This window comes from Pelodiscus sinensis, chromosome 3 (genome assembly GCF_052426305.1).
Source record: "Pelodiscus sinensis isolate ZL-2025 chromosome 3, ASM5242630v1, whole genome shotgun sequence".
NCBI classification, from domain to species: Eukaryota; Metazoa; Chordata; order Testudines; family Trionychidae; genus Pelodiscus; species Pelodiscus sinensis.
In genome coordinates this window covers 108,995,108-109,139,286 of record NC_143054.1, presented here as the reverse complement: position 1 = coordinate 109,139,286, position 144,179 = coordinate 108,995,108, and the positions used below count along the sequence as shown (strand labels likewise).

Sequence of the window (144,179 nt, the reverse complement as noted above, 5' to 3'; positions counted from 1 at the left end):
ACACTGTGTGTGACCTGGGCATCAGCCTGAGCATGACAGGTTTCCCTTGTGCATCACCCACTGTGCACCCACCTACCTTCCCCCCCCCCCCCCCGGTGTTACACAACCTCACTGCACTCACCTGCTGCTTCATCTCCTGCGCCAGATGACACCTGGGAGGCCTCTGGGGTCTGGGTGACTGGCTCCAGGGTGAGGGTTGCCGTCTCCTCACTGTCCTCCTCTGGCACCAGGTCCCCGTCTCCTGAGTGCTCTGGGTCCTGCTCTGGCGCGTCCACCACAGGGTCTGCCAAGCCTGACTGGATGAAACGCCGTGGTGTGCGTGCTTCACCACCACCACCCAGGATCTGGTCCAGCTCACTGTAGTAAGGGCAGTAGTAGGGGGCTGCACCAGAATGGGAGCTCTCCTCCCTGGCCTTGACATATCCTTGGCGCAGCTCTTTAACTTTGGAGCGCACCTGGTCCTGGGTGCGGGGGTAGTGTCCCTTCTGGGCCAGGGCCTCTGCCATGCGGCCATAAATGTCCGCATTTCGCCGCCTGCTTTTGAGGGCTTGTAAGGCCTCCTCCTCTCCCCAGAGCTCGAGAAGGGTCTTGATCTCTGGCCCAGACCACGATGGTGCCCGGCGTTTGGAGCCCCTGGCTGGGTCCCCAGAAGGCTCTCTGGAAGGGCCAGGAGGGTCTTGGGGCTGGGACATGCTGCACCTAAGTAGCCGTGTGCTCTGGCTCCTTTGCTGCAACAAGTGGCTGTGAGGGTGCCTGTCCCTTTAAGAAATGGCTGCAGACAGGAACCAGAGACATGCAACCCATGCCCCAGATTGTCCACCAGGGCTTCTTCCTGGAGGCCAGTATTTTCGAAAAAAACCCTGAGTCTGGACACAGGCTTAGGGAATGTCTGCATTACAGCTGGGAGGCCTGGTAGACAAACTCACACTAGATCAGCTTGAACTAGCATGCTAAATATAGCTGTGTGGATGTTGTTGCCCTGGCAGACACTTGGGCTCAGCCACTCTCTCTCAGGCCCAAGGAATTGGGCAAGGGGTTGTGCTCTCTGCCACCCACGCTGCAACATGCACACTGCCAATTTTTAGCATACTAGCTTCTTAAGTTGAACTAATATGACTCTGTCCTGGCTGGGAAGCACACTCCCAGCTACAGTTGTAGACATACCCTTAGGGACTGTCTATATACAGTTTTTATATTGCTTTAACTATTTCATTTTGAAACCAGAATATGTTAAGCAATACCTCTTTCTAACGTGGAGGCAGTTATAAACGGATACAAAAGTTTCTCATACCAGTAACATTAATTCCTGTCAGTGTTGGGGAATCAGCTACACCTTTTTGTTACTTGAGCCCGCATAAAGAGTTGGACCAATTGCACAATTTCGGTAAAATGTATCACACCCCTAATAGAAACATTTAAATCAGTACAAAAACCATGTGTAGCCCTAACCCCGATAATGTTGATAAAGAAAAGGATTCTTGTGGGCAGTATTCATGCTCTCAGAAACAAAGTCTTCTCACTCCATAAAGACTGAAATAACTAAAGGATCCATTTGAAGTTTGGAATTAATGACCTGAGAATACTTTTTTCTCCTCCTTCCCCTTTTCTAAATAAAGACCATCCCGCCTTGGGAAACAAAGCCAGGGTTCCCTAGAATAAACAAACATTTTCCAGATACCATCCAGACCTTTGGTTCGCTGAAGCTAAAGTTATGGCCCTTATCTTAATTAACATGTGTACAAAACACTGACTAGAGTCAGATAAATATTTCCTCCTGCTCATTTCTCTGTTTTGTATTGGTGTAAACAGTCCGAAGATACCAGCAGGGAGGGATGAATGCAGGAAGGGCCGGTGGTCAATCAATAAAATAAAACTCACCAGATATTTTCTGAAGATTGCATTTGTTTCTATTTAACATGTAAGTCTTTATACAAGTAAAGAGATCTAGCATTCTGTCTGGCCACTTGTTTAAAAGGGCTAGTTTGTTTAATTATCAAGAATGATTAATGTTCTGCCTTCTCTGTTGCATCCTTATTGATTACTATGTGCATAGCTAATAACTGTCCTGTTTATTTTTCACTTGTTACCTTTCAGTACATTACCTCTCAGTCTCTGTTCTTCCAAACCATACTAAAACAAATGTGAGAAGATTCCCACATCTCCCCTTGGCTGGAAACAGCAAAATGGAGCCAATGGGAGCCACGAGGCTTTGTGGCTATGAATCTTTTAGGTAAACAAAGTAGTGTGGGGCTGCTAATGGCTTTCCCAAAGCTGGCCCATGGAACACTTTGAGGAACACGGATATAACTGATCAGAAGCGATGTTGAAGTGTTGTCATGAGACATGAAAAGCTGCTCAGAGCAATAATGCTATTTCATTGCATAACAGGTTCACACACAAATAGCCATTTCTCTTGATTTAAAATTGAAATGAAAAGAAAAAAGGGACTGAGTGGGTGTACTAGGTATGAATACAATTCAAACTCCTGATGAATTAATTGCATTGAACCTGAACACCAGGAGTTGCATTACTTTATGGAGAATTTGGGATTTTTGTTTTTGTTGCTTCTGGGAGGATTATTTATTTTAAAGCTAGGATTTCAGTGAAATACTTTACAATTGCCTTAGTTTCTTTTAGAATGTAATACTGTAGCTGTTAAATTAAAATTCTAAAATATTTAGAAGATATTTCATGGGGGGGGCTTTTCAAATCACTATTTTTCATACTGTTATGGTGAATATTTTTATAGACATCTTGGCAGCTATTTTTATTGTGTCTTTAAAATAAATACTATACTTTGACATTACAAAAAGAGAGTATTTCAAAGGGGGAAAAAAAAGAAAAAAAAAGACCAAGATCAATTAATGCCCAGGAAATTGATTGTCTGGGCTGTAGCTATCTAATTTTGAGGAATTATCCTGCTCGTTGCATCAAACAAAGATTAAACGTCTTTCCTTTTTCAATCCCTGATCTCTCATCATACTGCTGCCCTTGAAAAAAGTTACCCTTTCCCTTCCATCCCCAACAAGTGAGTATAAGGTGAGTTTTGCAACTATTTCTAGGACCAATAATTCTGATGTTGATCACTCTGAATGTTACTCTGACATGTAGACCCTGTTTCCAAACACGTCATGACAAAGGTCAACCAAACCCACAGCTGCCTGAGTTGTTCAATCACCTCGTCTGATATCCCCTAGCAGATACACATACAAGGAAATGACTATGTACATGTATGTTTTTCATTCAAATATTTAAAAATGTTTGCTCTGTGGACTGGTTGCGAATATTTTTTAAAAATTCAACTGTTGCTCAGATGTGATAGGTCAGAGAAGCTGTATAGAATTGTTTCCATTCCTTGACTTGGTAAGCACTTCCAGTAGCAATATTCAGGTGTGCAAGTTTTAAAATGGGTGCCCATAATACCAGTACCATGAAACACTTTGGCCAGTAAGACTTGTTCTCAGAAACATTTATAGAAACTAGTCACAAATGGGACATGAACATTAGGACTTCTTGGTCCTGAAAATATTCACAAAATTCACCTTGTACATACTTATTGGAGGTAAAAGATAAATTCCTTGGACAGCAGTGATATGGGGGGGGGGGGGCAGGGTCTGAAAAAAGAATGAGGTTTAAACCATACCTCTTGATTAGGGCAACTGACTACCTTGGCATTGCTTACCAGTTCTGATAGTTGCTTAATCCTTTCTTCTGTTTCTCCTAGTAAGTACTGCAATCTACAGTCCCATGTGTAGCCTTCATCTGTATATGGATTTGGTCAGGCTGCTTCTTAGCCCAAAGGCTGGCCCATTCTTCCTGCCTCATTTCACTATCTTATTTTACCAAGCTACATTTTAATATAGTGCTTTACTTACCTTACCTTACCCTTTTACGAACAAGACTCTTTCAGTTCTTTTATGAAAAAATCAGGGTCAGGCCACCCTATGTGATGAAGTATTCTATTTATGCAATTTCACGGGTGCTTGAGAAAAGCTTGAAGCCTTACATCAGCCCTACTTAATTGTTTAAGGATATTCGAGTGAGGAGAAGCCTTGGAGGAACTGGAAGAGGAATATCCTGCAATTGCCTTTGAGGCCACAAAAACAGCAGCAGGACAGGAAGTGTGTCACAGGACACCACGTTTCCTTCAGACAAAATCTACACAGATGACCAAAGACACTTAAAATAAGTGTTTATGCCAGAGGAAACAACAAGAAAACAGGAACCATCCCTCATAATGTCAGGGAAGCAAATGCACATTTCAGAAGAAGTCTCTAATTCCAGCTTCTCAGTTGTTTTGCAGTCTCTTTTTAGATTATTGGGAGCCTTGGCCATCTGCTTTTCTCTTCAATATTTGCCAGCAGTTTCTCTGAACATGTACAAAGGGTGATATCTTCAGATACTCAATTCCAACCCCCAAGGGCACCAGGTTTGCAGAAATTTTGGTGGTGCCCATAATGCCCAAAGTCTGCATTTCCCCTCCCCCGACTCAAACTCTCTCTGGGAGGGAGTTTGGGTGTTGGGTGCAGGCTTTGGACTGGAGAAGGGAATGTGGGTGCAGGAGGGAGATGAGGGGTGCAGGTTCCAAGATGGAGTCTGGGTGCAGCTCTGGCCTGGGACAGGGGGTAGGGCTGCAGGAGGAAGTTGGGGGCAGGCTCTGGGAGGGAATCTGGGAGCTGGAGGGGGAGAAGAGGTGGGCTCTGAAAGGAGTAGGGTGCATTGAGGGGAGGGGAGGGGAGGGGATGGGACTATCACACTGACCTAGGGCTCTTCTCTCTGGCAGTGGCTCCTGGAGAGAGTGAGGGCATCCATGCACTGCTGCCCCCTGCCACTCCTGTGCACATCCTGTGTACAACTGTGTAGTCAGTTGCCCTCTCCCATGAGTCCACTGGCCCTGCCTGCTGCCCTCGGGCAATTTAAAATGCCCCAGCGGGCCCTCCCCAACACCACCAGAGGCAGCACAGTGGGGTTAGAGTAGCTTGCAGATGCTCATTGGCATTTGACTGTCTGAGGCACAGGGGAGTGGGGGATGTATGTCCATGTGCTGCTCCAGCTGCTGGGAGACACAGAGAGCCTGGGCCTCAGGGAGGTGCCAGCAGTGGTGAGGAGTGAGCATCCAGAAGCACTGTTGGTGGTGGTAGCGGGGGTTCCAGGCAGTTTTAAATTGCCCAGGGGCAGCAGGCAGGGCTGGCAGATGCACGGGGACGGCAGACAAGGCCAGGGAGAGACCCAGACCCAAACTTTGGTGGAGCCCAATCCTGAGCCAGGAATATTCCTGGTGCCAGGACATCATGGGCCCATATAACTTACCACATATGCCAACCATGGATTTGAATAATCCAACATCACCCTAACAAAGTGTCTTTAATCACAGCCTCTCCATCAAACACCCAGTTTCTATTCCCTGAAAGGTATAACACATTTTATAACCACTAGCCCACTGTATTAGGAATTCTGTAAGGTTTTTATGAAACGTGTATGTATTTCCATATGTGCTGTACTTCAGTCCTTCAAAACATTTTATCTAGCTGTTTATCCCAGGATTTCTCAACCTATAAGCTGGGACCCAAATCTGAACTGCCAAAAAGTTTTAAAAGGGTCACGTGGGAGCTCCTGTCCCATGAGGCTGGATGGGCTCATCTTCCCGCTTCAGATACTACAATCTCTAGGGTCCCAGCAGGACTCAGGTTTGGCCCAGCTGTCAGGATGACAGGAGTCTGGGTAGGACAAGTTTGAATGTGTGGCCCTGCAATGCTAACAGGGCAGGTCACGACTCCATCTACACAAATTTGGTTCAGTCAGGGCCAAATAGTGTCTTCCAAAGCCTTAAGAGTGACGCTCTTCTGAACAGAGCTAGTGATAAACCTGGAATAAAAGGTCCCCTTGGATTCTTTTGCTAAAAAGGAAGGCTGCTGTATTTTGGACCAATTGGAGTCTGTGATGGGGCGGGCTGCCTCCACTCTCCCGCGGATGCGGACCCACCCCGCACTGAGCCCGCGGTCACCCTCACGCTCCTCGGGATGGCCAGAGGCAGGAGGATGAGATGCGGCGCACGTTCCGCAACCACTGCTCAGCTTAGCGGTGGCGTGACAGATTCAGAGCCGGTGAGGTGCCGGGGGGCGGCGCCTGCATACGTGGCGGGCATTTTAAAACGGGTTGGAGCCAGGATAAGAAGGAGGGAGGGGAGAGGAGAGACAAGGAGGTGGGAGTCGGGGGGGAAAGGAGAGAGACAGAGGAACGGAGAAGACAAGGACGAGGGGGCAGGAAGTAGCCCAGGGCAGGACAGGGTGTCCGGCGTGCTGGTGAGTTTAGGGAGACCCCCCCCCCCACCAGTAGGGCAGGATCGCCTGATCCTGTCATTAGGGCCCTGGGCTGGGGTCCGGGAGAGAGGGTGGGCCTGGACCCCCCTAGCCCCTCCCGTCGTGGGGGACACTGAAATTAATTAATGGACGCCGGTGACCGGGGGAAAGACTAAGAGAGAAACGGAGAGTGGGGAAGGGTAGACCCCCCCCCCCCGTTACACATGGTGGAGAATGTGGGCATGGTTTTGAGCCCCGGATACCTATAAGCCCCCCCCCCTTTAAAAAAAACACTCCCTGGGAAAACGGGGGAGAGGGAGGCGCTTGGCGAGTGGGCCGGAACAGGCGGACCTGCAGAATAAGCAAGAGACGCCGACGCTTGGGAGAATGGAGGTGGCTGACATGTTGAAATGGCTGTCGGATAATCAGCACCACCACCAACAACAACAGACAGCCCTGATCCAGCAACTGGCCGCGCAACACCGAGAACAGCAGGCCCAGCTTCTGCGGGACGTGGCAGAGCAGTTCCAGGCACAGCAGGACCGCTGTGTGAGACAATGGGTGAGCATGGGTAGAGGCCAGACCCTGACACCCAGTGGGGAAGGGGCGGAGGGCGGCGCCCTAGCCCAGCTCCCGGTAAGACTAACCAAAATGGGCCCCGCAGATGACCCAGAGGCCTATTTGACCACCTTTGAAAGGGTGGCCACCGCCGCCCGTTGGCCAGAGCATCATTGGGCTACATTACTAGCTCCGTATCTCACGGGCCCAGCCCAATTGGCATACCGGAGTCTAGACCCAAGGGACGCCCTACACTACTTCAAAGTAAAAGAGGCGATCCTAGATCAATTAGGGGTCACGCCGGAATCGTATCGCCAACGGTTCCAGCAGGAGAAGTATCCTCCCGGGGCTCGTCCGCGGGCAGTAGCCCAACGGCTGAAGGAGGCCGGTGGGCGCTGGTTAGAGCCAGACCACCAAACCGGACCCCAGGTGGCAGAGAAGGTAGTAATAGAGCAATTTATTCATATCCTGCCGGGGGAAGAGCAACGCTGGGTACGGCGTCACCACCCCACATCGCTTAGCGATGCCGTAACTTTAATGGAAGATTACTTAGCAGTGGAAGGGGGTGGGGAGTCGAGTGGACCCCGCAAGGAACACGCCGTGGGGGCGGGAAGAGGATCTCGACCCCCCCCCCCCCCCACGGCAAGGGGAACCCCGGAATCCGGCTGGCCCACCCAGCCCCAGAAAAGGCGGGGTGAGGCGTCTAGCACCTGTCTGGAGTAGGCTGGCAAAGGAAGAACCCCTATCACAACTAGCAACCCGGACGGATTGGAAGGAAAGCCCGCCTCCACCGCGGACCGCTGGTGGAACATGTTATCAGTGCGGCGTGGAGGGACACTTAAAACGAGATTGTCCGTACATGGACTGCTCTTACAACCAGGTAATGGCGGGACAAAGCGAGGCCGGGGTGTCGCCGGCAGGGAGGATATTAAGGGAGCTAGAGCTGGAAGGACAAGTAGTTACAGCCCTAGTAGACTCAGGGTATGGCCAAACTTTGATACGGGCCGACCTGGTCCCAGCAGAAGGACCCCGGGGACCACCCGTACTGGTACAATTTGTCCACAGGCGGGTAGAATCGTATCCCACAACATGGGTGCACCTGAGGGATGGGGCCTCAGAGGGGTGGGTCTACGTGGCCCTCGTCCCTGGGTTAGTATACCCTGTCCTCCTGGGCCGAGACTGGCGGGGGTTTGAGCAGGCCCTCCGTGAGAGGCAAGGGCGGAAGGCAGCCCTGGCCACAGACCCGGAGGAGGCTACACCAGAAGAGGTGGGGGCGGCACGAGGAAGGGACCAAGTCATGGCCGAGGTGGAGTGGCCTCATGACTTTGTGCGGGAGCAGTGGGAGGACCCCCTTTTGCAACGGGCCTGGGAAAACGCATCCAAAGAAACAAGCGGGAGGGGCACTTCCTATCCCCCCTTTAAAATACAGGACGACCGTCTCTATAGGGTCAATGAGGGGCGGGAGGACGGTGAGGTGATCACTCAGCTGGTAGCTCCAGCCAAGTATCACCGGCAGTTGATGGAGCTAGCCCACAGTAACCCCTGGGCCGGGCATCTGGGGTACGAGAAAACGGTGCACCTCCTGCTACAGAGGTTTTATTGGCCCGGTATTTATTGCGCGGTAAAGAACTTCTGTGAATCCTGTCCTGAATGCCAGAGGATGGGGCCGGGGCTGGTACCCAAGGCACCACTGGTTCCAATGCCGGTGGCAGACGTCCCGTTCCAGAGAATTGCGATGGACCTGGTTGGCCCACTAGAGAGGACAAAGAACCAGTATCAATATATCCTCGTAGTGATTGACTACGCCACCCGCTATCCCGAGGCGATACCACTCTGGAATACCACCGCCCCCACCCTGGCAAATGAACTAATTAAGATTTTTTCACGAGTAGGCTTACCTAAAGAGATCCTCACAGATCAAGGAACGAACTTTACCTCAACGTTGATGAAGGAGCTATGTTGCTTGCTGCGGGTAAAGACCCTGTGGACCTTGGTATACCACCCCCAAACCGATGGCCTCGTAGAAAGATTTAACCATACGCTCAAGGGGATGCTTAAAAAGTTCGTAGAAGAGGAACCCAGGGAATGGGACCGAGCCCTACCAGCACTGATGTTCACAGTAAGGGAAGTACCCCAAGCTTCCACGGGCTTTTCGCCATTTGAGCTCTTGTACGGTAGACAGCCAAGGGAGATTCTGGACGTGGTAAGGGAGGCCTGGGAAGGGTGGGAGACCCGGGTACTAGGTACGGTGCAATATATCCTGAAACTTAGGGAAAGATTACACCAGGTGGGGGAGTTCACAAAACGAAACTTGGAAGAAGCACAGGAACAACAGACCCGCCAATATAACCACCAGGCCTGACTGCGTACCTTCCAACCGGGGAATAGGGTCCTCTTGTTATTACCAGAGCAGTCGTCCAAATTACTGGCCTGATGGCAGGGCCCTTTTGAGGTGACCCGGAGAGTAGGGGAAGTAAACTACGAGATTAGGATGCCCAGTAAAAGGAAAGCCACTAACATCTATCACGTATACCTCCCTAAGGCCTGGCGGGCGAGGGAGGCCTTGGCAGGGTGGACGGAGGAGCCAGGGGATGGAAAGGGGATCCCGAGACCACATTTGGGCCCAGATCTTACGCCAGAACAGGGCCAAAGGCTCCAGGATATCCTGGACAGTTTCCCACAGGTCCTTACCGAAACACCAGGGCGGACCAACATAGTCCACCACCCCATAGTGACCGAGCCCGGACGCCAGGTGAGGGACCAGATCAGACCACTTCCCCGAAAGTTATGGGGGACGGTGCGGGAGGAGTTAGACAAAATGTTACGATGGGGAGTAATAGAGGAGTCCCGCAGCGCATGGAGGAGCCCCATCGTGTTAGTCCCAAGAATGACGGCACCATCCGCTTCTGTATCGACTTCCGAAAAGTCAATGCCGTGTCTAGGTTCGACGCCTACCCGATGCCCCGAATAGATGAGCTGCTGGAGAGACTAGGCGCCGCCCAGTACCTGTCAACGACTGATTTATCAAAAGGGTACTGGCAGATCCCCCTAATGGAAGATGCCCATGAGAAGACAGTGTTCTCCACGCCTTTTGGGTTGTTGCAATTTAAACGGATGCCCTTCGGGCTCCATGGGGCCGCCGCGACGTTCCAGCGGCTAATGGATTGGATACTCCGGCCCCATGAGGCATACGCGGCAGCCTACATAGACGATATAGTCATCTTTAGTTCAACGTGGCCTGAACATCTGCAACGGGTAGAGGCTGTCTTAGCCACACTGAGAGACGCCGGACTGACCACCAACCCCGCTAAATGCAATTTCGGTCAACGAGAGGTCTCGTACCTGGGATACACGGTAGGGGGAGGCCAAATCCAGCCACAGATAGGAAAAATTGAGGCCCTATGGCAGTACCCAGCCCCGACGACAAAACGTCAGGTCAGGCAATTTTTGGGGCTCGACAGCTACTATTGGCTGTTCGTGCCGGACTTTGCAAACCTGGCGGCCCCATTGACAGATCTAACCCAAAACGCAACCCCAAAGAAGGTACGGTGGGATATAAAATGCGAAAGGGTCTTTAAGGCCTTGAAGCAGCGGCTGACACAGGCCCCCGTGCTGGCACAACCCGACTTTACCAAACCCTTTATCTTACAGACAGATGCCTCCAAATGGGGGCTCGGCACCATGTTTTGTCAGGAGGAAGGGGGGGGGGGAAGAACACCCCATCGTATATGTAAGCCGTAAGCTACTTCCACGGGAGCAAAAGTACTCCACCATAGAGAAGGAGGCATTAGCAGTTAAGTGGGCCATTGACATTCTGCAATATTATCTCCTAGGCAACGCATTCACGGTGGTGACCGACCACGCCCCCCTCAGATGGCTACTGGCCATGAAGGACTCCAATCCACGCATCCTGAGGTGGTACCTGGCTCTGCAGCCGTATCGTTTTGAGGTCTGTCACCGGGCGGGGAAAGCCCATGGGAGCGCGGACTTCTTTTCTAGGAGCATGGGTGAAGGACATGAGACTCACGATGGGGCGGGACGGACTTTGAGGGGGGAGGCGTGTGACGGGGCGGGCTGCCTCCACTCTCCCGCAGATGTGAACCCACCCCGCACTGAGCCCGTGGTCGCCCTTACGCTCCTCAGGATGGCCCGAGGCAGGGGGATGAGCTGAGCGGCGGCGCAACAGATTCAGAGCCGGTATGGTGCCGGGGGTGGTGCCTACGTACGTGGCGTCTGACGTCACGACGTCAGACACCGGGGCGGGCATTTTAAAACGGGTTGGAGCCAGGATAAGAAGGAGGGAGGGGAGAGGAGAGACAAGGAGGTGGGAGTCGGGGGGAAAGGAGAGAGACAGAGGAATGGAGAAGACAAGGACGAGGGGGCAGGAAGTAGCCTAGGGCAGGACAGGGTATCCGGCGTGCTGGTGAGTTTAGGGAGACCCCCCCCCCCAGTAGGGCAGGATAGCCTGATCCTGTCATTAGGGCCCTGGGCTGGGGTCTGGGAGAGAGGGTGGGCCCAGACCCCGCTACGCCCCTCCCCCGTCATGGGGGAAACTGAAATTAATTAATGGACGCCGGTGACCGGGGGAAAGACTAAGAGAGAAACGGAGAGTGGGGAAGGGTAGACCCCCCCCCCATTACAGAGTCCTTTTGAGGACAGAGATTTCATTCCTTGGCAAACTATATTGAAAAAAACAAGTCCAGAGGTTATGGATGACCAAGTCTACTAGCCAGGCTTAGTCAATCTTTTCTCTCCAATCATAGTACCCATTGTCCATATTGTGTATCCATTGTCTACAAGGCCTGAGAAGCTACATGTCAATTGAACAATCAGAGGCCTGAACACCTGAAGGGAGGAGGTCATTCTCCCAGACTGTCAGTTTCCAACCAACTGGTCTTCATTTACCCACTGAGATGTGGGCAAATGGGAGATAGAGCTCCTAACCAGTGTTCCCTCTACAATTTTCCATCCATGAGTGTCTTGTGCACCAACAATGAGGTCATGTGTGCTTGTTCAAATGTGTGCCACTGTGGCACCCACCAGTGGTGCTGCTCCCTGAGAGACTCTTCCAGGTAGTGTCCCCCCCCCCCCCCACACACACACATACGCACACGCAGCTCCAACCCGTGGAGCAAACCCAGCCTTCCCACCATGTGGTCCCAGCCAGGACTGCTGGAACAGCTGCTGCCACCTGCCACGCAGCCCACAGCTCCAGCCTGGGGAAGGACTGAAGGTTGGGTCAAGGCTGAACGGTGGCTACCCTGCTGCTACTGTGACAGGGCAGTCGCCCACCCTGTGGCCCCACTCCGGAACAGCTGAGCAGCTGCTGTGGAAATGGGCAGGCCTCAAATTGTTGATGCGCGCCTGCGAAGGGATGCACCTTAGAGGAAACACTGCTCCTAACCCTTAATACAGTTGAGACAGAATTTGGGTGTCATGTTCAGAGTGCTGGCATCTGAGTCCATGGCACTTTATGATTTTCCCCAAAAGCAGCTTGCAGAGATTTTAAATAGCATAGAAGAGTCTTGCTCTGAAGTCAGTAGTATCCTGGCTCTTTTCCACTTGGGCTATGTGTTCCTGTAAAAGTCAGAGTGCATCTGTCACACATGTTCAAAGTCAGAGTCCTCAGTGTTATGCATCAGCTCAGGAAGTTCTGTTTCAGAAGTATATCAGCCATATTTCCTGACATATTCAGTTTTGAGGACTTGCATATTTTCTAGTTTCATAGTCTACTAATAATTTATCCCTTTGAACTAAAAGAAAAAATGCTTTGCCAGACTTTTAATAGATTCCTGGTTTTTTTTAGAAATCCAGAATCTCCCCACACACACATACTCAACTTGGCAGATTCAAAACCAAAGACTAAACTAGAATTCTAAAATGGGAAACATCTGAGTAAGAATGGAGAAATTAGTTGGCTTTAATGACAAGAGCATTTTAAATCACAAAGTAAAGCATGTCTGCTTCCTAGAATCCTTAAATAGAAATTTCTACAAAGAAAATACTCTTGATCCAGAGTGATGACTTGCTCCAGTTAATGAAACATTTAAAACTAATTGATAATAATTTTAGGAAATTATATGCTCTCTTTTTTTCGGCATTAGTGACCTGAGTTTCAGGTATGTATGATGATTATTGCAATAATGGAAAAAAATACATTGATAGTAAACATCTGTCACATCAAAGGGTTAAAAGCACTAGAAATAACCAGTTAATGTTTTTATTTAAATTTCCTACTAGCTTTCTAGCTCATTCCTCATTTAACCTAGTACTGACTACTAAAGTGAGACAAGAAAGATAGAATTACTAAAGAGAAAACAACCTTAATTCTGACCCAAGTGACATACTTAAAATGCTTCAAGGGGTTGCCGAGTTAGTTTGTAGAGGATAAACTTAAAAAACAACATATGGTCTGGTAGCACTTTATATACTAACAAAACATATAGATGGTATCATGAGCTTTCGTGGGCACAGCCCACTTCTTCAGATGACCGGAGTCATGACCAGATGACTCTGGTCATCTGAAGAAGTGGGCTGTGCCCATGAAAGCTCAGGATACCAGCTACATGTTGTGTTAGTCTATAAAGTGCTACCAGACCATTTATTGCTTTTTAAGTTTGTACTTAAAATGGCTCTTCAACTAAGCAAAATACATATACGTACTTGGAGAATTTTTAGAGATTTAGACATTAACAGATTTTTTTGGGTAAACTATGTGGGTCAAAATTAAAGACTTTTTCAAAAGTCGTATTGCAATAGAAACTCTTTAGCAATGCCATCTTTCTTTGTCACTTCTCTCTTTACAAGCTCTTGAACTAAAATTTCTTTACTAATAGAATAAACTTCATTGTTTCCAATTCTTACTCTCCTAAATTCCTAGGTAATAAGTTGTGTGATTTTTGACATAGAAATGATGAAGCTACAAAAATGACATAGAAGCCAAGAATCAAAATTGTGTTTCATTTGGAAATGTTTTTCAGCTCTTTGGAGTTTGAAAGAGCTAGCACACAATATGACAGTTTTCCAGCAAAATTGTTTTCTTAAGCACTGGGCTTTGATTTTGAATAAAAATGCTAAGAACAATGCACATGGAAGGGTTCCCTCAGTGCCAGTTGTAATTAGAGCCAGGAATATCTGTTTGCTTGACCTACATTATGAGGTATTTCAACTTGACAGGCAACAGTGGGCCCATCTGCTTGACTTAGTTCATTACCAGAAATTAGTGGCAATTGGTTTGAAGTTCACTCTTAAAGTATGCTGGAAAGTGAAAAAGGGTGGGGGGAGGGAAGAAGAGTTTCTTCTTTGCCCTGGCGACAGCTCTAATGTGAAGAACCAGATCTGTTCATTGGATTGGTCTCCCATGTACTTAGTTGTTAAGACCTTTTTACCTTTTTTCAGTTCATCCTCTTCTCTTAATGGAATAAAAGTACTTCAGTGTCAAACAAACCTCTGTAGGTGTCTGTGGCATTCTGCTTCCTCCTCCTCCCCACACACACCAGAGCTCACGAAAATAGAGCTTTTAATTCTGTCTCATCATCACATTTTTACTCCAAAGAAGTCCCCTGAGTGAGGCTATTGTCTGAAGCACCTTTGACATCGCCCTCCCTCCCTCTACTCCGAACAATTCAGTATTCTTATCTGAATTCATGCTTGGTTTGCTTTTCTGAATCTGACACAGATTGGATGGCCCAGATGCTTTCTCTCCTGCACTTCTGACCAGCTTTTGTCCCAGGCTCAAGTGCCTTCTGATTTATATCAGGCTGAATAGCTTGGGAGGCAGCAGACAAAGCCAGGGCCTGCGCCAGTTTCTCTCTCCTTTACAGCAATTGTGTCTCCAGTGTGCAACAAAGGCATCAGCCCATACAAAAGGAGAGGCAGAAGAAAAGAGGCAAGACAAGGAAGAAGTAAGAAGCTGCTGTATAATGGATCACAGAGAATAAAAATGCTGGCAGTTGAATCACCACAAGAAAATACTCCAAGGCAGAGGGACTAATAGGATTCATGGGGAAAATTCTGGCTTCAGCGTGTCATCTCTGTACAGAAAAACTCTGTATAAAGACACCAAACTTGTCTATGCCCCCACTTCCCAGCTGTTTCCACTTCCTTAACATATGGTGAACCAAATACAATGTTTACTAATTTCACATCCATCTTAAAAAAAAATAGTGTGCACTGCCAGGACAGGAAGAAGGTGAAAAATTGAGCAGGCAAGAAGAATAGTGGAAAATAAACGAAGGCATTGAATCGCTGCATTTCCCTGCCCAGAGTGCTTCCAGGTTAACCAATTTGCTGCCAAACTAGACATTAAGAGCCACCTCAGGCTTTACCAGACTCCCAGGATCACATGGAACATCCAGCACAATGAAAAATCTGTTTCCCTCATAGTGCCCGGCTTTGACTGAAAGCTATAATTAGAACATACCAATTGCGGAGGGATTGGAACAGGGGGAGCCAAGGGTCATGGCTCTATTACTTGTAAAAGTGGTAACCCTCCCACTTTTTACCTGCATTGAGGGTGGGCAATGGGATTAAGAGGAGGAGAGGAGTCAGCGAGAATAGGTGGGAAGAGAAAGACCATTGGGGGAAGAGGTAGAATGAGGAGGGCCATTGAGAAAGGAGCACAGGAAGGGACATGCCACGGTTTGGGGGTTGGTAGGGCCCCTGACTTGAGAGAGCTTCCTGCGTTCCTGATCTGTTCTTCATTCTCTAAAAGCAGTGCATACCACAGAAACACAGTTAAGGTTCAACGGGCCCTGAGTATATTGATGGAAGTGATTTTTCTAAACAATAAAACAACAACTAATATCTGGCTCTTCTATAGCACTTTTAATCAGTAGAGCTCAAAGTCAATTTCTACCTTCCTTGGCAAAAGACATTTCTGAGAAGTCAAAGTTAATAACATAACTTCCCCCACCCCCTCAGATTGAGACTATTTTGACTCACAGCTCACTAATAGTTTGCTCTCCCCCGCTGGAAAAAAGTAAAAAACAAAGAAAATCACCTAGAAAAAGAACAGAATTGCTACTTTTTTCCCAGGGCGGATATCTCCAGGACCTCAAGCTCCAAAAATTCCAAATTTGGGTCACTAACCCTATCCTGTACACTCCTGTGGTATATCAAATTTCAAAGCAATCCAACTAAGCACGTCAATTATAGAGGACTTAAAGACAGCCTTCAAACAGATGTCATGATGCAACTTTAATTGTAGTGACACAAGATAAACACTGTGTGGACATCAGATTTCACACTCTTGTCTACTCAAGGAAATGGAACATCACTAAACACTCTTGCTGGTGTTTTTTCCCTAAGGAACACTGCCTCAATATAACAATAGCTAGCAGAATGCATCAACTACTTGCTTGTGAAGAACTGCATTTTTTTAAAATCTCAAATGAATCTAGTTAGAGATGCAAACACCCTCAAACTTTGTGAAAGATAGCTGTGTCATGCGTCTATGTTATACGTCTACGTAGCTGTGGAAATGGCTTCACTTTTAGGCTCCTGCAGATGTTAAGTGCCTCGCTACTTTGATTTAGTAACATCACCTCCCTGAGCAGTAGAGTCAGGGCTGATGTAATTAAGGTGTTGCAGAATCGATGTAGATATGGCGTTGCTTACACTGACTGTTACTGGCTTTCAGGAGCCATTTGACAGTGCTCCATGCTGACCATACAATTGATACAAGCGCACTGCCAACACAAGGAGCCGAGCATTCACACATATAACAATTTCATAACTGTGGTGGCTGTAGGCCAGCATCTGTTAGGTCCACATAATTTCGTAGTGTAGACATGGCCTTAGGAGCTGAGCTTTGCAGCTCAGACTAATCTCTAGAGACAGCGCTCAGCAAAATTCTTCCAAATGCCAGAAAAAGTTACAGTTTGCTTTCCATTTTTGGATTGGTCCTTATTTTATTTGAACGGCTTTTTGTGTCTTCAATACTGTGACTAAGTGAATGAGGGAGGAGGAAAGGGAGTTTTTTACCATATCATATCAGACTGACAAGTTTTGTTATTAAGATACGAGGACCTAGAAGCAGAATCGTGGAGAACAATTACTTTATTTTTTAGCTTTATCTTTGACACATCACTGGTGATCTTATTGCTGTGATACCTGCTGAGTAAGGCAGGAGTGGCCTTGATCTAGCTGCTTCAGGAGTCCTGCCAGACGGTTCTCCCTCCTGAGTCAGCAGTGCTTGTGCTGCCTACACCCATTGGGATGCAATGACACACCCTTTCCTTCCTTCATTGGAATTGCTGTTCTTTCCTGAGAGCGCTACCTCCTGAGCCCAGGGCAACCTACATAGGGTCACATTCCCTCCCTTCAAGGGAAAACATGTAACAACTGAGATAATGAATCTGCAGCCACCAGGGAACATTTTATACTTTGCTGAGGAGATATCTCCTCAGATCTTACCAGTTGTATGAGATTAAAGAGAACCCTTTCACTGCTCATAGGTGGGACTAATGGTCTCAGTAGGGGTGCATCTACACAGTAGAGATACTTTGAAATAAGCTACGCAAATTGTGTAGCTTATTTCGAGTTTATTTCAACACAGTCTATTTTGAAATTTGGCGCTGTCTACACAGTGCCAAATTTCAAAGTAGAGTGCTACTCCAACAAGTCCCTTAATCCTTGTGGAACGAGGTTTACCAGGACATCGGAATAGCAAGCCCATTATTTCGATTGCATTTCAAAATAACAGGTGTGCTGTTAAAATGCAGAAAATGAATTTCAGGATGCTGAACATATCCCAAATAGCACTGCTGTCTAGACATACCCTAGGTGGCTAGGGAACTCGTATATTCGCAAGCTGCATCCTACTTCCTCAGTTACAAAGGCCCCATTCCCAGTTATCGCACTGTTGTGTGTCATGCACCAATGGAGAGGATGCTGGCAAAGGTCACTTTAAACACATTTGCACTCCCCATATCTTGGGGCCATTCAGACTGGGATGATCTCTAGTGCCATTTAGTGCAGCCTCATGACTCTTTTAATGATCATTGTGGTATCCAGGATTCCCTGTCAATGGGAAACACAGAACAACCAACATTCCACACAATGATGGAATACTGGCTGTCAGGAACACCTTTCCTGATGACACCACCACACAGCTGCTTATTGAGCTCTTTGACTTTGTCCTCACCCACGAGTAATTCCAATTTGGGGACTATTTATATCCTCAAGTCAGAGAAACAACTATGGGCACCTGCGAGGCCCCACAATATGACAACATCTTTATGGCTGACCTCAAATGTTTCTTCAGCTCTCGCCCCCTAGCACCGTTACTCTACTTATGCTACATCGATAGCATCTTCAACATATGGACCCAGAGGAAGAAGACACTTGAAGAATTTTATAGGTATTTCAACAGCTTCCACCCCACCATCAAGCTTAGCCTGGACCAATCAATCCACACAAGAGATCCACTACCTTGATACTACAGTACAATTCAATGATGGACACATTTCCACCACCTTATATCGGAAACCTACTGACTGTTATGCTTACCAACATGCCTCTAACTTCCATCCAAGACACATTAACTGATCAATTGTTTATAACCAGGCCCTAAGATACAACTGGATTTGCTCCAGTCCCACAGACAGAGGCAAACAGCGACAGGATCTCTATCAGGAATTCTTACAACTTAAATACCCACCCGGGAAAGTGAAAAAACAGATTGATGGAGCCAGACAAGTACCCAGGCATCAGCTGCTTCAAGATAGGCTCAACAAGCAAAATAACAGAACATCACTGGTCATTACCTACAGCCCCCAACTTAAACCCCTCCAGAGCATCATTAACAATCTATAACCCATCCTAGAAAACAATCCATCACTCTCACAGACCTTGGGGGAATGTGCCATTCCTCACCTACAGACAGCCCCCTAACCTGAAAAATTCTTTCCAGCAACCATGCAGCACACCTCCATCATACTCACCCAGGAACCCACCTCTTCACCCCCGCAATCAAGTCCGGTGCCAATTCTGTCCACACATCTATACAAGCAACATCATCACAGGACCTAGCCACATAAACCACCACATCAGAGGCTCATACAACTGCACATCCACCAATGTGACCTATGCCAACAAGTGCCAGCAATGCCTCCTACCATGTATATTGGCCATACTGGACAGTCTCTATGGCAAAGGATTAATGGACACGAATCAGACAATCAAAATGGTAACTCTCAGAAACCTGTTGGGGAACATTTTAACTTGCCTGGACACTCACTAATGGATCTAAAAGTGACTATCCTCTTACAGAGCAATTTTAGAAATCAGCTAGAGAGAGGAAGTCTGTGGAACTTGCCTTCATATGTAAATTTGACACATTTAACCAAGGACTGAACAAAGACATGAACTGGATGGTAATTATATTCAACATCCAAATGACATTAATAGCTAAGTGTCCCAGTTACAGCCCACTCTATTAGCCTCAGTTAGCATGGACATTTTAATTGACAAGTTTTCCCCCCTTTCCCTCTCCATCTCCCTTCTTTTTCTGCTATCTGCACCCCTTACTCCATGCAGCTGAAGAAGCAGGTTGTGCCCACAAAAAGCTCATGATACCATCTACATTTTTTGATGGTAGTCTCTAAGGTGCTGCAGGACCATTCATTGTTTTTTAAGTTTTAACCAGAATACAGTGCAGTCTAGCACATCGAGATTGCCATAAGGCTGCTCTTACAACTCTTTGTTGGCAGTGGAGATTTCTTATGAAAGGTGCAAGCATGTGACCCACTGGCTGATGCAACACTTGATAGTTTGGAATGGCATAGCAGGTTTGCCTCCTCTTGCCCCCTACTCTCTAACCACTGACAGCCCCCTGCAGTTCTGTGGTGGTCTGATTCTTCTTACGACAGCCTCTGACTGGGTCATAGAGTCCCATCTCTTCCATGTAAACCAATAGTCCAACAAATAATAGTCCATCAACTTCACGTTGGATATTCAGGCAGAGTCTGAACTCCTTAGTCCTTACCCTTGGTGTCAGAGGGCTTCAGGAATTCTTACCCCTTCTCCGAGGGGATACTGCTCCACCTTCCTCTATGGGCTGGTAGGGGAATCCAAGTGCTCCCTGTCCATAGGATACCAGTCCAGGGGGAGAGACTCTTGAATAGAAAGTCAAAGCCTGATTATAAAAGCATTCCACTATGTTCCCTGGCTACAGCCCTGTGTGGTACTATGGGAAAGGTCAGTCATCCCAGGTTTGGCATGACAGAATTGGCTTCTGTTGTACAGACCCTTACCCCTGCAGCTTTACCTTTTGCACATTCAAACTTCATTTTCTATCCATTGTTTACCCCTTTTATTTACTTACTCCCCACCTTCATTTATCCCCTCTTTTCTTTCCCCAAGCATTCCCCATTCATCTATTTGCCTACAAACCTACTCATTTGCCACTCCCCAGCATGTCCACTTCCCACTCACCAATCTCCTCTTACCCACCCACCTTGCCTACAACATATGCCTGTTTTCCTTTCAACCAGCTGCTGTCAAAGTCTACTATTCCCTTTCCTTCCACATTCCATCCCTTCCTAACACCTCATTCAATTATAAAATTACAGCTCTACATAACAACACACAACTTGCACTTTTACAGTGCCTTTTATCCTCGAGCACTACCAAACTATTAAGCTAAGCCTTACAACAGCTCAGTAAAGTAGACAGCAGTTGTATATGTGTTACAGATGAGAGAAACAGGCACAGAAAGGCAAAATGACTTGCCCCAAGATCAGACAGACAAATTTTAGAGCAGAGCCAGGAATAGAACCTAGATCTCTGGACACCTCTTCCTCCCCTTTATCCATATAAACTAGCTCCTCTGCACCTCTCTCAAGAACCTTCCCTTTGGTCATGGCTATATTTTTTCCCCCTTTATAGAGCTTCTTATGTGTTCAGTGCATTCAACAATTATTTGCTTATAATTTAGAGATGCGGGTTATCCACCCAGTCTGAGAAACCAGCAAATTCACAAACATTGTATATAATGTATGGGTAACCTGTGGCATCTTAGGGTACATCTAGACTACAGGCTTTTGTCAACAGAGGCTTTGTTGACAGATAAAAGCTTCTGTTCACAAAGAGCGTCTACACTACATCCAGTTCTGTTGAAAAAGCAAGCCGCTTTGTTGACATGACAGTGTAGATTCAATAACGCCTTCTGTCGACAGAACTCTGTCAGGGATGGTGTAGACGGAGCTTGGTCCTGCCTTGAGGGCGGGGGGCTGGACTAAATGACCTCTTGAGGTCCCTTCCAGTCCTATTATTCTATGATTCTATGATTCTACCTCATGTGGTGCACTTTGAAGTTAAGCAAAGTCAAGTTAGATCATTACCTGGACAGGAAATCCCCAAAGAAAATCCAGGTGCTGTAGGAAGTGATAATTTAGTGCTGTGTGGGAGAGAAGGCACAGTATCTTTAGAGAAGTCTGTGTTCTTTCATTTTTTTTAGTACTGTAGATCTTTTATATATCAGTTTTATTGGACATTAGAAACGGTAGTACCACTTATTGGCTTCATCAAACCATCTTGGCCTATTGAAAATCTGTAATCTAGTAGCTCTGCAAAATTTTCACACGGAATGCTCACTGTATCATGCACACAGTGGCATGGTTATGTAGTGAAGTTACCCTCTATTGGATACAGGTGTTTGCACTTTGTGAGTGACCTTTGAGTCCACACATTTTCAGTTAGAGGTAATAAATCACTGAAGTGTAAGAAATATAATATGATCTATAATATGTGTGTTCTCCCAGTGAGTTTGTAACAAGTGTGCTCATTCTACAAGTGAAAAGAGAAGTTTTCTAGCTGCAAATGTTGCAAATTTTGAAAATCCAATTATATTCTTTCTCTTAAAATTATTAGTAATTACTATTCATAATTTACCATCAGAAATTAGCTGACAATATCTTATTGATGGAGCTGCAGCCATATACCATTTATAATTTGCTGTCAGAAATTAGCTGACAATATCTTATTGATAATACACAGATGACAGTCCAGCTCACTCTTCTATGTATGTATACGCTGTGCAGTAAAAATATTTTGTTTTTTTAAAGCTGACCTCATTTCCATATTATGATGGCTGGTTCGCTTAAAGAATGAAACTGAGTTTAGGAAAAAACAAATACACTGTGTTACAGTTGTATTTTTTTCATAATGTATGGGTTTATTTGAAAGTCTCAGTGGGACTGTAACTTTAAAAACAAGTAGTCCAGTGGCACCTTACAGACTAACAAAAATATAGAGAGTAACATGAGCTTTGGTGGGCAAAACCCACTTCTTCAGATGAGCTTGACTAAACTATACCTGTGTCTACACTACCGCCGCATTCTGTCGACATAACATCGACAGAACGCAGCAGTTTTGTCAACGTCAGTAGACATCATTCTACAAGGTGGTCAGTGGCAGCAGTGAAAGACTAATAGAAGGCATCATCTACACACATTATATATATGTAAAAACATAAAAATAGCTTTTTTAAAAGTTTCTTTTCATGTGGCTGTGACAGGGCGCTCGCCCTGCACTGGCCCTTTAAGGGCAGACCCCGGCCTGAACCAGGGCCGGGGAGATTAGCCCAGCTGAGGCTGTACTAGTCCATTAGGGCCCAGCTGGGCACTATAATAGAGGATGGGCTGCTGCTGTGAGGAGGAAGCAGTGAGAACCTGGCTGCGGAGGGAAGAGGAGGCTCCCTGGAGCTAGGGCAGGGCTGGGGAGGCCAGGCAGGGCTAGGGGAGCTCTGGCCAGCAAATCCTCAGACTGCAGGGCTTGAAAGAAGGCCCGATGAAGGAACATCAACCCCCGGAAGGGGGGCTCAGAGACAGACTTGGGCACTGCCGGAGGGCAGTGTGGCGAAGAGGACGCTGCAGCCGGGAGTAAAGAGGGGAGACACCACCCCAGAGAAGGCACCCTACCTGCCAAGGGAGCCAATTCCGGAGGACAGATGGCAGGGGGTTACGGTGGTGAGTGCGCCCCCCCCCTCACAGTGGCATGTAAAAACTTTCCCGTAATTGCTCATGTAATGATCTGCATGAGAGCCTAGCACCCTAGTATGTGAGGATGATCTTACCATCTTCTCAAACACAATCACAATATAAATTTAATTTTTTATAAGCAACTTGCTGTGGCTATGCACATGCCTCTTTTGTGTTTGCCTGTGGGAAACTCTGAAGAGATCAAGTTTTACTGACACGAATGTTTGTGGGGAAAAAAATGTCATGAATTCCCATGTGAAAACTCATAGACAAGGCCATCCTTAGCAATGTGTTGCATAGACAGCTGGGTACGCTTAGGGATGGGACATTAAGCAGCTATTAGTACCACTCACTGTTTCCTTTCTGCCCAGCTGCATGACTGCCCTCTGCTCCACCTCTCAGCTGGCCCAAAGCCCTGCAGGGCCACCCCTGTTCCACCCCAGGCCCCGCCCATTCTCTGTCCCCATTCCATCCCTTCCTACAAGCTTCTTCCCCTCCCATGAGTGTGACACTGCTGAAGGAGCTGGCGAAGTAGAGCTGGCTGGGACTGTTTTGCTCCATTTCCTGCCGGTGAGTGTGAGGTTAGACCTGTCTTCTGCTGCTTCTACCATGCCTCCTGCCAACTCTCCACATTGCCCTGGGCCCCACACTTCTGCATCCCCATGAAGCACTGAGCCCCATAAAGCACGGGGCCCAGCCTGGAGCAATTGCAAGGATGGCTCCGCCTGCGCCAGACCCTCTTCTGCCTGCTTTCCCTCCAGCTTTCCTGCCCTGCTCTGGCACCCGCCAACTCCTCCTCCCCCCTCTCAGCCCTGAATGCAGCCCCCTCCCTCCAAAGAGGCCACTCCCCCAGGAGAGGATGGAGGCACAGGTGCTTGGGCTGAGTAGGGCACCACAACTGGTAAGGATGACCCTGTTCAGAGAATCAAAATATTAAAGTTGCACACATAAGTATTCACGTTGGAAGTGCTGTATACTCATCCAGACAGGGAACCAACACCCCTCTCCCAAATGTAACTTCTCTGAGCAATGACAGCATCTTGGATGTCAAGTGTTTGCAAGCAATTCCGATGTTAAAATATTTTAAAAGATAACTGAATAAACATGAATAAAAATACCAAAGACAATCCATCTTCTCAGAAAAAAGCAAGCAGCAAAAAAGCTGAATTCATTCATATTTATTGATGGCATAAATTAAGTTGAAAAGATGCAAGTTTCTTTCATATTTAGACGCAAATATGAAAATGTATAGATATAAATTACTTGATGCCAAATTATTCTAGCAAGTATCATGCAGTCAGCAGAAGGGCCCAAAGAATGTATGCTATTGTATAAAACAACTCCTTTGATGACATCTGAAGGCAACATTTTCCAAAGGGCACCATAGAGTTATCAATTTACATGTCCTAAATTGTAGCATCTGGAGAGTGCAAAGCAAGAGTGGCTGTCATTTACAAACACAGTTTTCTGCTTATATTAAATTTTAGGCTGCTTGCATTTCACTCACTTACTGACCAAATATATATCTCATGGTGAGAGGTCTTAGAGGACAGAAAGAGGGGACAGAGAAGCCAGAGGTATCCGTAGCAGTATCTGGAGAAAATACCTTTAGTGTCTGTTTTCAAAATTTCATTAACTAAAAATAAATAAAAATGTTCAGCATCCTAGGAGGAAATATTTCAAACTCCTTAAGGAAAAATGAAGACCACATTGTGGTATAACAGACCTTGTTTTATTCGGAACAGCAGCGTGGGGACCCTGCAGTTATAGCTCATTACCTTCATGCTGACAGATATATCGGTAGCTTTGTGACAGCCACTAGGAAAGCAAGTTTCTGGCAGGACATTCTTCATTAACAATTGTTGTTGTCTTCATAAAGTAATAAGGTGATGAAATCATGGCACTAGCAACCCCTCCCCCCCCCAAAAAAATGCAGCAGATTAGTTTGTAAATGGAATGGGGTTTTGTCCGTTTTTAGTTAGACACTGAGAAAACAGAACATTCGGGGGGAATCAAGTTGTACGAGCAACTTCTCTATTCTGTAAATTTCATTTAAAGAATTTTTACTCCTTTATGTGGGTTTTCCTAAGCATGTTTGTTTTCACAATGGAAGAGCTAGAGTTATGTCAGAAACATAACAAAAGAGAAATTTAAAAAATCCCTAAAATTAATTTTGTTCTAAAAATTTAACCTATCTATGCAAAAAACCCTGAGAAGACACTGCATCTTTGCACAATAAGTCATAACCCAGGGCCCTAAATTGTAACTTTTAATTCCTGCCCCACTAATGGGTCTCAAACATGACAAAAAGGGAAAGACTATCATAAGGGAGTTCTCCTCTTTTAAAGCTTATTCAACCTCTTTGCTCTGCTGAGACTGCCAATTGAGACCAATTGTGATAGAAAGGTGTTCACATCAGAACACCATTAGTAACTGCCTGTAGAGAACCACTTCAATTCACTGAGTCAATGGACAGATTAAGAAAAGAAAAGAAAAGAAAAGAAAAGAAAAGAAAAGAAAAGAAAAGAAAAGAAAAGAAAAGAAAAGAAAAGAAAAGAAAAGAAAAGAAAAGAAAAGAAAAGGAACAATTGACATCAGTGGGGCTCAGTACAGGCACAGGACTTTGTCTACATGGAGATCATTGCAGAACTCAGACCACTGAAGTCAGTATCATTATTAAGCTTGATCTGCTAGAACTGCATAATGCAACCTCAGGGGCATTGTTCTAACTCCGGAAACAACACTAAACAGCATTAGCTGAACAGGCGGTTTCAATGACCATGTGTGAGGATGAAGCTGGCTGCTTTTCCTTTCCTCCACCCCCTCCTGTTACAAAGCCAATGCAATCTGTTTAGCTGCCTTGCTCACATTTTAGAGGATGGGGCCTAGAGTGTTGTTCCAGCGACACTCTAATCTGAAGAAGTAATGGAAACACACTCTTTTTTTTATATCCAGAGGCTGGGAAAGATTGAACAGAAAGGATTTAGTATGTGACTAAGGAGCTGCTGAGACAATACCTTCTAGTACATTTCATAGCATCTTCCATGTGAAACTGTGCAGTTAAATCAGAAATCATAGCTGAAAGTGAACTTCTGCCTTCAACATGGTTATACTGAAATTTAAACTGAGTTTTTCCTATTGGTCAATGTACATCTGTCTGGTTAGCAGTACATGATCTGAAGCAGGATTGCCAGAAGGGCGTATGTGTGGGTGGAAGTCAAACATCTCCACCTACCATCACTTTCAGGTTAGTCATAGGTTAGATGAAAGGACCTTCCTTCCCACTGGGCCAAACAACAAATCATGACTCACTGAACACTTAAAAGATCACTTGTCTTCATCTCAGAAAGTGATCTGTAACATTACAAATACTTAATTAGGGTTTGTATCAGTGGAACTTACATCAGCAGTAAGTACATAGCTTTGTTCAAAATCTTCAGTGCTTCTTTTGTTGTTCTCCCTTGGAAAGGCCAATTCATAGCTTGTGGAAACTTTAGTTTGATACTGCACATTCATTTTCCTCTAACTTTTTAAAAAGAGATTATTTTTTAAAAGCTACATCTATATGTTTGTTAGGACACTATCAAACAAATATTGGGTGACATTTTTCATAACACCTAAGAGTAAGAATTAACTGATTTCACACATTTCTTTTAAAAAAGATTCTAACAAAACAAATGGTTTTCAAATGAAGAAACATTTCTCTGCCATGTGTAAAAGCTAAATATGGCAGCAGTAACATCCTGAAAGTAAAACTGACTACAAATGAAGGTGAAATTGATGTTAATGATTTTAAATTGCCTAAATTGATGGAAATATAAAAAACAAAAAAAATCATTAATATTGACAAATAAGCGTAATTTTAAAATTTTAATTTTATCCAAAAAAATTAATCCAACATGTTTTGATAAATTTGGCAAAATTTGTTTATCAACTTTATTTAAAAGGAACAACTAACTTAAGTTATTTAATAAAGCATAGAACTACAGGTTATAGCAAGATTTTAAGTCTTTAATCTTATGCCTGTCATCACAGACTTCTCTCTACATACTACATGCTTGGTATAATATTAGAAATAGCCACAAACTTTAGATCTGGGTCCAGCTTCCATAAGCTTAAATCTAGACCCTATTGTTCACGTTGTCCCCATTTCTTACTTTAAACTATTTAAAGGTAAGATAACTAGTTACCCTTTCCAAAGTCAATTTATTATATGGATAATATTCTTCAGAGGAGGCTCTGCAAGTCATGTAGAAATTCTGTCTTCACAATCAGCTTCTCAGACGTTCTAGTTTATAAGAGGTTTATTTGTAGCAATACACACAATGTGATCTGCTGATAATGGCACTCCATAAGAAAACGATGTGACATCAGTACAACTTTGTGTTCTGTGTCTTTCCGGATGACACTCCTACTAGGATTTCAAAAGTAGTAGATACTTTAACAATATACAGCATATGACAGTGACTCATTTTAATCAGCTGGAAAAACACTTTCCTTATCCCTTGTTGACTCATTTCATTACATTTCTGTAACAAAGTATGAAAGTCAGGAGTTTAGATCTTTCAGCCAAACATACAGGTTTGTGCTGTAGCTGTACTGCCTGCCAAGTAATTAGTTTCTCTCCCATTATTCCCATTCTACAACTTGACAGAACAATACAGACACCCAACCCTGTACATTTATCCATGACTTATCATTATAACGTCTAAGTTACCAAGTGCCACACTCAAACCTTAAGGTTCGTTTAGATTCCTCTGGAATCTTGAGCTTTAAAGATAAGCTTCTTCCTCACCTAACACTTGGGTAATAGAAGCTTGAAAAGCACCAAGAAGACTGGCTTCAATAAGAGCAAACCTCCACTGGATCTGGCACTTGAGAACTTGTCGAAAGAATAAATGTCAGCAATTGTGTGTGTGCACAAGCTTGTTTACATGCTTTGATAAGATGGAGGAGGGTAGGAGGGGGAAGGAAGGGTTGAGGTAAAACTTCCATTCTGGCAGTTCTAGAGAGGGGAAAATGAAACATGGAATTGCAAGTGCTGTGCACTAGATCCTTACAAAGGCTTCCTTCAGAGAGCCTGTTCTAACACTGCTGGGAAAACTCCCACTGTCTTCAACAGGTCTTGGATCAAGCTCCTGGGGAGAAGTTGTATTCATTCTTCCACCCGTCTGATACAACTGAGTTTAGAACTGCAACTGCACTAGGAAAAGTTGTTCCGGGGGGAAGGAAGGGGAAGGGGGGTGAGAGAGGAAAGGGGAAGGGAAAGCAAGGGAGGGAGAAGAAATAAAACAAAACAAAATCCAATGTACCAAAAACCATTCACTTGCCAGGGAACAGACTGGCACACCAAATGAGTCTATTCTCTGTCTCGTGTTTCTGTTATTCACTATGGAAAGCATACACATGACAGAGCTGGTCTAAAGCATGTTGCACTAAGAAAGACTGAAGTCTTAAAAAAAATTCTAAGTGGAAGGGGGAACTGGAGGTAAGGGGGGGATACAGCTTTAAAAAAGCATACAGGAAAAGTGAAAAAAATCTTTTTTTTTTTTTTTTTTTTGGATGAACAGGACTATTCACTGTTTTATACTCAAGCAATCTGCCTTCCCCCATAGGACTTGTTTCCAGTCAAAATCTATAAAGGAGACATAGTCCTATTCATACTGTAGGGCCATTCATGAAGAATATTATAAAATATTAGCAAATGCCTCTCTTGCATCCTAAGAAAGTCAAAGACGTTTATTAAAATTGGTTCATTTGAAAGTGAAGACCTCCAGATGTGTTTGGCCAGGAAATATGAACTATTTCCTTTTATTACAGTGTGGCCTCCTCTTGCCCATATACCTTTTGGGAAAAAACCCACAGATTTCAGTTCCTGTAACTCTGGGGATATTAACCATTTTGTGCATTGTTTCATGCCCTGCCAAGCAGCTGTCATCTCAAAACCTCTTCTCAGCCCTCACATGCTGCCAAAGAGTATCCAGTGCTCAGCCACCAACCCTGAGAAGTGTGGAAAACACTGAACCAGTTGAAAATACTAGTACTGAAAGTGGAGGAAGAGTTTAGGGATGAGTGACTGAAAATGCCTATTAAAGAAACTCAAACACCCATTCTTTTGGGATGGATCCTCAGCTGAGTAGAAGATGTTTTTATAAAGATTTTTAGTTTGTTACTTTTCTTCATTGAAGCCCCAGTTCAGGAAAGCATTTAAGTTCAAGTTTAAGCTACATTGAAATTTAAGAGAGACAAGAGCTTAAAAGCTTGTCCCTTTCACCAACAGAAGATGGTCTGATAAAAGTTGTTAATTCACTCACCTTCTCTCTTTCATATCCAGGAACCAACATGGCTACAACAAGATTGAAATTCAAGGCATTTGCTCATATGCTTAAATGTCTTGATGATGGCTGTCATCAGACACAAAGAAAACTCCTTTATTATCCAGCTAGCACAAATAACACATTAAAGCCAACAAGATGGAGCTTGCAAATAGTCATCTAAGCAAACTACCAGCAGAGCAGGCTATATTTACGTCACAGAGCCTGGCCTAGTTTTGAAAAGTCAAGGTTCTAGCCATTCAGAGCACAGGAAGCAGGACAGGAGAGAAAAAAAGGAAACCAGAGTAAGATGAAACGAGGCCTAACACATAGAGGATTCGTCTACACTCCAGAGGAAGATTGAAGCTGTCGCTATCGATCTTCCAGTGTTTGAATTAGCAGCCTAGTTAAGACAGGCCTAATTTGAACTGAGAGGGGCGCACCAGTTAGTGCTGGTAACTCTGCTTTCACAAGGAGTAAGGGAAGTCGAAGGAGGAGCGTTCTTCCTTTGACTTCCTGCAGTGTGGACAGAGCCAAAAGCTGAATTAACCTATTTTGGCTTCAGCTACACAATTAACATAGATGAAGTTGTGTATCTTAATTTGACTTTGTCCAGTAGTGTAGACATACCCAGAGAGAACAGTACTATTTCTCCTCTGGACTGGATGGGGGAGAGGAAGGTTCTTCTAGGTTCCAAAGCTTTACTCTTCTCTTCCCCTCCCATCCAAGTGCTCTGACAATAGCTTCCTTCAATCTGTGCTGCATGTATCTGCAGCCAGGATGCATTAGGAAATGATAAGCGTTCCTACCCACATTGAGATGCCTCCAGCTTTCAATTAATAGATAAAAGTCTGTCACTATGGGAGAATAGTAATAGAGATGTAGCCGTGTTAGTCTGGTCTAGCTGAAACAAAAGACAGGACTATGCAGCACTTTAAAGACTAACAATATGGTTTCTTAGGTGATGAGCTTTTGTGGGCCAGACCCACTTCCTCAGATCAAATTGTGGAAGAAAATTGGCATGACCATATATACCAAAGGGATACAATCAAAAAAAAAGTGAACACACATAAAACTGACAAATCAGATTTTAGAACAGAAGAGGGATGAGGGGGGGAGTTAGTTTTCTCTTTATGGCAGAAGCATGTTAATACTTCTCATCCCTGCCAGCCTCTTTGGTGTATCTTGCTCCTTTGCTCCTCATCCAAAGATGAGTGAACATAAGAACGGCCATCCTGGGTCAGACTAAAGGTCCATCTAGCCCAGTAGCCTGTCTGCCAACAGCGGCCAGCATCAGGTGCCCCAGAGAGGGTGGACCGAAGACAATGATCAAGAGATTTGTCTCCTGCCATCCCTCTCCAGCCTCTGATGAACAGAGGCCAGGGACACCATTTCTGTCCCCTGGCTAATAGCCTTTTATGGACCTAACCTGCATGAGATATGAGCAAAATAGTATATTTTTTTTTTTACACATATTGAATGAGGAATTGGGGAGCATGCAGCTGTGCCTAAAGAATAGGACTGGGAGACAGGAGATCCTGGGTTCTTTCCCAACTTTGCAACTGGTTAACTTATGACTCGGGGCAAGTCACTCAGCTGATCTATTTGTCTTTTTTGGAAGGCAAGCACAATACCACTTCCTTTCCTCCCACTGGTTCATTCACTAATGGTAGCTTAGCCCTGTGAGATTCTCAGACAGAAGGCTCTATAGAACTGAAAAGTTCCAGTAGTATTTTTTAAAAAGTGTCTCTAAATTCACCATAATGCCTCAAGTCACCTCATTTCATGAGAGAGTGCTTAACTGGAGATTGGGAAGCATGGGTGGGAGAGCAGGCAGGCAATGCCTTAGGCTTTTTCTTAAGAATTTTCCTAAACCACGAGAATCCTCATGATGCTAATATCTTCTGCATCTGATCCCAGAGGACCCCATGGACTTGCCACTCCCTGACAACATGGCTTTCACCCTACCAAGTTTCTCCCCACCTGCATCATGGTGAGTTTCCCCAGCTTGGAGGGGGCCATTGAAAAGTTAACAGCACAAAACTGAATTAATTCCCTGGTAGCTTTTCCACAATTTCAAAGCAGAGGTAACTGTGCATTCATTCGGATGATAGCTCTCTATTCCACACAGGAATGGGGAGTAGGGATCCTCTAATAATAGCTGGAAGATCTGAACTAAAATCTAGGTGAAATAATTATAGGGGTATTCCTGGCAGACAAACTGTTCTCTCCTTGGCAGTGACATCAGCAGTTCCCAGGCAGGAGTAGAAAGTATGGATGCTTGCCAGTTTCATGTTGCCCGGTACTCACTGCTGAGTCAGAAACAAGCATTACTGTGACATGGTTTCTGTATCAGCTGGTTTTCTTATAACAGTTCTAACCAGAAACTTTTCCTGCAGGATGTACCCTTGAGTCCATGTCTGCACAGATTGACGCTGTATCTGTGAAAACTTTATACCTTTGAAAAGGCAGAACATCTCCATTGGGTCAATGGCTAAGGAAGGATGGGGATCCTTCCATTAAGATCAATTCCATTAGGAGTTGGACTCTTGCCTGGACCTTTTGTGTTTGCCTTCCACCATATGTAATTAGTAGGAACCAGGAGCAGATCTCTGTCAGGATCAACCACTCATCACCGTGAAAGCTTAAGGGCTATATTTTCAAAAACTAGTAGAGGGCAGGTGCCTATGAGTTAGACAGCACAGGCAGACCATCCAGTCTGAGAAGGAAGCACGTGGGGACAAACACTCTGAAAATGATCAAGTGCACCAAAATGTGTGTAGGTGCAAAGTGTGTGATGTACCAAAGCAATCAATTGCACCCAGCAAAAAGGACAGAATGCGCTCACAACAGGACAGATGTGGTACCGGTGGAATTCCCAAGCTCACACTGTTGTTGGCCAGGAAACATTTCCTTCCACTGCTGTCAGAAAGCAAATATATTCCTGACCCCATCCCAAGCATCCAATGCCAGCTATAGGAGAAGACCAAAAGGGAAAGATGAAGGAAAGATGTCTAATATATCTCTTAGATGAGCGGATAAGTGGTGGAAGCTGAAAAATGAAGACTCTTGTGACCAGATGTGATCATGTGCAACTCACCACGGTAACACCTCCTGCTGGCTGCCATAGGGATTAGTTCTGCCAGCCAGCGTGCCTTCTTCTAGTGATGTCCCACTTCTGCTCCAGGACCCGTTACACCCAGGTTTGTCCTATTCAGTGGTGTCCTCTTCAGTGACATAGCCCTCCGGCTGTGTTATGCTCTGGTCTCCCTCCTTCCAGGGAGCTTGTGGTCTGCTGACCAGCCACTTCCCTCCATGGCAACTGCAAACAATTGTCTGGCCACTTCCTCAGTGATAAAGCAGGGAGACCTGGTCCTACCCACTACTCTGGGTCCTAGACCAGAGACCCTGTCAATAGCTGCCACTTACTGCATCCCCTCCAACTTCTCAGTTAATTTCTCAGGGCCACTTCCCTGCAGTCTCCCGAGCACCTTCTTCACCTTCACTTCAGGGCTTCAGCCTGCCAGTCTCAGCAGCTAGCCAAGAGCTCTCTCTAGTTTCCTTGGTCCCTGCTGGCAACACTGCTCTGCCCAGGATGGTGTCCTCCTTTATCGTGCTAGGAGCCTTATCTTCCTTTCTCCAGCACCAGGCAGCTACTGAAGCTTCCCTGCAACCCTTCTTATATAGGCCTATTAGGCCCTGATAAGCTGCCCCTTGTGCAGCTTGCCTATGACTTTATTACACCAAGAGGTATTCCTGGAATGATTTGGCAAGTCAAATAACCAATAAGAGCCCACCTACCCTACAAATATAATTTGCTCTTGTGGATAGGAAAACCGGGTTCTGTAGTTATGTTATAAAATGTGTTCTCTCTCAATGCACTGCAACTCCCTTTTGACAAGAAAAATAACAACATGACACTAGAAGGGTGGAATGAAGCCTGAGCCTGCCTGAGCCCCTCTGCCCTAGGTGGGGACACAAAGTCAAAACCCAAGCCCCACTGCCCAAGTTGCGGGAGGAGAAATCAGAAGCCCAAAGGCTTCAGCCCCAGGCAGAGGGCCTGGAACATGAGCCCCACACCTGGGCTAAAGACCTCGTGATGGGGCTTGAGCTTCAACTCCAGGCTCCAACAAGTCTAATGTCTGCCTTCCCCTGGTGACCCCACTGCAGTGGAGTTGCAACCCATTTTGGAGTTGTGACCCACAGTTTGAGACCCACTGTGTTATGTGCTACGTGTTGATCAGAGTACTAACCAACCCCTATTTTAGCATTTGCTTTGGAGAGATGACCAAAGCCCCAGGATTCAGATGCAAAAATGAATGGATCTCCAATAGCTGTGTGTCTTTCAAATGGAATCAATAGCCCCTCTTACTAAACCCATGATTTGAGCCAGTTATATTGGCCCTGACTATTGGGTTAAACAATCCACAAGCTGTCATAGTTAATGGGTTCAGTAGCAAAGACAAATACTGCAAAAATGTTTCTACAGATATTGAAAGTAAGTTAATGTAATCAAGTAGAATGGCCATTTGTGCTCCTTGCATATTCATATTCCATGAACAATCATACTATCAAACTTAATGACATGACTGTTCACAGAAACAAATTTCAAAGCTGAATGCGTGCGAAGTGAAGAAATTCAAACACAAAAGTTGAATACATTCAAATAATGATTACATTCAAAGAAATTTGAATTAGTTTGCACAAGCAGCTACTTTCATTAGATAATTCATTTCAAGTTGTTTGTTCAGCTCTGATCAGAAGGGAAAAGAGTCAAAAATTCAAAGGGAGAAAGTTTCAGGAAGAAGATGCAATCTGTAAATCTTGGTGCTATTGACAAAAGCTACTCAGGGCACGACTACATCTGGAGTACTGCAGTGGTACAGCCATACCAATGCAGCTCTCCCACTGCCATAATAAATCCAAGCACTCGTGCCGACATAGCACATGTGCACAAGGATGTGTGTTGGTGTTGTTTATATTGTTCAAGGGGGTGGTTTATTCCATCCCTGAGTGCTATAAGATAGGCTGGCATAGGCTGTAATGTAACCATAGTCAGTATGGCAATGTAGCACTAAGAATCCTTTGCTGTAAGTATACACGTATCTTCACAATATTTAGCTCTTCCAGGAACTTAGACATGGGCCATAAGAAAGTGCTAGAAATGCTGACTGCACTGAAGCTGTGGAGTTTAACTATCCTCCGATAGGACACCATACAACTCACCAGACTTATTACGTTCAAAGCAGGCTGCTGGCTGGAATAATGCTCAGTGACCTTGTAGAATTATGTAATACTGGAGGCCTTCTCAGGACTTTGTTGGAGACAACAATGTTCTCTTGCTCCCCACCCCCACCCCCAATTGTCAAGAATTGAAACATAATCTCAGGAAATCCTGTCCTAGTGACAACATACGTTGTCATTGTAATCTGCATTTTACAACCGCCTCCCCTCCGCCCCCCATGACACAACTGGAGCTTTCCAAGTGAAGTCATTGGAAGTACACACACATATATCAGCCCTGAATGGTGATCTCTAAATACTTTCTTATTTCTCTAATGTGGAATGACAAGAGGTAGGAACAAACACAGGATATTTATTCTAAACATTCCAACACCAACAGAACAGAACATGCAGCAAGTCCCAAGTATTCAGCTACTGTTTAAAAATACAATTGGTCAGCTGACAATGTATTCAATAAAACTGCAGCAGACTCAATCCCTGAGAGAGAGAGAGAGAGAGAGAGAGAGACATGCTAGGCTATACCAGTGCTTGCCTGACCAATCCCACAATAGTGGCCTGGATCATCCCCTCCTATGGTAAAAGCCCATAGAAAAGGATTGGGGGGGGAGGGGAGGGAGACAATCACCATAATGATCAGCTGTGGAGTTGCTCCCCTATCATCACTGAGCCAGAAAAAGAGTGAGAGAATGATTCTGTAGCTCAGTGGTCAGGGAACCCATCTGAGAGGTGGGGAGACTCTGGGTCCAGTCACTCAAATTATTTATCCAAGTGGAACAGCTTCAGCATGAGAGCTGAAGGATGCTCCACATCAGATGCTCCACCCATAGCTCAGAGGTGCGATCATGCTCTTGTTCAAATTCCCTTGCCTTTCAGCCAGAGATGGGGGAACTGAACTTAGCTTGCCCACAGTCCAGGGAAGATTTCAAGCCACAGGGCTAAAAGTTATATGCCAGATGCCCCCACCTCTTCAGTGGAGGCCAGATTTTGAACATGGTCTGATCCAGTAGGTAGCCTCTGAGTAGGCTTACGAATTTGGCCTCATATGAAGGCAAAACACCTATCTTTGCTTGGTTCTTGGATGGCTCCAGGCCAAAGGCAGGGAACAGGGAGGTCAGATGCCTAGATGATGGCAGCATTGGGTATGCCCAGAAGCAAAAATGTAGGTGCCTAAGGAACTTTTACCTCTCCAACTTACGCTTCTGAAATAATTCTGTGCCACTGTGCAAGGCAGAATTTAGTAGAATTCCCTATTTATCCCACAGAATTTTTAGCTGCCACTAGGAGCTGATAGATTCTGCAGAGCCTGGCTTGCAGCTAGTTGAGCATTTAGCCTGGCAAGACTGGAGACTGCATGCTCTTTGATCCTTGACAGGAGAAATTAGCCTTGAGTTCATGGGAGTCACGATTAAAGAGGCAAATGGAGCAGAAGGCTGGAAGCAGAGTGTCCATACAAGATAAGACAAGGGGGAACGCGCAGGGAGCCATTTACAATGGACAAGTTGGAAATGCAAAGATGAAGTAAAGAGTAGGTTGTGCACAGACCATGCAACATATGGAAAGAATGAGCTGCACAGGAACTGGTTCCTACAAAGTGACCAAGCAAATCTCAAAATGCATGATGCAATGTGATGTATAAATGTATAACAAGGAGGAAGTTTGCTGTCTAATTTTGGAGTCTGGTACGCCCCTATACCCAGGGAGTATGGGGCCTGGGATAACCCCACTCTGACCCAGCCTGCCCCCAATCCACCCTTTCCTCCAAGCCCTGCCCTAACTGTGCCCAACCCCTCCCACCCTCATTGCACCCATTTCCCCTAGCAATGTGATCCAGGGAATTACTGGGGGGGCGGGGAGGGGGGGAGAGGAAGAGAGAGTAGGAGAGGGCTGACATCAGTACTCACCGCAGCAACAGAAAGCAGAATGACTAGACTACAGCCTGCTCCCTCTTTCAAGCCCAGTTCCGAGTCACATCACATGGAGGGGAGGGGAGTGGGCTGCAGCCGGGTTGCTCTGCTTCTTAGCACTGTGATGATATGGAGCTAACTGGCTGGGAGTTGGCAGAGCAGAGCAAGCTGCGTCTGGGTCACTCCACTTCCCACAGCTCCCACTGAGTGCAGGGGCAGGCCCGATCTCTGCTGCGGGCTGCCCTGAACCATCCTATAGACCAGATGACTCTGCCTATATCAACACCCTACAATTGAGCATGAGTCACGCAAGCATAGTTTGATTGTATGCCAATAAAGAAATCTCAGTGAGGAGTTTAAAGTCAAGCTCAGTTCAACAGAGTGGATGAGGCTACTAAGTGACTATGGTCTCAGAAGCCACCCCAACACTGGCTACAGATTACAACAATGCCACCAGTTTCTAAGAAGATTACAGCAGTATTATTTTCAAAGGGTCTTTCAATCTGTTAATTAGTTTGGGGAATCAAATCCATCATCTTCTACTTCTTTCTCTTCACTTCCACGCAGAAATGAATTTGTCCTTCTCTTTAGCAGTTTACAGTACTCAGACTTCCCAGACAGACTTTCTTCTTTAGCAGCTATTTCACTGGAAGAATGAAAAATGTGTTCTACTTTCCTTGTAAGCCTGTAAATGTTGTTTCCCTAGTTGGCTGCTTGATCCACCATAGTGGCAAACAAGCAAAGCATGCAAGAATCAGTTACTGTAAAATCCTGACTATAATGCGCACCTATGCATAATGCGCACCTACCTTTTAAACATGAGAATTCTGGTATAAATTGAGCTCCTATCTATAATGCGCACCCCGACTTTGCCGTATTTTGTCTTGCCTTTTTGTATTGCCGGGTAATCATGCGTGAGTGCCCGAGTATACAGTGCGCGGCGTTTCCATGCTCTCTTTGGGATGCCATGAGTTGTTGGCGATTTTACACGACTGCTGAAAAACTTAAAGTTGTTAGCTATGCTGAGGCTCATGGCAACAGAGCTGCCAGCCATGAATTTGATGGCATAGCAGAGTCTAACATTCAGCTTTGGAAACAGCAGAAAGAGCGCCTGCAAGCGCTGTCTCGGATGAAGATGTCTGAGAGAGGTAAAAGCGCTGCATATCCTGAGTTGGAGGCCAAGCTGGTTTAATGGATTGCTGAGCGTAGCTGAACGTGCAGTTCATTCTGTCCATAGGTTGCATGGTCTGTGTTAGCATTGAAGAGGTTAGAATAAAGGCTTTGACCATTGCCAAAACATGCGCTAACACAACTGGGTTTAAAGCTTCGCATGGCTGGGGCAATCGGTTCATGAATCACCATGGCCTGTCAGTCCGACGCCGAACAACAATCGCACAGAAGCTACCTATGGACTCAGACACTAAGGTACTACAGTTCCAAAAGTTTATCGTAAAACTACGCAAGCAGCACTGCTACGACCTTTCATTAATTGGTAATGCAGATCAGACACCATTAAATTTCAATAATCCCTACAACAGAACGCTTGAAGTGAAAGGTGCCAAGACTGTCTCCATTGCTACCCCAGGCCATGAAAAGTCTAGGTTTACCTAATGCTTGCTTGCATGGCCAACAGAAGGAAGCTACCTCCTTATATTGTGTTCAAGAGCAAGACAATGCCAAAAAATGTTATATTCCCAAACACCGTTCACGTGCGTGTTCACCCTAAAGGTTGGATTTACGAAGCTTTAATGCTTGATTGGCTACAGACGGTTTGGGTGAAGCGGCCAGGTGGACTTATGAGAAAATGGTCTCTAACAGTTTTGGATGCATTTTGGTGTCATCGTATGCCATCCGTCAAGAAAAGGCTTCAGCAGGACAAAACAGACTTGGCAATTATTTCTGGTGGAATGACCAAAATGTTGCAGGCGCTTGACGTGACAGTTAACAAGCTAATGAAAGATGTACTACGCAGGAAATGGAACACCAGGTTGTTGGAAGATGAACATACATTTACTGCAGGTGGACGTATGCGAACACTGACGCTGCAAGATGTTACCCAGTGGATAGCGGATGTCTGGGTTGAACTTGATCCCACTATCATAAGGAAGGGGTTTCTGAAATGCAGCATCTCTTATACAGGCAGTCCCCGGGTTACGTACAAGATAGGGACTGTAGGTTTGTTCTTAAGTTGAATCTGTATGTAAGTCGGAACTGGCGTCCAGATTCAGACACTGCTGAAACTGACTGCCAGTTCTGACTTACATACACAATCAACTTAAGAACCCCAGGCGTCCCCAAGTCACCTGCTGCTGAAACTGATCAGCAGCTGATTCCAGGAAGCCCGGGGCAGAGCAACTCTGCCTGGGGCTTCCTGTAGTCAGCGCTGGTCAGTTTCAGCAGAAGCTGACTTGGGGACGCCTGGGGCAGAGCAGCTGGGGTGCTGCTGGGTTGCTCCAGTAGCCGCTCCTGGGTGCTACTGGACCAACCTAGCAGCACCCCATCTGCTCTGCCCCAGGCGTCCTGATTCAGCCGCTGCTGAAACTGACCAGCAGCGGCTGAATCAGGACCTGGGGCAGAGCAGCTGGGGTGCTGCCGGGTTGGTCCAGTAGTGCCCAGAGCGGGCGCTGCAGGACCAATCGGCAGCGCCCCAGGTGCTCTGCCCCAGAGTCCAAAACAAAAGCCTGGTCTGCTGGGGGGGGGGGGGGGAGCACACTAGCTGCCCCCCCCCCCCCCCAGCAGACCAGGGACACGGGGAGCAGAGCCTCTGAGGCTTTGCTCTGGCAAAGCCTCAGAGGCGAGGGACCCCTCCGCGGCTGCGGCTTCAGTCCGGGAGCCTGTGTTCTGCTGGGGACGGTCCCCAGCAGACCACAGGCTCACGGACTGAAGCCGCAGCCGCGGGGGGTCCCGCGCCTCTGAGGCTTTGCCAGAGCAAAGCCTCAGAGGCGCGGGAAACCGCCGCTGCTGCCACTTCAATCTGGGTGCCTGTGGTCTGCTGGGGACCGTCCCCAGCAGAACACAGGCTCCCGGACTGAAGCCGCAGCCGCAGCCTCAGAGGCACGGGACCCCCCCGCGGCTGCGGCTTCAGTCCGGGAGCCTGTGGTCTGCTGGGGACGGTCCCCAGCAGACCACAGGCACCCAGATTGAAGCGGCAGCAGCGGCGGTTCCCCGCGCCTCTGAGGCTTTGCTCTGGCAAAGCCTCAGAAGCGCGGGAACCCGCCCGGTGCCCCTGGTCTGCTGGAGACGGTCTCCAGCAGACCAGGGGCACCGGAGCAGCTTACCAACGGGGCTTTCTCGCCCGACTTCCGGGGCGAGAAAGCCCCGTTCGTAAGTGCGGATCCGACGTAAGTCGGATCCGCGTAAGTCGGTGACTGCCTGTACTATGGATGGCAGCGAAGATGATGCCCTGTGGATGGATCTGAGCGACGATAAATCATCTGAAAGCAAATTACCGGTGTGCGAAGATGACAATGATTTGTAGTACCTGGATGAAGATGTCAAGGGCTATACCCTGAAAGATATTGCTCGTCTGTACGAGGAAGATTCTAACAAACGTGCATTCAAGGGCTTCAAAGATGAATAGAAGATCAATTAACATACAATATTTTCTTGTTTGCGCTGCAGTGTTGATTTCATTTGTTTAACTTACCTTTTTGAAACTGTGTATATAGTTGCTTGTCGATGCTAATAAAAATTAACTTAACCTCTGGTGTCCAGCAATTAATTAAGTGCCGCGGAACCACCAAATGAAAACTTTGAAAAAAAATCTCCTATGGATAATGCGTACCCTGACTTTGATGTTAAAAAAAACTGAGAAAAAAAGTGTGCACTATACTCGCGATTTTACGGTAATCAAAGTACAATACAAGTAACTTACAAAGATCATACCTATTTAAGCATCACATCTAGTGTTCTTAAAGTCCTTTTGCTCTATGCATGATACCTTTACTATACTGATTCGCCCACTGAGTGTGTCGTATCAATTCTGGTCATCTGAAGAAGTGGGCTGTGCCCAAGAAAGCTCATGATACCATCTACATGTTTGGTTAGTCTATAAAGTGCTACCAGACCATTTGTTGTTTTTTCTGTAACAGACTAACTCGGCTACCCCCTGAAGCTTCATATCAATCAGTTACTTGCCTCTTCATGAAAGACAGGACAACACAGACTAAAGGTGAGAATTACTTACCATTTTGTAGAAATCTGAAATCATCCTTGGAAGGAACCAAACTGCAGAGAAAATAGCTGTTCCTGCCTACACATTTTATTGCTACACCGCCTACACTGAGTTCATTGCTGACAGAGTGTGCAGGACATTAAAATACTTCCACAGTGTTTATCCACTCTTTCTTGGCTCCTACATTTCCAGTAACTAAGACTCTTACAGGAAGAACATGTGTGTGATTAATGAGCACACAAGGACAAGGCTTAGGCACATATAATACAGATATGAAATCTGGAAAAATGATGTGTGCAGCAAAAGTGTGAGTGCAGCTTATCAGGGGAGCATCTGTGTTTCAAGGACTGCTTTGTTTTTTTTCTCCCGAGTTTCCTATGTGGACTGATTCTGTACACTGAAACACGCTTTCCTGTAACTACCAACAGAAGGATAAAGAGAGGCACAAAGATGTTAAATGATTTGCCAGGGTCACACAGGAGTCAGGAATGGATCTCTTGGCTCCAAGTCCTGGGTCTTAACCACCAGGCTATCTTCCAACCACAAAAACTACTGCACTTTGTGTATTATATCTAATGAGTACCATCAAAATGTACAGGATGCACAATAGGAATTCATGTAGAATTCCTTAACTCTTAAGGTTCAGATCGGGTTTTCAAAAGCATGGAAGGCAGATGCAACTAGGCAACTCGCTCATGTTGACCTTCAGCAAGAGTTGGGCACTAGCACCCTTAACCCCTTTCATACTCCCTCCCAGCTAAAATATCCTAAGTACTTAATTTCTCAATGTTAACATTGTGTTAAAGCTAACTTGTGAGCCTTATTGTATCCATACACCCAAACTGCATTTTACCCCCCCCCCGGATCCTCTCTTCTTAGACTTTCTTGGCCACATCTACACTGCACCCCCTGGATCCTCCCTTCTTAGACCTTCTTGGCTACATCTACACTATTCTTTGTATAAAAGAATAATGGGTCCCTTTCTTGGTCAGGATGGATCACAGAGAGGAAATAAACATTTTTTAAAGTGACGTCATCCCTGTGGCAGTCTGTTTGGGTGACTAACTTGAACCACATTAAATTTAGCTTATCTACAAAGGATAAAATTGAAATGAAAGTATACGGATTTATAGTTACAGGAAAATGAAACCAAGCGATTTAACAATATGTCAAAATTTTAATTATTGTGCAAATGACCCTGCACCAAGTGCCTTGATTTCATGTAGTGTAATTGTGCCATCTAGTGGTCCCAAGGTAACAGCAATTAATTCAGTTCTTGCTAGTGCATTACTTTACACAGTTCCTTGTTGGCAATTAGAAACAGAGATGGAAAATCATTAAAAGCTGCACAAAGGACAATGGAACAATTAACTGACAAGTGCCAAGGCTTTATTTTAAGAAAATAAATTAGAAAATAATTAAAATCTAGCAACATCTTCTAAATATCTAAATAGCTCTTCAGTTCTTAAACATTCAGCGCACAAACATTCTTAAACAACTTTGATGGTCAGAATCTAAGATGCATGGAGAAAAGATCCATTTATATATTTTAATTGCTATTACTTCTGGAAAGATAACTTTGGTTAAAAAATATTATTGTCAAGCGGAGTATAATCCCGTTACTAGAAAGGTGGCATCACACAGAATAACCCACTAGCAGAATAGCTACCTCGCCCCCACATAACGGTGATGTCTGGGAGCATCTTCGCAGCTTAAACCCCCTAGGATGGGTGAAAGGGGTACAGTTTCATGATCATAGAGTATGGTAGGAAGTGTGACCCTTCAAACAGGAGGGCTGTATCTACATTGGCACCCTTTTCCGGAAAAGGGATGCTAATGAGACAAGTCATTTAAATATCCCCGCGGCATTTGCATGAACATGGCTGCCGCTTTTTTCCAGCTCAGGGCTTTGCTGGAGAAAAGCGCCAGTCTAGACGGGATCTTTCGGAAAATAAAGCCTTTTCCGGAAGATCCCTTATTCCTGATTCCGACTTGTCTCATTAGCATCCCTTTTCCGGAAAAGGGTGCCAGTGTAGACACAGCCGAGGTGATCTTGGGGAAAGCCTTTAGACTTTGGTCCTTTGTGAAGCCAAGTGTTCCTCCATGCTATTCCCAGCTCCCTAATCACAGTTACTCCATTCTACCACCCACATCCAATAGGATTGGAAAGAGTGAATTCTATTCTGCATTAATGAGTGTGAATTTTAATTCAATCACATTTGCAGCTTTTTCACCATTTGCTTTCTACAAACATTCAAGCATTCAACCTTTACTAGTAAAAACATACATAAAAACCTAGTGTTTAGCTATTTGATCTTAAAATCTGATCATTCACTCTGGATTAGTTATACAGGTCATATAGTATTGCTTTTCTACAGTGATTTGCAGGGCTGGCCCACAACATTTTGGCACCTGAGGCAGGGAGCTCAAATGACGCCCCGTCTCTAGAGCAGAGAGAATACATATGTACCAGCAGCAGACACAATTTTCTACACTCTGGGTCCTAGTGGTGCCCCCCCCCCCCCATAGTCTGGCACCTGAGGCAGCTACCTCAGTTCGCTTCATGGTAAGGCCAGCCCTGGTGATTTGATGTCTTGTATCTAACCAACACTGCACCAAGTTACAATATTGCAATACAATTTATCAGGTACATTGTGTTATCTAATTACAGCATGAATTGCAAGTTGTATGTTCAGTTGCAATTCGAATGATCCATAGAACATTAATTATGTGCCACAGAAATTCACTAAGAATTCTGAGTAATGACTACATTCATGAATTTCACAGTCCATTTCTGGACAATTTACCAACACAAATTGGAAGATACTGCACACCTAATATGTCACTCAGTTCTATTCAGAAGAGAAGAAGAATGGTTTCACACTGAAAATTCGCTGTAGGCACTTAAATTTGACAATCAATGGGCAGATGGTTTGTTGCGACCCTTCCTTATTACACAGTTCACACATACAGAATGGGAAGTGACTGTCTAGGAAGCAGTACTGCAGAAAGGGATCTAGGGGTCATACTGGACCACAAGCTAAATATGTGTCAACAGTGTGACACTGTTGCAAAAAAAGCAAACATGGTTCTGGGATGCATTAACAGGAGCGTTGTGAGGAAGATACAAGAAGTCATTCTTCTGCTCTACTCTGTATTGATTAGGCCTAAATTGAAGTATTGTGTCCAGTTCTGGGCACCACATTTCAAGAAAGATGTGGAGAAATTGAGAAGGTCCAGAGAAGAGCAACAAAAATGATTAAAGGTCTAGAATAAATGAGCTATGAAGCAAGGCTGAAGGAATTGGGCTTGTTTAGTTTAGAAAAGAGAAGACTGAGAGGGGACATGATAGCCGTTTTCAGGTATCTAAAAGGGTGTGACGAGGGGGGAAATTGTTCTCCTTGGCCTCTGATGATAGGACAAGAAGCAATGGGCTTAAACTGCAGCAAGGGAGGTTGAAATTGAACATTAGGAAAAACTTCTTAACTCTCAGGGGGGTTAAACACTAGGCCTATGTCTACACTAGTGGGTTCTTGCACAAGAACACATCCACACTGCCATGTGCTTTTGCACAAGAGCATCTATGGCACTGTGGACGCTCTCTTGCGCAAGAATGCTCTGATGGCCATTTTAGCCACAGGGCTTTCTTGAGCAAGAAACCCCTGCTGTGTGTCCACACTGCCCTCTTGTGCACGAGCTCTTGCGCAAGAGGGCTTACACTTGTTAGAAAAGAGCGTAGCTCTTGCGGCAGAAGCCCTGTCTTCCGGCGCCATACTGTAAATCTTCTTGCACAAGAGCAGGTGGGCAATGTGGACGCTCTGCGGGTTCTTGTGCAAGAACAGCTACTTTATGCTTTTCCTGATTGATATTCTAAACAAGGTGCTGTACCTTATGTTAAACTTCAATTGTAAGCTCTTTTGGACAGGGATTATTTTTGTGTTATATCATCTCATACTGTGCTAGCAAAAGGCAGTCCCTGTATAAGTTTGAAGATCTCATTGTGCCATCAGGTATACTTTACATGCACAGGATTTCTTGTGAGTTTTGATTAACAGAATATTTAGGACTGTTTTATTCAAATCCTCTGAGCTATCAGATATGTACTCTTTAAACGGAAATAGTTTGCACATGGAAGCTCTTAACTTACAGCAGGCATGTCCAAAGTCCGGCCCGCGGGCCAATTGCGGCCCATGTTCCGGTTTAATACGGCCCCACAGGTAATTTGGCAATATCTATCTTTTATGGCCCCCAACGAATCCATATGTATTGAGATGAATACATTGTAAAATCTCAGTTAATGTCAGTTGGTCTAAATCAGTTATAAATATATTTGGACACAACATGTATACTTGGTGTTATGTTCCTGTTCATATTTTTTTAACTTAAAAGTTGACAGACAACCTTTATTACCAATAATATGTACTATACTTTACAATGTTCCTGACATATATTTCAGCTTCCTGGATTTTTTTTTTTTTTTTCATCTGGCCTTCAGATATGAAAGGCAGAGTGATTTAACACCAGTTTAGATTTGTCATCCATGTGACGAAATGAAAAGTATGCCGTTTGCAATAAGCTTTGCATAAAATAGTTAATTTGCATTTAATTTTAATGGTTCAAAGAATGTCAGGCAAAATGGTCGGCCCTCACGCATGTTCACTTCATCAAATCTGGCCCTCTTTGAAAAAAGTTTGGACACCCCTGCCTTACAGTGTTTTGTACGCTGAACACCTTCCCATATGTAGGGAACAGTCATCACGATCTACTGTAGATACAAACCTAATTTAGCTGTTAAGCTATTCTTTCCTCCCCACATTGTTTAAAAATAATCAAGTCCTTCCAAATTGCTTCTAGAGGTTAGTCTAGTTTGGATGATGAATTATAGAAACACTGCTCCTAAACCCAAACCATGGCATTTCATAGAATCAGAGAATACTAGGACTGGAAGGGACCTCGAGAGGTCATTGAGTCCAGTCCCCTGCCCTCATGGCAGGACCAAATACTGTCTAGACCATCCCTGATAGACATTTATCTAACCTACTCTTAACTATCTCCAGAGATGGAGATTCCATAACCTCCTTGGGCAATTTATTCCAGTGTTTGACTACCCTGACAGTTAGGACCTTTTTCCTAATGTCCAACCTAAACCTTCCTTGCTGCAGTTTAAGCCCATTGCTTCTTGTTCTATCCTTAGAGGCCAAGATGACCAAGTTTTCTCCCTCCTCCTTATGACACCCTTTTAGATAACTGAAAACTGATATCATATCCCCCCTCAATCTTCTCTTTTCCAAACTAAACAAACCCAATTCTTTCAGCCTTTCTTCATAGGTCATGTTCTCTAGACCTTTAATCATTCTTGTTGCTCTTTTCTGTACCCTCTCCAATTTCTCCACATCTTTCTTGAAATGTGGTGCCCAGAACTGGACACAATACTCCAACTGAGGCCTAACCAGCGCAGAGTAGAGCAGAAGAATGACTTCTCGTGTCTTGCTCACAACACACCTGTTAATGCATCCCAGAATCATGTTTGCTTTTTTTGCCACAGCATCATACTGCTGACTCATAGTCAGCTTGTGGTCCACTATAACCCCTAGATCTCTTTCTGCCATACTCCTTCCTAGACAGTCGCTTCCCATTCTGTATGTGTGAAACTGATTGTTCCTTCCTAAGTGGAGCACTTTGCATTTGTCTTTATTAAACTTCATCCCGTTTACCTCAGACCATTTCTCCAATTTGTCCAGATCATTTTGAATTATGACCCTATCCTCCAGAGCAGTCGCAACCCCTCCCAGCTTGGTATCATCTGCAAACTTAATAAGCGTACTTTCTATGCCAATATCTAAATCGTTGATGATGATATTGAACAGAGTCGGTCCCAGAACAGACCCCTGTGGAACCCCACTAGTTATACCTTTCCAGCAGGATTGTGAACCATTAATAACTACTCTCTGAGTATGGTTATCCAGCCCGTTATGCACCCACCTTATAGTAGCCCCATCTAAGTTATATTTGCCTAGTTTATTGATAAGAATATCATGCAAGACTGTATCAAATACCTTACTGAAGTCTAGATATACCGCATCCACTGTTTCTCCCTTATCCACAAGACTCGTTATCCAATCTGATAGCTTTCTTTGATAGATTTGACATGATTTGTTCTTTACAAATCCATGCTGGCTGTTCCCTATCACCTTGCCACCTTCCAAGTGTTTACAGATGATTTCATGTTTACAGATGATTAAACATCTTTTTATTCATAAGAAAAGCAGAGCTTTTCATACTTTGGTATGACCTAACATGTGGAGAGTGACCCATTTATCTGTGACATTGGCCTAAACTTTCTACAACTTGATAGCCCCCCTTACTCTTATTAAGATTACTCATGGCTTGTTACTGCAGCTGTAAATCCAGAGGAAAATGAATACTGTAGTTCTCCTTAGACCAGCATCTCAACATTCATTTCATGTTCAGTAAGCCTATTATTTAAAAGGGTTAGGCATTTTTAAAAAATGTTTTATGGAAATGTGGCAGCAGCTCGGTTTGATTTTCAAATCTCCTTACAAAGATCCTTCCAACATACCTTGCTTTGGTCCTAAGTTTATGTAGAACTTGTTAGATTATAAAGATGAAAATATAGAAGATTAGTAGTTGTATTGACAGCAATCAATTTAGCACAATAGGATTTTTCCTTTTAACCCTGGCAAAGGTTCTTCTCCTAATTCAGTACCACTTAGCACAAGTATCTTGTCATTTAAAAGCTAGGAGAAACATCTGGCCAGATTTACACTTATGAAGATGTTCAGAACAATGAGTAATCCTGTGGCACCTTAGAGGCTAACAAATATATAGGATCATGAGCTTTCGTGGGTAAAACCCACTTCATCAGATGAGTTCGAGTCTCATCTCCAACTCATTTGATGAAGAGGGTTTTACCCACAAAAGCTCACGATCTAATTTATTTGTTAGCTTCTAAGGTGCCACAGGACTACTCACAGAAACTGGTGACTCATGTCTCCACAGTAAGTCTCCAGCATGAAGATGGGAGGTCCCATAGCTCAGGCTGTAGCCCTACCCTGAATAGCCACACCATTGTTAAACAGCCTCTTCTCCTCAGCCCAGTGAATCTGAGTCAGCTAAAATGAGTCAGCCACAGGTTTTCATTGCAGCATAGACATGAACAGCTATATCATATCATGGTATCATATCAAACAGCCATATCATGGCACCGATATTTTTAAAGCAATATTTTGTCTTTCTGTAAAAAGGGGAACAAGCCGTGAGGACACCACAATCGTTTCTGTTCATACATTTATTGAGCCCCAGTACCTGCTCTGAGAAGCTTACAACCTAAAAAAACAAAAACAAAACAAAAACAAACAAATGAAATATGTGGGGTGGAAAAGAAGGACAAAATATTACACAGTTAAAATTATATAACATCTGTCCATCTCACCTAGCCATTAGTAATTGGCTAATTACTGGTAGATATCATAGGAGAGAGAGGTCTGAGGGAAGAGATTTGAGGAAGGTAATTTTAGTAAACAGTTCAAGGAGGGTCTTTCATGCCATCCACTACAAATGGAACAATACAATGAGATGGAAGGTAGCGTTTATGAATGGCACTGAGGAAGATGTTCATAGGATTTGTTGTTGATGCTCTGATAGAGCTATTGGGTTCCTTGTGGTGACTGGCCATTACCTAAGCTATAGTGTCCATTTTATCTCATTACTGTTTCACTTTTATAATAACACCTATCCTATCAAGTTAGCCCAATTGCTTTCCCTCCAAACTCGGTCATCTCTCTCTAGTAAAAGAGTTATTTAGCGTGACAATTTTTATCAAATTCTATCCCACCAGCAGTTAATCCACACAGTTGACTGAGGAGGAGAGAAATCACCCCTCACCCCAGAGTGATTCTGTGTCTTCCAAGAACAGCAATATTTGATGTTTCAGTGTTTCTCAAAGTGTTCTGCAGGCCCACACTGTCTTGTTTACCTAAAGGATCCATAGCCATGGAGCCTCGCAGCTCCCATTGGCTTTGGTTCACTATTTCCAGCCAACGGGAGCCCCAAGAAGCAGCATGGCTAAGCAGCGCAGGCCTGCTAGTAGCTTTTTCAAAGCAGGTCCGTGGCCCACTTTAAAAAACACTGCTTTATATTCTAGTGATCTGTTATTTGTAGTAGAACTCCAGTAAAAGGGAAACTATCACTAGAGTTTGGTTAAAGACACAAAATTTGGTCCAGATTTCAAACAACCAAAAGATTAGGAGAGTTTGTTTCTCTGGCCTTAATGAATTTTAAAGATTATGTAGCAGGCCTATCCAATCATAACAGGCCTTTACAGTTATGAATTAGAATAGCAGCTTTGAGTCATGCAGCATGATGCTCAAATCCTGAGCAGACATCCTGCTATAGTAGTACATTTTGGAAATACTGCATTTTTTTAGGGAAAGGTTGAAATATGCTTTTATTTAAAACATATTCTTGGTATCAAATTAATCCTATGTAACTTTAAAATTATTCCACTTGCTCATCCTTGCTGGGATATTCAAAAGAGCATAGTCAATCAACCCCATTCTCAGTTCCTCTCACAATTCCAGCTGTTAGTCAGTATTTTGAGGGGTTTTGCTTTCTAAATACATCTTATAATAATAAATATTTAAATACTTTTTTTTTTTAAAGTATGCCAGCCACTGCCTTAGTTAACTGACACTTTACCCTGTGTTAAAAAACAAACAGCTGTTACTGCTATATTTTATACTGTTATGAAACTGTAAAAACTATAGTTATGTGTTTCTGACACCTTTCTATGCATAAGAAAGTCTTGTATTGTGTCTCATTAATCTGCTTATATTATATATTTGATCAACGTTTTTATTTGTCTGCATTGCAGTTATGAAGTAGGTTTTCTTTATACAATCACCTGCAATTTACAGTAACATCACACACAAAAGCAAATTGAAATAAAAACATATATTGCTGAATATGCTACTGAATTAACTCTGCAAAGCATTTGAGTATATAGCTTGCATGAAAGACTCTATACAAAATAAGATTTGTCATAATAGCTCAGATTGGTAGTAGCTAAATAAAACAAAGTAAGAACAACCATATTGCTTAGACCAATGCTCTATGTAGCTCAGTATCCTGTCTTCAGACAGTGGCCCAATGTCAGATGCTTCAGAGGGAATGAACAGAAAACATTGAATGAACCATCTCAAATCATCCACTCCCAATCATTGTTTGTCAGTATGGCTCTACTACTTATTCATTTTGAATTACATACATTTTCAGTAGTTTCATGGTACACTCCTGCTGAAATGTTAGCAGCAATTCTCATATTTTAGGACATCCAGGCATAAGGGAGAATGTTTCAGGTGGGTCCTAGTTATCTGGGAAGATCACATGATACAGCAAAGTGGGGTCTCTAGAACACACTCCATTTCCCCTTGTTCATAAAATGCACCACTTTCCACTCCGGTGAAAGTGCAAGAAAGTTCCTTTCATCTTCAAGCTGTTCCTTCCCTTGCAAGGCCACTCCCTGACCCTTAGTCCCTCTTCCCTCGGTTTACCAGAGGTAAAAATAAGGCTGTGGGCTCTAGTACACCACTCAACCAGTATGCTCAACCAGGGGCATTCTACTGCAGATGGAGGAGGCAGAGCAAGCTCCCAGCTGGACTTCTGCTAGTTCCCAGAACTCTCCTGCTAGGGAGCCCTTGCCCTCTTGGTGCTGGTGACATCTTTGCACTCTGTACTAAGCAGCAGAAATCCAGGCAGATTAAAGGGGCCTGCTGGGGGGTGCGTGGTGGGAGGTGTGCTTAGTGCACCCTCCCAGTGTGGCTCCTGGTGGGGCACCTGTGTCCCAGCCTATGCTGCCCCTCACCGTACCAGCTGGATGCCGAGCAGTACAGGAACAGGAGTAATGCAGGGAAGGGACCCATCCACCAGCCAGGTAACCCAGCAGTGACTGGGACAGCCAGGCCCAGCCCTGAGCCCCCCACCAGAGTGGGACTGCCTCCTACACACCAACCCCCTGGCTCCTGCCCTGACCCCCTACACTCCTCCAATCCCTAATCCCTGGCCTGAGAACCACCCCCAGTTAAATTTCTTACAGGTACTGTTATATTGCAACCTTCTCCCCCCACAACCTCCTGCCCTGAGATCCCCCACAAAAGGAAATTTAAGTTACTTTTTACAGTTGACTTGATGAAACATAAATAGCCACATGCCTAACTCACCCAGACACTGACTTTGCAGTTTTATGCTAAGCATATTGAGCTCCTCTGGGGGAGAGAGTAAAAAGAAGGACAAAATACTGTTCATTTGTCTTATGGGCCAGAGAATTGACCAACTAAAACCTTGCAACAGCACTAAATTCATCTCTCCCCAGAACACACTTTCACACTTAAGCTACCAGGCCCTCATTAACCTGAGTCAGCAGGTGCTGTATATTATTAACCTTGGTTAGTCCTTGAAATCCTACTAGGATATGTGAGCTTGCAGTCAGGAGCAGCCCTTGTAGCTTTACATGCTAGAAGAGATTTGTTTTAATTTCTTTTTCTTGCTTCTAGTTTACAGTACTCTTGACTTTATGATGCTCCTGTTGTACATGGTCCAGGCTAGAAAGCAGCTGGAGCCCTGGGTGAAGAGCTTCCTGGAGGAGGCTAATCTCAACCCCAGCCCTTCCACCTGAGAATCTGCCCCTTCCTGGGGCCCAAAGTCAGCTTGCTCCCCTCCCACCTCCACCTTGGCCAAGGCCCAGTGAAGTCTGTTGGCTGCTCTGCCCACAGCTGTACTGCGCTTAAAGAAAAGTTCTGCAGGGGCAGGCTTACTCAGTTCACAAATCAAGGCTGCTAGCTAGTGGAGGAGGAAAGGGAGCTCTGAGACTGAGGGGGCCTAGCTTTGATCCCTTGTTAAAGCCATGGTCTGAGCAGCGTCCCACTGGGCATGTCCACTGACACCTTAGGAGCCTTTGAGGGGCAGTCAGAGGTCAAAGTGGGCTGGTGCCGTGCTCTGACAAGAGGCCGCTGCTGGACTGGCCCAGGCATGGCCAACTTTTGGCTCCCCTCTTTTAGCGGCCCTGCCAGGGAGTCCTTTTGTGGGCAGCAAGGTTAAAGCAGCAGCAGCCTGACCCTACTGCTGACAGGGCTGCTAACAGTGGGGAGTAAAAGGGGCAGGTGCCTCAGCATCCAGAGCTGTCCGTCCATTGGATAGTTCATCCACCTACCTCAGGCTCCGCACTCACTGGTGGCAGTGGAAGCAGAACAACATGTCCCCAGCCTGTTCTGCCACCCCAGCTCCGGCTCACATCACTTGGGAGAGGCAACTTGGGGAAAGGGATGGAACTGCACTCACCGGTGGCAGTTAGCTGAGTGACGTGGCTTGGCACTGGGGATGCAGAGTGAACTAGGACCAGGTTGCCCCACTTCCCATCACTGCTGGTAAGTGTGGGGTGGGTCCTCCCACTAGTCCCCCATGCCATGTCAGGAGAGGGAGCTTGAGAAAAGCGGTGGAATAAGGGTGGAGCATGGTCTGGAAGTGGCAGAGTGGGTATTGGGGAGAATGGGAGGGGGGCTGTCCCAGGCCTGTATTTTCCTTTTTTTATCCCCACTATTTATCTGTGGCCTGGGTTCAGCAGCTCCTCCCCCTCTGTTGAGGGAGCAAGCTGTTAGATTGGGGTGGGCCTCACTAACCACAACAGAAAGGCTTTAAGACCCTTCCTGCTTTGCTTTACTTGTGCATTTGTGAACCCAGCAAATTTAACCAAAGGGAGAGGTCCTCAAAGACTGCTTTTCAGCTAGTAGACACCATATACGGCTGTGGAAGTTCAAGGTTCACCATGCCCCTCTGTCCTAGCTTAGGAAGCACAAGTGGCATTCGCTCTTAGCATTAAGGCTTCTTGTTTTTTCAGCAAGCACGTATGGGCCCCAGCTACCCCAGTCGCATTTTTGTCTGAGAAGAAAGGATATTACCACTCTCTCCAGTATGTGGGACAAGGCAATACATAAGGAGAGAGGCAGAGGAACTTTGTGAAAAGACTTTGTGACGTCTGAGTCATGACTAAATATAGTATAAGCCCTATAATAATGAGGTTGCTAAATTATACAAGGTGGTAGAGATTTTTGGAAGTACTGTGATGGCCTCTCTCTTCTCTCCCTGAAATTTTTCCATGGATTCCAGTGAAAGCAGTGTTCAGCCCTAACCTAGATTTTTTTTAATTTGCTGTTCTGATTGTTTACTTAATTTTTGCTCCTTTGTCTTTGAGATTAAGTGGTTTATTTAGCGTGCCTCCCCAATCAGAGGTTAAGAATTTAGTCCCCTCATAGCAGGTGTAACCTCAGGCCCGGGCACCAGATGTAGGCCCTGGTTTACCTGGATGAGGCACCAGAGCAGAAAGACACTCCCTCCCTGAGGCTTGGGGCTCCCCCATCCCACAGAATTGGGAAGCCCACACTGGTGCTCTAGCCCTCCTGACATCTCCCCACAGGGCTGGAGCACACAAAATCTACTTGCCTCTCCCTCTCTTCCCCCCCTCCCCCCCAGGCTTTGGTGTGCAAGAGGAATGGGAGGGAGTGTCTTTCTGCTTCTTAGTCAGGGGCCACATCAGTGAGAGTTTGGGTGTTTTTTCTTCTCACTTTTTTGTGGACCCCAACTGATTTTTCTGTGGGTCAGCAGCCCTCAACTCAAAAAAGGTTCCCTGTGCCTGCCTCATAGGTTTCCTATATTGGTTACAGAAGACCAAGCTAAGAATTGATTCATAGAGCTTGTCCGCACACAGAAATTGCACTGCTTTTACAATATTGGTACAGGTATTCCCACACAGAAAGGGGTATAAATCATCATATTATAAAGCAACTATATACTAGTACAGAATAACTTATGTCAGTGGGAAAAGAAGTTATGCCTTAATTGAAATAATTATGCCAACCCAAGCACTATATGTAGGGAAGGCATTAGAGATACCCCAGAAAGCTTTATCAGAAAGTCAGTTTTACCATGCTAATTGTTTCTCTAAGGCCAAGCTTTCTACTGGTGAGATACAGAAGGGGGTTAAGCATCAAAAAGTTCTGAGCTGCAACTGTGCACAGTGAGTGACTGAATAATGAAAACATTAGAAAGTTAACAACCCTGACAGGGAGATAGACTGGAGGGTTTAAGAGCTTTATGTTTTCCATCTATACTCCTGATTTTCATGTGTTGCTTACTCAATGCAAAATTATCAAGAGCTCAGTAGTTTGGATTCTGGGCTGTTTTGAAAATGGGGGCATACATGCTACAGTGTGAACTGTTCAATGCTGAGCTCATATGAAAATATGGACTTGCTTGTTTATTGTGGTTTAAATTTTTAATGGATGGCTAAATATAAAACAAAAACCCTCACAAAATGCCTAAAAGACATTGCCACCAAGCTAATCTCTGCCCACATGACAGTTATTAGAACAACACAAGTTAAAAGCCTTCAATTAATAAGAGTCAAACCACTACAGAGGGAATATTTCATTTTATTTAAAGAAGTTATATAGGAAAACAGAAGAGCAAAATTTCTTATCTTTCAATTTCACTGTGTGTCAAAAATGATAGCATACTTGTAGAATGTTGACAGATCTAAGCAGGCATTGAACATATTTGATAAATTTCTCTCATACTGTGTCATCAACAGTTATAATACTATCAAAATGTTTATATTTGGATTGCTGGTGTATAGACACATGGTCTTATACATGTGTTTAATGAAATCAGTTTAAAATTACAATTTCAAAAAGCAGGCATGCCTGTGTGTGCTAGGGTTGCCAGGTGTCCCATTTTTTACTGGACTGCCCAGTGGATCTGGTCAGCACTGTTGACAGGGCCATTAAAAGTTCAGTCAGAGTTGTGGCAAGGCTAAAGCAGGCTCCCTGACTCTGTGTAGGTCCTGGAAGTGGCCAGCACGACCCCATAGCTCCTAAGTGGAGAGATGATCAGGGAAGTTCCACATGCTGCCCTCCTCCCCCCAGCATCAACCCTGCAGTTCCTATTAGCCAGGAACTAAACCCAATGGGAGTTGTGGGACCAGTGCCTGCAAATGCAGGTGGGACCCAGAGCTCCCTGGTCCCTCTGCTTAGGAGCCAGACCTGCTGGCCACTTTTGGGAGCAACATGGAGTCAGGGAGCCTGCTTAGCCCCGCTGCTCCACCAACTGGGAACCACCTGAGGTAAGCGCTGCCTCCCACATCTAACCCCCTTTCCTGCCTGTACTCAAACTGTTTCCCAGAACCAGCATCCTGTACCCCATCTTACACTGTAACCATCTGCCCCAGCCCTGAGCCCCCCCCCCCTTGTACCACAAACCCTTCATTCCCACCCTAGAACCCTCATTCCCTCTTGCACTCAACTTCCGGCCCTAGCCCAGAGCTCCCTCTTACACTGAGCTCCTCATTTCTGGCTCCACCCCAAAGTCCACATTCTCAGATGGAGCTCATGCCCCAGCCCAATGGCTGCATCTAGACTGGCAAGTTTTTCCACAAAATCAGCTGCTTTTGTGGAAAAACTTGCCAGCTGTCTACACTGGCCGCTTGAATTTCCGCAAGAACACTGACTTCCTACTGTCTGAAATCAGTGCTTCTTGCGGAAATACTATGCTGCTCCCGTTCGGGCAAAAGCCCTCTTGCGCAAAAACTTTGCGCAAGAGGGCCAGTGGAGACAACGCGGTATCGTTTTGTGCAAAAAAGCCCCGATCGCAAAAATGGCAAGAGGGGCTTTCTTGCGCAAAACCGCGTCTAGATTGGCACGGACGCTTTTCCGCAAAAAGCGTTTTTGCGGAAAAGTGTCCGTGCCAATCTAGATGCTCTTTTCCGCAAATGCTTTTAACGGGAAACTTTTCCATTAAAAGCATTTGCGGAAAATCTTGCCAGTCTAGACGTAGCCAATGAGTGTGGGAAAGAGTGAAGGACAACAAGAGAGAGGGAGGGAAGAGCAGGGTCTCTGAGAAGGGATAGGGCAGGGATGAGCTCCTGGGAAAGGGACTTGTGATTAGAAAATTGGCAACTCTATGGTGTCCAAACAAAACCAAATGTCAATATTCTGGTTTGCTCTATGGGAGCCTCCCACCTTGTGGTGGAGCTGGATAGTGGCCTCCAGCTGGAGACTGAATATTTAAACTGCAGTTAAACAGATACAAGCCCCATGATCCCAGGCCTGCTGACATAAACCAGCCATGGCTTACTAATTGCAGTGTAGACATAGCCTCTTTGCTTCACAGGAGGCAGCAATGTTGGGAGCTCTAGCTTGGACAAGGAACCAGCATCTTCATGACCATGCCTCCTAACTGCCCAGAGCACACATAGATACTAGTTAAAACATCTTGGATGCCATGTCTGCCCTATATCTCCCAAATGGGGAGCCTTGCACCAGTGGCAGCAAAGGAAAGAAATTCAGAGAAATTTACAAAGCCTCCAAATAGCTCAGTCAAGCAGGCACAGTACTAAAATATGTGAAGAGATTCTCTTTCTTGGCAAAGGATAATGCAGTTGGTAGGCAGGGATCGTTGACTGGTGTACATCAAGTAACGCACAAAACTGCTTAGGTCTCACCCCACTCTCTGCTGATTGCTCTGCTGAACCCCTGAAATGAAAATAACCCCTGCTGTGCAACTGACAATCAAAGATATCAAGCTGAGTATGTCCTTTCCAGTTCAGGCAAAGAGTTGCTCCTTAAAGGGAAAAAAGAAACGGGAGCCATTAAATCAATTTAAGTGCTATTGTGCATATCCCCTGGAACAGTCAACAGGTTCATCAATAATAGCGGCTGTCAGATTCACAGAGTTTGATTGCTTGCTGCTATTACTGGATGCAGCCTCTGCAATTACTAATGCTAAGAAGGCATATGGGTATAAATAGTCAGCCTCACAGGTACACTTCAGAGGGCAAAGCTAAGCTGTGTAGAAGAGACAAAGAGAAGCAGCATATGGTGGGCTATTGCTTTACAGTTTGTATTTTAGCAGTTCCTTTCTTTGGTCGTTCCACAATCACATTACCACCATAATGTCATCCAGTGGCTTTCGTGTCAAATCAGGCACGGTGGCATCTGTGCTGGGGTACCCGACTGGGAGCAGCAAGAGTAACTTCTCATTTGGTGGGCGTTGGAGCAGGACCCTGAGGCGAGGGCCACAGTTCAGAGGCGTAGAGGTCACCGTGACCAGACCCACATTCTAGAACAAGAGAGACAGACACCCAGAGGCAAGGTGCAGTTTAAACGGAATGAAATAAAATGCAGTCCCTCTGAGTTTATAGCTGACTGTCTATGACCATCTTCATCCTGTACAATCCAAACATGCTCATGTGCTTTGAACCTTTAAAGCCCACCTCTAATGTATGGCAGCCTTACCAGCAACAAAGGAGATTTCTTACCTGACTTAAAATAAAACACAATGGGCTGCTGGGCAAACAGCACATTCCACCCCCTTCCTCCCACCACTACCACTGATATTCAGAGGCCAATTCTCACTCCAGCCTCATCACATGGTTCTAACAGCCTGGAGGGCAGTGAAGGAATCAAGAGTAGCTCTTCCACTGCAGGAGCAGCATAGCCTAGCACAGTGTTTTTCAAACTGTGCTCTGCGGAGCCCCAGGGCTCCGCGAGACATCTCCAGGGGCACCGCCAGGTTGACAAACTGGAAACATAGATAGGTACAACACATGCAATCAGTGGACCGCTGGGGCTCCGCATACATTTTTATGCATGTAAAGGGCTCCGAGCCCAAAAAGTTTGAGAACCGCTGGCCTAGCATAAACAATCCTATGCAGCCCAGAGCCTCGCAGCAGGCCTTAAGGCAGATGGTGCTAGGAAGGGACCTCAGTGTTATGTGGATTATGAGTTAAGGCAGCTACAAGGAGGCTGCTGGAAGTACCCAGCAAGCCCTTCACCACCGGCAGCAGCCAGGAGCCTCGGGTCCTTTTAAATCACCAGGCTCTGGGGCAGCGGCCCCCTACGCCTCCTGTCAGGGCACCTGCACACAATATACCGTACTTATTCTTGACATGACCATTTGTGAAATGGGAGTTGGAGAGGGGTCACTGTATGCATTCATATAAAGAAGTGATTTAGGTACAGTGATCTGCTCTTCAAGGTATGGAGAAATTGTGTTGGTTTATTATAATTCCTAATTGTTCCTGATGGAGTGTCCAGCTTTATTATTCCAGATCATGACTGTATGATGAGGTGCAGTGATGGCAATAAACGTTAATGAATAAAAGGCTTTATTTATAAATGTGTTGAAACAGTACAACAGTCACCCACTGCCATGAAAACAACTGCCCTTACAACACCCAGTTACCCAAGAACATTTCCAAAAAACAGAGTGCATGAACAAGTGCAAACATGACAGAAACCCCTGCTGCTGCTGCGTGTCCCCTGGCTCCCTGTTCTCCTTTGCCTCTTGCCTTATTTTTCATGCACTAGGGCCCAGGGGAAGGGGGCGTCGGTATTCACAGGATGGGGGGGGGGGGAGGGAGAGGAGAACAACATAGAAGGCTGAATGGGATTTAGTTACCCTGCCCAGCCATTCATGGGCCACTCAGACAATGAGAATTCTTGACTGTTTCTGGACTGAGGACATGCTGCAAGGGAGTCAGGCTGTGGTGTGGGAGAGGCAGCAGGAGCCAGTACTCTTGAAGCCCTGATTGAGATGAGCTGCTCAAACATTTCTCTCTGCTAAGCTCTATCCTCCTTCCTTAGCCAGTGTCCCTGTCGTAGCGCTGTGAAACACAGCCTGCTAGCTGTGCAGAAAGCCTCCGCATTTCCTCCCGCCTCTTGGCACGCCTGCTCTCCAGTCTTGAGTCCTTCTATTCTAGTTTTGGACCTGCTTGTTGCACCATCAGTTCACATGGAAATGCTTCCTTTTGGAATAGTCCATGAAGGTTCACTGGGCCAAGCTTGTCCTGCACTGGCGTTAAGTTGTGGAGGAACAGCAGGCAACAGAGAGCAAGGGGCCTGCAACAGGACAAGAAAGTGTTGCTGTCCCCAATAGCTCAGTGGAGATGCACAGAATTAATTCTTGTAACAATTTGCACCCTTGAATTTCCACTTTTCACAGTTGAACTGCAATATTTTGTGCAAGGGATGTTTCACTCCACACAATCTCCCTGGACACAGCAGGGACAATAGTAAGGCAAAACATCTAAGCTGCTTTGGTTTGACAAAAATAGCAGAATTACTGGTGTTGGGCTAAGGAGGGCAGTGACTGACCTTGCAACAAAAGGCTTTTTCTATCATTTTAGGCCTTTCACATTTTGGAGGCAGGCCACCACTGTTTCTGTGATGGCCTATTGGCAAAGCTGCTGGTAGGAAACATGCAGTATATGCAGCTGAAAAATTCAAACAGGCTGTCCTTAGGCATAAGCGGCTGAGTAGGGCACCATTAAATTTGGAGCACCACATTGAACGTGCTTAGTGACACAGTAGAAGCAGCCACAGGCAGCACCAGCTCCAGTAACATCTCCCCACGGCCCCATGGGGTCAGTACCAGGGCTCTGATGGCCCCACACTAGATTCTGAGGCTGGCAGGGATCATCCCAGCTGACAGGCCATTACGCACACAGTTGGCTGAAGGCTAGATGCAGTGCCAGTCCAATGCCTCATAAAATGGACAGGGTGCCAGTGAGTTGCCTGAGGTGTGGATCTGGTCCCTAGTCTTGTAGTATTTGCTCTTGAGCTGCTCAACCCACTCCCAGAACTGGTCACCAGTCTGGTAAATTGGCAAATCTACCAGTTTCTTTGCAGTTTACTGGTTTGCCTGGTCACTCTTGCTACTTTTACTGAAGTCTATAGTTTTGCTGGCCTCACACCAGAGATTCATCACAGCTGGCTGTGCTCCCATCAGCATGAAGCAGGGCACTTCTTGTTCAGTTCAGTCTCCAAGCACAGAAGGCTCTCAGTGTATTTGCCAACTCCATGGTCAGAAGACAATGGAAAGGTTAACATTAACTGAGCTGTGGCTGTGCACCAAGGGGGTGGCTTCTGTTTTCAGCTGAGTCAACTGGAGATTCTTAGGATAAAAGATAAAGGAATTTGGCCTATGGGATGGTGGGATACTTTTGGCAGTCTCCCAAGACCTGAGTTAAGTCTTCATCCTCCTTCTCCCCCAAATAATAGGACTTGAGCCCTGGTTCATGACTGGTTGTGGGCTCAGGCCCTTCACCCTTGCAGGGGCCAAGGGCTCTAGGTCTGAGCCAGTCAAAATTTTGTGTGTAGATAGAAGGGGGGTTGGGCTACAGTCTGAGTCTAATCGTGGGTTTACATTACAATACAGACATACTCATACACAATTGTGGAGGAGCAACATCCCAGTGTCACAATTAAACCTTGTGCAATGCTCCCTCCTTGTACTTCTTCCTGTGATGTGTTTTCTTTAGAATGAAGGATTCAAAACATTTAGATTAAAAGAGAAGAATCTGCCAATGATTGACCCGCTGTTATTGTGCCCCAGTAATGATTTAACAGTTTAAACATGTTACTATTTAGACATTTTTGCATGCATTAAGATATTACATTTAAACATGGAGAGACTAGTCCAACAGTCAGATTGGCCAATGAATAAAGCTCAGAGCTTTAAACTCTTTAGAAATAAAATCATCTTTACAAATGCCTGGAACAAAACAACTGAAACTGCAATGCCTGTTAAGTAAAACATACACCTGCTTCTCCCTTCTACTCTCCTCTCTCCTCCCTGTCCCTCAAGTATTGTGCATAACACTGAAACTGATCTTTGAGAAATACATGTCCCTGGGATTCGTGAAAGGAAGTTGTGTTAGAGTAATGACATATTTTAAGACTGATATACTGGTAACCTGAGAACTCCAGTATTGTTATTAGTATAGTACAAGAGTTATGAGTGCTTAAATTGGTGTTTACTGCAGCTCTATTAATAATACAGTTATTAAAACAGTATGCACCTGTCTAAAAGGAAGTGCAAATAGAAAGAAGCACATTGCTTAAATTAAAAACAAGTAGTCTTGTGGCACCTTAGAGACTAACAAATATATATATAGTATCTTCAGCTTTACCATATATATATATATATATTTGCTAGTCTGTAAAGTGCCATAGGACTACTCAGAGTCTGGAATTTTAAAAACAAACATGGCTACCCCTTTGAGATTGCTTAAATTAAGTTCTTCTTAGTATTAGCCAATATGGATGGAGAAAAATTTACCTTCTGAGTTCTGGACCTATATCTAGCTAGTCCATAATGTTGTTTTTCCTTGACAATGCGTGCTATCAATAGATGAACATTTCAGCATCAACTTTTCACTTGAGTGACTTTTTTTAAAACAGCAAGTTAAACTTTTTCAGCTCCGAAAAATAGTATTTGGATTTAATCCAATTTTGGGCCAAAGGGTTAGTTCTGTTCTTACCCAGCCCAACCCAGCTCTAGTTTATACTAACTCTGATCGTATGGCATGGTGTCAACATACCTGCAGCGCAGCAAGGAGAATACCGCAGGCAATAGAAACACTGATCTCATTGTAGTAATGGGTCTTCTTTTGGCCATTTGGAAGCATCCCATACACCTGCTTAAAAATGAGGATCAGATATGGAGCTGTATCCAGGTATTCTTTTATCCAGTTTGTTCTGCAAAAGGGTGATTTTGAAGACATTTATTATGTTGTCTCATTGCTTTCACTCTCATATATAATGTGTGTGTTGGCTAGAATGGATTGGTATAGATGTACTACAGCTACAACAGTTTTTTAAAGCTTCTAATTAGATACTGTTCTTGAACAATATTAAAATGAAAGTTTGTTGGATTTTACCTAGAAAAAGGCCTGAACTAGAACCCTGGATCCCAGCAGACAGTCAGTGGATGGATGTCGGAAAGATTTTGAGAATACAGTGCAAATATATCTAGGGCCCTGCATATCCACTTTATATCCACGGATATCTGCATCCGCACATGTGGATGCAGCTATCCAGAGCTCTTGTTCTCAGATTTAGATGCAGATACAAATTTTGTATCTAGAACCGTACAAACGTGTGGATATCCACTTTATGTCCCCAGGATCCGCATTAGGGATGTAAGTGACTAGTCAACCATTTGACTATCTGATAAGCAAAAGCTTTTGCTTATTGGATAGTTGACTAGTTCCTCAACCAGTCGCTTTCTCCTCCCCACCCTTGCTGCCTCTAGTAGAGGGGGAAGAGCAGGAGCAGGAACTGGTGCTGGGGGGAGCTGGCTTAAAAGCCGGTTTCCCCCAGCACTGTCTCTGCAGGGGGAAGGAGAGTAGCAGGAACTGGGTACAAGCCAGAAATCAGCTGACTCCCGACTTGCGCCCAGTCCCAGACACTGCGATTCTGCTTTTTAAATTTATTAAGAGCCTGTCAGCTCTTAATACATTTAAAAGGCTGGTGCATAGCAGGGGGACCCAGCATGAGCTGGGAATCAGCTGGCCCAGTTTGCATTGAGTCCCCACTGCTGTGCACCAGCCCGCAGGCTCTTAATATATTTAAAAATCAGAAGCTCAGCAGGGTGGACCCAGCACGAGCCGATAATCGGCTGTCCCAGCTTTCACGGGGCCTCCCCACCCCCGGCTATGCTTCAGCCTTTTAAATGTATTAAGAGCCTGCCAGCTGCCAGGCTGTTAATACATTTAAAAGGCAGAGCCACAGTGGGGTTAGCTAACCCTGCTTATCGACTAGTCGATGGAAAATCTATCAACTAGTTGATTAAACTATATTTAAAATCCCTAATCTGCATCCTCAGATATCAATGCCAATATCCACTGTAGTCAGTGGTGCCTATTGGTAGTTTACTGAATTGGGAATTTTTGGCATAAGTTTTAAAGCTATTTTGTGTAGTACATATTCATCCAACCGAGGTCATTAAAATCCAAAAGGGATGACCTACACAAGGATAGGTTAGTCACACTGGATCCAGATATGTTGTTAGAAGAATTTATGAGATAGCCTGGAAGGATATATAAAGGAGCAGTTTGTGAAAAGGTACTCCTGTTTTCCTCTCATCTTATTATGCAAAAAGAAATTTTAAATATGTATTGTGACAAGGTCAGGCCACAGGGCTGCCAAAGAGTGGGGAAGAGGCAGACCAAAAGGGGTAAAAGGCCCTGCTAATTAGGGGCAGAGGGCTGAAGGGCAATTAGGAGCAGCTGGCAGGGAGCTGTCCCAGGAAGATTGGGACCAGCTGACTCCACTTCAGGCCTGCAGGAGGCCTTTAAAAACCTCCCCAGTCAGAAGATAAGAGGGAGAGTAAGAGAATGGGAGGAGCAGTAAAGAAAAGGAGAGAAGGAGAGTAAAAAAAAGAGAGAGCAAGTTCTAGAGCTAGAAACAGCAGGGGAAGGAGTCCCAGAAGGCGTAGCTGGGCTCACTACCCCAGAAACTAATTGCAAGTTCCACCCCCTGACAAGGTGGGAAGGCTGCCTGCCCGCCCAAACACTGACCAGGGAAAGAGGGGCCCTTGCCACAGTACATAGTACATTTGCAGTATGGTCTTGTACCAGAATAATGATAACTATTGTTATAAATAAATGTATATTGTGAACAATTGATCCCCATCTTCTTTACAACAGCCCCTAACATATCTGAAGACTTATCTGGTCCCCACTCAGTCCTCATTTCTTAAAACTAAACATGTTTTTATAAAATCTTTCCTCATTTTCATTGCTGTCTTCTGGAGTCTCTCCAAATTGTCCACATCTTTCTTAAAGTAGGATACCACAATTGGACACAGTACAATTGCTGAGACCCATCCGATGCCAAGAAGAGTGGGACAATTATCTCCTGTTTGACATAAAACACTCCTCTTAGTCTACCCCAGTATTATACTAGCCTTTTTTTTTTTTTTTTTGCAACTGCATCACACTGTTGGCTCATATTGAATTTGTGATCCATTACAACCCCCAGAATCTTCAAAAAGCTTAAAAATGACTATTTAAAGCTGAGCTGAATAATTGTTTTCCCTTGAAGTGAAAGAAAAAAAACAAGCAATGCTAAAATGAATAAAATTCCCTAACAGGCCTTTTCTTCTGTCTCTCTCACTTGCAAAGTTAGATTTATTTATTTACCTGGTCCAAGATTTTTAAAACTAATGATTTTGGCTGCCTCAATATTCAGGTGTTCATCTTGAGACACTTAATAGGTACCAAGTTTTCACAAGGTGGGTACTCATCCTTTTCTAAAAATCAGATTCTTCCAAGATGACCCACGCCAGGCAAACAAAATTCCCTAGTCACTTTTGAAAAATCTTGGTTCATTATTTGCCTTGATTTTTGTACCTCAGTCTCTTCAAGTCATTAACCCATCGGTCTCCCATTCTTTTCTTGTAGTTTATTTCTTCCTCTTCTTCAATGATCTCCCGAATATTATGTTTTAATTCTGGATCCTCCACTACTACAAAGGTCCAAGGCTCAGTGTGTGCTCCACTTGGAGAAGTTCCTTTACGCAAATAAATACAGACATTTAAAATCAATCAGCAAAATGCTAGGAAGGAAATAAAGAGTCAGATTATCTTTCTGTATGCTTCAGGACTGAATTACAAAGGAATGAGAGAGCCAGCTGACAAAACGGGAAATAATGGATTTATATCCATTGGTGTTGGTCTTAGTTCTTTTCCTGGAGACAAGCCTGAAGTTGCTGTTGTAGGGCATGTTTGTGTTGTGGTGCCCCCTGCAGCATCAGTGTGGTGCTGCACTTACTCCCTCCTCGCTCTTCATCCTCAGGAAGCCAATAACTAAACTTCAGGGACTCCTGGTGCTTGTCTTAATTATATCTGACTTAGGCTTGTTTATTACAAAAATTCCAACAAAAGGGTCCCTCACAAAAAAAGTTCCAAGTAGTTTGAAAAGGTGCTTCCGGTTTTTAGGGTTCCTCTACAGCTTGCCCCCAAAACTCTGTTACCAGTCCCCTCAGAATTACTCTCAGTCTTTTATTTTTCTCCTTACCTCTTCTTGGAACTGGGTAATTCAAGCAGTTATTATACTTCAGATGGCCCCACTTAATCCTCATCTGGCAGTCTTTCTGCTGGTGTGTGTGTGTTCCCTATTAACAGAGCTTTCTTACTCCCTACAGTACTGTAGGCACAAGTCCTGCTACGAGAAAGGAGGCAGCATTTATACTGGTCACCCTTTCCCAGCTGATCCCCAATTGGCTGGGAGATTGGGAAATCTTGTCTCAGTCTCTCTGCAAGGCACCCAACCTGGTCCAGGTTCTTTAGGTTGCCTCCTAACTGATTCTCACAGTCAGGACCACTTCTTCCCCCTTGTTATCCCCCATTTCCTTGTAACTGTAATTGGACCTTTTAACCATGCCAGGTGGTGGGATAGACTGACTAGAAGGCAAGTTTAAGAGAAGACAACCCTATCACAGCTCCGATCCATGCTAAATCCACTGGTTAATTCCTGTCTAATGTCGGTTCCAATTGCTCTCTTTAAATCGGAAGTGAGAATTTAGATTTTTTTAAATTTAACACATTTAACATACCTGTCAGGAGGCATCTAAGTGCTGTACAGGATATCAGTGCAAAATATTAAAATCAAAGTAAAAGCATCAGCCAAGTATATAGGCAACTCAAACCACAGGCTTTGGCTTCAGGGCAAAAACTGATGACCTTTGGGTACGCCATCCTAGCAGCCAAAAGGAATCAGTTGTGATGCAAATGTTTGCCAAAGAGCATTCAGATTTGATTTGACAGACCCAAAGGCAGCTGGTGCATGGAGGTGCATATTAAGTCTGAATTTGTTCACTCAGTCCTAATTGCCATGTCCAAATATAATGGAAAGAATGTTTAACTGGTTGAAAAGGAATACAATCAAATCTATAGAATATAAACATTTTGCAAGACTTAAATGCCTATAAGAAGCAAAACAGGTATGAAAGAACCTGATCAGATCTTCATATTGACTAAACTTACCATACTACCCTTCCTCCATTTTAAACACTTTTTAACTATTTATAGGTTTTAGTAACAAATGACCATTTGCTTAAGTTTGATATGCACCATGTAACTATTTAAATATATTGGTCCTGCTCTGAAATGTTGTCTGGAAATAGGTGACAGGAGAGGATTACCTGTTGCATTCCCTCCCTCTGGGGCATCTGGTATTGGCCACTGTAGACAGATATGATACTGGGCTTGATGGACGGTTGGTCTGACTCAGAATAGCCATTCTTATGTTCTTATTTTCTTATGTTCTTAAATTAAATGTTGCTTTGTTTCTTCTGACAGTCAAACAAGAACCAATATTTATGTTTATGTTTTTTCTCCTTTCTCCACTCCTCAGAGATTTCAGAGCACTTCATCTATACTGCAGGCTTGCTCATTTTGTTGCATATGCTGGAACACATTTAGTTTTTTAATGATTGTTAGCTAATTGGAATAGATCGCCGCCATCTTCTTATGTGCCGGTACAGTCACAAAACTGCTCACAGATTTTTCAACAGGTCAACAAATCTGCTGTAAATAGTAGCTCGGATCTTTGTATTACTATTCTGGCTAGAGGCTGCTGAAACATACTCTAATGCTGCTCACAATCTTAAGCTTTTCTAACAGCAGTCAAACTCGGGGACAAGATAAATAATAGGGGTCAAATTCATCCTTGACTGAAGTCAACGGGATTACAATAGAGTTCAGTCTGCCCCTGCAGTAAGATTCACACACAGCAGTTCTGACAAAGAACTTAAATTTATTTCCTAATCACCATCCCATGACTTTGGTCAGGATTCCAAAGGTTACCATGGTAGTCACATCTCAGGGGTCAGTGGTATCCATTGGCTCAGGGCTGTTCATGTGTTTCTGACTACTCATTCAGTGCTGATTCGATAGGCCTACACTTACAGCTAGGAGAATGGTTGGCATCTTTTAAGTTTTAATTCCCCAGTCTTTTCCTATCATTCTTATCTTACACATCTGAGAAGCAGGAGTGAGTCCAGTGCTTCTGTCATTCATTCAATACCATACCTGCTGCTTTGATGACATTATTTATGACCTCCCTGGGGATTGGCTCATCGCTTATAAATCTGACAGACCGTCTCTTATTGAGAAGCTCATAAAATTCCTTTGACCTTTTAATCATTTCATCCTTGGAGTAACGCTCAGCAGAAAAGGAGACATGTGCAATGTTTTGATCTAATTCTTGCCAGTCACTATCAGCATCTGTAAAGAAGGAGAAGAATACATGCACGGCAATAAGGATTTTCTTCTTGCTGAAGGAAGCCATAAATACACTTGACATTAATCACCATAATATTTTTAACCTAAGTTTGTACCTGTATATGATTGGAGAACCAGAATTCCTGGCTTCCAGATGACAGAGAGCATTAATCTCTAGCTCTAGTTGTAAAATCCACAGAAAAAAAAGACACTGTTTAAAACAAATGATCAGGAGCATTCCAGGTCCTAATCATGATTTAGCCATTGACTCGTGTAACCCATCAAGTTGTGCTTTAATCAACGCAGCCAGAAAATTAGGTTAAATAAGACATTGCTATGAAAAAGAGATGCTACATTACAGCTAAGAGTCCATTAGATTAACAAAAATAAAATGGGATTGCTACACACTTTTCTGCAAAGCTTACTGCTAAAGGTCATTCAAATTAACAAAGTCAAGAAAAAACCTAATTACAAACTTGTGAAATTTTCTTTTGGGGTTGAATAGCTACCTCTCTCATTGGTCACATCTCAAACTAAAGGTACTATAATGCTGAGCTCAGTTCAAATGTGACTGTGGTTTCAGTCTGTGGTTTCACAATGCTTTGTCTGTTTGACAGCTGTGGGAGATGGGAAAGGGAGTATCTAGACTTGTGATAAAACCATATTAAACTCAAGATGAAATATTGCTTTAAATGCTTCCTCCTAACATGGAGTAACACACAGTTGGCCTGATTCTCTAACAACTGTTTACACAAACATAACTTTATTGACATCTTCAGAGAATTTATTCCTAATTTACACTTGTGTAAGAGGAGAGGAAAATTGGGCTCAGATTGTTTGGCTGATGGGAATTAATCATAAGAATTTTAGCTTAGGGCTGGCCCAAATCATCCAAGCAAACTGTGCTCAAAGAGTGTTAGTAACAATTCCACTTAGTCTCATTCCTAGAGCAGATGGCCCCAGAAAGTAGAAAGTGTGGCTGTAGAAAATTGAAATTTTTAACACACATTGATGTTTCTTCAAAGCCAAACAAAACACAAAAGAAGATAATGTGGTAGATAGTGGTAATTTTCTTCCCACATTTTTATGTCTGCATGACAAAGTATATCAGCTCATGCATTGCCAGCCTCTTTCTCATTCCCTTTCTTAAAACCTAAAAACTATTCCTACATTCCAGACTCTTATTTGTCCCATGAAATTTTCTATAATGTTTGCTGAGTGACAAACTGGCAGGACTCCCTTTTCTCCCTAGACCTGGCACACAAGAACTTGGGTTTACATGACACCATGTTGGAACAAACCCAGACCGAAGGCACTCCATAAAAATTTCACAAAAACAACATGTAATTAGTTCAGAGAAAATAATGCCAAATAAGGACACCACTGTGAATCAAATTTCAGCACGTCACTGAAATCTTGCCCTTTTTTCATAATATAAGATTTTTTGTTGGCTCCAAGATCCATTCCTACCCTTTTTTTCCAACTATTCAATATAGTGAAACCTGTTTAGCCTCTACACAATGGTCATCCAATATTACTAAGACATCTGTCAAGATAGAGTGTTTAAAAAATTGGATTTTTTTTATGATCTTAGTAATTGTCATTTGGCTATTATTCCAAAATAAAGGAGATACAGCTACCCCCTTGAGACTGTATTGTATGATCTTGAACAGTTTCAAACAGAAATTATCTCTTAATTTTAGCCTATAAAATTGTTATGCAGACCTGTACAAAGTATTTGCTCATTCTATAAATAGGTTAAAAATGTTTTAAAGGGTGGCTTAGCATATGGGAGGAGTTGCAGCCAGTGGCAGCCCGTCCATAGGTGCGAACTAGGCGGATGCCTAGGGCACCAAATTACACGGCCATTGGGGGGTTTGGAGGTGGGGGCGCCGATCGTGTGTTTTGCCTAGGACACCAGTTTCCAGCAGCTCGTCTAGGGCCACTCCTGGTTGCAGCCTATCCAATTTCTTACTTAGAATCCCAAGAGATTCTAAGAATCTGGACTTTAGAATCTGTGCTTTAGACTATATACAACAATATTCTGATGTACATAAAAAGTAGTAATTGCAATATTTGTCCCTTGCAACATTGCATTTACATTTACCATGTGCATATGTTGTTTGCAAGGAGCTGGCACAAAGACAAAGGTCAAAAGTAATAGATTAACATTTTTGCTGGAACTTTATTGATCTTCAATATGCAAAAGAAAACCTGTATGTCAAGGAGAATGCATACCCTTGAAATGTAGCTATTATGCATCTTATGCAAACTATTATAGAGAGAGCTGAGAACAACCCTGATATTTAGGTTGCCAATCATTTTACATTATAAAAAGGATCTGGAATGACTTTTGCTTCAAAAGCTCTCGTATCTCCATTGTTTGCTGCATGTCGTTAATATTCAGAAAGGGAAAAATCCTTAAGCAACAGAGGAGACTCTTCTTTGTCCCATGAAATTTTCTGTAATGTTTGCTGAGTGATGAACTGTCAGGACTCCCTTTCCTCCCTAGACCTGGCACACAAGAACTTGGGTTTACATGACACCATGTTGGAACAAACCCAGACCCAAGGCACTCCATAAAAACCTCACCAAAAAACATGTAATCAGTTCACAGAGAGAAACTAATGCCAAATAAAGACACTACTGTGAATCAAATTTCAGCATACTACTGCATCTACTGACCAGTGTCCTTTGCTGTTTCCATATCTGACCAAAAGCACGTTCACACATCTTTATCATACCCTGGGTATTTCTATAAAAGAACTCAGGTACCCTGATAACTAGTGTTATTTCAAAATAACTTAGTCTGCATCTACATAGCAGGCAGTTATTTCCAACTCCTGTAACCCTCATTGTACAAGGAGTAAGGGAAGTCGGAGGAAGAATGCTCTATTTCATAATAAGTGCTGTGTAGACGCTCTCAATTTCAATTTTGAAATAAGCTACGCAACTGACGTAGCTCAATTTGCATAGCTTATTTAAAGTTAAGCCCTGCTGTGTAGACGCACCTCCCAGAACTAAAAAGACCAAATTCTGCCTGATTTACTTATGTGAAGTCAACAAGAGTTGTGCACACGTCTGAAGATGGAATTTGGCCCACAGTTTGTGTTTGGTTTCCAACCTTGTTCTAGATGTGTGTTCAGCTGATGTATTTGTGGAAGTAACAAGACAAATTGTATTGATTCCTAATACTACACGTAAAGCAACATAGAGATGCTGACATGCTTTAAAGATCATTCCTATTAATTTGTCTGCACTAAACTCATAGACTTTAAGGTCAGAAGGAACCATTATGATCATCTAGTCTTACCCCCTGCACAATGCAGGCCACAGAATCTCACCCACCCACTCCTGGAATAATCCTCCCACCTATATTTCAGATATTGATGCTTTCAAATAGTTTAAAGACCCCAAGATGCTGAAAACTGAAAGGGTTTTGGAGAAAATATCCTGACATAAAAATGAAAAGGACTCTAGAAAACTGCAGTCTCTCTCCTTAGTTGTCTCCTTCCCATGCGGCATTCAGAATTAAAGAATCCCTATCTATAAAATGTATGCACTTATTAGACCCACGGTTGAGGAGATCCACTTGACTGACCTTGATTCTTAAACAGATCAATGAACAGAATGTCAACACTCTTTGCAAGCCTATTGCAAAACCAGTAAAATAAAATATTAGAGGGGTAGCTACACTAATGTGTAAGCTATTACAAGGCATAAATGTAGCCATTAATAAAAGAAGTGTCAAATCATGCAGAATTAATATGAATAGTTCGTGTTCGGCATATGCCGAGGTTTCATGTTGAATAATTCACAACAGCTGCTATCATAATATTAAAAGGTGATGGACCTCTAAACCTTGCCAACCTCAGGGGGGCAGCAGCAGCTTCTGAGAGGTGGAGAGATTCCTTTTAAGAGGTCTTATAAATTACACTGCATATATGCATTGTACCTTTAGAAGAAATGGTGCATGCATTTAATAAGCATATATTGTCAGGCTCATGCTTCACTAAAAGAGGGCCTCTTCCTTATAACTGTAGCACACCCTTCTAGTGCTAATGATTTCAGTGGATGATTCTTAGAGCAACCACAATAAAAACAGCTCACCTTGTTTCGAATGATCCTAATCGGATCCTGTTGCTGTAAACTGGCTTTATGTGCATGTTTACAAAGCAATTTCACCTGCTTACTTTCCACTGTCACAAATCTCCACTAATCTTAACATCTTCTCCTGAAAGTCGTTTCTTCCTGACTTGTGTCTTAATGGAATATAGTGACAGTTAATTGAAAAAGATTATGAAGAGACAAGATATGGATGAGGTAATATATTTTATTGGACCAATTTCTCTTGGTGACAGAAACAAGCTTACAAGTCCTCTTCAGGCCTGAAGATGATATTATCTCCCTCACCTTGTGTCTCTAAAATCCTAGAACCTACACAGCTACAATAACATTTCATAGAAAGATTATAAAGACATTTCACTAGTAAGCTGTATATTAAGATTCTGCCTCTTTAAGAGTTAGCCCTGGTCTACACTAAAGAGTTACTTTGAATAAAACCAAACTTATTTCAAAATAATAAGTGGAGCGTCCACACTACCAAGCCCATTATTTCAAAATGACCGTCTGCTTATTTCAAAATCTGTACTCCTGCTTTCCTCAGGGAATAACACTTATTCCGAAATAGCGTTAGTGTGGACACTCCACTGCTGCTATTTTGAAATAACTAATCCCCAGAGTCATTCAAAGTAATTACTCCCCAGTGCTTCCTGGGGCTCTAAGTCGAGGTAGTGTGTCCACAATAATGGAGCCTGCCTTGGACTAATTTCAAAGCTTCTCCCTAGTGGGGACATGCTATTTTGATTTTGGGAGTTATTTCAAATTTTGTTATTTTGAAATAACTTCCTAGTGTAGATATACCTCTATTGCTGGACACTCTAGTCTGAATTTGTCTCAGCAACAATCTAGATCTAGGTAGAATATCTATAAATCTCAGTGAATTGAAGGCAAAGCATTCTGGCTGAGATTTTTAAAGGTACTTAGGTGTTGTAATGCCTTAACTGATTTAGGAAACTAAATTTCATTTTCAAAAAGAATTTACATACTTAACCTAAATATCTTAGACTGACAGTTGGATTTAGGCTTCTAAGTGTCTAAATCCCATTTGAAAATGAGATTTAGTCTCCTAAGTCTGATAGGAAACAATGTGCAGCAATGTCTAAATATTTTCAAAAATCTGGGCCTCTATTACTATGTATTTCAGCTAATAAATTCATAGTTTACTGCTGTAAGATGTTTTCAGTCTCTTTCATTGTGCAAGGCAAGATTATATGAATATATTTACTATAGCTTTCAACAAAACTGACATGCTCATAGTTCTGTTTTGGGAACAGTATAGTGCCTTGGAACATGGCTGTGAAGGATGCAAATAGGTATTGTAGATCTAGAGACGAAGAAAAAAAAATCTCACATCCCAGACCACATAAATGAGGAAATTTCTAGAGGGAAAGAAATAGATAGAGCCCAGCAAATCCGCTCATGTTGTGGATATGAATGCAGATGCAGATACAGATTTTGTATCCAGAACCCTGCAAATTTGTGAATATGCGTGTTTGTATCTGCAGGAACATTTCATATTTGCTATATCCACATCTGCAAATACAGATGCAGATACAACATTTTGTATCTGTGCAGGGCTCTAGAAATAGAAGAGCAAACAGAGCTGCTGTGCGGACACTCCTAATACTAAGCACATGTACTATCTATATGCCTTCCACTTAGCAAATGAATTGGTATTTGGAGGGCTTCTCTTAAGTTGGAGAAAGAACAACAACAAAAAAAAGCTCTGTAGCATCTAACCTTTTCTCGCCCTGCACTTTAATTCCATTAGCAGCTCTTGTGAGTCCATCCAAGCAGTAAAACTAATTGCACCTACTGTGCTGCTGCTCAAAGGTATGCCATTTTCAGAGCACTGCACCACTTTTAGGCTCACTGAATGGATAGCTGGATGAATGGATGGATGGCCAAGCAAGTGCTAGTGTTAGCCTAATGGATTTAAAGAATGTCATTTGACTCTTATGGCATGCTGATTTAGAAAAGCACTACTTAAGTGCAGTTTGCTTTGTGTCCAGGCAACTTACCCCCAGTTTGTTAAAAAAGCAAGTCATGGTCCAGTATAGACCAAGCTTGGACTGTACTGAGCTGTATGGCTCCACATCTCTCTTACTTTCCGGTTCACAAAAGAAGATTGTGTTTCCTTCTGCCTTGCTGTGTGCTAGATAGCATTGGACATTTTTCCATCAGACTAGCATCATATTATTTTCCCTTCTTCCTACTGCAGAAAGTGTGGTCCCTTGTTCATAACATGGTAAAGCAGCTTGTTTGTACTACAGCCTCCTTCATTGCTACCAGTGGTGGAGAATTGCTGGTCTGTTTTCCTGATGCGTATTTTACACCAAGTTGCTTCTCAAATATGGCTGGACAAGAAGGATATTCCCCCTTGCCCTCCACAAACTGATAGTTTCTTTATTTGTCCAAGTACCTTTTCTGAAACCAGCATAACTATTTTTGGTGTGATTTATTTTTACAGAAATAGTTATAGGCCAGGTCTACACTTACAATTTTATTGACATAACTATGCCAGTCAAAAGTTTGAAACAGCCACGCTCCATAACCAATACAGGCAGTCCCTGGGTTACGTACAAGATAGGGACTGTAGGTTTGTTCTTAAGTTGAATCTGTAAGTAAGTCGGAACTGGCGTCCAGATTCAGCCGCTGCTGAAACTGACCAGCGGCTGACTACAGGAAGCCCGAGGCAGAGTTGCTCTGCCCCGGGCTTCCTGGAATCAGCCGCTGATCAGTTTCAACAGCGGCTGAATCTGGACGCCAGTTCTGACTTACATACAGATTCAACTTAAGAACCCCAGGCGTCCCCAAGTCAGCTGCTGCTGAAACTGATCAGCAGCTGATTCCAGGAAGCCCGGGGCAGAGCAACTCTGCCTCGGGCTTCCTGTAGTCAGCGCTGGTCAGTTTCAGCAGCGTCTGACTTGGGGATGCCTGGGGCAGAGCAGCTGGGGTGCTGCTGGGTTGCTCCAGTAGCGCCGCTCCTCGGCGCTACTGGACCAACCCAGCAGCACCCCAGCTGCTCTGCCCCGCCGGGTTGGTCCAGTAGCGCCCAGAGCGGCGCTACGGGACCAACCAGCAGCGCCCCAGCTGCTCTACCACAGGCGTCCGGAGAAAAGCCTGGTCTGCTGGGGGGGGGGAGGGCACACTATCTGCGACCCTTCCCCCAGTAGACCAGGGAGACGCAGGCAGAGGACTGAGACGCACCACGGTCCCGCCACCCGGATCCTCTGCGGCTTTGCTCCGCATCTCCCTGGTCTACTGGAGACCAGCAGACCAGGGAGACAGAGAGCAAAGCCTCGGAGGACGCCGGCAGCGGGACAGCCGCGGCGCGTCTGGGCTGTCCCGCTGCCCGCGTGCTCCGCGGCTTTGTTCAGATTCTCTCTGGTCTGCTGGGGGGGCTTCCCCCCCCCCCCCAGCAGACCAGGGAGACGCGGAGCAGCTTTTCTCGCCCTGGAGGACGCGGGCTGCAGGACCGCGGCGCATCTGGGCCTCCCGCCGCTCCCGTCCTCCGGGGCGAGAAAAACCCCGTTCGTAACTGCAGATCCGACATAAGTCGGATCTGCGTAATTCGGGGACTGCCTGTATAGCGAAGCAGCACAATACCTAGCATAGATGCAGCTATGTCGATGGACGAGAGACTGTCAGTTTAGCTAGTGTCATTTGAGGAGGTTGTGTTATTATGCTGCATACATGTCCGGCTAATATATCTATACTGGCAAATCATTTGTAGTGTAGGCAGGGCACCAGCATAAATATAGCTATACTGGTCTAAGACACCTTTATGCAGATACCACTGCAGCCACTCTAGGGAAGTTAACCTGCAGTAGCTATATTAGGACAGTTATACCGGGGCAATTTCTAGTGTTGACATAATCTTAGAACTACTTGGTCCCATTCAGCTAAGACTTTCCACAAAACAAATTCTCCTGTAACTACAGGTCAGACCTGAGATATTTCAGGTAGAAATGAGCCTAAGTCAGTGAGTGAAGTTATTTAAATAAAATAAAGTTTATAGTCAATGTAAGTTTTACTACCGACTTGGGAGTATGATCTGACCTTTAATTATGGCATTATTAGCTCAATAAATCACTACAGGGAAAGCCATATTCTTATCTCAGTTGTACCTAAGTCATGCAGGTTTCCATGTGAAGCAGAGCAGAATTTTCTCAGAGAATGTTACATCTTTGTTCTTTTAACTTCTCTGGAGATAAAAACAGGTGCGTGTTTTCCAGAGACATTGGACTTTAAACTGTACTGTACATAGAGGAGTGATTGCTTGTTGTTCAAAAGTGAAAAAATCCTGCAATACCGGGGTGGATGTTTATTGTGTTATAGTTAGAGTAAGCAGAGGACAGTTATCTAAAAATCTTCCTTTTTGTAACAAGACAAAAATATGTGTTGTGTATGAAAGTTGATTTTAATTAACCTGAATATTTTGAACAATATTTTAAGGTGACCCATTTTAAATTACTGGTATTTTTTTAAAAAAAGAAAAGAGAAGCATGTAAAAGTGTAAAAAATATAAAACATTTTAAATATGACACTTTGGCACTAAATCCCCTCTTGAAGGATTTAAAATGTTTTTTCTCGTTTAGAAAATGTACATTTTAAACTGATGGAGCCATGCGCACTCCAAAGTGCCACACCGGGAATTCACATATCACTTTAATTAGCCACAGGGATTTTAATTTGCCACAGTTTAATTAGAAAATTCAAGCATAAAATGATAAAGGGAGAGGACTTTATTAATTTTGTAGAGGATTAGGTTTTACTTTGTGTAAGGAGGATATGGTAGATGAAGTGATTATTGTAAAAAGTTATAGATAATTTAGGAAACAGTGACTTATAACTTAATGAGGTTCCATTATTGAGATTTTGGATATACATACTAGTAAATTAAACTTTAAAAAGTTTGTCAAATAGACAGGTAATATGCATTAGCAACAGGCAAAGGAGCAGAAAAGTGGTTGAAGTTTGAAGAGCTGGAGACGTGGGCTCTGAGACAGCATGTATCATTATGAGATAAAATCCTAAACTTAAAGCTTTAAACCCATAGTGACTGAAACAGTTGTTACATCAAATGAGAGTTTTTACAAGAGCTCTAAAATTACAGAGAGCAAAAATCTGCAGCATTAATTTAAGAAGAAACATACATTCAAAAAGCACAAAGGAGAAAGTGAACATTTTGTATGCATATTCACTTATGTACCAATTCTGCATCAGGATAGACCAGAGAGTGAGTCCACACAGGTACTGGAACCTTCACTAATGGCTCCCAGTGTGAAATCAATACCACATTTTGTTGGTTCAAATTCTCTGCCTGCCTATTTCTGGAAAAATCTGACCATCTCTGTACTTCCAAGCAGATACCAGTCCTACAGTCCTAACATAAGGGTATCAATGTAAGCTATGTGTGCACTACGACTAAACAGTTGAGCCACTTATACAATTAAAGAAGATTTTCATTTTAAAAAATGTTATATATTTATGCTTTCATAAACAACAGGTGGAAATGAGCCAACAGATCTGACAAAATTTTGGCTTCAATTATGACAACAATGCTCATAATGTTATAATGTATGTATATATACAGTCCGGAGTATATCTATTCACATGTCCCAAGATCTATATACAGAGATCATCTATTCACATGTCCCAAGATCTATATTCAGATCGCCCTCTTCCATAGAGATAGTGCATCTGCCTGCTCTTTCCTCAGACCCCAAGTAAAGCAGGTTCAGAAGACACTACATCCCTAAAGCTTTCTTTTGCATGGGAACCTGTCATAGGGGGTGCATGCTGCATCAGACACTAGCTACAAAATCTGATGACCCAAAGGGATCTAGAGAATTGCAGGCTGGCCCATTAGCTTGTTTCATTGGGGATCAAGACCTACCCCCCAGTAAAAGGTATGGGAATAAAACTCCAGCAGAGGAATTAATGGGCATTTTCTCTTCTTTGACCCCCACCTCCTTTACAATTTTTTTCCTGCAGGAGCAAGCAATCTTACCCACAATTAATTATTTAAGATAATCCTATTGCCCAGTATTAACTATGTTTGGATGATCTGACTTAAAGAACTGCAGTGCACTGTAGCTGCAAAGTTGTGTGTGCGGACTAACTCTGTCTCAGTTTAGAGGATCATTTCTTCCTTATTCATACTGACAGATGAAAATTAGACACAAAAATGCTTAGTGGGATTCTGTTTTCCTTACCTTCTTCATCTACATGAAGGTCAGTGCTGTCTCTTAGGTCGTCATCAACCCATGGGCGAGATTCAGACTTACTTTTAGTCTCACTCTTCCCTTTTTTGCTGCTTTTCCTGTTGCTTTTCAGTATTATGCCAATTAGAACACATATAATTGCTACAAAGACTGGTGTTAGGGGAGAAAAGAATTCCATGGCCTGCAGTTTAATTTAGAAGGGTATACTCTCCCTTTCCCTGATAGTTTCTTTTACAAAGAGAAAGAAACTGGGGGTTGGTTGGAGGTTGATAAGCAAAAAGGGGTGGAACAAAACATGTAGTGAGAGAGAGGAAAGTTCAACTCTCTAATTCTGTTGTTTTCCCAGAAGCAAACGCTCCTTGTGGCTGCAGCTCTGTAGTATACTTCATTTGCTGGCACCCTCTTTAAAATCTGACATAGTCGGTCAGTTTTCAAACTACTGGATCTCAACTCTCTCTCACCAGGCTCTTAGCAATGTCTTTGCAGTGCTTGTGTCATAGTTAGGGAATGGTGGGAATCCTGGTGCTATCACAATTGCTCTTTATTTTGTTTTCTATGACCTTTCTTTTGATTTTGTGCAGCGGCAAAGCCAACTTTATTTAGGTATTTCTTTATCAGTTTATTTAATATGGGGGATAGAGTTAAATTGGAGTTAAACTGCTGAATATCACTTGAATGAGCAGTTGTATGCCATGACTAAATTTGTCCACTTCCAATAAAGTGAGGTACATGAGCTCCAGTCCAATTACAATTTTTCTTTTATTTATCAATGCAATTCCTACATAGCTGGGGAGGCAGCTATATCCCCCCCGCCTTCCCTCTCTTCCACCAGCCATATACACCTGTGTTATGGTCTTGTCTTCTGTTTGTTTTATTTCAGTATTGCAAACCCCAAGCATGCAAAAAGTTATAAGGCAGCCTCCACCCCAAAAAATTGAGATTAAAATAATCTGTAGGTTTTATCTCCTTTCTGAGAGTTTAGTTTTCAGTGTTTCAGCTTCAATTTTATTACAATCCTTAGGGCTAGAAGCATACTTCTCCCAATTCATAGATTCTGTGGCCAGAAGAGATTCTTGTCATCATTTAGTCCAATGGTGGGGAACCTATGACCCAGCCTGCAATTTGCCTTGATCCAGCCTGCGGGATTTGGGGCCATAATTGTGGGTCTCTCTCCAGATACCACCACTGTCATTCCCATTGGCCAGGAATCTCAGTCAATGGGAGCAGTGTGGGGGGGATGAAGCCTGCAGAGAGGGCATTTCTGCCGATACCCATGCCCTCCGGGAACTGTACCAGATAGGCTGCCAATCCCCTGCCCACACCCTACACACCTCCACCTCACTTCTGAACCCTCCCTTCCTTCTAGACCCCACATCACCCAAGTTTGTTCCTGCATTTTCCCTCCTGTACGAAATCCTCATCCCACTCCTGCAAACTCCCTCCTCCCCAGACCTTGAACCTTCACCCCCAACCTGTTCCTTCTCCTTCACATTGAACCCCTAATTTTTCATCCCAGAGCTTAGAGGAGCCCACAAAATCTACTGGCCTGGGACCCCCAGAAGCATTATTTTTGCCCTGATAAGCCTTGAGCCTCAGCACCATACCCCTTCTCTGGGGTTAGAGCTTCAAGGGAATGAGAAGAGTGTATTTTTTTCCCCCTGCTTTTAAGTTGGGGACCACATCTGTGCAGGTTTCTTTTTCTCCTTTTCACCTAGAGGCCAGCTCAGTGAGGGGTTTTTGTGTTTGTTTGGCCCCCAACTGATTTTTCTGTGGGTCAATGCCCCCAACCCAAAAAAGGTTCTTCACCCCAATCTAGTCTAATCTACTGTATAACACAGACCATATATTTTCCCCAAAGTAATTACTAGAGTAGATCTTTCAGGAAACCAGCCAATCTTGTTTTAAAAGTAATCATTGATGGAGACTACCATGACTCTTAATAAATTGTTCCCAAGGTTAATTGCACTCACTTAAAAAATTATGCCTTACTTCCAGTCTGATTTATCAAGCTCACAAGTGGGCAATAAGTGGGCCACGGGTTGTATGCGGTTCACCAGGATTAGCCTCTGTTGGGCCACCAGATACTTTATCCCATGTAAGATTCCGAACTACTGGGCTAACCTCAAAGCCCTGGTCTACGCTAGGGAGTTATTTCCAAATAACTCCCCTAATTTTGAAGCAGAGCATCCACACTACCAAGCTCATTATTTCCTACTTTCCACGAGGAATAACACTTGTTTTGAAATAAGTTATTTCAAAATAGCAGTAGTGTGGATGCGCCTCGTTTCAAAATAGCAGCAAACTACTCCCCAGTGCTTCCTGGGGCTCTAAGTTGAGGTAGCACATCCACAATAAGGGAGCCTATCTCAGACTAATTTCAAGGCTTCCCTGTAGAGTGGACATACTATTTCAAAATAGTTATGTTGGGAGTTATTATTTTGAAATAAGTTATTTTGAAATAATTTCCTAGTGAGAGAGCACCACCACTTCCCTGAATGGCATCTAAGGACATGTCTACACTGGGGGAATTATTTCAAAGTAACTCCCCTTATTTTGAGATAACAAGGTGAGTGTCCACACTACCAATCCTGTTATTTCGGAGGAATAAGCTTATTTTGAAATAGTTATTTTGGGAGTTAATTTTTTAAATAATTTACTTCAAAATAACCTGGTAATGTAGATATAACCTAAATGCCCCAAAAAGATTTTGGGGGTTGATTCTATTTGGAAAACTCATGTCTCATTTATGAATATTTTTGGGTTGATCCATTTTTCTGTGCAATTATTCCCCCTCCCCCCATTTCTCCCAGCTTTACTTCCAGATTGTTTTAAGTAGTTTGCCATTCTTAAAGGAACACTGTCAGCTTACTATTTGAAGGGTACTTCATCAGAAAGTGGATTTTAAGGTACCTTTTATTTATTTTTAATTCTTAAAAAAAAAAAAAAAAAAAGCTCAGTGTTGGTCTTCTCCTACATTGATATACAGAAGAATCTTTGAATGGGCCAGAGAACACCACTCAAACATTCTTTGATACCTCTATCCCACGAGTTTCCACTCTACTTCCTCTTTCTGCCTAATGTCACTTGATTTTTTTGCTCTGCTTTGCTGTTAATGGTAAACACTCTCTTCCAAGTCATGGGGAAAGGCATGTACCATTGAAAAACAGCAATGCTGGCTACACACAATACGCTGAAAAAACCAACTGGGCGGGGGGGAAGAGAAACATTCGTGCTCTCTCTTGCTAATTTCTTTCAGTTACATTAATCTTCGGGCTATTGGTAATAAGAACAGCTCCAAAATTAGCTTGTCAAATGGAAATGTGATTTTGAAAATTGATCATGTCTATTTAAGATGGCTAATGATTAAACATTAATTAAAAAAGACTAAATATGGTAGACTATATTCAGGAAAGCAGTAACTCTATAAACAATTTGGGGTCATGGGGACAATCAATTGAAGATGAGCTCCCAGTGTGACTGTTGAATGTATACACAGAGAAATACACATTAGAAGCAGAAGGGAAGCATTACCTCTGCTGCATGTAGCATTAGTGAGACCATCACTGGCGTACTGTGCCCAGAGAAAGCAGTCAAGCTAAAGGTTTAGTGATAAAGAAAAAAGAGGCAGAGTATAACCTGTTGAATGGTAATGTTTTTAAGAATTACGTTTTTGATACTGAGAATTTTTTCATCATCTCTTTCTCATAAAACAATTTTGACATTCTCTGAGGAAATGGTTTATTTATTATTCCCTTGCAAACCAGAGAAATACAGCGCATATTGCATTAAATGCCCTTCAGTGTTAATTTAGGCAGAATCCATAATCATAGCAAGACAGTTAACTTCAATCTGACAGAACTCCCACAATGCCCCGGTTTATTAAAATCTGATTTAGTTTCATTAACTCCATCCATAAACATTCAAACAGTAAACACCAACATGCACTCAGGGATCGGTGGGGGATGACAGTCAATTTAAAAAATAATTGTATTTTCCTAGTCTCTTTAATAGCATGTAATACAGGTTTACTTCAATCTAAAGTTTACCTATAAAATAACAATCATCATCATAACAGACAGTGCCAGAATTGTATGGTCACCATTTATGCTCTAAACCCTGAATTTCTACTGGTGATTTTTGTTAACCAGTCATAAATGTTAAAAAAAAAAATCATTTTTGGAAAAGCAACATTCCCCACACACAACTAAAAACTAATCAAGCTGTTTCGCCCACAGGGTGGGAAGGATGAAAGACTTATTATAATTTTCTATTTTGAAATACCCAAGAAGTGCTCAGATACTTTGGAGACCATAAGTACCTGGTTGGAAATCTACTGACCTTCATATTGCAAGCACTTGCCCAGAGTAATTTCTTTTCCATTTCTTATTAAGTTAAATGTGCTCATTTTTCTGCTATGAAAAGAAAACAAAAGCTTAGTGAACCAGATATAGCCTTTTATTTCAAAGCAGATGAATTCAAACATGTTTTAAATATGCATAATAAGCAATAGTTGTTTAGAGGCCCCAAGTGAAAGCAGAGCAGTCCTTCAGCACTCATCCAAGGTTCTGAAATTATGCAAATGTGTCCCAGTCAGCAACTCTTCAACACATCCCCTCTCCTCTACCTTCTTCATAAGATGAGCATGTCCCTCATCTTTCTACTTAACGATTCCACTTCCTTTAAGAAAGCTTCACAATAGCATCGTGAAGTCTCCATCTTTCCATATGAGGGCAGAACAACAGCCCATTTTGCCCAGTATCCTCTCTTCCAACAATAGCCAGTGCTAGGTGCTTTAGAGGGAATGAACAAAACAGGGCAATTATTGAGCGGTCCATCCCCTGTCATCCAGTCCCAGCTTCTGGCAGTCACAGGCAATGTTCCCTCCAGTCTTTTCCATCTATTTGCAGATTTTTTCCATCCATGTGCAGAATATATTTTTATGTGCACCAAAGCACATGCAAATGTGCACTACCAATAGAAACAAAAACCTAGCTGTGGGTGCTCTGCTAATCAGCTGGGTGGCATTTAAATCTCTCAAGTGGCTGCACAAGCACACTGCTTACAGAGAACAATAGTCACAGGTTTAGGGACACCAGAGTATGCATCCCTGATGATCTTGGATAAAAGCCACTGGACCTATCCTCCATGAAGTTATTTAATTCTTTTTTTAAGCCAGTTATACTTTTGGCCTTCACAATACCCTATGACAAGGAGCTCCACAGGTGTATTGTGCATTGTGTGAAGTCACACTTGCTTGTTTGTTTTAAACCTGCTGCCTATATATTTCATTGTCCCTGGGGACAGACACCACCAGCTTCGCAATGGATGGACCTGGCACCCTGGGGAGAAAGGACGCATAAGGGGGGACCAGAATGTAGGAAGGTTGGGGGGCTCCTCCAGTGCTACGGTGGATAAGGTACCTGTTTGTATTTGTGTTATGAGAGTGAATAAATAATGCTTTCTTATTCGCTTTCACACTCACAATTTTCTAGACCTCCAAGATATCTTTCTGAAGTGGTAAAAGATAATTTAGACCCCATCATTTTGTATGCATAGTTGGTATTGTGCTTCCCATGTGCATGCTCTGCATTTATCAACACTGAATTTCATCTACAATTCAACTCATTTTGTGAGATCATTTGTAATTCTTCACAGTCTGCTTTGGATTTAGCAGTCTCGTGTAATTTTTGTATCATCTGGACTGCAAACTGTCAGCCCAAGGTTTATCCCTTTCCAGATCAACTGTGAATATGTTGAACTGCACAGTCCCAGTACAGATCCTTAGAGAACACTGCTAGTAACCACTCTCCACTATGGAAACTGATTGCTTAAAAGATTTAAAGACAGGAAACAAGGATAGAAATAATGAGCCCTGAGATGACCTTCTCTCTTATCCCATGTCACTTAGTTCGTTTAAGAGCTTTTGGCGAGGGATCTTATCAAAGGCCTTCTAAAAGTCCAAGTACATTATAGCAACTGTCCACATGTTTGTTGACTCCCTCATAGAATTCTAATATATTGGGGAGATATGATTTCCCTTTACAAAAACCTTATTCCCCACTATATTGTGTTCATCTATGTGTCTAATAATTCTGTTCTTTCCTATAGTTTTAAGCAATTTGTCTAGTATGAAGTTAGGCTTACTGAGCTAATTGTGAGGATCACCTCTGGAGTCTTTATAAAAAATCAGTATCACATTATGTATCCTGCAGTCATCTAGTACAGAGGTTGATTTATAGATTACATACCAGTTAAGAGTTCTGCAGCTTCATATTTAAGTTCCTCCGGAACACTTGGGTGAATACTGTCTGGTCCTGGTGACTTATTGCTGTTTAATATATCAATTTGTGATAAAACCTCCTCTACTGACACCACAGACTGGGGCAGTTCCTCAGATCTGTCACCTGAAAAAGAATGAGCCAGACATGGGAATCTCCCTCACATCCTCTGCTTTGTAGATAGGTGCAAAGAATTGATTTAAGGAAAACTCCCAAGTGTGGAAGATCTTAATGAACTGGTTATCCAGGTAAAAACTGACAGTGTGGGAAAGGGTTAAACAAGGATAGAAGGCTAGGAGACAGTGTGTCCAGAAAGAACTTAAATCCATCTGTGTCATGCATATTCTTAGCCAAAATCTTTAGCTGAAAAAGAACAGCTGGTAAAGAGATACTACAAGAGATGAAAGAGGACAGCCTACAGTGAAAGGGATCGCTTAACTATAAGTGTATGTTATTAAAGATAATTGAAGTATTGAGGAAAAACAAAACAGTAAGGGCCAATTTCCATGTGTTCATGTAGTTGTGTCCACATCTTTGAGCATTATTAGCTAAGCACACATGGAATTTGTACACATTACTTCTGTCACCTGTCTGTACATGTGCTAGTGTTGCCATACCAAGCTGGTGAAATGCTCAAAAATGTGCATGTAAACGCATATGTTCACTTTGTTACCTACACAATTTGAAACTGAGATAAGATCCTTTGACAGTTTGACCCTCATCAATAGAATATGTATATATATTTAACCTATTTTAGGAAGAAAGAGTGGGAGAATACAAGTTAATGCACAGTGAAAAGTTTAAAAAAAGGGGTATTCAAAAGATATAGACAGCAAAATTTATCTATGTACATCACCAACTAAGCACTTATCCACTGAGGAGCACACAGGGTTCAAGTGAACTGGTAATAAGTAAGCTCCCTGGCCAGTCAATGTAGAAAGACCTACATTGAAAAGAATTAAGACCTGCCTTTCATCAGGTATTCAGGCTACTAAAATATTATTTGAATAAGCTTGCCTTGTTTGTTCCTCTGCCTCCAGCAGGATGCCAAAGCAAGCCATTTCTGAGCAAAGGTGTCTCTGCCCTCCTGCCATATCCTTCCCCATGCCAACCACCCACCTACCCATGCCAGCCATTTATGCGATCCCACACATGAAGTAGGAATCTTCCAATGACCGCTGACGATATCTACTTATGCTTTAACACATGGGATTTGATATCTTTTTCATTATCTGAACTCACATAGCCACAAATGTTATTAGTGGTTATAGCCTAACTCTTAACATCCAACAATTCAGCATATAAACAAATTCTATCCCATCGAACTGAATTTCACAAGATAGCTACATACTGTGTACAATAACATTTCCTCTCACATGTTCTAAATGTGCAGCACTGCAATTTCACAATGCTCTTTATGTCCATATTACAGGACAGAAGAGCTGACCCTATAGTCAACAAAATTATTGACAAACATCATTGAGAATAAAACCATCACTTTGTTAGGTTTTGTGGGAACATACTACCTATTATGACTACTATGGACAACAGGGAGGTGTTTGTCTAAAATGTTTGAGAATTCCAGAAAGTTATGCAAGTTTTAGAATAAGAGATGGTTTGCCCAGTAATTCATACCAGGAATGTGTTATTTTCTAATTAGGTACCAGCGTTGCCAGCATATACGCACGTGAATAAAGTTTTGCATGTGAATAGTCCTACTGAAGACAGTAGGACTGCTCTGGTAAATGAAGTTGCTTACATGAGTAAATATGTTAATGATCAGACCTTTAAAAAGTTTCAGTTAGCCAATCAAGAAGCAGAAAAATATCACTGAACACAACACAATATCATTTGACACAACACAAATCACAAGTAGTGAAAGGGAACAGGTCACAAATAGTCCATAACCTCCTGAAAGTTATTTGGTGAATACGAATAGAATAAATATGGAGTGATGTGATGCTGTTTTAATAAAGTAACTTTCAGGGATAGAAGGAGATTAGGTATAAAAGTAAATTTTCTTGTCTCAGTAAAGTTAGGCCACATGGGGCTTGAAGTTACCACATGGGGCAGAAAAGGGGGAAGGCATCCCCTTGTGCAGGACATCTTTATTGTGAATGATGGCTTGAGGGAGAGAGCAGCCTGTTTGGGATTGCAATGACCTCTCCACTGTAGATGGGTGGGGCCTTGGTCCTCTATCCCAAACATGCTCAGCAGGCCCCCCGACAGGAGGGCAAAGGAGGCAGCTGCCCTGGGACCCCATGATTCAGAAGGGCCAAACGCTCCTGGCCTCTGCTGTTGCTACTGTGGTGGCCGTTGTTCCAGACTCTTTTAACCAGTGGTCTCCAACCTTTTAAAGCACAAAATCCCTTTTTGAATTTAAGTGCAATCCAGGATCTACCTCAAACCAAAATGCTTTTGCCCCACCTCCTTCGTGCCCCTTCTTCAAGGCCCTGCCCACTCCATCCTCCTTCCCTCCCCCATCCTCCGTCACTTTCACCAGGCAGGGACAGAGGGTTGGGGCACAGACAATGGTCTTGGGCTAAGAGATTTGGAGTGTTTGAAAGGCTCTGAGCAGAGCCTGGGGCAGAAGTTGGGGTGTAAAAGGGGGTTCAGGGTAAGACTCTGTAAGGGAGTTTGGGTCTAGGAGCGCTCACAGCTAGGACAGGGGCTTGGGCGTGCAAGAAGGGGTACATGACTGGGACAGGGATTCAGGATGCAGGCTCCAGCTGGACACCGCTTACCACAGGTGGCTCCTGTGTGGTGGTGCAGTGGGGCTAAGGCAGGCTCCCCCCTTCCCTGGCCCTGTACCACTTCCAAAAGCAGCCAGCAAACTCCCTCCATCCCAAACCCTGTTGTGCTCCTCACCCCCGTTCTGTGGAGATAGAATACAGGGTGGGAGAAAGAAACAGCTCCAAGGCAAAGGGCAGAAGATGCACAACAGTGGGGGAGGGGGGAGGCAGTTGTAGTTCCGACACTTGGTAGCCTCTTGGACAAACCAGTCAAGATCACCTGTCAGAGGCTCCAAGATCTACCAGTAGATCCGGATCGACTGGTTGGTGACCACTGACTTAAACCATCATCAGAGTGATCAGCAGCACACTTGAGGCAGCTGGTTGCCTTAAGCCCTGCTCCTTCTGCTTGAGGCCCACCCCTTCTGGGATTGCAGAGCTGGGTCCCTCCCCCATCTTGCCCAGGGACACAGCAAGTCTGTGGGCTCCCCCGATGCTTAGTCAGCATGGATGGGGAATATAATCTATGCCAGCTGTATAGCCATTACTTATTATCCTTTTGCTGGGGGGAATACAGGACCAGACTGTGGCTCTTTTGTCCTTGGCCTGCTCCTGACACAGTGCTTGAACTTGCTGCCCCATACTCAAAGCTGGTGGCAGAGCCACCATCAAGCACTAAATGCGTGGACTTTGAAAACCGTTGTAGAATGTCAATTACTAGGGATAAACAAACTGGTAACAGAATATTGTGTGTAGCTACAGAAGTGTGTATTGCCATTTGATTTTTTATTTTAGTTTTTAAGCAAAAAAAAAAATATCACTCCAGGCCTGTGCTTGGGGGACTCCGCAGAGCCCAGGAGATTAGTGGAGAGCCTGGCACCAACCATAGAGGATCCCCCTCCTGCATTCACTGCTCCCCCAGCTCCCAGCTGCATCTCTCTGCTTCCCGCTGTTGGTGAGTGCAAGGGAAATTCCACCCCTTCCCTCAAGTTCTCTACCCCATCAATGCAGCTTGGGAGATTGCGGGGACCTAGCGCTGGCAGCACCATCAAGCTCACCCCGCACTCACCGGGGAAGTGGAGTGACCCGGCCCCACCCGGCTCTGCTCTGCCAGCTTCCAGCCACATCGCTGAGGGGAAAGAGCAGAACCCGCTCCCTACACTCACCAGTGGCAGGAAGCAGAGCAATGAAGTTGGGAGCCAAGGGAGCAGAGCAGGCTGGGACTGGATTGCTGCTGGCATCAGGCTCCCCCTAGTTTTCCAGGCCATGTCTCTGGGGGAAGAGGTGGAGTATGGAGAGGGGAGCAGAGCAGGGATAGGAAGAGGTGAGGAGGGCTTGGAGCAGGGGCAGGGGACTGGGAGAAGGGATGGAGTGGAGGCAGGATGGGGGCAAGAAGTGTGACCTGGGGTGGAGTGCCGGCAGGAATGGATGGGCACTTCTCTGTGATGGGGTGGGGCAGAGATGTCACATGGGGGCGTCACATGGCCAGTGCTCCCTTGTGTTCCTCCCCAGTAGTCACCACTGCCCCTAGATGCTTTTCAGCAATAGCACTGTTTAGCCTGTTATTCCCCATTTTACAATCATTCATTTGATTTTTCATTCATAACATAGTACTTTTCATTTGGCTTTTCTGAATTTTATCTTACTGATTTTTATACCAATTCTCCAGTTTTTCAAGATGATTTTGAATTCTAATGTTACTCTCCAAAGTGCTTGCACCCCATCTCAGTTTGGAGTCATCCCCACCCTTGATAGGCACACTCTCCACTCCATTATCCAAGTAATTAATGAAAATGTTGAATTGTTCCAGACACAGGACAGACCTCTCCACGATCTCATCAGATACGCCCTCCCGATCTAACAGCAAATGATTCTTAACTAGTCTTTGAAATAAGATTTTCAACCATTTGTGCACTTACCTTATAGTAATTTCACCTATACCACATTTCCTAGTTTGCTTATGAGAATGTTATGTGGAACTATGTCATAATCCTACTAAAACCAAGGTACATCTACAGCTTCTCCTCAACCATTAGCCCATTAACCCTGTCAAAGATGGAAATTAGATTGGCCTGACATGATTTGCTCATGACAAATCCATTGGTTATTACTTCTCACCCAATTATTATTTGGCACTTGTAAATTGAATGTTTGATTATTTGTTCCAGTATCTTTCAGGTTTGGAAATTAGACTGACTGGCTTGTAATTCCCCATGTCCTCTTTGTTCCCTTTTCTAAAAATAAACTGTGTTTACCCAGCTCCAGTCCTCTTGACCGGATACATACTCAAACAAGTTTGCTTCAGCCAATTCATTTAAGTACCATAGAGTGAATTTCATCAGATCCTGCTAACCTGAATATATCTAATTTATCTAAATATTCTTTAATCTGTTCTCTCTCTTTTTTGGCTCACATGCCTTCCTGCTTGTTTTTAATAATTGTACTACACATTGTCACAATTAACCTTTTTAATGAAGTTGGAAGCAAAATAGGCATTTAACACCTCAGACACTTGATGCTGCCATGGGCAGTGGCTGAACATCTCCTTTGGGAAGCTAGTCTACTGGCCCTCCCCCTTCTGCCTGAGATGCTGTACCCCCCCATGACCCACACATGACACGAAATGCTCAGACACACTCGTCTACGGCCAGAGGAACCCCAGACTGCCCTTCCTAGCCATTTTAGCGAGTCCCCACAAGCACTACACCAATGCCTGGCCAAGCGATCACCTTCCCCTCCCAAGTGCTGGGCCAGTTCCGTGGCTCAACCCAACCCTCTCCCCGTAACCCCAGCCTGGTCTGACTTCTACCCCAGACCACCGGCAGGCCCAAAGTCCAGGCTGCCAGCAGGACTTGAGCACCCCTGCCAGTTTAAGGGTAGAGAGGATGGGGCCAACAAAGCCAATATCCTGTACACAAAGTTCGCCTCCAGTGAGGCATTAAAGGGAGAAGGTCAACCGCCATGGACAAGATTTTCAAAACTGACCACATCAGTAATGTTTCGTGTGTCAATGCTGGGAAGCCAGGGGCTCAGCATGTTCTGAACACACAGGTTCCTTTAGAGGCTTATGAGCTGGCCAGCAAAAAACAGGCAGTCAAAATCACTAGGTACTCTGGCAATCTTAGTCCATTGTTTTCAGCCATGATTCCCAGAACACTGGCAATCTAGATCAGCAACATGACAGAATCTGAGTGAAGACTTTTCCCATCAGCCCGGCAAGAGAAGCTTTCTTTCCCTAAATTAATAAGCCTGGTCCAGAGTCTTTCCCCTTTCTCTTCAGATTAGGCTACTCCCTTGCACCTCCAATACAATCTCCTCCTTCACAGCCCTCTGCAGCAGCCACCTTTGCAGTCATCAGTGTAGTGCCTCTTCAGCGTAGTGTAGTCACTAGGGGGCATTAGAACATTTTGCAGGCTGCACCTTCCCTCCAGGACAGAGAGATTGTAGCCTACATCATGCATGTCTGAAGAGAGGTATATGGCAGGAGTTCTCAAAGGACAGTGCATAGCACTAACCTCAAAACCAGAATGCTGGCTCCCCCTCCCAGGCTATTGGAATACCTTTGCCACAGGTAACTGCTCTCTGTAATTGGACTGTAGCAGTCTAAAAAAGATATAATAATGTAGTACCAAGTGGACTGATCAGAACTTGCTATTCTGCCAGATATTGCTTTAAACCCTCTATGAAGGAAAATATTGTGGCAGATGTGCTGCTGCTGACCATTTTCAGCTGAGTGAGTTTTCCCAAAGGGGTCCTTACAGACCAAAGGTCCAACTTCATGTCAACCCTGCTCCGGTGCTTGTGGGGAAAATGTGGGGTCTGCCATGCCTGGGCATCAGCATATCACCCACAGTTCAATAGACTGACGTGGAGAGGTTTAACGGGACACTAAAGCAGATGCTATAGACATTTATGTACCAGCACCCACAGGACTGGGACATGTACTTACCGCACCTGCTGTTCACATACAGAGAGGTGCCCCAGGAATCCCCAGAGTTCTCCCCATTTGAGCTATTGTACAGTAGGAGAGTGAAGGGACCTTTGGACATTCTAAGAGATGAATGGGAAGAGAAGGCCTCCCCTAATGGGGATTTGGTAGTGGAGTACATACTGGCTTCCAAGAAACGCTTGCTGAACTCATGAGCCTGGCCAGGGAGAACCTAGGCAGAGCCCAAAGGAAGCAGAAGGTCTGGTATGACCACAATGCATGGGTACATGCCTATGCCACTAATGGTTCTCATTCCCAGGGCTCGACAAATTAGGCAATCTACTCGTCCCTGGCGAGTAGATTTTAGCCCGGTGGGGCCGTGCAGCACGGTCTGCGCGTGCACACCGTGCGCTTCCGCGCTGCTGGCGCACAGGGCTCACTGCCGCTTTGCGAGCCCTGTTCATTCCCATGCGGAAAAACAAGCTGCAAGCAGCCTGTTACTAATACCTGACTTCTTGGTAGTGTTGTGAAAATAGATATGCTAGAAGTTCTGAAGACACTCAGATACTGTGGCAATGGGAGCCATAGGTTTGTGAGGTTAACATATTTCTAAAGAGCTCATCTCATTCATTGCAAACTATTTTGAACTAAAAAGGATGAATCTTTGGGGGGCTGTGCTCTTTTCCCCCTGTTTTTTATTTTAAAAAGAACACTGCAAAGTAGGGATGTAAAAGAGTAGTTGAATAGTTGATAAGCTTTGGTTTCTCCCCTAGCACTGTCTCCATGATGGGGTATGGGGTGAGGGAGGAGGCAGAGGCACAGCACGGGACTGCTTCAGTCCCGAGTCACGCAGAGTCTGGACTGCTGCGGCTCTGCCTTTTAAATGTAGCAAGAGCCAGATGTAGCAGAGCAAGTGCGAGCTCTTAGTACATTTAAAGGGCGGAGGCACAATGCAAGACCAGGCACAAGCCAGGACTGCTGCAGTCCCAGCTTGCGCCTGTTCCCGAACCTACTCCCACTAGGCTCTGCAGTTTAAATGTAGTAGGAGCCAGGCTGTCTGCATGCCTGGCTCCTACTACTGTATATTTAAACTGCAGAGCTGAAATAGCCCCTTATTGACTGTGTACTCGATACAAATTGTATCGAGTACACAATTAGTCATTTCTTCAATGCTTAACATCCTTACTGCGGAGAAGTTTTATGCAGTACTTAGCATTTAATGCATCAGTGGACAGCAAAAAAAATCCTTTTGACATTTGGCACGCTATTCTGATGGAAAGTGATTTTGAAAGGGCATCATACTTAGCAATGGAGCTGCACAGTCTGCCAGAGAATTAGAAAATATTTACAGCCTTCATAGCACCATTGCTTAGCATCGGCCTTTTTTCTATTTATAGCAACCGTCCTTTAATCAGTGTGTAATCCAGACAATTATGAAATGATAACAGCATTCGTAAACTTTATGGATTGGATTCTCTTCTTGTACCCAGTGTAAACCAGCTAATAACTCCTCTCAAATAAGTAGAGTTCCACTGGTATAGCAGCAGAAAGATTCCGGCCCCATAGATTTTGATACATGAAAATGTGTGAAGTAAAAATGACAGTTTTGGCTGAATCAGAGATTGTATGGGCAGATGCTGTGCAAACTCCACCCTCACAGTTCTGCCAGTGCATATTAATCCTGACTTTACTATTCCAGTCATGGGCCTCTCTCACTCTGTCTTGCACCATCCTGTGCTGCAGTTTTGTGATGTTACTGAAAAATTGTCAAACAATAGGATTTTTATTTGTATTGTGTTAAGTTACGTTTAGGACAGCTCTCCCCTGCTGCTTGCTGATGCTTCAATAGATCACCAAAGCACTGCTTGGAGACTCATGTCTTTTCTTCAGTGATCAATCACATCTTGCCTCATAAGCAGGCCACTGCAGTCAGTTATTGATAATCAATGCTGAAACATTTTCTGCATCCGAATAATACACTTGAGTTCATTTTTTCAGTATTGACCACTTCCATTTGCTGCTCAGCATGAATTGCAATCCACAATTAATAAATGATTAATTATGCATTGAATTTTTCCCCCCCATGGATGCCTCTCCCTACTTACCTGAAGAAAATCAGTTATTGTGTAGCATGTTTTACAGATTGACTGGAAATTCTGACACACACATTGAAATAATTCCTCTTAAGGACCATTGAAGATTAAAAACCTGATTCTCCATTGTAGTCAAGCTCTGCTCTGTGCAGGGAAAAGGAGCAAAGGGAAGACAAAGTCAGCTTTAATTCTGAGACTAGCTGAAGACCCTGTCCTATCCATGATATAAGCAGGAGCAGCTCAGAAGCTATTCTAATTAACAGCCAGCTGCTCTTGGGGCCTGTCTGGCAACCAAGAATCAGCCGCACTCAGTATTCTGGCCACTTTCTTTTCCCCTGGCTGTGCCCTTCTTTATGTAAGGACAGCAAGGAAGTTGGTCAAACAGTTAATCATCTGGGGAAGCCACTAGATGGGGCATTCCTCAGTGGCTTCACCACAGGAGCATGAAGGAGACAGATTGTAATAGAATCAGGCCTTATTATTATTAAACATTTAACAGGACCCCAAGAAGGGATCCATCACCCGCACAGTTTATAGTAGAAGCTTTTACTTAAATTGTAAGTAGATCTTCCAAAGCTACTCCTGTTGATTCCTCTCCTGTGCTCCTGGAAGCAGGCAGGAGCAAAGCAAACAGTGGATGGATTGGAATACCATCGGGATTTTTGCATACAAAGTGAACATCTACTCATTCAGATCTTGGATCCATGAAGGGGCTTAGACATTGCAAATAAAAATTATTTGCCTAGACCAGTGTTTCCCAAACTATGGGCGGCGGCCCGGTACCAGGCCGCGGGAAAAAAATACCGGGCCTCAGCATGGCTGCCGGGAGGGGAGCAGAGCGGGGTGGGCTGGGAGGAGGACAGGGAGGAACCGGCCACTGGGAAGCAGTGCTGGGGGCAGTCGGACTGTCCCGGTGGAGATCCGGGCAGGTGGGTGGGGGGCCAAAGCAGGGCTGGGAGCAGCAGGTCTGGCCCACAGAGATGCAGTCAGTGAAAGCAGGACTGGGGGAGTGGGGCTGTCCCGTGGAGATCCGGGCATGTGGGCGGGCAGGCGGCGGAAGCAGGGTTAGGGGCAGTATGTCCTGTGGTTGTTGGTAAGAATCATCCTGAGGTTAGATGGTTGTCTATAGAGGTATGTCTACACTAGCCCCCTAGTTTGAACAAGGGTGGCTAATGTAGGCATTTGAAATTGCAAATAAAGCCCAAGATTTAAATATCACGAGCTTTATTTGCATCTTCCCGTCCGGGCACCATTTTTAAATCCCCCTAGTCCAAACTAACTGCCCGTGGCAGTCAAACATTAACTCGAACTAAGTCCTAGTGGAATGAGGTGTAACTGTTAACTCGTACTGTTTAGAACTCACTCAGTTCTAAAATCTGACATCTATTTTATATGTGTTCACTTTTTTGGATTGTATCCGTTTGGTATATATGGTCATGCCAATTTTCTTCCACAATTTGATCTGAGGAAGTGGGTCTGGCCCACGAAAGCTCATCACCTAATAAACCATCTTGTTAGTCTTTACAGTGCTGCATAGTCCTGTCTTTTGTTTCAGCAAGATCAGACTAACATGGCTACATCTCTATTACTATTCTACAAAGAATGGGAGAGATGAGAACCTTAAAATACTATCCCCCCAAAGCCAGCATGCTAGTGCAGCACCACCTAAGTGAGCCAATGAAAGATGCCCCATGGCTCTCAGAGTCAGGCACCTATGTCTGCTAGTGAACTGCCTCTGGAAACCTAGAGTCCAGCAGTATAGGCACCTAACCTCTTACAAAAAGTAGCTAGGTACCTGGTTTACCCCCATACAAATGGGCGGGAGTAAAAGAAGCCACCTCAAAACTTTTAGCCAAATGATACGAGAACTCACCTGAGATATGGGAGAGACTGGTTCAATTCTTCTCCTGAGGCAGGAGGATTTGCACATAACATTCTCTTGAGAGACAGGGTAACTACTAAGCAATGGGCTATTCTAGTACAGAGCTCTCAGTCTCTTGTTGAAATTGTTCTACCATGGATAAACACGTGCATGGACTAGTAGTTTGGGCACTCGTGGGAAACCCAGGGCCCAGTCCAATTATTGCTCCAATTATTATTTATCCAAAGTTGAACAGCTTCAGCAAGAGAAATTACCCCACATGAATCCTCTACATACCGGGCTAAAACTTATATCTCACTATCAACCTCCAGATTTTGAATGGAACCCTCTCTGGTAGATGTGCTTTGAGCCCACCTATCCAATCAGGGCCCACAAGTGGGGAAATGCCCGTCTCCCTCTGGTTTGTAGAGTCCACTGGGGTTTATTAGGGAAAACAGGCTCCTAGAATGAGAGAGGCTGTAACTTATTCCCTTAGGCTTTGTCTACACTGCTGGCTTTGCTGGCAGCACCCATACAAATGAAGTGTGGATTAGCATATTGCCATGCTTAATTTGCATAATTTATTCAAGCCGTTCGCACCAAAAGGCTTGAATAAAATATGCAAATGACACATGTCAATATGCTAATCAGTGCTTCATTTTCATAGGCACTGCCAGCAAAGCCGGCAGTGTAGACAAGCCTGAGAGAATTTTTACAGGAAGAATTTAAGTCCTGTATGAGGTTTGGACTCCTGCAGGCTTGGGCAGTGGCTAAGCATGGGTTTTGTGGTTCACAGTTCTGCCTAAAACTGGGATTTAGTCACTTAAATTCCTTAAATCTGAGCCTGAGAGCTTTCCTGTCCATTGAGACTGAAAGATGAGCCTCGGAACAGAGCTGTTACAATAATGCATCAGCCCAGCGTTTCATCTATTCTAACATTCTGGCACTGAGAAAGACTAGTCCCCAGAAATCTCCAAAAATCTAACAACCCAGGAGTAGGCAATCATGGGATAATCTACCAGCAGGGAAAGTGCCTTTCTAACCAATAGCATAGAGTTTGGCATAATCCTGGAGCATGAGAACTGGCATTCTCTCCAAACTATTTGTTTTTCATATTTAATATTCTGACTGTATTATGTTATCCACATAAATGTCTACTTTTTTTTTAATCCTTCCAAGCTCTTAACTTCAATGACATCTTGCAGCAATGATTCAACATGAGAATGGCCATAGTGCATCAGGCTAATGATCCATCTAGCCTCATAGCCTGTTTTCCAACCATGGACAATCCCAAGAATCTGGATGCTTCAAAGGAAATTAATAGAATTGGGCACTCAGCAAGTGATCCCTTGTAGTCCAGCCCTCAGCATCTGGCATTCAGAGCCTTAGGCACATCTATATCATGGGATTGCAATCCTGATCATCTTGGCTACTAGCCACTGATGGACCTACCCTCCAGGATCTTATCTTGTTCTTTTTTGCACCCAGTTATAGGAGACTAGTCTTTTATACCATGTTCTTCACTGTGGAAACTAGTTAGGATTGAACAGTTTTCAAGCACATGGCTAATGAAATCATACAGACAACTCACACGGCAATCCAGGGCTTTTAAATCCCCTGCTTCCCTTCCCCACCAATGCACAGATTGTAATCCTCATCTTAATCTTGTACAATGCTGAGCTAAGGACAATGAAATTCAGAGTGAGACAACAGAAATTTAGGGCCCAATTCTCACTTACCAGTGTTTGTCTGGAGTGCCGAATGGGATTATTCTGCTCTCATTCCAGTGTAACTAAGAACAGAATGTGTCTCTGTTCTTAATTCAGTTCCTTGTGTCAGTGTTCTGCTGGGGTCTCAAGCAGTACTGTTGTGTACATATATGTGTTGCAATCTCTTCAGTCACATCAGGGTTAAAGGTAGTGAGCCTTACATACCCTTGCTTTGGTCAGTTTAAGTTAGCTATGTGGTGTATTACCTTTTTATAATACAGTACTGCAAAGCTGTAGTTTTGTTACACCAGAATCAATTTCCCTTCCAGACATCAGACAGTAAAACTAAATGGTCACTCTCATAACACTTTATGATCTTAAACATCAAACATTCCCCGGTTGCTAAATCAGTCAAGATTTATTGACTCCTATTAATGTCTAACTGGGCACCGTGCTCTTCGAGCAACTGTTCAGGTAAAGGGTTTGACTGTGTGAAATCAAGCTGGATAGCCAGAAAGTAATTTACACCATATGCTCTGGTTTGTAAGAACAAGACAACATGAAATCATTTACTGTCTGTAAAGCATAAATCAGGATTCCACAGACAATAGAACACCAGTCCAAACCCCATATATGCATCTTGAAAACAATGTCCTCACTCCATCACTCATCTAAATATTACATTTCTTTCTTTCTGCATAGATCAAATAGCTTTTACTGTAAGATAGCATAAGAAATTGTAAGTACACTCATGGCATATTATAAGTAATATAAAATATGGGGCTATACAATGTAGATATAGTATTTCAAATAGGTGATTATTAGCTCTTTAGGTGCAGGTATCCCATCAGGCAAACACAGCCAGCTAAATAGGAGAAAGGGAACTGTTCTGAGTGGTAATAGGTCTGAGTTCTGTTTTCACTTTCACCAACAACTGGTTGGTCAAGTCATTTCATCTCTGTGTGTCTGCACCACCTTCACTGTGGAAATGTGATTTACAGGGGCATCCAGAAAACAATTACATTTCCTGAAAAAATGAGGTTTTGAAATGTGTTTTGGTCCCAGAGCAGAATGAAAATTAAACCTCTTCTAAGAATGTGCAAAAAACCAAGAAACCAACACACCAGAATAGCCAGTGGCTATCAGGACGATGGTGGGCTAGCCTAGTGGTCGAAGTGGGAATCAGGCCTAGTAGTTGGTCTCAGAGCCATAGTCAGGAATCAAAGCCAATGTCAAATCAGGTCAGGAACTGGAGTGAACAGGGTCTCAGGCAAAGGAGGACACAAGACAGGTGCAGGGTAGAGGCAAGACTGCATGTGAGGCAGGAGCAGCAGGCACAAAGTAACATAGGAGCAGGCACATATGAGTGTGGAGAAGCCAATGAACTGCTGCTACTGCTGCTCAAGGTCCTAATACCTGACACAACCCCATGTCCCTTCAAGGGCATTGTCTAGAGACTTAGGGAACCTGATGTCTCACCAAAGACAAATCCATGGCTGGCCCATGCCAGCTGACTCGGGCTCATGATAATCAGCCTGCAGAGCTATTTCACTGCTGTGTTGGCTGCCAGATTTGAGCTGGAGCCTGAGTTCCGGAGCCCTCCCACTCTGCATTAGGGACGTAAAATCCTATTTAACTGGTAAACTTGTTAAACGTGATGTATAACTGGTTAACTGATTAAAGGGAGACCGGGGGGAGGGGCGACTTCAGCCCCAGTGGGCTGGGGTGATCCTTTCCCTGCTGCAGGCCAGCGCTGCTCCAACCCTGCCTGCAACACACCCAGGCCCACCATGGACAAGGGGTGCTCTGGCTGGGCTGGAGTGCCCTTGTCTGCGGCGGGCCCCTTGGGGATGGACAGCCTCCTACCTGCGGTGGGAGAGGAGCTGCTCCAACCCCCGCTGGTTAACCAGAACCAGTAAGTATCACCCATTAAGGGTCATGCTTACTAGTTAACTTTTCACATCCCTGCTCTGCATGGTCCTAGAACCCAGGCTTCAGCCTGTGCCCAGAAGTTTACACAGCAGTGGAACTGCCCCCTCAGCCTGAGCCTCACAAGCCTAATTCAGTTTTCACAAGCTAGTCACATGTTCTCCTTTGCTGTATCCCCAGGGCAAGTATGGTAATGTATGTAGGAGATCTGGGGCATCGATGTGTTCTGCTGGTTCCCATGATTGTTCACCTGGGCCATACTCATCCCAGTCAATTAGATATTGCAGTTTTTCTTGGACCTGAGGAACCACCTATTGTTCTTGGCCCTAAATGGTTATAGATGGAGGAGGTGTTGGCTGGTGGGATCTTTCAGCATACCATTTGATTAGAGGTAGCCTTGGCAAATTTTAACTGCCTCTTGGTATACCTACCATATGTGATGTGTGTGCTCAGTAACTGTGGGCCTTGATGATTGGAAGGGTTCTGTGGATGAGCACAAAGATGGAAAACAGTGGAGGTGTGTCTAGCAGTGTTGTACGCAAACTCAACATGCAGGTTTAGGGATGGCCACTCATCTTGATGATGGTTTACAAAGCAACATAGGTACTGTTCAAGGACTGTGACTGCTGTAAAATAGGCTACCCGACATAGTCAATGAAGCAGGGATTTAAATATCCCCAGCTTCATTAAAATAAAATGGCCGCCACGCTATGCTGGCTCCGCTGATTGTTGGCACAGCATGGCAGTCAGGATGCAGATTGGTCGACAGGGGAAGCCTGTGTCAACCACTCCTGTAAACCTTGTTTCACGAGGCATAAGGGAGTGGTTGACAAAGGCTTCCTCTGTTGACTGAGCCGCGTCTTGACTGCCGCGCAGTGCCGACAATCAGCTGAGCCGGCACAGCATGGCAGCCATTTTTATTTTAATGAAGCCGAGGATATTTAAATCCCCGCTTCATTGACTATGTTGGGTAGCCTATTTTACATGCCTTTGTCAGCAGAGGCATGTAGTCTAGACATACCCAAAGTGTTGAAAGGTTGCTGGGGCATTGCTAAGGCTGAATGACAAGACTAGATAGTGACTCCACTGAATATGAAAGGCAGGCTTCCACTCCTCTCCCTCTCACTAGCACATCAGATTATAGGCCCCACACAACTCTAAGTTTGTAAAAACACAGGCTGTGCATACCTGGTCTAAAAAGTCATTAATAAGTGGGAATGGGGAGTGGTTTCATATGGGTGGAGTAGGGGAAGTCAGCTGGACAACCTGCCCCTGCCAGAGTACAGTCTGTGACTGCAGGGCAGGTTACTTGCACCTGCATCAGAGGGATAGCCCTGTTAGTCTGGATCTGCAAAAGCAACAAGGAGTCCTGTGGCATCTGTTAGTCTATAAGGTGCCACAGGAATCCTGGTCGCTTTTGCACCTGCAGGTTCTGGATGGCATGCACCAGGACCACTGGGGCCTTAATGAAGTCCATGCTAGCACCCAGAGCTGCTAGCCCCAGTTTTAAAGACTTCTCAATCTATCAGACAGCTGGGATGAGGATGGCCTAGCCTAGGCTTGGAGCTGCCATCAGGCCTAGTGCTCATAGAAATTGTCAGGCCGAGTGGTCAGGGTCAGAGCCAGAGCATTGAAAAGCAAGCAAGCTGCCCTTGTTGATGGCTTCAGGGACAGCCTGCTGGTCTCTAATCAGTCAGGTTGTGTGGCTAATCAGGCAGCTGCTGCAGGCCCTGGGGACTAGCTCTGCTGCAGGCCCTACTTCTTGACAACAGTCCAGTACTTGGGTGCTCTCTTGGAATGTAGCTTGGAGAGAAGACATGAACCTGGGACACTCAAATCCCAGACAAGTGCCCTAGTTCCCCCATTTCTCAAACCTTCCTGACAACATTTTCATCAGTATGTAAAAGAATATTTTAGTTTCCACAAAACCACATTTTGCAGTGGATCCATAGGTGAGATTAACAGCTCTTTGAAGAAAGCATTGTCTATGCTTGATGTTTGTGTTTAACAGATCTTCTTCCATAGCTCTCAGGGCTGGCCGCCTTACCATGAGGTGAACTGAGACAGCTGCCTCAGGTGCCAGACTGTGTGTGGGAGGAGCGCCACTAGGACCCAGAGTGTAGAAAATTGTGTCTGCTGCTGGTGCATATGTATTCTTTCTGCTCTAGATGCACAGAGATGATGGAGTGCCATGAGAGGAGTAGAACAGGAACAAGGCAGAATTGAGACCTTTCAAAGTTTTGGTCCAAGCGAAGGGGAATGGGGGCATCATTTGAGCTCCCCGCCTCAGGTGCCAAAATGTCGTGGGCCAGCCCTGATAGCTCTGCTTCCTGTGACTATTCTGTGAGGCTACGTCTAGACTGGCATGATTTTCCGCAAATGCTTTTAACGGAAAAAATTTTCCGTTAAAAGCATTTGCGGAAAAGAGTGTCTAGATTGGCACGGACGCTTTTGTGTAAAAGCACTTTTTGCGGAAAAGCGTCCGTGTCAATCTAGACGTGGCATTGCGCAAGGAAGCCCCGATCGCCATTTTCGCCATCAGGACTTTTTTGCGCAAAAGAGTTTTTAGCTGTCTACATTAGCCCTCTTGCGCAAATACATTTGTGCAAGAGGGCTTTTTCCCCCCCAAACAGGAGCAGCACAGTATTTGCAGAAGAACACTGACAAACTTACATTAGATCATCAGTGTTCTTGCGCAAAATCAAATGACCAGTGTAGACAGCTGGCAAGTTTTTCCGTAAAAGCAGATGCTTTAGTGGAAAAACTTGCCAGTCTAGATGCAGCCCTAGTGTTCAGAATCTCCTCTGTTGATTTTACAGGCTAACAGATTAAAGCACCTAGAGAGTTTTGCATGTGTAATGTCTGATTAAGTCCTGAGTTATTCCTACTGGTAGCTAGAATCTCAGTCAACCTGACATGGAATTAACAAGACACAAAAACATGATTACATGGTGCATTTTTTTAAAAAAAAGTTACATCTGCAACAAAGATTCTAAAGGAAGAAAAGTGTCAGTAAATGAACTGAGGTCTGTCAGTTTTCAGTAATGGAGAAATTTCTATTCCCAATGTTTGAAGATGCCATCTTAGAAAACTATTAATTCAAGTTCTATTAGCTGTTTTTGGCAATGTCAGTAGATATCTCACATTTTTATTTTGGGTGTGGCAAGCTGAAGACTGCTGGCAGCCTACAGCATATTTATCTAGGTCACTGACACATGTAGCAGCAAGATAGATACAAAGAGGAAAAGATCTGTTATTGTTTCAAAGGATCTAAAATTGTAATATCAGAGTATTTATAATTTTTTTTTTACAGAGACTTTTAAAATGGGCAGTTTTCTAGCTATAACTTCACTTAAACACCATTAGCCTTACTAACACCACTGAAAATCTCAGTTCAGTCACCTGCTGTTTTGCCTCAGTTAGGTTTGCAGGATTTGACCAATAGACAAAACCGAATCTGCATCTGATGTGGTTTTGCATTCACAAACATTCTTCATATGCCCTCTCCTCAGGAGTACGCACTTTCATTCCCTGGATGAATGTGTGACCTATTTTGCAAGACAGTTATTTCCCTACCCACCTTTCTTGCAATTAGCTGGAGGGAGGAATATAGCCATTTTAGATTTTCTTTGCCTCAGATTTTCATCTGCAACTTGGTATGTTAGTCTAAGACCAGATTTTGCCTTCAGCAGTGTCTAGTGCACTCTGTCCTCTTTCTGATTCTTTATTATTTCATTTGGGTCAGGTTTTGATGCAAAGTTATGTCACATTTAAGGGTGTAGTAGCTCCACATAGCCACATGAATAAGCTCCAAACTCTGACCCTCCAATCCAGATGGTCAGACCTGGAACATCAGGTGGGTGAAGTGAATCTTCAGCCATTTTGCCATCGGTTGGCACACAGCCATTTGCAGAGAGGGGAAGCAAGGAGAATGTGAACCCTTGCAAATGAATACCCCATTCTGCAACAACATGCTGATCCTCAGCCTTTCTTGCACCATTAAGCCCTACTGAAACAAGAGGTGTTATTGCAGCTCTGAAGGGTCCATCTTCCCTCCTCTGGTCTTTTCTGGTTAGAGTTTAGAGAGAGGAGGCAGAAGGCAGCCTTTAATATGGCTAAAAGATTTTTATATGCCAAAGATGTCAGACTTACAGCAGCACTGGTATCAAAGTAACGTGTTCAGCAAAACATGAAAGACCTGCCTTTTTACAGTTACTGAGTTCAGTGACAAGCTTCTCACTGATTTCAGTGGGAGCAGGAGCAGGCCTTAGTAAGATGCATGAAGAATAATGCAGCACTAACACATTTCACACAAAGATTTTGGTCTTAAGAGAATCAGTTATTTGTGCTATTTTTGTCCTAGCTTTCTGAGGCTGTACAAACAAGCTATTTGGCTAAAAATACGACATCACACATTAGCCTTCTTTACAAAAAGAAATATTTTGTCAATCAAAATATAGTCCACAGCCTAAGAGAATACACAGGATTGTACAATGTAATGTCCTAGATCACTGTAGGTGTGGCTATATAATTATCCTCTCAGACAAAAGGGCCTTTCATTTGCAGCTCAGTTTGTCTCAAGTTATATCACATGATCACAGTTTGTCTGCCTCTAAATTGCACTATAACTTAAATGACTGAACACCCGGGGTTAGGTGAGCACTGATGCTTTGTTTTTTTCAGTACAGTGGATTTCTTTATTACATAAATCAATTTAGCAGTCACCATTTTTAACCATTATAATTGAATAGTATCTAGATCCACAACACCACACTGTAAAACAGACACATCTATAGACATGAAATTACCATCATTCTAAGATAATCACAATTCTGTCAGGGTTTAAACTAGCAAAATGTTTACACTAGCAAAATATACAACCATTATTCAACAGCACTGCCCAAAATGAATTAGATAACATGGTGGTAAAAATACTCAAATCCTGATTGCTGGTGGCACTGATGGAGGTGCAAATGTAAAGGAGCTGAACCAATGGTGAATTACAATAATAATCTTCCTGGCACAGACAAGGGCATGTGCTATGGCAGGAAGCTGGATTGGGCTTGGCACTTTTGCAAACTGCAAGATTTTTAGTCTACAACCCAGTAACACTCAGAAGTCTGAAATTCTTACTTACCTTTGAAAACACAGAAAATTTTTAAAAATAATTTCTAATCTAAGGGGCAAACATATTGTCACAATCAGAAATAGCATCTGAAAATTAAGATTTGATCCATTTGGATATATGACAAAATTAATATTAAATTTAACCACAATTCTAAGGGCTACACACCTGAATTTCAAAATGTTGAGCACTCATAAATCCCAGGGAAGCCAGTGGGAGTGGCAGCAGCTCTGTGCTTCTGAAAATCATGTTGTAAACTTTCAGAGAATGAGTGCCCACCAAATCTATTGTTACAGGTGTTTATTCTAAACTAGTCTAGATGACATAGAAGTCACAGATTTGTACCCCCTCTTCCACATCTATCATTGGTCTGATCTTTAGTGATAGAAAACTGACACACAAGGTAGGTGCAAACACAAACAGTTTTGTTTATTGAAATAAGGACCCCAAAACTAATCAACAAATCAACAAACCACTTGGTCATTGAACCAAAGGCCTTAAGCCTAGGAACTCAAAAGGTATAACATGGTGGGTATAAGATATAACAAAAGATTTCCTACATCATGAAAAGTAATAGAGAGGTAGACGTGTTAGTCTGATCTTGGTAAAAAAAAAAGGAAAAATTATGTAGCACTTTAAAGACTAACAAGATAGTTTATTAGGTGACGAGCTTTCATGGGGCAGACCCACTTCTTCAGATCATATTCAGATCATATTTTTCCTTTTGTTTTTCCTACATTGTGATTGCCAATGAGAATCGAGAATCACACAGACACAGGAATAGAGAGACAGGAATACAGGATTCCATAAAGACAAGGATCAACGAGGACACCAGAACACACCAGTATGGGTCCTCAGATGGAACCCAGGTGATTATCAGGTAGGCTGATCTTCTCCTTCCAGGCCTTTCCATACTTGTGTCATCCTGCATAAGTGTATGTATGGGTGCTACCTGATATGTGATGCAATGGGAATCATGCAGATGGCACTAGTCTGTCACAGTGATAAGTTGGCTGCCTCTAGGGTAGACAGCATCTGAGAGACTAGTTGCTCAGACTTTAAATAATCTCTTATCAAGCATACTTCATGGATTACCTGACTTGCACTTTCCTGCCTTTGCAAGGAAGGGTGCCAAACCTGGAGATAAGAAGGGCACCAAATATGGGGAGCACAACCAGAACCTTATAAATCCAAGATGGCAAAATCAGGGAAAAACAGAAAAATCCCTGCCCCATGACTGTAGACACAAATACATGGAAATGCTTTCCTGAGGGCAATTTAAATGAGTCATACAATTGGGAATATGGAATTTTTGCATGAACTACAATGTGCCTAATTGCACATCCAATTACACAATGGCTTTAAAATATAAAGATGGCTGACTTGACAGCACGTTAAAAATAAATATAACAATGCAAAATCATATTTCTAAAATATTAACGACTCTAAAACATAGCCACTTATGTTTCCTCTCCCTCCTTGCAAATACAGGCAGTCCCCGAGTTACGCAGATCCGACTTATGTCGGATCCGTACTTACGAACGGGGCTTTTCTCGCCCTGGAGGACGTGGGCGGCGGGACCGCCCAGACGCGCCGCGGTCCTGCAGCCCGCGTTCTCCGGGGTGAGAAAAGCTGCTCCTCGTCTCCCTGGTCTGCTGGGGGGGAGGGGCGCAGCTAGTGCGCCCTCCCCCCGCTCCCCCCAGCAGACCAGGCTTTTCTCTTGGACACCTGTGGTAGAGCAGCTGGGGCGCTGCCGGTTGGTCCCGCAGCGCCACTCCTCGGCACTACTGGACCAACCCGGCAGTACCCCAGCTGCTCTGCCCCGGGCTTCCTGATTCAGCCGCTGATCAGTTTCAGCAGCAGCTGACTTGAGGACTCCTGGGGTAGAGCAGCTGGGGTGCTGCTGGGTTGGTCCAGTAGCGCCTAGCTGCGGCGCTGCGGGGACCTACCTGGCAGCGCCTCAGCTGCTCTGTCCCAAGCGTCCAGATTCAGCTGCTGTTGAAACTGATCAGCGGCTGATTCCAGGAAGCCCGGGGCAGAGCAACTCTGCCTCGGGCTTCCTGTAGTCAGCCGCTGGTCAGTTTCAGCAGCGGCTGAATCTGGACGCCAGTTCCGACTTAAGTACAAATTCAACTTAAGAACAAACCTACAGTCCCTATCTTGTACGTAACCCGGGGACTGCCTGTATAAAGGGAGTGTCAAATCCAACTTGCTTTACTCTTGAGAGCGTGATTGCTTCTATTCTCAAGGAATAAGGCAAGAAAGATTTAGATGGACAATGAGCAAGATTTAGACCTCTGCACAGTGTGCCTTTCAAACCTAATATATCAGAAACATTCTCTTGAAAGAATTAACCACTATTCTGCCTGTATACCCATTAGCAGGGTAAAAATACCTTCTTGTGTCTTTGCCTTTTTAATAGGTCTGTTTCAATAATCTTAAACAATTTCATAATCAAATCTAATCCAATGCAATTTGATTAGTAGGAAATCATAGCTAGTTATTTGAGCAAATGCACCAGTTAGGCTTGGCTGCCCATTTAACATTGATGAAAGCCCATTGTGAGATGCTTCCATAAATGTATCAGTCCTCAGGAAGGCTGCAGAGATTCATCTCTGGCCATTAGGCCTGAAATTTTTGTGTTGCTATCAAGCATTGACCTGCTGAAAAATATTGGCATGTGCAAGTGTCATTAGATATCTATTTAGCTATCAATAATGCTTTATAATATAGCAGCTCCCAACTATATTTTATATATTTGGAAAAATAGATATCAGTAACTGTTTAGTCCTGTCTGCGTTGTACTAGGACTGCGTCACATAAGTACGCCCTTTTCCCAAGGCAGCACAGCCCAATGGCCACAGCCAATAACAGTTCTAGGGTGCAGGGTAGCATAGTCTAATGGCTAAGTCAGTAAGAGAGCCCTTGGGTTCAGGGCAGCGTACCCCAATAGCTAGAGTCTCAGTAGCCCCAATAGGAGGGCCTGGGCCCACCTGGTAGTAGCCCTGGTAGAAAGGCCAGGGCCCACCCTACTCCACCGGGCCACAACACAAGGCCCTGTTAGTGACAGAGTGATCTGCCTCTCGCTCAGCCAGAAATTCCACCGCAGCACACTGAATTCACTCGGGTGGAAGATCACCACTCGCTCACCCTCCCTGGGTTACTTCCTACCGGATCTGGCATTGGGGTGCTCCATGTACTCTCCAGGTCCTCTGGTTCTGCAGCACCGAGCCTCCCCAAGAGGCTCCTTTGGCTCTGGCAGCTGTAGGTGGTCTCCCAGGCCTCTGGCTGGGTTACCACCGGAACTCCTGCAGCATGTCCTTCCTCTCTGGCATCCAGCCCAGACTGAGCGGAGGTGCTCCCTTTTATACTGCTCCAGCACTTGGAACATGCCTACTGTGTCTGGGGGCAGGGCGTTAAACCTTCCTAGCCCAGTGTGGGCTATGCACACCCTGTCACAGGCTGCCTCTTCTCACCTTTCTGGTTTTGCTGTCCAGAAGTAACAAAACCTTGAAGAACATAAGAACAGCTATGCTGGGTCAGACCAATCATGGGTGCCATTTAATGAGAGTTAGGGGGTCTGTAGCTCCCCCACCCAGAAGTTTGAACCCCTGTATTTCATACTTAAGGTATGCTTAAAGTGCATGCCCTAACCCCAAAGGCAGCTCCTAACTGCAACATAGCTTGTGCTGCTCCCAGTTTTTCTTTTGGGGCAGGAAGTGTATTTATAAACAGAGGGAGGCAGGGTGATTAAGAAAAGAAAAGGCTTGTCATTCAAGTAACTGGAGGATGGTTAGATGTTTATGAAAACATTGCCAGGTACTTAACTGGAAAAATAGGGGGGGGAAAGTAGTCTGCATTGGGACAAGTGTTGTTCAACTTATTCATAAATGATTTTGAAAAGGGGGTAAACGGTGAGGTGGCAAAATTTGCAGATGATATAAAATTACTCAAAAAAACAAAACACAAAAAAAACCCAAGCCCAAAGCTGACAGCAAAAAGTTACAAAGGGATCTTGCAAAACTACTTAATTGGGCAACACAATGGCAAGTGGAATTCAATGTTGATAAATACAAAGTAAACGCACATATAAAAATATAATCCCAACAATACATACAAAATGATTGGGTCTAAATTAGCTGTTACTACTCAAGAAAGATCTTGGAATCTTTATAAAAAGTTCTCTGAAATCATCTGTTCAATCTGCACTACTAATCTAAACTATCAGCATATGGGAATCATCAGGAAAGGAATAGATACACAGAAAATATCATAATGCCTCTATATAAAGTCATAGCATGTTCACATCTAAAAAACAATATATTGGCTTTGGAAAAGGTACAGAGAAGGGCACAGAAATGATTAGGGATAAGGAACAGCTTTCATATGAGGAGAGTTTAAAAAGACTGGGATTTTCAGTTTAGGAAAGATGACTAGAGGTATGTTAGAGGTTTAGAAAATCATGAATGGTAGGGAAAAACTGAATGTTATTTACCCTTTCACTAACATAACACGAGATCAACCAATGAAATTTATGGGCAGCAGATATAAAAGAAAAAAGAAATCATTTCTTCACGGTCAACCTTCACGGTTTACCAGGGGATAGTGGAAAGGCCCAAACTGTAACAGGGTTCCAATAAGAACAAAATATGTTTGCGGATAGGCTCATTAATGGCTACTAGCCAGGATGGATAGAGATGGTGTCTCTATGCTCTGTTTCTCAGAAGCTGGGAATGGGAGACACGGGGAGGATCATTTGATGATTGACTCTTCTGTTCATTCTTTCTGGAGCACCTGGCATTGGCCACTGTTGGAAGAGGGCACTGGTAGCTTATACAGGCTGGAAATTTGGTTTCTGTTTTGCACTTAATATAACTGATACAGACGCTCTTTAAATATTTCTGATGAAATGCCTTCCACTGGATTAAATTATTAAATATAATATTGTAGAATTTTTTTAAAAAGGGTACAAAGCTTGGAGCTATGTATTCTATACATTCAGTTCTATCTAAGGTAGTTACATGGCTCCCTTCCCAATAACATTTGAATACCTACAAGCTGTAATGAACTTATCCCAACACTCAGTGAGGTAGGGAACTACTATTAACCCCATTTAACAGATGGGGAACAGAGACCCAGACAGATCCTTAAAAGATACTAGCCTCTGGGCATGTAAGTCTGCCATTCAGTTGATACTAACAAAGTCATCAGGGAATTGCCATCTAAATCCCCATGACATTTAAATCCCCCACACACCTAGTTTTCCACCAGCTGGCATTTGACAATCCAGCTAAGTGCTGACACCACCCCACAGCTAATATGCTGTTGCAAAGCCCTTGCTCAAGCTGAAGCCCTTGAGGGCCTGACCCTGTTTTGGCCAAGACAGTAACTTTTTAAAGCCCTGTCTTGGCTGTTACAACTTTTTTGGCTGATTTGGTCTTGCCAACTTGCTCCAAAAGTGAGGTGGGGAGGATCATGCTTTGAGGGGAAAGCAGCAACACCAGCCTTGCACAGGTGGGGAAGCAGGGCTCAGGCAGGAGGCCGACAGGGCTCCAGCAAGCCGCGATGCAAGCCCCTGCAGCAGGGTTTGGGATGGTGACTCACACCATCCCAAACTACAGGGATTGCTTGCACCAGCCCTTATACAGCAGTTCCCCAGCCCCTTAATAATGCAGAGCCACAGAGTGGAGGTACGCTGAGACCTGGTGCAAGCCGGGACTGAGTCAGCCTGCCTGTGTGCTGGTTCCCCAGCCTCCTAATAATCCAGAGCCACAGTGGGAAGTCTGGGTTTGAGCCAGCCTGTTGGCAAGCCTGTAAAAAAATACTTGCAGAGCTGCAAGGAACAGGGGGGAGATGCGTACAGCCGATAACGTTAACCAGCAAGCCTATTGGTTAATCGTTTAGTCGACTACACTATTTCATCCCTACTTAAAACCAAGGCAGACTGCAAAGTGTTACAAAGGGATGTCATAAAATTGGATGACTTGGAAACACATTGGCAGATGAAATTCAGTGTTGATAGATGCAAAGTAATGCACATGACAAAATATAATCCCAAATAGACATACAAAATGATGGGGTCTAAATTAGCTGAACCCATTAATAAAGAGTTCTTGGAGACATTGCGGATAGCTGTCTGAAAATATCTGCTCCATGTGTAGTGGCAATCAAAAAACAGAATATTGGGACTCATTAGAAAAGGGATAGATAATAAGACAAAATATTATATTACCTCTGTAGAAATCCATGGTACACCCACATATTAAATACTGTGTACAGATTTGATCACCCTCATCTCAAAAAAGATATATTGGATTTGGAAAAGTTAAAGAGAAGGGCAACAATTATTAGGAGTATAGAACACATTCCACATGAAGAGAGATTAAAAAGACTGGGATTTTTTCAGTTTGAAAAAAAGATCTTAAGAGGGAGAATTCTTTGCCAGAGAATGTTATGAAGGTAAGATAGAATGAGGTTCAAAAAAGAATTAGACTAGATAAGTTGATGGAGAATAGTTCCCTCAATGGCTAGTAGCCAGTGTTGGCAGGGATCCAACACCGTGTTCTGCATATTCTTCCCCTCTATTTGCTAGGAGGTAGGAACGGGTGCTGGGATGAATAACTCAGTGATTGCTTGTTGTGTATATTCCCTCTGAAGCACCTGGGATTGGCAGCTGTCAGAAGACAGGACGCTGGGCTAGATGGACCATTGCTCTGATGCAATATGACACTTCTAATGTTCTTATATAGAACCAAGATGTATCTGCTCCCTGCTGTAAGCCACTAGACCCCACTCCCCTACCAGAGATGAGATGGAGCCCAGGAGTTATGATGGGGTCTCTCTTTCTCCACAGTTAGTTACAAAGTGACAATATAAAAATTTTAAACCTAACAGTGTCCCTTAAGTAACTTGCCAAAAGAGGTCAGAACATGATATTATCAGAGCTGATTGGGTCTGAAACTTATCTGTCTTTTTTTTAGATGAGATCATAGAACCATAGGGCTGGAAGAGACCTCAGGAGTCATCAAGTCCAACTCCCTGCACAAGGCAGGATCAATCCCAACTAAATCAACCCTGCCAGGGCTTTGTCAAGCCAGGACTTAAAAACCTCCAGGGATTGAGATTCCACCACCTCCCTAGGTAACTCATTCCACCAGTGCTTTTCCATCCTGCTAGTGACATAGTTTTTCCTAATATCCAACCTACACCTCCCCCACTGTAACTTGAGACCATTGCTCCTTGTTCTGCCATCCATCACTACTGCGGACAACCTCTCCATCCTCTTTGGAACCCTCCCTTCAGGAAGTTGAAGGCTGCTATCAAATCTCCCCCTCACTCTTCTCTTCTGCAGACTGAATAAGCCCAAATCCCTCAGCCTCTCCTCGTAGGTCATGTGCTCCATCCCCCTAATCATTTTGGTTGCCCTTCACTGGACCCTCTCCAATGCATCCACATCCTTTCTATAGTGGGGCACCCAGAACTGGACACAATATTCCAGATGTGGCCTCACAAGTGCCAAAGAGGAATAATAACTTCTCTTGATCTGCTGGCAATGCTCCTCCTAATGCACCCTAATATGCCATTAGCGTTCTTGGCTACAAGGGCACACTCTTGATTCAGTAGGTGATATGGGGCTCCTGCCTGCTAACTTCTAAATTATCTGCCAGAAAGCTAGGGTTTTCAAGTACCTACTTACCCCTGGAATCATGGTTAAAGTTGCCCCCATTCCAACCAAAATCTGAAACCTAGTCGAGTACCCTGTCTTCTGACAGTGGCCAGTCCCAGAAGCTTCAGAGGGAATGAAACAGAACAAGGAAATTATTGTGTGATCCATCTGTTATTGTCCAGTGTTAGCTGTAAATTGTAGGGAGGGCTGGGTAAGAATGGGATGACCATCTCCTCCAGCGTAACAGACAGAATGGCCAAAGATGGTGTTCCTAGCCTCCGTATACCAGAAGCTGGCAGGAGCAACAGGGAATAGATCATGTTATCTGTTCACTGTTCATTCCCTCTGGGGTACCTGGCACTGACCACTGTCAGAAGACAGGATACTGGGCTAGATGGGCCTTTGGTCTGACCCAATGTGGTTGATCTTATGTTCTTATGGCATCTCTGTATGAACCCAACAGCTACTCCTTTTGTACAACAGGCCTCCATCAGTATTGCTCACTCACAGCTTAAGCTTTAGTGGGACTTTGGTATTTTTCTGAGTGGAACTCCTTGATCAATGGGCTTTTGTGGGCACAACCCACTTCTTCAGATGAATTGAGTTAAAGGTCCAGTTTCTAAATAAATAGGGAATGGCTGGGGGAGGAAAGGAGGGGAGGGGGAGAAAAAGGGGAGAAGAAATGATCTCAACTTTCAGTTAGCCCTCAGGGTTGTACAGAAATTCTTGAAACTCTCTCTTTCAAACACACACACACACACACACACACACACACACACACACACACAAAAGCCAGAAGACAAATTAATAAGAATCCCTATTTTATTATTTTAATATGATTTTAGGTCATCCCATGATCTTTGGGAGCTTGGAATTATTTAATATAAAAAATACAGCACACATGGGGTTGGCAATGGTGCTATATGATCTGATCTAAAACACTGGACCCTATAGCAGGGAGAAATCCTGTCCCAGTAATATTCCACCTCAGCCATCTGATGGCACACTGAGTAAGAACTGTATATCTCCACATACCTGTGAGAAGTGTCTAACTTGCCATCACATCCAGAAGGTTAGTATTTTCTATTTCAGACATCTCCGGGGTTTTCTTTTTTTCCCCTCCTAAAGGTTGAAATGTGGAAAATAGGGAAGGAGGGCTACTCCACTCAAATGTGAAGGTATTTTTCAGAGATTATTTTGACATTTAAAAAAGAAAGGGGGCAAAAAGTCCAGCCACAATATAGTGCCGAGTAGGACTGCTTGCATTTAATGATTTTCCGCCAAAGAACCCATCTGAGTTCTCTGCTCAATCAGCATGCTAGTCAGATAATAAAGTGTGCTGCAGGGGAAAAAAGTAGGTTACAGTTTTTTTTCCATCTCTGTGCATATTTCTGATGAAAAGGGATATCATTAAGGATAAGGTTATCCCTTCAAACAGAGCTTGTGTGAACACCTGGCTTCTTTTATAACCTTTAAAGAAAAGATAATAAACAAAAACAGAGACAGACAGACAGTTGGGTTCATAAAGAGACAGAGCTCTCACAAGAACTGCGGCAATTGGAGGAAACCCTGTTAGTACTAGAGATTGTAAGTGACTAGCTGACTACCTGATAAGCAAATGCTTATCGGGTAGTCAAGTAGGAACTGGACTACTCACTCCCCATCCCCCTTGCTGTCTTATCAGAGAGAGGCAGCAAGAGGGGGAGAGCACGAGCCGGTGCTGGAGGGAGACGACTTAAAAGCTGGTTCTCCCCCCAGCACCATCTCTGCGGGGGGGCAATGGGGAAATGGCGTGAGTGGAGATTGAAACAGTTCTGCTAATGCTGATCCCACTGCTGCTCCTCTCCCTTTGGAATGTACAGGAGCCACCTGCGACTCTTGTACATTTCAAAGGAAGAGGCACAGAGGGGAACTGGTGCCAGTGGAGACTGCTTTGCTCCCAGCTAGCGCAGGTTCCTGCACCCTCTCTCCCTTTGAAATTTACATTTCCAGGAGAGAGGTACAGTGGGATAGCGAGCGCCCCCCTCATCGGCAAATTGAGTAGTTGATGGAAATTCCATCGAGAACTCAATTAGCTGATTAATTGTAATTTAACATTCCTAGTTCATGCTGGGCAGCAGCAGTAATCCTCAAAAAATGCTGAGGCAAAGTTATGAGAGACGAACATTACACTCAGATCATATTCTGTCTGTAGCCATGATGGAGGAAAGGGATAGGGGAAGGGATAGAAGACCATACGAAGACAACCAGAACAGAAGCTGCAGTGAGCATTCTCCATGGATGCTGGAGAATTTAGGTAAACACTGACCTGCCTTGAAAACACTTTTCAAAAAACACAGTGACAGTCTCTTTCCTCCAAACAAAACAAAAAAGACAAGCCTGTTTTATTATTTTAACAAATGCTTCTCCCTTGCTTGTGTGCATTTATTAGCTTTATATTAATGATGACAGAACTTGAAAAGGTTCAGTTACGATAATAATCCAATTTAAGCCCATTTTTCTATAAGCTTCGGCACACTTCTCTGATGCTTTTGTGTATTTTGACTTTGAAATTTTAAAATGCAATACAAAAACTAAATTAGACAAAAAAGAATTCTCTCGGGTCAATTTATAGAAATATATGGGGTTTCTGTCAGGTGAAGTTGACCTGGCTTAATGAAACCAGAGAGAGTTCCATTTAGAATAATGTACATGGGTGGAACGAAGCAAGCAAGCAAATGTGAACCTTAGCAGTATTATCACAGTAAACTCCACAAAGCGGAGATATCTAATGACTGCTGATTAACTGAAATAATTTCAATGGAAGTTCCACCTAACAGGGAAAATTTTTGACTGAAACCGATGGACTGCATAACATTGAACAAAGTATTAAGTAGGTGGGGATGTTTAGCCGCTTTTTGATTAATAAATATGGAACTCAAATACAACTCCAAGAAGACATAAAGATGAAATGCAACAGAATATAATGTTTACTCTTGTATTTTTCATTCAATAGGGTGTTTATTTTATTTCAAGACTTTTCAGGACTGTGTGGGAATGTTTTATTGCTTTCTTCTAACTCTTAATTGCTTCAGAGCAACTTTATGGCTTGGATTACATAGGATGTCACAATAGACGATCACAGTGGTCCCTTCTGCCCTTATAATTTGGACTAGCTGCCCATAGCAGAAAAGGTTTCAATAATTTTTGAACCTGGGACTTTCAGGATGAACAAACATGCCACTAACACTTGGGGGAAAACGTCAAAATTATAAAAGGCAGTTTGGTATTTAAATTTCACTGAAAACTCAAAGAAAAGTACATCTTCCCTTAACGGAATGTCTAGACTGCATCCCTCTGTCAGCAGAGGGATGCAGCTTAGGCAGGTTGACATTGCAAATGAGGCAGGGATTTAAATATCCCGAACCTAATTTGCATTAAAATGGCCACTGTGTTTTGCAGACTCAGCACTTTGTCGGCAAAAAGAGGCAGTCTAGAGGGGGATCTGTCGAGAAAGAAAGCCTTTTTCGACAGATCCCTTATGACATCTGCAAGGAGGTTTACAGGACCTGCCTAATTTGCATCCCTCTGCCAACAGAGGGATGCAGTCTAGACATACCCTAAGTGTCCTAGATTGGAGCAATACCAGATTAATCTGTCTTAATGGGGGATGCACCTGGCTGGAATTTAAACATATAGGTGACTTGTTTTAGTGTAAAATTGAAAAATGAAAGTATCTACCCCTAAAATGACCAAAAAAACCCACTGTAGGGCTTTCTTCTGTTCCAGCTGAAATCAGAGGTCAGGGGCAAAGTGCAGTTCCCTTCAGGCAGATTTTTAACAGGAAACCCTCCCGGTTCTACAGCCTCCTTGTAGAAATCCTTCCTGCCTGAGCTAGTCCTTGTTACACACGGCAACTCAACATCCTGTAAGGTCCAATTTCTTTTCTTTTAATGTCACTTACTTCTGCAATTGTCTCCCGCCAGCTGTTCTTCTAGAGCAGCAAATATTCTCATCCTCCATGTGTGAGTGAGTGTGGCAGGGAGGAATTCCTCTTTTTCTTCTTCACCTCATTTCTCTCTCCTGTCTGAGCTTTCTATTTCTCTCTCTCATCATTACTCTGGCTTTCCTGGCCTTGATGTGTTTTCCCTATTGCCTCACATACAACGCATCATCAAAGCTTCCATCTCCAACAGACTTACCCAGCATATCAAACTGCTTGGTTTGGCTGTCCTCCATTTTCAATGGCTATCACAGGACTGACAGGCCAAGCAGAGCATCTTGTTTTCTAAAATGAGACCATTCACCTTCTCATTCATGTCCAAACCTCAGTTTGGTCATCTATCAAAGCAATTAGCCCTTAATAAAACAAGCCATAAGGGGAGCCCATTGATGTGACATTTATACTGCCTGGCAGCTGCCAGAGTTACTGACAGTGGAGAAAGACAGCTCTGCTCCAATATGAACAAATATTACAGGAAAAAAGCATGTACAAGTTCCAGGAAGAGATCATATGTCTCTTGGCAATCTAAGCCAGAGCCATCCAAGTCATGTTATGCAGAGAGGGGTTCACAAACTAGAAACTTTCTCAGCTGCTCCCAGTCAGAAGGTAACACTTCCTCCCCTCCCCAGCTACCATTCAAATCTTTACAATGTGTTGCCCTTGCAAGAACATAACAGTACCAAGTTATCCCCTATTCATAGTGGGGGAATGATCCTGGTAATGTTCATTGCTTGCAAAAGCATCTGTGAAAATTTTAATGGTGACCATTTTGAGATATACAGTGTACAACACACTGTCTTCTTTTAGATCCTCCCTCCATTTGGGATGTCAACATGTAGACAATTACATGATTAACCAATAAGACTGGGGTTATCAGTTAATCCTGTCAAATACATGCATTTCCCCCCTTGCTTCCTCCGTATCAGAGGCAGCATGGGGGAGAGTGGTACCTGGTGCCCCTTCTCCCTGATTCCTCTGCTTCTGCCTTTGATACAGAAGGCGGGGGGGGGGGGAGGGGGAGGGAGACAGGCAGGAGCTGATATGTGTGGGGAGCCAGCTTTTAAACTGGTTCTCCATGCATGCTGGCTGTGGAGCTACCTCCCCACTCCTCCACTGCCTCTATCAAAGGCAGCAGTGGGAGAAGAGGGGGAGGGCAAAGGAAGCTGCTGCAAAGCAACCTCTGTCCAGGGCAGGCCCAAGCTCCTCATGGACAGTGTCTGCTGCCACCCTGTGCTGTTGTCTCAGTGTCAGAGGCAGTAGCATGGGGCAGCAGGAGGGAGCTGGTCTGTGCAGGGAGCTGGGGAGCCTTTTCAAAGGCTTTCTGAAAATCTAAGTACATTATATCCCACTGGATCTGCCTTATGTTTGTTAACCCTCTCAAAGAATTCTAGTAGATTGGTGAGGCATGATTTCCCTTTACAAAAAACATATTGACGCTTTTTCTACTGTAGTTTCCATTTGCCCATTATTGAAGTCAGACTTTTTATTCCTGAATCTTTCCCAAACCAATTCTGATTTTGTGTAAAAGTATTTGTCAAGTAGTTTGGACAAACATCATGGTGGAGGCTGGACGCAAATTGTTCCTTTGACCATCTTAATGGCCCCTCAAGTCACATGTGTTGTTTCTACCTTCTGATTTGGATGTCTGAAACTTTAAAGCTACTTTCCTAATACATATTTTGGACAAATAGTTATTCATGCTAAAAATAATGTTTTTGCACAGATTTTATGGCAGTAACCCATATGCCTATTTCACCTTTTTTTTTTTTCTTTCTTGGTCTCCTTTAAGCCTGTGAGATTTGTTTTTGACTATTTGCTTCCACTATAAAGCTATTTTGGTGAAGGAGAAAATAAACTTTTGAATTCACAAATATTTTAAATCAAAGGACTTATCACTCAAGCAGCTACTCATGAATAACAGATAACATAACTCCATTTTTAGCAGAGGAGTAAAGTTGGCGCGTGAGTTTGCAAAATTGTTTTTGCATTATTCATCCAGTTCTATTCCCAGTAGTTCTCCAATAGGGAAGTTTTAGCAGTGCTAGAAATGGTATAAGTGAAAAGCTGAAACCTAGTGTTTAGTCCAGTATATATGGGGTCAATGTTGAACACGGCGTCTATCTTTTAACCAATAAAACTTCACTATGGGATATACTGCAGCATAGTCTCTTGTGTATAGCAGCAATCTGAAAAATGTACACAGATGAGCCAAATAGTTGGTTCCTAGTTACACTATATCTATACTTTCTTGCAGGAGACAGTTACACACATAACTGGCAGTGACAGGCCTAGCCTGATGAAGCCATATTGACTGCCCATGTAGGGATAACATATTAATGTATTTAAAATGATTCCCCCAAATGGAAGCGACTCCCCATAATTTGTTCCCCACAACTTAAAGTGTTTAGATTTATTATTAATTCTTATTATTATTATTTGTTAAGATTGTTAAATGTTTAGATTTATTATTATTATTGCCCCTTTAGAATATAATGTATTAGGTCATGTAACTTTACTCAGCACTCAGAGAATGTTTTAAGCAATACCACCCAGAAACTTTTGTAACTACAACTTTTATTATTATACAAATACTGTATGGGAAACATTAATTAGGGAATGTATGTAAGAGAGAGAGTGCTTGGATGATGAATGAATGGTTCTGAGAGGTGCCAGCCTGAGAATGCAGCAACAAAGGGCTGAAGAAGGCGTCAGGTGCCAGTGCAACCAAAAGGTGTCAAGTGGAGAAAACCAAGTACTGGAGGTCCACCCGATGAGATCACTGACGAGCACCTGGCAGCCACCCTGGAGACATCAGCATGATGCAGCAATTTCCATAGACTGGCCTAGGAAGAAATTCCTATAAGAACTGGACTAAAAGACTATGGAATCAGAGTCCAAGGTTCTGCTGCCAGCCTACCAGGAGCTTCAGATGCGCATCTGATCAGGACTTTGCTCTCCACTACCATCACTTGTGTACAGAATACCTGGCCAGTATTCTGTCACAAGCAACTTCCAGGCTGCTAACTATAACAATACACAGAACCTGAATGAATGGATGAATGAATGTTTATATGTATAAGGGTTAAGTAGTTAAACAATGTTGTTTGCTTCTATCTTTTCTTTATTTTTTTATTATCTTTACAATAAATGTGGCTTTTTGCCTTATCCCCCTCATAAGATCCTGCTTGCTTTTATTGGTATAACATCCGGTCCAGTTGCTGTCAGGATATTTCATACCATCTTTGAGGTGTTGAGTAATGTGTTAAAATTTAAAATGGCTGTGGCTTTAAAGAATTTAGTAGTCAGCCAGAGTTCTGACACTGGCTACTAATTCCAAAAAAAGCCAAACACTACAAAGGTTACTCTTGTTCAAATACCTTAACAAGGATTTCTTTTTCCTACATGCCTACTGAGAAATTTGTTGAAGGACTTCATTTTAAGTGAATGATTGTTCTCAAATGTATTGTATCAGCGGGCCCACAGTCTAAATCACTCAACTCATTGACACACTTGGACTAAAATCTTGGCCCTGTTGAAGTCAATGGCCAACTTCCCTTGGACTCTAGTGGGGCCAAGATTTCCTCTCATGTCCATAATGGTCACAACCAGTTATCCTTCACTGACCCACTGACAATATTTTGATTAAAAAACTAGAACAATTTAAAATGAAGTTGACACACATTAAATGCTGGCTAACAGGTAACCCACAAAATGTAATTGTAACTAAAATCATCTTCATCTTCAGTCACGTGTGGGGTCCTACCAGTTTGGTTCTTGACCCTATACTATTTACAATTTGTATCTATGACCTAGAAGAACACAAAAGTTATTGAAAGTTGTCTGAGTACACAAAAACTGGGGGAGTGACAATCCAACAGAGACGGGTATAACAGGATCCAATGGCCAGAAATTGCAGTTAAACACATTCAGATTGCAAATAATTATACCTGAGACCCCATTCTGTAGCATGAAGCCAGTGTTCTGCTAGGAGCTAAATATGTTATTCCTATACAGTTTGCACTGCTGACAAGGCAAGCCTCTCATCCCTTTAGAAACAAACATTTTACTATTCCTTTTTCCTAAATTGAGACTGATTCATGACAAATTTACATTTAAAATATAATGGACTTCCCCAAAGTAGAAGTGATGCATGTGTCTGGAGTTGGTAGAAAGCAATGACATAACGGTTGATAATCTGACCTTGCCTGTCTCAGATTTCAAGGACATTAGGCTAAAACATCTCCACAAATCAGTGGGAAACTCAGTGGGCACGATGAATGATTTTCTGGGGTGAGCCAAACCTTTCTTGGGGTGCTCTTGAAACCGGGCAACAATGCACTGCCCCTTCCTCTGTTCCCATGACATCACAGAATCCCCTAAAATGTATAGTTTTCTGTGCTATCATGGACTCTCAAAGCAATATTGAAACACTTGCCTGTTATAATCAATAAAGTAGTATTTAACCACTGCCCGAGTTCCTCCTGACTGCAGAGCACACTCATGCATTGCTGCAGAAATGGCCCTTTGCTGCAGATAGCTCTAGATGAGTTAAATGTATTGCTAGTTTTCTTTTAGCAAGTATTCTAGTTTATTTTGTAGATAACCATGTGGAGGTAATGAAATGCAGCGCCAGCATTTGGATTTTTGGGGGTGGAGTGGGTCACACATTAAGTTATTTGGAAATGGTTCCCTTCAACTCAGGGGTGAGCAAGCAAGTCTCTGCAGGCTGGATCTGGCCCACCAGGCTGGTTGATCCCAGGCTGTGGCAGCTCTGCTGCTCCACCGCCCCCAGGCCAATCGAGACCTAGCAACGGGGAGCACGCAAAGTCTCCTCCCCCTGCCAGGGTCACATAGCACCTAAAGTGAACCACCAGCAGTTCTGAACAGCTAGTGATTCACTTTAGGCACTATGTGACCCTTGCAGGGCAGAGGCAGGGGTGAGAGACTTTGTGCACTTCCATGCCCCCAAGCTCTGATTGGCTTGGGGAGGGGGGAGCATGTGAACTCTCCTCCCACTCTGCAAGGAGCACACAGCACATAAAGTGAACTGCCAGCTGTTCTGAACAGCTGGTGGTTCACTCTAAGCACCATGTGCCCCTTGCAGGGCAGGGGCAGGGGATGAGTGAGTTTGCGCACTTCCCTGCTCCCAGGTCCTGATTTGCCTGGGGGCAGGAGGAGAGCACAAAGTCTCCTCCTGCTGCCAGGGGTGCTTAGCACCTAGAGCAGTGGTCTCCAACCTTTTTACACCCAAGATCACTTTTTAAGTCTCAGAACAGGTGAAGATCTACTGCCCCGCCCCTTCCTTGAAGCCCCGCCTACATTGCATGAGGAAATCTAATGTAAATGCACTGCGTAGGTGCGCAGTTCAGAGAGGGCTCAAGAGCTACTCTTGGAGCCCCTGAGATCTACCGGTAGATCGCGATCTACTGGTTGGTGACCACGGACCTAGAGGGATCTGCCAGCTGTTCTGAACAGCTGGTGGTTCTCACGAGGTGACAGGAGGCAAACACTTCACACGCTCCCCCTTGCCTCCAGGACAATCACAGTCTGTGGGTAGGGGAGCACAGAAGTGTCCTGTCCCTATTCCTTCTTCCTGAGGCCCTGTCCCTTCCAGAGCAGCCCAGGATCACTTCAACTATTTGGTAAGTAACCCCTTCCAAAATTATTGCCCACCCCTGCCTCAACCTCTTTCTCCATTCCTCCAATAAGCCCTGTTACCTCTACTTGCTGTCTTTCTGAAGCAGGCCAAGGGGAGGCCCAACAATCAGTGTTCCGCTAGTTCTGCCTCAGACATAACCTAGGACAGATCCAGTCAAAGCACATTAAATATGAACCTGTCCTTCAAAATGGAGGACCCCTGTTGAGACCTGATAGGTCTCAAAAGACATTTCTGATGTTTTTTCCAAGAGTGGAACAGACAGACTTGGGGATATATTCCTCCTGTCACCAACATCTTCATCTCCATCACCACTAACTGCCATGTAGCATCATCAGCAGAAATAAATAGTCAGTAACAAAATAAAATCGAAGTGCTTTTCTGAGTCATGAGCACTCTACAGTCTCTCACCTGTACCTTAGGGGGTAGTCATTTAGTTTGTCCTTAAGAGACACCATATGTCTGGCAAGCCTTAATGCCACTCTATGCTTAAAGAATGCTGCTTTCAAAAACTGAGTTGGAGGACATCCCGGGCACATCACATATAGGTACATGAGAAAAACTGGGTCACCACTCGGCATCTCCTCCTCCTCCTGATGCAGGTGCTCTGCAATATGAGGTAACTAGAGCAGCAGAGGCTAACAGCATTACAAAACCCATTAATAGATCAAGTGCCTAGAGAGACAGAGGTTTAAAGCGCGTCGTGTGCACCACTCCTTAGCCAGTAATTCCCCATTCATCTTATTTGTAGCTCACTGAAGCAGAGTATTCAATCAGAATGAATGCTCACTTAATAAGAATGAGAGATGGCAAGTGAGAAAATCTTAGCAGAGCTTTATATCAATTACCAAAGCAAGCAAATAAGTGTTTCAACACTGTAGGCATAACTAAAAAACACAAGTGAAAGTTCCTTAGTAAAGCCAGCCTTTCAAATGGCTCTTTTGCCAAAGCAGATGCCATAGAATAAACTGGCCCATCACATACCCAAGTCCGCATTGTTTGTTGTTGCATTGGGAAAGTTTCCATAAGCAAAAATCCCTTCTTCCCACATATAAGCAGTAAGCAAAACATTTCATCAATATTGTAGTGCTTTTAAATGTCTGCCTCTGGAAGAGAAGGGAAATGTTGCTGTGTCAAACTAGGACTAAACATTTTCCTAAGAATACAGTTCAAGGATCATGCGTAACGTAAGAAAAATGTATCTTGGTCACCTTATCAGTAACAAAATCCAGAGTTTTTTGTATCAGTAAAGCCTCAATAGAGAGTTTGGTCTAGATTCGCCCCGAGTTGAAGAGGTTTCCATGCACAAAAGCACAATCTAAATCCCACTCAATAGAAAGACTTAAATGATGTTTGAACCAAGCGTACAGTAAGTGGGGCTGGCTGGGGAGAGGGCTGGATTCCAGTCTGGGGAAAGGTGGCAATTGACAAAGTAGCCTATGCAATCAGGGATCCTATGGGAGAAAGACCATCTTTTGTTTAGCTGCACTGGGCCAAAGACACAGAAGATGCGGGTGCTATTTTCAGCTCTGCCATGACATTCTGTGATCTTGGGCAAGTCACTTAGTCTCTCAGTTTGTAAGTTCTCCATCTGAAACTAGAGAGAATAGAATGATCCAAATTTACAAGGATGTGGTGAGGTGAATTTCTTTAATGAGACTCTCACAGGCATGCAGATATCATTGAGTGAAGCCTATAAATAATATTAAATAAATCTGTATGTTTTGGAGATTTTGTCTGTCTGTTTGATCAAGAACTCCTAAACAATAAGAGCTAGGACCACCAAAGATGGTTTACAGGTTCCTCCTATCATAATTTAAAGCAACATAAGGGTTTGGTTGTGACAGGAAAACAGGATATGCCTGGAATGGGTGTGCTTCTCATAAAACCAAACAGAAATTAGACAGAATCACCAACTCAAACACAGTTCTGAAAATTGATGCAACTGAAAGAATGTTGAAAAAGACCGAACCAAGATGAGCTAGCAGAATAGGATAAACCTGAAATAGGATTGCTTCTTAATAAACCTTATAGAAAAGAAACAAAATAGAGAAATCTCGAGTCATGCTCTGTTTTGGCATAGCTAAATCAATATTTAATGTTTGAGAACTAGAAGAAAATGTTATTGGAAACCAAATTGACCATAACCCTTTTTTGCTAACACATAGGAAATTATAAGAGTTTACAGGGATGAAGAAAAATTGATGGAATTCCCATTTAAAATATTTTTCTAAATACAAAAGAGATATTTAACAATCCTTCTTTTAAGAAATCTGAAATAAAAACTAACTGCATAAAAATAACAATATTTTTGAAAAATACAATCATTTAAATAAAGCATGCACATTTTCCTTTGATTTTCAAAAAAAACCAAACCTTAATTGAGTTATAAATCTGAGCAAGGCCAGGTAAATCTGCTAGTAAATAAATAAATGTGAAACACCATCTGCATTTCAAGTTACTGGCCCATGTGCAACTCCTGGGAAGAGAGGTGCTGAAAACATCACATTCTCTTCCAACAAAATGGCCCTGGCTGATCCTTGGGCATGCACACACACGCACGCACACACTCTGTGCTAATGGGGGTGAATCCTGTTTTGTTCTCTTATTTTGAGCAAGTCTGTCCCAAGATTATCACTTTGATTGAACTGAATGGCTGATCATGTTATCCATAGGATCACCAGGATGCATATTTCAGCCTGCATTCCCCACAACACTTGTAAAATCCATAACAATGGCTGAACAGAGCAGCCTTCTTGTTCTCTTTCATTACCCTAGGTCCTTGCTGAACTCTATTTCTGCCTGAGTTTTGGATTTTGGCCTATTTAGGTGGCATAAATGATCCAGAGACATCAGCTGAAAGCAATAAAAATTCTCAAAAGAAAGCAAGTGACAGTCAGAGCCTAATAAAAATGTTTAATTTCATTCAGACTTCTGGAACCAGACAGCTTAGCTTGGGAAGGACAAGGCAACCATTAATGAGCCAGCATGTTCATTACACTGTAGAACAGATAATAGATCCAGCAAAAATTAGGATGCAAAAGACAAGCAGAGATAAAATCCCCACCCATTTCTCTATATATATTGTGAAGGCCCTCATTTACATTATACTACTGTTACTCTCTGTTCAAAGGGTATCAAAGGATAGCTGACAGAATTTAAACTATGTTTTGAAGTGATTAAGGCTGCACATTTTGCTTAGCCAGGAGAGAAGGAACAAAAGTCCAATCAAAACCACATTTGTTTTTAGTGTGAACACTGTAGGGGATTCTCTTTCTTCCTCTAGGGATATGTCTACCCTACACACCATGGTGCTAAACACCAGGCAATTTAAACACTGTTTGTTAGTTTGTTGGCAAAAGTGCCATCACCCCCTATGAGCATGTTTTCTTTGCGGGCAGGGGAGTATCCTGCTGACACAGCACTGTTTACACTGGTACTCGCGGAGACAAAGCTTTTATCGTTCATGGCAGGGATGGGGGAGGCTTTTAGCATAAGTGAACACAAAGCCTATGTTTCCTTAAGCCTATTTTTCCTGTGTGTTTAACCCTCTATCTTACTACTCTCAAGTAGGGCCTTTTGCTCTGAAACTTGGAGTTAGCATCCAGAACCTACATAAAGCAGGATTCAAAGTCAGAACCAAGCTACTTTGAGACATGCCCACATTTCCCCCTCCTTTAGTTCCCATGCACAAACTTGAAACCCATCTGACTGTAGATAGTCCATGCTTCACCGCACAGAGCTCTCCTTAAGCAAGAATATGTCCAGCCCTTCCTGGGGTAAACCTGAGTCATGGCAGCATCCTTTGATGTTGAGGACCAGGCCTTTTCCCACTTGCTGCTCTCAGACCTTGGGGCAGCCATCCAAGACCCTATGCTTAGGGAGGCTGACCCCTGCTGCAGGCCCGCAATACCCTCCTCCCTTTCCCACCCCCCACAGTAATTCCCCAGCTCACATTGCTAGAGGGAGAGGTCTTCAGGCAAGGTAGCAGGGAAGGGGCAGAGTGGGGACAAGGAGGAGCAGGGCTTGTGGAAAAGGGTGCAGTGGCAGTAGGGATGGATGGAGCAGAGGCACAGCAGGGGTTGCAGCAACGGGCTGCTCTAGGCCCTGCCCCTGGGGTTCTGGGGAGGGAGGGTTGCCCCAAGCTCTCACAAGGATGGCTTTGGCTGCTTTCCTTCCTAATCTAGGATGAAGACGTGCATTAATTATGACATGAAACATCAGACATTTCTCGTTACCAGAATCAAAATCGTTGCCAAATCCTGCAGGCCTGGGGAAGTGCAGGATTAAGGCTGGAATGTGAATTGAACTCTGCTTCACTACCGTGAAATGCGATGCTGCCACAGGCAGGCACTGGCCTGTGAAATGTCTTTGTTCTTTTTCAGGATGTGAATGTCAAGTGTGGGGAGCCAGTGGATGCTGCCTGCAAACCATGACAGTTCCTGTTCCTGTTATAACAAATCTCTAACTAAATGCCAGCACCCTAGAACTGTGCTGATTGAAATGCTAGTTTTGGCTCCTACCTGCCTTTTCCTGTCTGTCTCTCTCTCTCTCTCTCCAGATGCCGCCTGTACTACACACTTGTCATGAAAGAAAATGTAAATACTTCAGAAATATCATGGTGTAAACAAGTACTGGAAGCCATTCTCTTGGCCCAGTGTTATCACAGCAGTTCGGCTTCAATGGGGGCTGTAGCATCAACACCATTTTTATGAGTTGCTGGAGTATGTTTGACCCCTGCTCTGCCCCAAGCACCGCCCCCACACTTCATCACTTCCCGCAAGCACCCACTCCATGACCTCCTTGCATGCCCCATTTTGTCTGCTTCCCCTGCCCCTCAGCACCTCCTGAACACTAAGCACCCACTAGCTTTTTCCCCATGGATGCTCCATTGCTTGCTCTCCCCAAAAGAGCAGCCATCTTGCTTCTACTAAGGTCATTGTTGCCAGGCTAATGGGTCCAAAATTGGAATGTTTCTTAACACATGAATCAGTTTCTTGATATTTAAGCCATCAATGACCTGGTTTACTGGCAAAGTGCAGGAGGCTGGACAAAGGTTGTTCTGTAAGGACTTGTGTTTTACTCTAAGGCAGATACTATCTACTCTTCCTCTTTGGCTCCCATTCCTTTTCTTCCCTTTTCTGTCTTCTTCACCTTTCACTTTCCTTTTCCTTTCTTCTATCTCTTTCTTCTGTTACTTCTCACCATCAAAGCACCCCTTTTCATTTCTGACATAATATGGCAGTTATCTTCAGTTCCTGCACCTCCTGCAGGCTGTGCACCTCTGTCTGGGTCTGTCTAGGCCTGGCTTTCTAGTCAGGTCACAACAAAAATCAGCACTCCTTCAGGATAACAAGAAAAAATGGTTACTTACCTTCATAAATGTTGTTCAAGATATGTTGCTCATGTCCATTCCAATTAGGCATGTGTATGCTGTGTGCACAGATTGTCAGAGAGTTTTCCCTTAGTGGTACCATCAGACCAGCAGGGGAGCCCCCTGGAGTGGTACCGTCACAGGGTTACATATATACCCCTGCTGGCCCTCTAACCCTTAGTTCCTTCTTGCTGGAAACTGCCAACGCAGGGGAGGCAGGTAGGATGTGGAATGGACATGAGCAACACATCTTGAAGAACAACCATTACGAAGGTAAGTAACCGTCTTTTCTTCCTCGAGTGATTGCACATATCCAGTCCATGTAGGTAATTCCAAAGCCAAACCCAAGTAGATTTACAGAGCCAACAGAGAGATTGCAATACAGCCCTGCCCACTGCTGTGTCCTCCTTGGCGTGCTGCACTATAGCATAGTGGTTCACAAAAGTGTGCACTGACAACCAGGTGGCTGCCCTGCACATCTCTACAATGTGCCCCTGAGCTATGAAGGTGGCAGAAGACACTTGGGCCCTGGTCGAATGGGCCATGACTGGAGGGGATGGAACCTGCACCAGCTCATAGCACACCCAGATACAGGAACTGATCCATGACAAAATACGGTGGGCTGACACCAGCAGGCCCTTCATTCTCTTGGGTGTTGCCACTGGTGGGGGACTGTTGGGGCTACTGGCCCAAGGAGCTGCAATGCTGTGAGCGGTACCAAGAGCAGGAACAGTGCTGGGATCTGGAGTGGCATCAACCCCAGGAACATAAACTGTAGTAGCCTGGAACCACACTGACTTCACTTTGGAGTCCGAAGTGTAGTCAGACTCCAACCAAGGCAGAGCCGAAGACGGGCCTGGTGAATGATGCCATGAGGAGCGTCGGATCATCACTGCCAGCTTGCCCTGATGCCAGACAGATAGCGGAGGGCATCAAATGCTCCGGTGCCAATAGGCTGTGCCACCAGGATAGGATCACTGGCAAATGAGCTCTCCCTTGACTCCTGAGAAAGCATCACCACCAACATTATGGACACCATCGGTGCTTGTGTCAATGTGTGCACCAGCAAACGTGATACCACATGTGATGCTGGGCCCGAGTCTCTTGAAAGGGCTGGAATTGGTGCCAGTCTCAATGATAGCCTGCCAGGGTCCGGTGCCAGTTGAGCCATCAAAGTCAATAACCTTTGAGATTTCTGGCTTCAAGAGTAGGAATGCAGAAGTCTGTTCCCACCTTACCAGTGTTGTCACATTTTGATCCACCTGTATAGACTTGGCAAAGCTGGCTCCATTTTCCATAAATAAATCTCTGTTATAATGTACAAGTTTTTTCCCCTTCCTTTGTTTCTCTAATACAGTTCCAAATCTACCAACAGTGGAGTAACTGTCTAGTTGCAGTCTGATTTCCCAGAACTAAAATTTTTTAGTTCTCTTGATTTTTCTTTTTTATATACCCCCTACACCTATCTTTGACCCCAACGGGATGAGGATGTCTGTGGCCTATAATTATATCTACTAAGTTCCCAATAATCCTGATACATCTGTTTTGTAGGCCTGTTTTCATGATTCTCTTTTATTTTTGCTCAAATGATTAAATTGAATAGTTTTATCTTTAGATTTTTCAGTGTTTCGCCAGTGGCTATTTGCATCACACCCCCTGGTGGTATCATTGTGCCCACATGCCAGGTACAGAGCTTGATCCTGGAGAAGTTCCAAGTCTATTAAGAGTTGTTTTTGAGGTTGTACCAAAAGCTTGGCACCGATAGTCTAACACTGCTCTTATCAATGCTCTAATCATCATCATCAGTACCTTCTTATCTGCATCACATGTGTGTCCAGATATGCTTTTAAGTCTGTCCTACTTTTACACTTTTGTTTATCTATGTAACCTTTCCAAATTATTTACTATTAAACACCACATCAAAAATATAAGCTTTTGAACCATCTGAATTTCTCTCACCATAAAGAAATAAGCTCTTTTCTCCTAATTACTTTTCTGATTGGAAACACTCCCTTAGTTTTTGCAAGTGAAAATTTAATTCCCCAATCGCTTCCCTGCTTGGAAATTCTCTGGAGTGCCTCATTTGTCTTTTCCATGGCTTTTTAGTCTTTATACTTAAGCCATATAGCACAGTCATATGTGAAAAGGGAAATACCTATTCCCATCTGCACAATTTCTGGGAAGCTATTTATCATAATAAAAAACAAAATAAAGCTGATAATATTCCCTTGTGGAGTTCCGTTTGTAAGCATGTAGATTTTTGACAATGCTGTTCCCACTTTGACTTGCACAGCTCCATCACTTGAAAAGTCACTTCACCACCAAAATATTCTCCCTTCTATTTCAATTCTGTCCGGTTTAAGTAAGAGGCCTTCCATCCATAGCATGCCATATGCATTTTCAATGTGCAAGAACACTGTTTTGTATACCTCCATTTCCAGTCTCACTATATAGTGAACTGTGCATCTTCCTTTTCTGAAACAATGTTGTGACTCAGTTATAAGATAATTTTTCCTCAAGTATTTCACTAGTATTCCATCATTTTCCCCAGGATTTTCCCCGCATATGCTGTGAAAGCAATGTTTGTATGCACTTCGCCTAGTTTTCTAATTAGTAACAACTTAGCTTGTTTCCAGTCTATTAGCAGCCATCCTTTTACTCCTCTATATCATGATGTAACTACAAAAGAATCTTTAGACTCTCTTCTGACAAGTGTTGAAGCATTTCATTACTTATATTATCTTTACCTGGAACTGTATTTTTCCTTTTTCTATTGGCAGCAATAAGCTCTTGCATCCTAAATGTTTTGTTTAACACATCATCGGTAGACTCTCTCCAGCCTTTTAATAGTTTACCTTTTCCCCCAATAAATCTTTTTTCTCATGAAATTCACTGGTTTGGATTCACAACATTACTAACCTTCTGCAATTCTTTTTCTAAAATGCCTGGCTTTCTTAAGCTGGCAACCTGAAATTCATTTTTTATAAGACGACATTTACTTTTACTTCAAAAGCCATTCACTCTTGGAATCTCCATATATATTTCTAAATTTGTGTTCCGTGTCCCACTGAAATTTCTCCAGTATTCTTAGTTGTCTTTTGGATAATCCTTTGTGCACTGCCTTACATCTTTTATCATTCACTAAGTCTTTACTATTCATTGGGTGTTTTGCTTGGTTGTATGCCTTATTGCTTTTTGATTGCTAATTTGCAATCCTCCTTACACTAAGGAACCAGATTTCTATACTGAAATTCCATTAGGGCAATTTTATATTTTATAAATGGCCAGGTCAGTTACTGGCTGTAATTCCTTGTATTACATTTTTATAGAAGTCTACCTTGGTTTTTGCCTTTTCCTTGACCTTGGTAATCAATAAGTATAGGGAAGTGATCTCTTCCCATTGTCCTTTTTATGAATTTCCCAGATTTATTTCCTACACATATATGTTGCAGTTCCAAATACAGAATAGAAAAGAACCCATCCACTGAATTAAATCTAATAGATGCTCCTGAACTTCATATGGTGCCTGAATTTTCATAGGCAAAGCATATCAATAAATAGTACTAAGCATTTACCATTTGTCTTACTTCTCTATAGCTCATTATGACTCTAAGTTTCCACTGATTTTGAGTAGGTTTTTGACGTTAACTAGTTTTTCTAATTCTAAAGTAACTAATTTTTACATGGTGCAATGTTGTGTTTATCTATCCCGTACAATAGCTGAATAGATAAAAAGGACTAATGAACCACAGGGCAAGTGGTACTTGGAGAAGAGCTACAACTAGCAAATTCTTATGAGGAAGCCCTGCTGGGCAGGGGCAGGCTGGTCTGATATACAACAGGAAGTGAAGAACAAGAAAATTCAGCAGGAAGGAATACTGCAGTCACCTCCTAGAGAGGAGGGTAGTGGGTAAGCAGTAAGGAGGTTCCCTGGTGGGGGAGTAAACCAGAGAATAGACATTGGTAAAAGCCTCAAGTGAGGGTGAAGTAACCACAGGAAATAGAAGAAGTTCCTGTGATAGAGCAGAGGAGGGCCAGAAGCCAGAGTATTTCTCCTATTACTGCAAAATACAGAAAGAACCTTTTGGTAGCCTCCACATATGATACTTTTTGTATACTTTTATATTTTTCTATTTCTCTAGCTTATTCTGATACTGCACTCCTTTTATGCTGCACTGTGGTTTCCCCCACAATTGCTCCATTTAGATTCTGCTCCTTCCACACAGTTTCATGTGACGGATTTCCTCCACATTTACTGCACCTCATTGCTCTCTTACAAACAGCAGTCATATGTCCAAGCTTTCACAATTACAGCACCCTGTTGGGATGAGGGAGGGTAAGAGGGAGAATATATGATTTAACCCTGAAATAGGGCTTTCAAGCAATTTAAAATTAATAGCAATTAATCACAGTATGAATCATGTTAAATAAAAAAAACAACTGAAATGTATTATAAGGATTTTGGATGTTTTTCTGCATTTACAAATAAATTGCTTTTAATTACAACATAGAACACAAAAGGCAAAGTGCTCACTTTATATTGTTTTATTATAAATATTTGCACTGTACAAATGATAAAAGAACAAAAGAAACAGTATTTTCAATTCTCCTTATACAAATATCATAGTGCAATCTATTTATCATGAAACTGCAACTTGAAAAAAATGTCTATTTTTGTTATATACTTCACTCAAAAACAAAACAATATAGTACTTTTTCAAGTACTATATTGTTTGCAAGTCCATTTATTCCTACTTTCGGGCGCCAGAGGCAGAGAAGTCAGTCTACACTGCGGGATAAGGTGAAATTAAGATATGTAACTTCAGCTACAGTAATTGAATAGCTGAAATTGAAGTACCTCCGCTCCACTTTGGCACCGTTCACACTGCAGGAAGCTTAAGGGAAAACACTCTCCCTTTGATTTCCCTTACTCCTTGTGGAAGCAGGACTACCAATATCGACTGGAGTTCCCCTCTCAGTTCGAATTGGCATGGTCTTCACTAGACCCACTACTTAGAACCCTGGAAGATCGATAGCAGCAGCTTCAATTGTCTCTGTAGTGTAGATATTCTCTTCAAGCTCTAGGCCAGAAGTGGCCAACCCATGGCTCACGAGCTGCATGTGGCTTTTCCCCCATTAAAGTGCGGCTTGCGAAGCCACCCCTGCGTCCCTAGAAACGGTCCCTGGCCCCCAGCTTCCTGTGCTCACCATTGCAGGGGAGCCATCCGGTGCAGTGATTCAAAATGGCATTGCCAAGATGGCTGCGGCTGACTGGAACCTGATGTGGCCACAAAGCCTCGTCTTTTAAAGGGGCAGTGTCCTTCCCCTCCCCCCTCCCCAACAACTCTGGGGGGCTGGTGTGGAGCTTTTCCTTTCCCCCCCCCTCAACAAAAATTGCTCCACAAAAATTCTGATGCAGCTTTTTGCATTTTTCCCCACCACTGTTTTGGCTCTTTTCGTTTGGCTTGGCTACCCCTGCTCTAGGCAGTAAGGGTGAGACCCAGATGCCTGGCTGGCTGGAATAACTGCAGCACCATGGACAGCTCACTGCAGGCTCAATGCAGATTGGGTGCCCAGTTAGGAAGAAGAGCATTAGAACCATGGACAGGTCAGTGCAGGCAGCAGTGAGCCCAAAATCTAACTAGACTAGGCAAGGGTACGGTGATGGTCCTTGCTAGTCTGGCTGCAGACTGAGCTGAGGAAGGGCTGCTGCAGGGATACCAACTGAAGTATCAAGATGGGCCCCTGTGGCATTTTAAAGAAGGCGGTGTGTCCTGGATAGAAGCATTGGAGGCACGCTATACTAGGACTATGAGCAAGAACTAGAGATCATTTACTTCAGAAGGGGGTACAGTATGCAAGACTTGGCTAGAGGGCTGAGTCGCTGATGCCCCACCATTAACCAGTGGGGTACCTGTGAAAGGCAGGTGCCCCCGTGTTTTAAGAATAGAAAGAAAAGCAGATAACACAACTGGAAAGGGAGCACCAGAAGACATGGGTGCTACTCCATTCAAAACCAACTCACTACAGGCATGTATCAGTCAGAAAGGGCACTGGTGAAGGGAAGTGCTGATGCTGTTACAAGTCACAGGAATGATTAAAGGACAGTAAGTACTTAAGCCCCTGGGATGCTATGCAGCTGCATTCCTGGATCACTTCCTACCAATTCTCTCTCTTCCCTCAGGATAAAGTAAATAACTGAAAAGAAATTCTAAATTTTCAGAGTGTCACAGGTCCCTTCATTGTGGGCTCGGTCACTTTAGCCAGGCCTCAAGCAGCAAGAGCTCCTGTGTGCTCCTTCCTAGAAGCCCACAATGCAATTCAGGTCACCTCTACCCTCTGCTCCCATTAAGCTACTCTGATCTCTTTTTTTAAGCTTCTCCTCCAGCCTATATAGACATTGCAGGTATGGTGGGGCAGGGACACACACCAGCTCTTTAACCCCTTCTTTTGCAATGCAGGGTTAATGTCATCCTGATAGAGAAGCAGTGCATATTCTGAAAGCTGTATAGATTTAGAGGCAAATTCATCCCCTGGTTTGAATACATGTAACTCCACGCTAGCTAAAGGTGTTGCACCCATTTCACAGTAGGGCTGAATTTATACCATTTGTTTCAAAGTAATAATTGCAAATCATTTTATACATTCACTTTATACTGAACTTCCAGAGGTCACCAAACTCTTTCCCATTTACTTGACACTGTTCCTATAGTAACAAAATGTAGTTCAAGGAAGGGGAAAAAGTGAGATGGAAACTAGTAAAGTAACAGTCACATAAAATAAATGTCATAAACAAAAACGAAGATGCCATAAAGTTTTTATGGCCACCTATTTACGAACGAACTCATTTAATCCATAATCAGAAAAATGATTGATGGAAAAGACTCATTACATTATCCATCCCTCTGGTCACAGCAAGGTTATTCCATATTTTCCAGACAGTTGTTGACTACGCGTTCTAACTGGGGCTGCATGTGGGTGGGGGCATGAAGGGCTATGTGCCACTCACACCTTGGGCAGGAGAAGCAAGGGGCCATCAGCCTGTGGACAAAAGCCTGGGCAAGTAGTGGGGAGGGGGGATGCCTGCAGCAGCAGCTGGGTTTCCCCGCATGCAGCAGAAGCCATGGGGGAAAGCAAAGTGACTTGGCTCTAATTTTGCTCTGCTTCTTTGGCTCCCAGCATTCACTAGTGGGACGCGGAGTGACACAACCAGGGAAGCAGAACAAGCTAGGGCCATATTGTTTTGCTTCCCCACCCCCACCCTCTGCCTCTGCTGATGAGTGTGGGGGGAACCAACCACTTCTACTGGCACCAGCCCCCTAGCCCAGGTAGTGCCCCAGTCTACATAGCCTGGAGGAAAGCATGTGGTGGGCAGTAGAGCAAGAGTGAGAAGAGGTGAGCCAGCCATGGAGAGGGGGCAAAGCATGGATGGGGAGAGGTGAGAAAGGGAGGGAGCAGAGCTGGAGCAGGGATACACGTCCCAACCCTCCGTTGGGTTTGGGGTGATGCAGGGAGGAGTCACGTTCCCACCCTCCCAAGTCCTACCAATCACCCATACTTTCTAATACCCTTTCCCCAAAAATGTATGGTATCAGTTTCTATTCAGGGTCTCAATGCCCTTCACGTCACCCTATTTTCTGAGTGCCTTACTAGCTTGCTGGATACCATATTGCAGCTGTGGGTTTTTCTTTTAAATGTACAGAGATGTACATTTCTTCTCCAAATGTAACATCTAATCTCATTGAACATCACGTCATCCCAATTCACCACATATTTGGTAAGCATACATTTTTTTGGCCTAGAACTATAAAGAGCTGTGTTGTTCTGCTACATAGAAGAATACTGGCATAACACAAAGCTCAATGCCAAAAATAATTCTCTAGATAGAAGGCACATATTCCAAACTCCATCTTTCTGTCTTAGGATACAATTTGCTAAACAAAGCTGGAGCTAATTGGAGTTGCCTTGGAAGCAAATACTATAAATGCTGGTTTGTATGTGTACATTTAAGAGGTACTTACATGTTTTTCTTCTGGTGGTAATCAACTGCTGCACTAACTATATACACCTGGAGAAGTACGCAACTATGTAAAATAATAACTTCTTTATGCTTTTATCTGTTACATATTTTTAATAGCCGTTAGGAGAAACGGTAGTGTTGATGAACTTCATTGGAGTTCCTGACCAACTGTCCTCTACCAGAACAATGTCTATAACAGGGCCATCAGAGTAGTGGTGAAAGAGAAAGTAGAGATTCAAAGGGACCTGACAGAGATATAGCAGAACATGTGCAATTATCAAGCAAAATATGAAGGTGTGGCAATGTGTTCTCACATGCTCACTTAGTAATGGATGTATTGGTTCTAATAATTATAGTATGTATGTCATTTTTCATGTACTCAACAGTCCTATAGTTTTAGTATAAAATAGAGACTTTAAAACATCATAGGATATGAAAATGTAAAAAAAAACAAACCATCAATGAAAGTGAAACTGGTTAAGTTAAAACACCCTGGATCAATTCATCAAGCAGCTTTGTGTAATGCTGCACTGTAACCGCAGATATCATCTGTGGCTTTAATCAATGATCGTTCCACCTGCCAGAGTGAAAAATAGGAGTCTGAGCACGTAAATATTCATCAGAGCAGGGCTCTGCTAAAGACCGAATCAGGTCTTGTAGCACATACTTACCAATCCTTTGAAATGCAAGACCTCAGCAAGGGTTATCGCACTTAAACATTTCAGTCTAAAATAGCCAGCAATTTTAATACAGCCATGACCTATCTTAATTAGTCTGCCTCTTCCACTAATCCATTGCTGCCATTTACATTCTTTAATAATACAACAGGACTGAAAGGCAACTACTGTACTGATAGCTTCCTGAAGCCTGACGAACGGAATGATTTCACTCAGAGCTGGATCCATTTTATTTCTGGGGTTGATGGGAAATGGAACAGCTCATTTATTTGAAGAGAACCCAAGTGTCAGTTACTTATCATACCTATTGGCATCTCTTGTATCTTTGATCCCACATTTCTATTTCTCAGCATAAAATAATCTTTACATGAGCCTGGAAAAATGGCATTTAACCATCTGGCGGATGCCTCCACTGCAATGTAGAGCATGGGACATAGCTTAATACAGGGATGATGAATGAGATACGTGATCTTAAATAGGATAATTCACAATTCCTACTGTAATTTCATATAAAAGCCACAAATAGGGAGAAAGCCCTTTGCAGTAATAAGTCTAGAGGTGGTCCTAGGGAACCAAGACAGCTTCAAAGAGGACAGGAGGTCAAGCACACTATCACAGCTTGACATTAGTGCATGGGACAGAGGAGCTGCGTAGTTGATTCAGTAGATGACTCCTAATAAGGAATGTAGGGTAAGGACCGGAATCAAGCATTTATAGCACACACTCTGTATGTTTCCCTCTCTCCCACTCTCCCTCTCCCCCAGATATGAGCCTGCTGCAAAGCTTTGCATGCAACAAAAGGCACTCATGCTTTCTGAAAGCACAGATACACCACACACATCCAATCATATCACCTCCCCAGTAAAAACTTCAGGATTCTCCCCTCACGAGACGAGCTCTGAAAAATGCACTACTATTCCTCCTGTGCCATAAATATTTGCTTTTATCTTTTAACACCCTATCCCCAGTCTATAAATTGACCCAACACCAAATTATTTATTTTGGCTCCAAACTTAACTGGTTCCCATCTCTGTAAAGGGATCAGACAAAATGTCAGCATCCACCCAGCCCTGACCCTAATAAGATTCAGATTTGAACTTTGCAATGTGGGCTATAAAAACAAAAAAAGAGCTCTGCAGATGAGTAGACTTAGTTAAAGCAAAGCTCCTGTAATCAGAACAATCTGCAGTGTGAGAGATTCTGCCTGGAATTCCAATGGGTTGCTCACAAGGAAGTGTCACAAAGTGCCAGCCCAGTCGGTTTTATGAATGCAATCCACACAGTCCCTTAACTTGGTGCTTCCTCTAATGTATGCTGTAAATCACTGCCTTCTAGTTCAATGCACACACTGAAAGAAAAGGTTTATTTCTCTGCTACGGCATTACCTGGATCGCATTATGATCTTGGGAGCTGGGGGAGGATGTAATGAATTCATGCACAGAAACATTGTAATGGGTGATCAAAGAACAGGAACGTTTGGCTTGCTAGAAATCAATGAATGAGCATGCTCATTTTTATGCATGAATGACCCACGTTTTTTTTTTTCTTTCCTTCTTAAAAAAAACTAGGACATGAGGATTCAAATGCCAAAGATGTGCACAAAAAGGTTTCTGGAGTCAATTAAGTATCAAATAATGAATGTTAGAAGGAAAAAGCCTAGATTTGTTCTTTTCTGGGTAATTTAAAATGCCATAAATAAAAGAAAGGGCTAGTTCATTGAGAAATACAGCTGTTTGTAGGGAGATTGCCATACATTTAGATGATGCTGTGTAGAGAGCAATTTCCATTTTCAAGTAAGGAAGCAAAGCACCAATCACAAAGTAGCTGAATAGCATAGGAAAATTGTTCTTATTTTCCTGAGCACTGGCTTTTCATCCCCAGTTATGATCTATTTAAGAATTTCAGGATGATCTAGAACAGCTATTGTTTAAACTCTAAAAAATCATGTCAAATGCTTACACTCAAAAGCTTTTCTCTATTGCCAGCAGACGCTGGACCAATAAAAGATACTTCACCCACATGGTCTTTCTAATATCCAGGGATCAGCTAGGTTACAACAATGCTGCATTCAACTCTGGTGTTTTGACAACGTCTCTCAAACTGCATATTGTGGAATCAGATACTAGAAATGAGAACTTCATTTGGTTCCTCCATTTGATCAGTTCATTGCATGATAATGCAGCAGCAGTCAGAAGAACAAAAGGCTCAGCAGAATGGTTTTGCATCAAAAAGGGTCTCTGTTGTGGACACATTTGCATCTGTTCGGTCTTCATGCTGCAGTGATAATATGTACTGTGTGCTGCTGTGCAGACAACTCAAACTGGCACAGGCAGATGCTGTACTCTAAGGCAGAAATATAGCATTGATGCCATTCTTAGGGCCAGCTCTTTCTACCACCTGCTCTTGGCATGAAGGCGGCTTCTATCAGCCTGCCAGGGGCAGCTCCCTGTCTCTCCCAGACAGCAATCCCTCTCAGCCCACATGGGCTGTGCAGTTGCTCATTCAAGCTAGTGATCAGCCGTCAGCTCTTCTAAGCATCCCCTGCAGCATCCGGACCCTCTGTGCTTACTGCCACCTTACAACACCCGCCGTTCCTGATGCAGGAAAGTATGTAACAGCTGACTTAAGGCAGAAACAGCTGGATACCCTAGCACTAGCCCCTCAAGGGATGGGCCAAACAGCCTTGCAGTGGTGTTCCATCTGCTGCAAGGCTTAATTTATGCATGGGGTAGTTAAAGCCACTGGAGAAAACAGAACAAGGCTGTATTAAATAATGCCCAGAGAATACCATTTAAGTAAGGCCTGTCACTCAAAGCACAGGAAGTTACTGAGAGCATAGGGAAGTCAATGGAAATGTTTCCTTTGTGGAGGGGTTTCATAATTGCAGGGACAAAGAAAGACTAGCTACTTCAGAGAAGTGCTGTGACATGTTTAGTGATTTTAGTATGTGGCATGTGATTCTCCTCTCTCTCTATCAGTATTGAAGTGATGCCCCAAAGAGTTGTTTGGGTGAGAGGGAGAGATCCCATTTGTATTTTTCCTAAGTGCAGAAGGAAGTTAATTCCTTGGGAAAATTTCACTTTGAGTCATTAACATTCCACCCACATAAATCCAGCCTGTAGTTTCACTTGGGCATTATATTGTTCATTACTTCCTGCCATAAACTGTTGTATAAGGTTATCACATGCCATTAAGCTGTTGTCACCATTTCTGCCAAGAAGAAGTTGTATTTCAGCTTCAGGCGAAGCAATTACTGTATGTAAAAGCTTGTTGAAAGCAATGTAAAGCATTTTGTGATCCTCCCAGTGTAGTGGTAAGCGATGTAGGTGTAATGAAATGCAAGGCTGGCTGCCTGAAATTCAAGGGTTTTCCATTATGCATTTGAAAATGTTATGCATTCCATGTTAATCACACCATATCATGGTGGTACATTAAATTTCCCTAAGTCAGGATGGGGAAAATAACCTCAATTTCAATTACAAATATAAAGGAACCCTATTTTCAAGCCAAAGGGGATTTTCTATATAAAAAATGCAAAAATATATGGTTGAGTGGATTTTTTATTATGCAAAGAGGAAGCTATGAAAACTGTGAAAATGAGGTGTAAAATCTTGCAAAATGGAGGAAGTTTGTATACAGAAATTTGTGAAAACTTCAGACAGCTCTCTTTAGGATGAAAGTAGTGTGTAAATGGAAGATATTATTAGAATTTCTAATGATCTCACCATGGAAATAGCTGTCACGTCACCCTCCAAGATTATGGTTATGTGGACAAACGAGAGGAGCAGATGATGTATGGAAGCAGTTTATATGGAAGTATTTTCAGAATTAGACTTCAATGACAAGGGAAATGAAAAGGACATGTGAAGTCTAATTGGAATCCCTGTAGGCTTTTAAATACCCTTTGCAAATGACTTTTTCAAAAGCACCCTTATCAAAATTTTCTTCAGGAATTAGAGTACTGTATAATTTAGTCTAAGCATAAGCATATTAATTTTTCAGTCTGATGGCAAGTGGCAGACAGCTGGCAAATATTGATGTCAGCAAGTGATTTTTTTTGTTGGAGTCATACCAAAGAATGATGACACTTTAGACACCCTTCCTTCACTGAAAAAGTAGTGGCATGTATTTCCCCATATGCTACTTCACCGGAGGCATTCTCTGCATGGGTCTGATTGAATGGGGGCTACCAAACATCGTTCACCAGGGTTAATCCCTGGTGGGCTGCTGGTGCTTTATTTGCCTGTGCATCCACAGGTACAGCCACTTGAACCTCCCACTGGCTTTGGATCACCTAGCCATTAGTGAGCCTCATTTTCTTTACTGTGCATCTCAGTTATTGTGATGCTCTCTATCTGGAACTGACTGCAGAAGTTCAGCTGACCCAAAAACATGTCCCTGCAATACTCTTCACATTGCACATGCTACTCATTCAGTACAGAGTCCAGGTCCCAGTCTTCTTTAAAGCCCACTGGAGTTACAAGACCAGCTGAAAGATCAGTTGTCCCTCAGTGGTGACCTTCCTGCAATTAATAGAAACAGTGAAGCTAAAGGCAGCCAAGATAAAACATTAACGCTGGAGACAGGAATTCTTGAAGAACTACTGAACTTTCTACTGCATTGTATCAGGATGAACTCTTGCCTTGCCTTTCTTAGGGTTTAATCCAAAGCCTTCTGACTCCCAGAGCATAGTGTAAGACTTAACTACTTGAACTAGCTTTTCTTTGATAGATGTACACAGTGTTGTAGCCATGTCAGTGCCAGGATATTAGAGACAAGGGGGGTTATCTTTTATTGGACCAACATCTGTTGGTGAGAGAAACAAGCTTTAGAACTTACACAAATCTCTTCTTTAGGTCTGGTCTGAACTACTGTTAGGTCAACATAAGCAGTCTTATGTTGACCTAACTGTAAGCAAAAAATGCACACTAAATATGTAGCCTCCACTACTGTTAACTCACCCACTACACTGACTTAATACCACCACCTCCACAAGAGGCATAGGGCTTAGGTTGATGTAGCTAGATCAACAAAGTGTCACTGCAGATGCTGCATTATTATATTGACTGCCTCTGACTTTCAAAAGCTGTTCTATAATGCCCCAAACTGACACTTAAATCAGTAAGTGTGTTCCTAGTGCGGATGTGGCCCACCAACATGCGTCTACACTGGCATGATTTTGCACAAATACTCTTAACGGAAAAGTTTTTCCGTTAAAAGTATTTGCGCAAGAGAGCGTCTACACTGGCATGTAAGCATCCATGCCAGTGTAGACGCTCTCTTGCACAAGAAAGCTCTGATGGCCATTTTAGCCATTGGGCTTTCTTGCGCAAGAAATTGATATTATCTGTCTATACTGGCCTCTTGCGCAAGAACACTTGCTCAAGAGGACTTATCCCTGAGCGGGAGCATCTGAGTATTTGCGTGAGAAGCACTGATTTCATACAGTAGAACATCGGTGTTCTTGCGCAAATACTCACGGCCAGTATAGACAGGCGGCAAGATTTTGCGCAAAAGCAGATGCAGCCATGGAGAATAGTGAAGACATGCAAAAGCAATTAAATTACTGTGGTGGCTGTATGTCACCATACCTTAGTTTGACTTAGTTTTATATTGTAAACTTGCCGTCATAGGGTCACCGCTAAATACAATATGAAACAGATTCTTTAGCATAAGTAGTTAACACATTTCAAGATACTATTCAATGTCCATTCATACCAATATTAATACTAGGATAGGGAAAGCAACAGCTGTATTCAAGACTTTGTCCCATATGGAGTTCACAAATAACTACTGAAAAGATGAAACTGCTCATCTTCAACACAAATGTGAAGAGTATACTCTTGTATGGAAGTGAGACCTGGCATACTACAAAGTCTTCAAATCACAAGCTAAAAGAAATTCAGACAGATGCCGGAGATAAAGTCTTGCCATTTGATGTGAAGGATGTGTCACAAATGAGGAGCTTTGGAACAAAGCAGGACAAGAACCACTTGACATTCAAATCAAGAGAAGGAAGTGGGGATGGCTAGGCCATACTCTCAGAAAACCATCATCCAGCATGGTCCCTCAAGCTCTCACATGGAACCTGCAATGAAAATGCAAAAGAGGAAGACCTCGGACAACAGAGAAGATCTACTGAGATTGAAGGACAACAACTGGGGTACTCCAGGAGTCAGCTAGAAGTTTTGCCTCAAGACAGAGTGAAGTGGAGGAGACTTGTAGATGACCTATGGTCTACTCAGAGTATAAGGGTTTTAAGAAGTAGTCATAGGGAGGAAATAAACAGGATTAAGCAAATGGGAGGTTGCTAGTGGTTTGTAAGCAGCCATAAATCCAGAGTCTTCATTTATCCCACCATGTTTTTATTGACTAGCAAAATTATGAATTTAAAATAGCCAGACTCGTTTTTAGAAATGTTGTGCAGGTTTGCTTGAGAATGAGGACCAAGAGATCTGATGTAGAGTGTTCCCTTTGTGGAAATCTATAGGACATAGTGAAATATAAAGGACAAAAATACCCTGTGTGAGTTTCATTTGAAAGTATAGTGATTTTCTGGTTTCAGTCACACAACTATTGGGGCATTTAGTCCACTGGACAATAGAACTCACCAGTTGTGACAGACATCGTAGAGGGTTTAGATAATTGTAGAAGTGCAGATGTTTCTGCAAGTTTTGCATCTGTTGTTCTGGCAGGTTCTGGGTTCTCCTTTGAGTTGGTGAGTCCTAGCTGCAGGGGGCTTGCTTTTTTTTTTTTTTTTTTTTTTTTTGGAGAGGTTGGGGAGTTGTTCGAAGACCAGACGTGGGCAGTTAAGGAAAGATTTCTTTCAGGATGGGGGACCCATTGAGTATGTGTTTTAACTGTTTGATGCTATCCCATGTAGGTTCCACTGTGGGGTGGTAAATGACAACTAGTCAAATGTGGTCAGAGGGTTTTTCGTATCAAAACAGGTTCTGTTTCCTAGCATTGACATTTGTTGTTCTGGAGAAGGGAGGGATCAGAGATGAGTCAGGAGATGGCAGGGTTACGCAGGGAAGAGGTAGGCAGCAGCAGGGAGAGTGAGTGTGAGAGAGAGAAAGTAGGGGGTTGTCACATTTTCTATTTTATTATTAGACTCTTGAGCACTGCCCATTTCTGTTCTTAGGCACAGAAAGAGGGTGGGGAGGGGGTGAGGGGATCCGAAGCTACCTGTGTGGAGGCTGCTGTCCTTTCTAACATTGTGCTGGGGTTGGGGAGGGGAAATGCTCCACAGGTCAGTACTCACCAGGTGTGGGGAAGAGGGCGGAGGCAAGCCCTGCACAGGTATCTTCTCCACTATCCATGGATATGCAGGGCTCTGTCCATCTGGGTTCAGAGATCCAAATATTAGTGTGTTTCCTGCTGCCAAACTCAGGCAGCTTTGCTGCACAATTCAGGGTCAATGTGTCCTTTCATTTTTTCCTGACTGCCAAAAAACAGAGCTCTGTCTCTTTCATTCTGGCTGCTCTGAGCAGAAAGTAGACCTAGACAGAGAGGAGTGAGAAGAAGGGATTAGATACTCAGGAAGCTGTCAGGCAAGCAAGGGTGGTGTGGTGGTAGTGTCCCTAGGAGAGAGCAAGTTCACAACCCTGTTCTACCATGAGAGTCCTTAATGATCTTTGGCAAATCAGTCTTTGTGCCTTTGCTGCTCATCCAGAAAATGCGGATATTAACCCATCAGGCTCTATTGTTTTCCTGGTCTAGGAATGGGGAAATGTCATCTGTGCTGTTAAAAGTGGGTTTTTCCTCTCTTTTGTAACTAAGTCCTGAACCCAGGGGATTCCCCCCGAGTATCTAGATTAATTGGTGGCTCTTTTTCATGTAGTCACTATGCTTGCAATGGCAAGTTTGTTTTCTTTTCCTAATTAACCTGGTATTGGTTCATGTCTGCGTCCTGGAAAATCTGTCTGTGGGCATCTGCATGCCTCTGACTAAGGGACATCTACCACAGACTGCAGCTTGCATTTTCTCTTTTCTTTTTCAAGCTCTTCAAGAACTTGAGGTACCCCTGAGGTTTTTAGGGAGGAGGTTTCCCAAGTCATCTCTTCCCTGGTTTTCTTGGAATATTTGGGGGATAGCAGTGGTTTTTATTCTCCAAAGTCCAGGTATTAGGATTTCTGGGGAAGTTTTTGTACCAAAGCCTGTAGAGATCAGGTTTTGGGGTGATGTCACTTCTGCATTCCTCGTGACAGAGTGGCAAACAGCCTTGACAATCACCATGTAGTTGCCACCAGCCTACAGCATTCCAGTAGGTGCCACCAGTCTCCAGTCAGACCCAACCCCCTGAAGGGAAGGTAGAGGCAAGCAGAAAGGGGGAGTTCTATTTAGGTGCACAAGCAGGTACCAGCACAGAAGATAAGGTGGCAGCCACAGTTCCAGAGAGAATAAAGAGGCATATTTCTGTGTCAACTAACTAAAAACATCATTTCTATATGCACAGAGCAGCCAAATGCACAGAACCACCCTTATAATAGCACCTTTTATTAAACTCATTCGTCAATCCAGTCCTACAGCCCAGATCAACCACATATTGTATATTTGTAACAAACAGTTCTATGTACTTACTAGTAACACAGTATACTATTATTGCTGAGTCTAACAAAAAATTATGGGACTATAAATTCCACCCACTTTATATGACCATGACCCTTCATAATCTATTCTGCCCTTGGACAGATGCATGCTGATTCTACTGAGTTGAGTTAGGAGCTGCCCATCTGGAACTGAAGGCCAAGTAGATACAGCCGCCCTTTGTATTCGTTTTTATTTTAAATTTGGAAGCTTCCAAGTCTGCTCATCACTCCAGGTGACATGGCAACAAACTGGTAGCGTTAAAACCCCACAAGAAGTCATCTCACCATCCCATTGCCTTAAGGTATCTGAAATACTCGATGCCTCCTAGCAAATGTTCTGTGTGCCAGAATAGTAGTTGATGGAGAGAAGCCTATTCACTAGAATTACTCAACATTTTTCACTGATCTGTTTCACCACCACGAACCAAAAATAAACAATTCACTGAAAAATTGTCAGGGTTTTTCCCTCTACCTCAGCAAATTTCAAAGATGAAACATTCCTTATTTTTATTGAAATGTTTCACAGAGAGAGGGTGGGTGAGTAATCATTGCTCAAACAGCTTTACTTTTAATTATCATGGGGATGCAGCAGCATTATCATATCAAAACAATATCCCAAAATACTACTGTACATTTTGCTTTTATTCCATGGCACTGTAAATAATCCATGTGCTTCATAATGGACTGAGCAAGCTGTTAGACCATGTCTCATAAAGCAGTTCTAAATATTGACCATTCAATAAGAAAAACTGAAGTTTGTAGATGACAATTTTTAATTGTTTAAAATATATTAGATAATACTTCAAAAGACACTAATACACAAAAGCATTAGGATAGACCAACGTACACATAATAATAGATTATGTGGTTGATCTGGACTGCAGGACTGGATGCGTGATCACATAGTGATCTGAAAAGGTATGGACTGAGTGAGGACCATGTGGCTGCCCTACATAGGTCGACCATTGGCACCTGAGTCAAGAATGCCACTGACGTCGCCTGCGCCCTTGTGGAGTGTGCTATGATTGGGGGAAGGTCCTTGCCCGCCCCCTGGTAACATTCCCTAATACAGAAGGTGATCCAAGATGACAGGCACCGTGCCGAAATGGGGGATCCCTTCGTTCTCTCTGCAAAAGAAATAAAAAGCTGTACCGATTTACAAAAGTCTTTTGTCTTTTCAATGTAAAAGGCTATGGCTCTCCTCATATCGAGGCAGTGCAAGCTCTGTTCTCTAGCCAACATATGAGGCTTAGGAAAAAACACAGGTAGGAAAATGTCCTGGGATGTGTGGAAATGGGAAACTACTTTTGGAAAGAAAGCCGGATGAGGTTGTAGTCGGACTTTATCTTTGAAGAAGACTGTGTAAGGTGGCTCCAAGGTCAGCGCCTTGAGCTCTGATACCCTCCTAGCTGAGGTTATTGCCACCAAGAATGTTACCCTCCACAACAGGTGCCTTACTAGCGTTCTTTTAGGGGGTCAACAAACAAGTGGACAACAGGGATCCAGTAGATATACTGTACTTATATTTCCAGAAGCCTTTGACAAGGTCCCTCACCAAAGGCTAAGTAAAGTAAGTTGTCATGAGATAAGAGGA

At 43.7% G+C, this 144,179-nt stretch overlaps 1 protein-coding gene and 1 long non-coding RNA gene across 4 annotated transcripts; both read right to left on the bottom strand.

Annotated features, from left to right (window-relative positions):
• Positions 1–53,962: 53,962 nt before the first annotated feature.
• Positions 53,963–77,226, bottom strand: IYD (iodotyrosine deiodinase). 2 transcript variants are annotated; one of them, XM_006114962.5, is made up of 5 exons: positions 76,956–77,224; positions 66,421–66,615; positions 63,740–63,899; positions 60,926–61,082; positions 53,963–56,661 (listed from the first exon to the last, which is right to left on the bottom strand). In XM_006114962.5, exons 1-5 carry the CDS (start codon positions 77,140–77,142, stop codon positions 56,479–56,481), a joined length of 882 nt encoding a protein of 293 aa, XP_006115024.2. In that variant the 5' UTR covers positions 77,143–77,224; the 3' UTR covers positions 53,963–56,478. The 2 variants fall into 2 exon arrangements, with proteins under 2 accessions (XP_006115024.2, XP_075780544.2); XM_075924429.2 differs by lacking the exon at positions 53,963–56,661 and adding an exon at positions 57,489–58,442 and having other exon boundaries at positions 76,956–77,226.
• Positions 77,227–81,302: 4,076 nt separating this feature from the next.
• Positions 81,303–114,362, bottom strand: LOC149524713 (uncharacterized). Of its 2 annotated transcripts, none has more exons than XR_016349052.1 (3): positions 114,229–114,362; positions 83,213–83,368; positions 81,303–81,376 (listed from the first exon to the last, which is right to left on the bottom strand). It is a non-coding gene; the product is annotated as an uncharacterized LOC149524713 (long non-coding RNA). The 2 variants fall into 2 exon arrangements; XR_016349051.1 differs by lacking the exon at positions 81,303–81,376 and adding an exon at positions 81,404–81,754.
• Positions 114,363–144,179: the final 29,817 nt, after the last annotated feature.

Excerpts from the sequence above, each read along its gene's own strand:
- IYD (XM_006114962.5), bottom strand. The coding sequence starts at position 77,142 with ATGGAATTCTTTTCTCCCCTAACACCAGTCTTTGTAGCAATTATATGT. Across the intron at positions 63,900-66,420 it reads TAATGTCATCAAAGCAGCAG|GAACTTCTCCAAGTGGAGCA; the intron begins GTATGGTATTGA and ends ATTTGCGTAAAG. Across the intron at positions 61,083-63,739 it reads AATGACTTGAAGAGACTGAG|AACAAACTGGATAAAAGAAT; the intron begins GTACAAAAATCA and ends ACCCTTTTGCAG.